The sequence below is a fragment of the Chlamydotis macqueenii genome, chromosome 29 (assembly GCF_036417535.1).
Source record: "Chlamydotis macqueenii isolate bChlMac1 chromosome 29, bChlMac1.mat, whole genome shotgun sequence".
NCBI classification, from domain to species: Eukaryota; Metazoa; Chordata; class Aves; order Otidiformes; family Otididae; genus Chlamydotis; species Chlamydotis macqueenii.
In genome coordinates this window covers 760,061-896,070 of record NC_141584.1, presented here as the reverse complement: position 1 = coordinate 896,070, position 136,010 = coordinate 760,061, and the positions used below count along the sequence as shown (strand labels likewise).

Here is a 136,010-nt window from a genome sequence, read left to right as displayed (position 1 = left end):
CAGGGGCCCATCAGCGCCAGAGAGGAGGTGAGAGACGCACGCACACGTGCTCGCACACACAAAAAAAGGCAAAACACCTGCTTTTACCGAATACCCTGGAAAATGAGGGCTTGGTGGTTTGGGGGGTGGTGGTTTTTTATGCAGGCAATGAGGCTGGAAGGGGAAGGATGAAGAGAAAATGGGAGCGATGCGGGGTTGCGTTGGGGGATGGGTGGTGGTCGTGGGTACAGAGTTGAAGGTCGCTGGGCAAAACTCGCCCCTGAAACCACGCGAGACTCAAATCCTGCGATCGGCAGGACGGCGCATGCAGGCGCAGCCCGGCTCGGCCGTCGGCATCCTCCCGAAACGGTCACATAGGTAAGGCGGGCGAAGGCGGCTTGCTGCAACACGCCAAGACGTTCGCAGCGCTCGAGCTTCGGGCGAGGAAAGGTGCTGGGTGGGAGAGCAGACCCGCAGCCATGGCACCCCGTCTGGGGTTTTTCGGAGGAGCTGTGGCAGCGGGATCCCAAATCCTGGGTGGCCAAGTGCCGCATGTGATGGTGGGTGGGGAGGAGAGGTGACGTCTCACTCACCATCTACTCAAGCAACCACAAGATGGATTAGATAGCAGGTGCTTTCATCGTCGCATCCCTGAGAGCACCCAAAATCTTTCCAAGGATGTGGGAGGTGACCAAGGCCAGCAGGACGGTGGTGTGGGAAGAACGACAGATCCTCTCATCTTGCCTTCATCACCTGCCTCTCAACATCCCTTCAAGTGGATTTGCATCCGCAAAGGCTCCGTCCTCCCCGTCGGACAGATCTGCCTGCTCCGCGTGGATCCCGAATCGGGGGTGCCTTTGCCGGGCACCATCTCACCCGAGCCCGAGGAGAAAACCCGCGTAACTCGCCCGCTCACTACTCCAGAGCCATCACTTGCCTCTGGCACTTACAAATGATGTAATCCACTTTATTTGTGTGACAACAAAACGGTTATTATAGTAATAAGTATAATTAGCACGAGACAATTACCATAATAATACATTTCCCTTGTTCCAGAGGTACTTTTAAAAAACAGGTTTATTTAAGATTTTGAAGAAATAAATAAAAATTGCTCGGCGAGGCAGGGCAATAAAACATTTAGTTGTGCTGATGCGTGGGGAACAAAAAGCAGCTTCTGCCAGAGGCGAGCGTGGACTTGGAGATCGTTGGGTTGCTCTTTGCCCGGAGCTCAGGAAAACCTTATCCCAAAGATCTTCTCCAGGCAGGTGATGCAGCTGGGGAGAAATGGGAAATATGTGGGATAACCTGGGAAGGGCGGTCCAGCGTCATCTCCCGACGGATGCAGCACATCAGGCTGGGGGATGGCCCTTGGGTGTGGTGTGTGCAGGTGATGGACCTCCAAAAGACCCTGCTTTGGTGGCAACCATGGGAGGAAATTCCCCAAATACTTTTTCGGAGCTTGATGCTGCCACTTTTGAAGATGCTACAGGGAAGTGGAGCTTGAGGAACCACCAGAACTGCAGCGGGATAATTAAATTGGTTTAAAAAAGTGGATTTTTTTTTAGTTCTAAAAACACACCCATCTGCAGAGCAGGGAAGCTTTTCCAGGGAGCTTGGGTCTGGAGGTGCTTCAGGGCTGGGAGTTGAGCATCACGCGAAGGGCTTAGCTGCTCCGCCGGGGTCTTTAGGCTGGGTTTTAAACCTAGAATCGTTAAAAATAATCTGGGAGACGCGTTGCTGCTGTGACGCCCTCGGCCCCTACGGCCATGGGACACGTCCGGCTCCAGTCAGGATGAAAACATCGCCTTTGCTGGACCTCGTGTCCCTCCACGGAGTTACCGGGAGGTGGAGAAGATGTGGGAGTGGCGCAGTCCCCTGCTAACCGCCCCCAGCATCCCCCACCCCCCAAAATCCTCCCCTGCTCAGTCCCTCGTACCCCGATGTCTCTCTCCGGTGTGGATTCTCCGCTGGCTTGTAGGGTTGTGCTTTGGTTGCAGCTTTTCCTTTGGTTGGAGAGGTCATGTCTGTGGAGATGGGTCAGCAAAGGGGCATTTTCTCACCCAAAATGAGTGGTGAAAAAGCATCCAGCTGGAGCTGTGGGCGCGGCAGAGCCAGTTGCCAAAGATGCTGGCCAACAAGCCTCTTGCTGCTGCCTCTCCTTGCCACTGCGTGGCCCCGTGGGCAGCATTTCCCCAGTCACTGTGCTCAAAAACCAGTTCAAAACCAGTCCCGGGCTCGGCCTCCTTCCCTGCTTCGCTGCTCCTGCCTTTTCCCCTTGGATCACCCAACATTGTGTTGGCAGGATGCCTCTTCCAGAGCATCACTCTGTGTTTTGGGGCAGGATTTGGGGATTTGGGGTGGGGGCAGCTGTGTCAGAGCCACCTGGTGCTGACTTGCCGCTGGCCCAAGGGCTGAGTCACCTTTTTCTTGGTCTCCTGGCCGGCAGAAGAACCTGCTGCCACTTCAGGATGACGTTTGAACACCGGTTTGTAAAACCATCCTGAATTTCCTGAGCCGTTAGTATTTTTGCATTTAACCCCTTCCAGCGTGTCCCGGGGATGGGATCTGCAGGACATCACCTCTTCCTCATCGCCTTTCCACAAAGGCGATGCTCTGACCCAAAGACATTTTCTCTTCCTGCCTTCGAAGCGGGCGGCGTCTCCCGACTGTGCAGAAAGCCTTGAGTGTAAACACAAGCCTGGCCTTGGTATTTTTAAAAGATGCTTTGAAAAATTCACTTTAGGACCATTCTTCCCGCAGTCTTATTATTTTCAGATGCAAAGAGCAAGCCGCTTGACAGCCGGCAGCCGGAGTTAATACGATGCAAATGCAGCGAATCCAGCGCAGCTGAACTCCTTACGTCTCGGAGTAAGGCTGCTCCCTTGATTTCTTGACAATGGCTCTTTGGAAAGACACCAAGGCATCTTCTGCAAAGGATTTTCTCTTCTCAAGTCTGGTTCAACCAAAAGTTTATTAGTGGAAAGGGGGTAATGAAAATAACGTGAGCTGGCATCGTAAACACGCACACGCAGGCGGAGGAGCCCAACGCCGCTTGGAACAAGCCGTGTAAGCACCGTGGTGTCGTATTCCTGCGATCCTCCCAGCCAGCCAAACGCCAATAATTAGTCATAAATAATACCTAGGCTGCTCACAGCAGGTTAATCCTCTATAAACATGAACCGAGCTGGAGAAATAACCCCAGGATGGAAAACAGCCTGGTAGCCAAGTGAAAAGTTTTGCACAGACGGAGCTGTTGCCAGATTCTGAGTTGCTGGATATAAACAGTTTCTTGGCTCGTCCCACGGCTACTTGGCCACCGAGCATCCCTGCCTCCGCGGGGGTTGGTTTGGGCTGCTCCATGCTGCGGCAGGGACACCCGGCGGCTGCGGTCCTTCCTTGCGGCGCTCCCAAAATCCTGGTGGGATGCAGATGGGGTTTGCTGTGCCCATGAGGGTGGGTGCATGGGGGGGCTGCTGTGAATGAGCAGCCCAAGATCCATCCAGATGGACCAAAGCATGGAGCGATCCGGGGGGATTTCACCTGCCGCCGGCCCCGATTTCAGCCCGGGATGAGTCTCAGGAGACATCAAGGTGGTTATTTGATCTACAGCCCCCCAAATTATCCAGAGACGGTGAAGGGAGAGGAGGGATGGCCCAAAATACACCTTTTCTCCATGACTCTGCGAGGAGCTCCTGACGTTGAAGATGATGAAGCCCGGCCATGGGTCGTGGCCGTGGGTGGCCGGGAGGTGCCAGAGGTGCCACCAAGCTGAGATGGAAACTCAACCTGACCCCTGCCCTGGACCCTCGCCCCCCACTGCCCGGGTGGGCCGAGATCGGGTCACCCGAGATGCCGGCTCACGCTCGATTCCCCTTCGCAGGAGCTGCCAAAACTCAGTCTAAATAGAGAACTGTTAAGCCAGGCGAATTCTCACCAGGACCTCTCAGCTGCTATTTATAAAAGCTGCTGCCTGCACTAGAGCCGGGCAGGAGAGCGAGGAGGGCTCACACAATCCGGGAGAGGCCAAGCGGAGCGGCTGGATCAGCGTGTCTGGTTTGAAGACAACGCCGTGTCCGTAACGCTGTGCAGATGTTTAACCAAAGCAGTTCAGTCACCAGTTGCTTTCGTTTTCCTAATGGATTTTTTCTTTTTTTCTTTTTCCCCTCTCCCCTACCCATATGCATTTTTTTTTTCCTCTTGTCTTTCCATGCTACAAACCCCATATGCTCTCCGCCCCCGTCACAGGGATAACCCCAACTCTCCGTCAGGGATAACGTCCCTCCAGCCCTGCCCCAGGCAGTTCCCATGGACCAAAACGTCTTCTTAAATGTCACGAGGCTAGAAACAAGTCAGGACCCCAAACCCATAGGCCACGACATTGCCCAAGGACCGCAACAGCCCCCAAAAGTCCTTCTCGGCATTTTTCTCCACCCTGATATTCCCAACATTGGTGGGGGACCCTGGGTTGGTCACGGTGGGGAAGACATTAGGGAGCCATCCCCTGCCAGCAGCCAGCTTTTATTTTCTTAAGAGAAAAAACCTGGATCTCTGGGATCCAGGCTGATGGGAAGGGAATAGAGGGTGGAAAAACTCCTGTCTGTTGGAGCAAGTGGTTCTCCATGGCCAGAGAAGGGATGTGGGGCTGGAGATAGGGTCTGGGTGGCTGGAGATGGGGTCTGGGGAAGGAGGATGCCTGATGTGCGAGGACAATGTGGGATGGGACATCTGGGAGGGACGATGCTGTCCCTGAGCAAAGCCATCGCCTGCAGCCGCAGGGGTGGGAAGGGGCCAGAACCGCCCCAGGAGATGCAGCCGTTCCTCTTCTAAAAAAAAAAAATTAAAAATATTGGGTGTCAGCCCTGATGTGAGCTGGGCGGGAGGGTGGAGAAAGGCCATTTTCTGTCCCAGCATAATTCCTCCTTGTCACTCGCCGCGAGGAGCCGCATTCCAGCACCACCAGCTGAGGCAAACTTTCCAAAAATATCTCTTTCATGAGGAGTTATGGTTTTCGGCTTCCTCTCTTGGGGCGAAATCGTTCCCTACCTCCGTCCCTCCATCACAGCATCCCTTCCAGCCAGCAGAGAAATGAAACACATGATATTTTGCCCCAGATCTCTCCGGCTGCTGCCAAGAAAAGACACGGCTCTGTCAGAGCCAAATGTGGCCCCTTTCCAGCTCCCATGAATGGGATGTTTGGAAACCAGTTACAATTTATTTTCAGGGATTCTCAAAGAGCAGAAGAGGGGGCGGGAGGGCCGCTTTTTTTTTTTTTTTTTAACAGACATCTCTGACGTCATTTATTTTAAAAGGAGGAAAAGGGAAAAGGTGAAGGGGTAAAAAATGTTTTTTTTTTATGAAATTGTTCTCTGCTTGTGAGTGTGTGTTTCACCTAATAATTTTTAACCTGGAGGCCAATACCAACTGGATTAGGCAGCGATGCTCAGATCTGCCAAATTTCCTTGAGCCAGCAAAGCAGAGCAAAGAGATCCTCAGAGAAGGACCCTCAACCCTTTGCAGACATCAGAGAATCCACACCGCAGTTCATCTTCCACAGTCGCTTACCGTGAACCCAACACTGCCCCGTCTGCTGTTCAGAATCCTCGTCTTTCCACTCAGGAGGCCTTTTTTTTCCGGCAGCTGGATTTCGGAGAGAATTCCCTTGCCCGATCCCCTCCGGATTAGCCCCAAACGGCTGCTCTCTTGCCTCAGCCGCATACCTCGGAGATGACACCACCGCCAATTAGGGATCATGTGTTGACAATTAAGCGCCTTGGTATCGTTGCGAAATAAAATAAAACGAAAATATCAAGCGGAGCCCATTATATTGGCTAATTGGCTGACGGCATGGAGAGGGTGTTAAAATGGGTCTTTTAACCGCGCGTTAATCTCCCCGAAGACAAACTGTTTGTTTTCCCGTTTTTACGACTCTCGCTCCCACACACATTGTATATTTTGACCTGGATGATGGACAGAGTTATGGGAGAGAACTGTAAAAAAGTAATTACAAATTATGAAAAACATATATAGCCTTTTCAGGCTGGTGGATGAGGCAGTGTGGCCGGCGTCTCGCGAAGATTTAATGCTCCTGGGCTTTATTATCTCCATCTAACCATCCATCCTTACAAAGCGATTGCGGCGCGGGATGCTACCGCAAGAGCCCTGGCCGCCACAGCCTGCGAGAGCGATAAGGCAGCTCGCGCCCGGCCAATACCCGAGCGTCGTTTTATCCGCTAAGCCCGTGTGAAACGGCCGGCTCTCCAAGGTCAAGGCGTTTGGGGCGATACCAAAGGCCCATCAATCCCCTTGACGTTAACGAGGCAGGAGATGCAGGCGCTCGGCCAGGCTGCTGTTTGGCTGAGGATGAGGAGCTGGGCTCTGCGCCGGGGTGCTGAGCGGTGTCCCCATCGCGAAGGGGCGGGCACCACCCCCGTGGGGTCCCCCAGGTCACCGAATCCATGATAATGGCTTGCGGCCACCAAGTTGACACCCTTGAGTTGACAACACCGTTGGGTTTGGTGCTGGGAAGAGCAAACGGGATCACCCAAACGTGACCATGTGCATGGCGCAACGTGCGTGTACAATGGCCCTGGCCCTCGGCATGTCTTGATCCCACCACGTGTGCACCATGACAAGACCTACGCGTGTCCTTGGTGATGGTAGAGATGCTCTGGGACCATCCAGAAACCACAACTGGACCTCCAGAGCCTCCCCGGGCACTACTTCTGTGAAAAACAATTAAAAAAAGGCACGTGGAGGTAACCAATCAGTGAGGGAGCCTGGGCTTGGAGGTGCTCAGCAGTGGTCAGGATGATACCACCACCCACTCCGGGGGGTCTCTCCCACCCGACGGACGCTCCGCCTGCGGTCAGCTGCTGCTGGAGAGCCAACAAGGGCGGATACTGGCAAGGAGCTGACAACGAAATGAAAAACATCAGGTTGGAGACGCTCCAGCTCCTTGACAAGGCGACTACTCACACGCGGCGATGCCAGATGAGCCTCGGCCAAGAGGCGAGGGCCAGCTCCCCGCAGGGACACTGCTCCGTGCCGGCCCCAGCCGCAGCCACGGGTGGGAAGGGGGGGTTATGAAAACACCTCCGTGCCTGGGATTTTACGAGTTGCTTCCAAAAAGATTTAGGTCCTCCAGGAGGAGGTCTGGTGGCAAGCAGCAGGATGCTGGCTCCCTGTCCGCAGTGACGTGCAGGTGAGTCGGAAAATCTCCCAAAATTGGCCAGTTCAAGATCTGCTTCAAGCTGGAGAGAAGAGGACATTATCCAAGTCCAGGATGCACTGGCTGGGTCTTACCTCCCTGATCTTCGGCAGGGGTGTCTATCCAAGGGCATCCTCCAACTTGTCCCACTGGAGGGGTTGACATTGCCCACTATGAAGGTCCTCGCACTCACCCTTGACTCTAGCCCAGCTCTTGATTCTTGCATAGGATGAGGTGGGTGGAAGCCCTGGGACAAGTGAACAATCTCCATCCTTGGCATCTTCATCCTTGACATCTTCAAGGCAATGGTCCAAGGTTGCCCAAGAGTCCTCCAGAGTCACTTCCAGCCAATGCTGCTGGTCTCTGCAACCTCAATTGAGCCAAATCCCTCTGTGACACCCCAAAGAGCCTCAACAAGAGCCCAAATTTGTCTCTTAGTTGGCATGGAGCGACCAGAGGTCCCTTCCTACCTCCTGCAACCCTGCGTTGCCCTTCAAACACCACGGCCACTCTCCAGGCAACGCCGGAGCGACGCAGCCACAGCGAGGTGAGACCATCCGTGCTCCGCTGCCGGTCTCTTGGCCATACTCAGACACACGCAAGGAAATCTTACCTCACCATCTCCCCTCCAGACTGCACCCATTTAATTCCGCGTCTGATTTCGATGCTGATTTACGGCACCCAGGCCCTGGGTCTGGCTATTTTCAGATTGATTCGAACCTGCTGTCTATTGATTTAGCTGAAGTCGGTAGACGATGGCTTTATGTTAAGCAGCCATAAGGCGCTTTTAAATCAGCGCCCCTGGCCAACGCAGTGCTGGCGCTGGCAGCTTCGTAGGGAGGTATTCCCGTAAAGTGCCGGTCATCTGGAAGCCAGCGTCTGCGCCATTGCTGGGCTGGAAGTAAATGGTACGGGATTTTTATGTAAGATTCAAGACAAAGGTGGGATTTGGAGGCAGAGTTTTGCAGGGAGGAAGGAGCTGTGGAGGCTTTTTGAATTTAAGGGACTGAATCTGGGGGTCCAGGCTGAGCTCTGTTGCTTCAGGATGGGTAGGGGGGACAACTGGGGCCACATTGCTGTGGTTGTTCCTGGGCTGAGAGGTCTCCCCACCAGGTCACCCTGCAAATGGAGGGATGTCCCCATCGGTAAAGCTGCAATGTCCAAATGCCCAGGGGGTAACTGAGGCACAAGGACTCATGTGACCAGCCACAGTCTTCTGTGAGATGCCACCAAACATCTCTGGGAGGTGATTTGGATGGGTTAAGCTTCGGTCCAAGAGCCCTTGTTTCCTCTCGCGGGTGACCTCGGTGTTCCAGGTCCCTGACTCACCTCCTGCGACATCCCCTTGCTCCCCCGCGGCTGGAAAACCTCGCAAAATCCTCTTCATTCTGTGGGCTTTATTGCGCTATAAAAAGGTGTGGACCTTCCAATCCAGCCTGGCGAAAGAGGGAGAAAAAGATAAATAACACATCCCCGTAAATCACGCCGGGATTAATGGAGAGAGCTGAAGATAAAGCAAATAACGGCACGCGCAGGAGCGGCAGCGCCGCAGCAGAGCTGCCGTGTCCTTCAGGGAAGGGTGGATGGGGCCGTTGGTGATGGGATGCTGTTGGTAATGAGATACTCTTGGTGATGGGATGTCGTTGGGGATGGGGTGCTGTTGGGGATGGGGTGCTGTTGGGGATGCGATGCCATTGGGGGTGGGATGCTGTTGAGGATGGGATGCTGTTGGGGATGGGGTGCTGTTGGGGATGGGGTGCTGTTGGGGATGGGTGCCATTGGTGATGGGGTGCTGTTGAGAATGGGATGCCATTGGCAATGGGATGCTGTTGGTGATGGGTGCCATTGGGGATGGGATGCTGTTGGGGATGGGATGCTGTTGGCGATGGGTGCCATTGGGGATGGGATGTTGTTGGGGATGGGATGCTGTTGGGGATGGGATGCTGTTGGGGATGGGATGCTGTTGGCGATGGGATGCCGTTGGGGATGGGATGCTGTTGGCGATGGGTGCCATTGGGGATGGGATGTTGTTGGGGATGGGATGCCGTTGGCGATGGGATGCTGTTGGGGATGGGATGCTGTTGGGGATGGGATGCTGTTGGGGATGGGGTGCTGTTGGGGATGGGGTGCTGTTGGGGATGGGATGCTGTTGGGGATGGGGTGCTGTTGGGGATGGGATGCCGTTGGGGATGGGATGCTGTTGGGGATGGGATGCTGTTGGGGATGGGGTGCTGTTGGGGATGGGGTGCTGTTGGGGATGGGATGCTGTTGGGGATGGGATGCTGTTGGGGATGGGGTGCTGTTGGGGATGGGATGCTGTTGGGGATGGGGTGCTGTTGGGGATGGGATGCCGTTGGGGATGGGATGCTGTTGGGGATGGGATGCTGTTGGGGATGGGATGCCACCCAGCACTGCCTGAGTGCTAACTGCTCCGTACCTCAGTTTCCCCTCCCCACCTCCACCTGCAGGAGATGCTCCTGGGGCTCTTCCTGCTTCCTCATCCCCCGCTGCAACACTCCAGCCCCCGAATTCCCATCCAGCCCCGTGCATCCCCCAGGTAACAACCGGAGCCCAAATGCCCTTTGGCTCCTTTGACGCGCCAAATCCTGCTCTGGGAGCAAAACCCTGGTAACCTGGATGCTCTGACCACCGAGCCGCGCTCCCGCACGCGCCGAAAGATTTATCCCTGGGTAGTTGGCTGAGTTTCTAACGAGAGCCAAGACGGATGCTCCACTCACCAGTTAATAGGCTGGGTCTTGGATTAGTCACACTAACTGGCATCAGTGCACTGATTTTCTTTTTATTGCACATTATAACTCACGCCTGGGGAGGCAAGATAGAGAGGAGTCTCGCGGCACCGGGAAGATACGGCTCCAGACGGTTGTTCGGTGCTCGCCGCCGAGGATTTGCCGCTTCCCGGCTGCCACGAGTGGATGGCGGGGAGGGCTTGGTGCCCCAAACCAGGGACCCTCGTGGAAGGGGGAGATGGGGGTGAGGAGGGAGGGGAGGGCGTGGGCGGGATGCTGAGTTTGAGCATCCCGCCTGGGGTGCTGTGCCTCTTCGCCTCCCGGGGAGGGAGGGACGTGGCACCGCGCCACTGCGGTGGAGCCCCCATTGCGTCTCCCACTGCTCCTCCCCTTGGGTTTTGGTGTTGGGCCAGACATTTAGGGGCTGGGGGGCTCCTCCATCATCTCCTGCCCGGGGAGCAGCAGGATCCTGGTGGCCACAGGGCCGGGAGAAATCTTGGACCACAAATCCCCATCCCAGCCGGCCTGGACACGGCAGAACGTGGCTCGATGGGTGCCCATTGCATGGGTGTGAGGGTGCTGGGGTGCATCTCCAGCACCCATCCATCTCCAGTTCAGGGGTGGAAATCCCAGCTCGGTGGGGCTGGAGGAGCCGGGCAGGAGCAGGCAGCAGCTCCGCACGCTCATGCTAAGCTGTTATCTCCCCATCTAGTGACCGCAGCACGCATAGCAGGGCGCGCCGCACCGCAGATTATTTGGGATGCTCCCAAATTATTCAGGAGCCAAATAAACACCGGATGGAACGAGAGCTCCCGGAAAATGCCCGCCTCCCCCCAAAACCAAAACGTTTTGGGTGGGCAGCTTGGATGCGCCGCCAACCAAAAGCCGTGCAAAGGCGGGGGTCGTGTCCCTTGCGTGTCCCCAGCGCGTCCCCAAACCGGGCGACGCACGGGGCACCCTGGGGCGTCCCCACCCCAGGAGGCCTCGAGCGCCAGGCGGCTCTGACCGCAGCCGCCCTGGGGTTTTTCCTCTGCTCGCCCCGCTCAGCAGCTGGCTGTGATTTACGGCTCTTGCCGAAACGCTGCCACGTGGCCGAGCTCCCGTGGGCGCCCGCCCTGAGCCCCCGAAATCCTGCCGGAGGCCGATGGGATGCGCGTGGGGGATTTTTTTGGGTTTGATTTTTTTTTTCACATGCAAATGCTTTTTTTTTGGCTTTAAAAAGCAAGCAAGCAAGCAAGCAAAAAAAAAAAGGAAAAATTTGCTTTGTTGCAAGGTTTGCTTCTGTATCTGGAGAGCGCGGCTGGGCTGGAGATGCACCCGCCGACGCTGGGCACCCTGGGCACCCAAGTGAACCCTGATTTTGGATTTTTTCACCCCAATTTTTCCCCTTTAGGGTGACATGGTGTTCGAGGGAACATTTTTCCTCTGGCTTGCTTCATGCCAGCCTGCTTCGGTGATGCTTGGGCCTGGCCTCCCCATCCCCCAGCCCATCACCGGGGCATCAGGGCACCTTCTTCCCCCCTCAAACCCAACCCTTGACTCTCTCTCCAGACAACCCCGAGCCTCCCCCTTCCCTTTCCGACCCCCTGTGATATTTCAAGCTTTACACCCCAAGACACAAAGGCTCCAGCTCTCCCTGAACACAATGCGACTGCCGATGTCGATGATTCACAAATCTTTTTTTTTTTTCCCAGATGCTTCCATGACTTTCCCAACCTTTCCAGAGGCAAAACGCGGACGATAATTGTTTTCATGCAAATTAAAGCCAATTAAACCAAGACAGAGTTTACTGGAAGGCGAGACGGACTTTCTGAGGAGCGAAACCTGTTTGGATTTCATCACGGCTTTAATTACAGGTTGACACGGGGGTGATTGCGCGGCCGCGACTTGGGCGCACGTTGGCTTCTTTTTCATTTTTTTGGGGGGTTTTTATTTATTTTGGTGCAAAAAGGTGAAGCCACAGGACTTCTCCTGCCTGCTTGCTGCAGGAGGGATCCATCCCAGCTGCAAACGCAGGGTGGGGGCAGCATCTGGCCCCGCTTGGGGCAGGCCGGGAATCTTGGGGCCGTCTTTTGGCAGGAATGCCGAAATCGCGGGAGCGAGGAGGGGGGTAATTGCTTTGCAGGCTCCGGAGCCTCACGGAGCCCCAAAGGGAAGCAGAACCTTGCCGACGCAGCCACAAAATATGCAGGGAACAAGCCGCGACAGGCCGAGCCGCCCAGGCTCCAGCCGCCCGCTGCGCCTGGCTCGCCCCGGCTCCGCTTGGGATGGAGCGCAAGGAGAAACGTGCTCTCCTTGCATTTTTTCTCCAATTTTTTTTTTTTTTTTTTTTGCCTTCCCTTTGGCATCCCCATGCAATTCTTGCAAAGAATTGCCCGGCAGAGCTGGTGGAGAGGTTGGGGAGAAGCCGGTGCAGAGGTCTGGGCTCGGCTTTGCTGCGGCGTTGGGTGCTCCCGCGGCGCAAGAGCTGGGATGTTCCCAAGGCTGGGCTGGTCCTGCGAGACGAGAGCGCGGCTGGGATGCGGATGTCCGGTGGTGCAAGGGCAAAATCAAGACTGGGACGCTCCCCCGGTGCAAAGCAGGGCTGCAGTGTGGATGCTCCCTTGGTGCAAAAGCAAAATGGACGCAGGGAGGTTCCCCCAACGCAAAAATCGAGTTGAGGTGGGGATGCTCCTGAGATGCAAGAGCCAAATCCAGACGGGGATGCTCCCGTGGTGCAAGACCAAGTAGAGATGCTCCCCCCATGCGAAAGCAAATCCAAGGCAGGGATGTGCCCCCGTACAAAAGGTCTCGCCCCAGCCCCGTGGGCTCTCTGCACCCCCAGCCAGCGCCCGCCGCCTCCCCCCTGTCCCAGCATTTCCACACAGAGATTTTTTTCCCCGCGTGCCCTCGCGCGTTTTCCCTCGTCCCGGCCGCTCTGGAAGGCGTACAAAGGAGCCCAAGCCGCCGCGCAGCCCGAAACGCCGGCGCGGAGGCAAGCTGGGGCTGGCAGAGCGCAGACGGGAGGCGGCTGCCCAGAAAATGCACCCTGGAGAGGTAAAACCCTCGCGGATTATGCAAACCCTCCGCCGCCGCCTTTCCACCCAGCGCCCTGACAAACCCCGCTCCCTCCTTGCCCGCAGCGAGTCGTTTTCCTTTTGATCAGCAAATAAAACATAATTAGTTGGGTTTTTCTTTTTTTTTTTCTATCTTTTTTTTTTTTTCACCGTCAGCACAGAGACTGATGGGGGGGAGGGTTCATTTTTAATTTTCATTTTCCCCCTTTTCTTCTCTTCTCCACCCAAACCAGCTGGTTCCTGCGTCCCACTGGCGACGCTCCTCTGCAAACGGCGGAGGATTTGGCAGGATTTGGCCCTTCGGAGCGTGCCTGCGGCAGGATTCGGCCAGGCTGCGGAGCACTGTCGGCTGAGATTGCCTCCCTGGGGCTCACTGCCTTCTGCTTGGCTTCTCGAGCGTCTAATATGAGGTTGTGCTGCAGCCCTCTGCAGAGGTGCAGCATCTCCCCTTTTCTCAGCTGCCTCATTTGGGATAATTTAGAGGTTTTTTTTTCTCCTTGCTGTTAACATGGCTGAGAATTGGCCGAATTACGTTCAATTTTAGCGAGGGATGAGCTGCCTGCAAAAATAATTGCTCAAAGTGTTAAGAAATGTTCTGCAATCAGAGCCGGGAGGGTGCTGGGTGCTGTGAGGGTCCCATGGGTGCCCATGATGGCGGGATGCCGGCGGCACCCCCGCTGCGAGCAGGGACACGCAGGGCTGCGGATGAGCAGACGTAACGCTCCCCCTGTCGAAGCCCAGCTGGAAAACCGGGATCCATCGGAGCTGCCGCAGAGCCAGGGGCGAAAAGGGAGCGGGGAAGAAGGGGTTCACCCCCCCAAAACCTCATCGTCTCCGCCGTGACGGGCCGGATTGGTCTCCGCCGCGCTCTTTGCGAGCTCGGGGAAGGAAAAAGCTGAGTTGCAAAAATGCCACTCGACCCCGGAGGCTTCGCCGAGGCGTTTGGGCACCCCCCAAATTTGCGGCATTTCGGCTCTGCCTCGTCTCATCGGTGTTTTCCCCTAAAGAAATAAAGCTCTGGGGAGGGGCGTGACCCCGCGGGAGCGGATTCAGGGCAGGGAAGAGTGGCTGGGGGGGGTGCCAGGCTGGAAAAGGGGCATTATTTCGGCTTTCGGGGTGCCCTGAGGGACGCAGGGCTCTTTCTCCACCACCTTGGGGTCCCCATGTCTGTATTTGTGCAGCCCCACAGCTTGCATTTCATTCCCAATTACTCTTTTTCCCTTAATACAACCATTTATTTGGTTTTTTGACCCAGGCAAGCCACCCTGCGGCGGCCGACCCTGGGGAAGGGGATCCTGACCCTCTGCCACCGCCACGGTCCCCTTCCCCAGCCCCCTCCCAGTTCCCCAGTGGGGGGACTGGGTGTGTCCCCAGCCTTTCCCGCGGGGGACGTTTTTCACCGCCTCATCTCGAAGAAGAAACCTCTCTGTGGTGAATCCCTCTTCACCGCGACGCCGTTGCCCCGTCGGCGGGGAGCGTCTCGTTTCCTACGTGAATTTATTTACCTGCGGCTCCCCGGCCGGATTGAAGAGCCCTGGGCGAACCGCTCCTTTCTCCCCGCGCGGCTGTTTATAGACGAGGATATTTATAAACAAGCCAGAAATGCTCCAAACCGATCGAATAACCCGTAAAAAAAAAAATAAGATTTGCAAGGTGGAGGTGGCGAGGGGGGGAGAAAAGCCCACCGAGGTCCGCAGCGGCGTGGAGCATCTTGCGGCCGCGGGGCGTCAGGGGGTGGGGGGTTCCTCCTTTTTCCCAAGGGATTTGGCTCTTCAGGTTGGAAAATGATGGTTTTCCACCCAAAAATACCCCCAAAGGGTCTCAGCGGCTCTTGGGTATGGGTGTCGCTCTGTGTGGCTCCTGAAAGCTGAGCGGTGGCCACCAAAACCCCTCTTCTGCCACCTCACCGAGCCCAAAAGGGCAAGTTTCACCCCAAACGACGCCCCGGGGTGCAGCGGCTGAGCCGATGGTTGGAGTCGCACCAAAAGGAGCGCAGAATGGAAAATGGGGCAATTCTCCGGGGTTTTGGGTCACTGCTGACCAGGGCGATGGGAACGGGCTGGTTCATCCGTCCATCCCATCGCGTAGAGGTGTCCGGGGCCGGCACCGGACTGGACGGATGGGGATGAGTTTGTGCTTGGGTTAAATCCCCTCTGGTTACACCAGGCGCACAAAATCCCACAAATCTCCCTAAAATGGGGCAAAACCCATGGATTTAGGGGAAAAAAATTGCCACAGGGAGCCCTGAGCCAGCCAGCCCTTGGCAGCAAAATCAGCAAGAGCCATGCGAGGATTTCAGAGCAGGAAAAAAAAAAAACTAAAAACACCTCTTTTTTTTTTTTTCATTTCTTTTTAATTTTATTAGCTTTTTTTTTTTTTTTTTTTTTCCCAAAAGCGGCAGCTTTTCAAGCGGAACGCAGCCAAGGCGGTTTTTCTCCGGGGGCAAATAAATAAAGCGGAATGAAACCTGCGGGAAGGAGCGTCTCCTGACCTTTTCAAAGACAATTAAAATCCTGACGGAAACGGTGTTTTAAGGAGAATAATCAACGCTTTGCATGAAAAAAAATAATAAAATCAGGGTTTTTTTTTGCCCAAGGAGGGTTTTTTTCTTTCGCCAGCTGAAAGGGTGCAGCGAGCGGTGCTGGTTTACGGGGAAATAAGCAGGGATTTGGGTGCGTTGGCACCTGCCGACGGTAATTGGGCGCAGCGCGGGAGCTGGAGATTTCCCCCGGCGTTTTTCGGAGGCGATAACGGGTTTTGAGGTGGGGGATTTCTGCCCGGTTGCTCTTTATTCCCCCTCCTTCCCCACCCCTGCAGCCTTGCTCAGGTTTATAGAGCATCTCTGCGGTGCTCATTACCACCGTATCTGTTCTTTCAGACTATTTTAACTTTTTTTTTTATTTTATTATTTGATTTTACGACTCTTTTTTTTTTTTTTCTCCCAGGTAATACTAAAAAAAAAAAAAAAAAAAAGCACATCCCGCAGCCCCTTTGCCTGGAGGGATCCGATATAAAATACAGAACAATTTGTCAGTTACAACAGGAAATAAAAATGATATATTAGAGGGACGGAGCCAACCTCCACCCTGCTCCCATCGGCAAAAGGTTTCACCTCCTCTTGTCGTGAGAAGCAGAAATGCCGGCTAAGAAAAAAAAAAGGCTGGAGAAAATACACTTTTGGGTGAATATTTGGGATTTTTGGTGGTTTTCCAGGCTGGGGAATGTAAAGTCATTTGCAGTAGGGATTTTTAAGCGTGGAAAAATAACCCAAAAACCAGCGGCCAGACCCTGAGAGGCTTCAAAAGCTGCTGGGGCAAAATCTAGGACCCAAAAATATCCTTTAATTTTCTTTTCATCCATAGAAAATGCGGATTTGGGGGCTGAAAATACCCCGTGGGGGTCAAGGCTCCTCTAACCAGACCTGAACCCCCGGCCAAATTTTTTGAAGTGTTCCACCTCGAGGCTGAAAATGGCCAAATTTGGGGTTTCTTCACCAAAAATGAGTTTTCTCTGTGGGAAGCGGTGCTTCCAAGAAAACCAGCCTGCCCCAAAACGAGGCAGAGGGAAAAAAAAACGGTTGGAAAATGATGGGAAGAAATGCTATTTCGCCGTCATCCTCCTGGGTTTTTCGATCTCGGCGTCTTCCCGGGAGCGTGGCTGCGGGAGGTGCTGGAGAGGAGCTGGTGCGAGGACACAAGGTTGGGATTTTTGGGGAGAAAATGGAAAGTCCTGATCCCGGGAGACGGAGCCAGGCGTCCTGCCCAAAATAGGCCTCGCCTGCGCCCAGGGAGCACCCATGGGAGATGGTGGGGGGTGGGAAGCCCCCGTGACACCTCCCAGGAGCCGCTGCCAACGAGTTTGGGCAAAACGGGATTGAATTCGAAGCTTCGGGAGGAACCGGGATCTCTGGGCCGTCCCGGCACCCGTGCCGTGGTGGTGGCCACTCCGTGGGCCGAGCAGCCGTTCAGAAGCTCTTCTCTGCTGTATTTTTGGGGGTTTCTCACCCAAATTGAGCCTGTTGGCCGTTTGCTCTGTGGGGAGACGTGAACTGGGGGGCAGAGGTGGCTGGCACCCATCACCGCGGTGTCTGGGCCGCATCCCAAAGGCCTAAACCCGAGGCGGAACCGCGGTCCTGGCCCTTCGCGCCCCCATGTCCCCGCCGTCTCTGACCCCGTTTTCCTGGGAAAGCTGCAGGAAAAGGAAAAAAAAAATGTTAAAAAGCCCAGGATTTGGGAGAGCGAGGCGGACAAAGGGCTGCGGCGGGAAACAAAGCGCTGGCAGGAGGCGGACGTCTCCCGAGGAGCTGGCGACAGTAAATCACCGCCGCGCCGGGGCGGCCGCCATCGCCGGGGCTGGAAGCGCAGGGGACAATTGGGGACACGCCGGAGCGGTGTCACCCCCCTGCAAAAGCACCCGCGCTCCCCGGGCTGGGGGGGCTGCGGCGTCGCACACCCCTGGGTGGGGTTTGGTCCCTGTCCCGGTGGCGCTGGGGGACAGAGAGATTAATGATCAATGAGTAATGATTAATGATTAGTACCGATCCGTGCGTCCTGGTCTGGGATGTGTCTTTCCCTCGCCTCCCTGCCCCAGCTGGTTCAGCTCACTGATCCTGCAGGAAACTGGTCGGAAACTGGGATGGGGTGAAATGACCGGATAAGGATGGGGGGGACTGGGAGGCTCAAATCCACTGGGATAAGGATGGGGGGGGACTGGGACGCTCAAATCCACTGGGATAAGGATGGGGGGGACTGGGACGCTCAAATCCACTGGGATAAGGATGGTGGGGGCTAGGAGGCTCAAATCCACTGGGATAAGGATGGGGGGGGGCTAGGAGGCTCAAATCCACTGGGATAAGGATGGGGGGGACTGGGAGGCTCAAATCCACTGGGATAAGGATGGGGGGGGGCTAGGAGGCTCAAATCCACTGGGATAAGGATGGGGGGGACTGGGAGGCTCAAATCCACTGGGATAAGGATGGGGGGGACTGGGACGCTCAGCCCTGCCAGCCCGGGACACCCCTGACACCGTAATCCGGATTTTGCCACCCAAATGGGGAAGTCGCCCACCTGGTGTGGGTGCTGGGGCAGCCCCCAGTGCTGGCCTGGGCCGTGCGGGGAGGGGAGGGCATGGACCGGCGGGATGGAGGGGGAGGGCGGGGGGAGAGGGGCTGGGTGAGTGGAAAGGAGAGACGGAGAGCGAGGATGGGCAGTGGGATGGGAGGGACGGAGGGATGGGAAGGATGGAGGGGTGGGAAGGATGGAGGGATGGATTGGAAGGACGGATGGATAAGAATAGACAGAAAAGATGGATAAACGGACGGAAAGGACAGACAGACGGCTGGGTGGGCTAGATGGATGGAAAGGATGGGTGGAGAGAAAGGATGGAGAGATGGAAAGGAGAGAGAAGGGATAAGTGGATCGAAAGGAAAGACAGAAAGATAGAGGAGGAAGGGTGTGGGGTGAGGAGGAAGGGTGTGGGGCGAGGAGGAAGGGTGTGGGGTGAGGAGGAAGGATGGGTGGACAGAAAGGACAGACAGACAGATAGAGAAGACAGACGTGGCGAGGAAGGAGTGACAGGGAGGATACAGGGGTAGGAGGGCTGCAGGGATAAGGAGAGATGGAAGGAAAGGAGAGAAAGACAGAGAGGCAGGAAGGAAACGTAGGGAGGAAGGACAGACGGAGAGGAAGGACGGACAGGAGAGGAAGGACGGACGGCGGCCAGAAGGATTCCTCTCTCCTCAGGGACCTCCTTGGGCTTCTCCTTCCTCCCCAGCCCCCTCTTCTTCACCTTGGCCTCAATGGCTCCCACGTCAGCCCGGCCACAGCGCCTGGACCCCTCACACCTCCCGCATCCCATCCCTGTCCCACCCCGTCCCCATCCTTGTCCCTGTCCCAGTCCCCATCCCCATTCCTGTCCCATCCCAGTCCCATCCCAGTCCCATCCCTGTCCCCGCCGGGGTACACCGTTGCACAACAGCGGGCCCGTGCCGCTCTCCTCCGCCCGCACCATCCCCCGCCAGCCACGCTCCTGCCTTCGCCTTTTTGATTTTCTGCTTGGATTTCAAAGGCGCCGCGCGCCCGCCTGCATACAAATGGCGGCTGCCCCCCCGCCGGAGAGCCGCAGAGCAGAGATGGGGTTTTTTTGGTTGCCCGTTGCCATGGAAACCATCCCTCCGCTGCTCTTCAACTTCCCGAGCATCCCTGGCCAAGGTGGTGGGCGTTGGGCTGGGGAGCGGTCCCCGGGCTACCTGGCGGGGACGGGCGAGGATGCGCCGCGCGCCGGGGGCCGACTGGGGACCCCAGGGCAGCCCCCCACCCCTGGGGGACCCCAGGGCAGCCCCCCGCCCCTGTTGTCCCCGACACAACCTTCACCTTGACCTTGGGCGTCTCCCACCCCGGGGATGAGAAACGGGGTTCAGGGCGGAGCGGACCCCCGCGGCGTTCCCGGAGGATCAGGCCCTCGCGGGGTTTAGGAGACAGGCCGCGGCCTGGGGCCCTGCTCCCTATTTTCCCCTTTTTTTGCCCAAAATGAATCTCCCCGGCCATTTTGCAGCTCTGCCCGTGCCGGCTTTACGACCTCAGAATCCTGATGTTCGGCACCGAAAAATCGGCCGCGGAGCCGGGGGAGCTCGGGTTTTATCGGCTTCGGGGCTCAGGCAGCGCCGCGTCCTCCTGACCTTGATGTTAGCAGGATTTTTTTTTGGGGGGGGGGATCATTTCCAGCCCCAAAATGCAGCTCCCGACTCCGAGGCGGCTTCATCCCCGTTAACCCACACCCGAGTTTCAGCTCCGGGTGGGAAAAGTGGGAGAGACGGACGGAGCTGCCTCCCCGCCCCGGGTTTGCGCGTGGGGAAACTGAGGCACGGGAGGGGGGGGATGTTGCTGCTGGTCTCCCCGGGGCAGAACCGGGGGCCGAATTTGTCCCCTTCCCAGCGCGGGGCTGTCCCCCCTCTGCCCCCCCGCCCCGCCGCTGCCGACCCCGGCGTTGATTTAATGGGCTGTAATGGGAATGAAAATGGAGCGGCTTTAATGGGTTTCCTTCTCGTTTAAATATTCATTTTCCAGCCGCTCTCCCCCCGCTTTTGTGGCCGGCGCTGGTGGAACGAATCCCAGTTCCCAGCCGGCTTTTGCCCTTTTCCAGCTTTTCTCAACAGAATCTGGGAGGCAGGGAGGACAAAAAAAAAAAAAAAAAAAGCAGAGTTCACCGATTTGGTGGAATTTTGGGGGAATGAGGCAAAAGAGGCAAAGAGCTGGTGTGACCCTGTGCAGGACAGCGCGGCGAGCACAACCTTTATTAGCCATCAGAGAATCCACTGCGGCTGGGTAGCAGGGGGGTTGCGCTGTGCCTGAGGTCACTGGTTTTTTTGGGGGGGGGATGGTGGGATGACGGGGAGTCTCGCCGAGCCCTTAGCCCCCCGCGGACCCCGCCCCGGGGGGGTGCCGGGCCCTGGGGTGGTCCCGGGTGGGGGTGGCCACCTCGCTGCGCTCCTGGGCGAGCCCGGAGGGTGGAGCAATTGTCCCGAAAACGGGAATCGCTGGCCCGAGCTGCCCCCTCCCCATTTCGGGGGGCTGGCTCTGTCCTGCGCCGGGTCCTTGGGTGCCCCCCGAGCACCCCTGGGTGCCCCGGATCCCGTCCCGCGTGGCTTCCCTGTGGGGTACCCACGGGTGCCTCTGTCCCGTCCCGTGACCCACAGCCCCACCCATGACCCCCTGCACTGGCCTGTGGTTCTTCTTCCCAGCCTGGAATCTCATCCCATCCCACCCCACCCCACCCCATCCCATCGCATCCCACCCCATCCCACTCCATCCCACCCCACCCCATCCCATCCCACCCCATCCCTCCCCATCCCACTCCACCCCACCCCATCCCACCCCATCCCACCCCATCCCAGCCCCGATTTTCCCAACCTATGACCCATTTGCCCACCCTGTGACCCAGCCCACTCCACATTCCACCACCCCTCCCCACAACCACCACCCCTCCCCATGTCCCGCCACCCCTCCCCATGTCCCACCACCCCATCCCATGTCCCACCACCCCATCCCGTGTCCCACCACCCCATCCCATGTCCCACCACCCCTCCCCATGTCCCACCACCCCATCCCGTGTCCCACCACCCCATCCCATGTCCCACCACCCCATCCCGTGTCCCACCACCCCATCCCATGTCCCACCACCCCTCCCCATGTCCCGCCACCCCATCCCATGTCCCACCACCCCATCCCGTGTCCCACCACCCCATCCCGTGTCCCACCACCCCATCCCACATCCCACCACCCCATCCTGTGTCCCACCACCCCATCCCGTGTCCCACCACCCCATCCCACATCCCACCACCCCATCCCACGTCCACCACCCCATCCCATGACCACCACCCCATCCCGTGTCCCACCACCCCATCCCACGTCCACCACCCCATCCCGTGTCCCACCACCCCATCCCACGTCCCACCACCCCATCCCACATCCCACCACCCCATCCCATGTCCCACCACCCCATCCCATGTCCCACCACCCCATCCCATGTCCCACCACCCCATCCCACGTCCACCACCCCATCCCGTGTCCCACCACCCCATCCCACGTCCACCACCCCATCCCGTGTCCCACCACCCCATCCCGTGTCCCACCACCCCATCCCACATCCCACCACCCCATCCCGTGTCCCACCACCCCATCCCACGTCCCACCACCCCATCCCACGTCCCACCATCCCATCCCGTGTCCCACCACCCCATCCCACGTCCCACCACCCCATCCCACGTCCCACCATCCCATCCCGTGTCCCACCACCCCATCCCATGTCCCACCACCCCATCCCACGTCCCACCACCCCATCCCACGTCCCACCACCCCGTCCCGTTGGTCCCCACCCATGCCTGGACTCATCAACCCCCATCTTCTCTCCACCCCCAACACCCTGTTGGGGATGGGGGGTCCAGACGTGGAGGGACAACGGAGGGAGGAAAAAAAATCCCGGTTGAGGTGGAAACCCGTACGGAGAAGGGGAAAATATGAAAATCGTGGAAGAGCCGAAGACCTCGCAGGCGGGGCGCTGCTGGTCCCCGCGCCGCTCGTTCCGAGACCTTCGGCGGGAGAACAAAGGACCGGCGGAAAATATTGGGAGAAAGCCGCCGGATTGATTCGCGGCGTCCCCCCCCGGTCCTTTGTCGCAGGTTTGCGGGGGGGCGCGGGCGGGGAGCTTCGTGCCCGTAAATCACCGCTCCTCACTGCGCTGCGGGAATTGGGGCCCCTAACGTGCTCACCGCCCCCCCCCCACCAGCACCCCGACACCCAACGGGGGGCACCCAAGGGCGGGGTGGGGCCTTATGGGGGGTGTTTGGGGGGGGGGGGGCAGTTTCTGCAGGGGCGCTTTCGGGGCTGCGCAGGGTCCTGGCCGCAGGATGGGGGTGCGTGGAAAATGGGGGGGCGCGGGGGGGGTCGTAGCTGCTCCCCACAGGCTCTGCCCGCAGCCGGTGGCCTTTCCCGGCTCTGCCCCCCCCCCCCGCATTCTTCCCGCCTTCCCCCCCCCCCCCCCAATCTTTTATTACTTTCTATTTTTTTTACGCTCTCCGGCGCGCCGCTGCGGGGATTTTATTTTCTGTGGCGTGGTGGTGCAGTGCAGAGGGCGGGCGAGGGAAAATCCCGAGCCCCCGCCGCCCCCCCGCCGCCCCCCAGGGACCCCCCAAACCCCCCCTTCCCACCCCCAAAATGAGAAGCACGGCTCTGCCGGGCCGCGGTTTGGGGGAAAACCCAGCGGATTTTGGCTCGTCGTGTGAGCCCCCGCGTGCACCCCCCCCCCCCCCGGCCGTACATCGTGAGGTTGCAGCGCCACGTGTGCGCACACGCGTGTGCGCGCGCGCACATGTGCACGCCCACGTGCCCGTCTGCACACCGTAGGCCGTGCACACACGTGTACATTGTGCACACGCTCACACGCGTGGTGCCGGTGCGCACACACACATGCACACACGCGTGCCTGTGTATACACGCACAAATGCACACGCGTGCCTGTGTGTGCTGTGTGTGCCCAATCAGCACGCACCCGCACGTGAACTCACACACGCGCACCTGTGCACGCACACACGTACACACGCTCCCCAAACACACGTTGGCGCTCACACGCACACCCACGTGTCAGCTTGCACGTATGTGTGCAAGTGCTGGCACATACGTGCAAACAGGGATATGCACACGCACACACAAGGATACACACGCACAGACCCGTGTGCACACACACCACACAGGCGTGTGCAACATATATACACGCAAACACGTGCACATGCATGTGCACACACATGCACACACACGTGTGCACACACATCCCACATCCCTGCTCTGGCTCTGCGGTTGCCCCGGCAACCGTCGCCATGGAGCCCACAGCATCCCCAGCCCCCGCTGTGACCCCCTGCATGTGGGGGTCGCACTCACACGGGGTGGGGGGGTCACACTCACACGGGGGGGCGTCACGCGTGCACGAGAGAAATGGAGGAGAAAGGGAAGAGGAAATGCGCAAAAAAGGGAAAGGAAAAGGAAAAGGGAAGAAGGGGAGAACCAAATTCTGCGTTTTTAGGGCTGAAAAGCAACAAATCCCCGTTTCCCCCGCGTGTGACGAGCTGTCCGGTCTCAGCCTCCCGTCCCGCTGCCGGCACACGCGTGTTTGGGGTGGGGAGCGGGGCTTCTGCCCCACTTTGAGGGGGTCTGGCCCCAGATTTTGCCCTCCTTCCCTGGTGCGCCGGGGAAAGCGGGGTTTTCTGCTTGGAGCCTGGGGTTATTGCCCAAAAGTGGCAGTTTTTGACCCAAAACGCAGCCCGGCTCTCCCGGCGCTGCTGGGAAGGGGCCGGGGTTTGGGCGGGGAGATGGCCCAGTTTGGGGGGGTTTGGCCCCAGATTTCCCCTGGTACCCGGCCACGATCGGGCGGGGCAGGGTGAAATGGCTGGATTGGCCCGGAAGCCCAATAAGCTTCTTGTGATTGGTCCAGGGGGGCTGCTGACATCATCGCCTCGCTTAGCGAACTGATGACATCACAGAGGCAAGCAGTGACGTCACCGGACACCGCAGCGGTGCCGCTGGCTTTGCTGGCGGGGTGGCCCCAGCAGCCCAGGAAAGGCTGAGACGTTTGGCAGCGCCGCTAAGGTCCAGGATCTTGGGGGGGGTCCCTGGGGGTCCCCGGGACGGCGGAGCCAAGACCCATCCCCAGGTCCGAGGTGCTGTCACCTGACGCCTGACGTGACCCCGGGTCCAAGATGCTCTTTGGACGTCCAAGATGCCGTCCCTCACCCCAAGACGCCGTCCTCCCTCCCCAGATGTCGTTCCCAGGTCCAAGACCCCGTCCCCTGACCCAGGACCCCATCCCTTGACCCAGGACCCCATCCCTTGATCCAAGACCCCATCCCCTGATCCAGGACCCCATCCCCTGACCCAAGACCCCGTCCCCTGACCCAGGACCCCATCCCCTGATCCAAGACCCCATCCCTTGACCCAGGACCCCATCCCCTGATCCAGGACCCCATCCCCTGACCCAAGGCCCCATCCCCTGACCCAGGACCCCATCCCCTGACCCAAGGCCCCATCCCCTGACCCAGGACCCCATCCCCTGACCCAAGGCCCCATCCCCTGACCCAGGAGCCCATCCCTTGACCCAGGACCCCATCCCTTGATCCAAGACCCCATCCCCTGATCCAAGACCCAATCCCCTGACCCAGGATTCCATCCCTTGACCCAGGACCCCATCCCCTGATCCAAGACCCCATCCCTTGACCCAGGATTCCATCCGTTGACCCAGGACCCCATCCCCTGATCCAGGACCCCATCCCCTGACCCAGGATTCCATCCGTTGACCCAGGACCCCATCCCCTGATCCAAGACCCCATCCCCTGACCCAAGACCCCATCCCCTGACCCAGGAGCCCATCCCTTGACCCAAGACCCCATCCCCTGATCCAAGACCCCATCCCCTGACCCAAGACCCTGTCCCCTGACCCAGGACCCCATCCCCCAAGCCAGGACATGTCCCCTGGTCCAAGACGTGGTTCCCTACCAGAGCCACCGCCCCCTGGTCTGGGACGCTGTCCTTTGACCCGAGACACGTCCCCACCTCCGAGACACCTTCCCAAGATGCCAACCCCAGGTCTAAGACGTGGTCCTCAACCTGAGAGCCCACCCCCAGGTCCAAGACACCGGCCCCAAGTCGTGTCCCCGGGTGCAAGAGACCGTCCCTGACCCTGGACCTGTCCCCGTGTCCTAGACGCCGTCCCCAGCCCGAGGCACGTCCCCGGGCAGGAGACGCTGGAGAGCCGAGGGGCAGGCGGGGAGGCAGGAGAGCGGCGGCGGGGGTTTGGAGGGCAGGGAGGAGCCCCAGGATGACGCAGAAAAGCCAAATTCTTCACTTTCCAACAGCAAAACCCCTCCGGAAAGCGGCACCGTCACCCCAGCACAACCCCATACCTGCCACCGGAGAATCCCCACCGGGTCAGCACGGGCTGAGCCAGCCCTGGGTTCTCATCACCTTCCTGCCAACCCTTCTCAGGGGGATTGAAACAAGCCCCCAGCCCCCGATAAATGGCCGTCCTCTGCCCGCGGCGCGGCCAGCGGCTCCGGCGTCGCGGCCGGACAGACGATATCCATAATCCTGCCGCGCTGTCGGAGTAAATCTCGCGGCTCTCCCGGCATCGCCGAGACCCCAATAAATATCTCCATTTCCCACTGTCCGGGAGGGAAGATCCGATCAGCTTTTAAATGTCAGACGTAAAGTAAAGTTTGTCATAAAAGAGCTTGTAAAAAAAGGGGAAAAAAAAAAAAAAAAAAAAAGAAAAAGGAAAAAGAAAAAAAGAAAATTTCCCGTCGGGCTGGGAGCCGGAGCGGGGCGCAGCGGCGCGAAGGCGCTGGGGACGTTCCGGGTGGCCCGATGCCGTCGGGGGTGGGGGCAGCCGTTTGGGGGGGGACGCGTTTTGACCCCCGTTCACCCCAAAAAATGTGAAGGTCTCCCGCTCAGGCCCCTCCGCGCGGCGCGGGTTGATGGATGGTGACCCCCCCGATCCAGCTGTGGGTGTGAGTAACCCCCCCCCCCGATCCAGCTGTGGGTGTGAGTGACCCCCCCCCAATCCAGCTGTGGGTGTGATGTGATCCCTAGGATCCAGCTGTGGGTGCGATGGTGACCCCCCCCCGATCCAGCTGTGGGTGTGGCTGTGACCCCCCCCGATCCAGCTGTGGGTGTGAGTGACCCCCCCAATCCAGCTGTGGGTGTGATGTGATCCCTAGGATCCAGCTGTGGGTGCGATGGTGACCCCCCCCCCCCGATCCAGCTGTGGGTGTGAGTGACCCCCCCCAATCCAGCTGTGGGTGTGAGTGACCCCCCCTCCAGTCCAGCTGTGGGCGTGAGTGATCCCCCCCCCGATCCAGCTGTGGGTGTGAGTGACCCCCCCCCCGATCCAGCTGTGGGTGTGAGTAACCCCCCCCCGATCCAGCTGTGGGTGTGAGTGACCCCCCCAATCCAGCTGTGGGTGTGAGTGACCCCCCCTCCAGTCCAGCTGTGGGTGTGAGTGACCCCCCCCGATCCAGCTGTGGGTGTGAGTAACCCCCCCCGATCCAGCTGTGGGTGTGAGTGACCCCCCCCCCGATCCAGCTGTGGGTGTGAGTGACCCCCCCCGATCCAGCTGTGGGTGTGAGTGACCCCCCCCGATCCAGCTGTGGATGTGACAGTAGCTCCCTCAATCCAGCTGTGGGTGACCCCCCCCCGATCCAGCTGTGGGTGTGAGTGACCCCCCCCCCCGATCCAGCTGTGGGTGTGGCTGTGACCCCCCCCGATCCAGCTGTGGGTGTGAGTGACCCCCCCCGATCCAGCTGTGGATGTGACAGTAGCTCCCTCAATCCAGCTGTGGGTGACCCCCCCCCAATCCAGCTGTGGGTGTGAGTGACCCCCCCCGATCCAGCTGTGGATGTGACAGTAGCTCCCTCAATCCAGCTGTGGGTGACCCCCCCCATGACCCAGCTGCGGGTGTGGCTGTGACCCCCCCGCGCCCACCCCTGCACCCCCTCACGCACCCATAACCCCCCCACGTGCACCCCCCTCCACCCCCCTCCCCAATCCGCCCCCCGAGCCCCACTGGTGCCTCAGTTTCCCCACCCAGCACCGAGCCCCTCCCCACCCCAACTCCCCCCCCCAAAAGTGGGGACCCCCCCCACGCCCCCCCCGAGGGGCGGCCGCCGTCACGCCACGGCGGCTCCGCAAATCCCGGTGTCACGCGCAAGGTCAAAGCCGTTCCGGGGACATTAAAGTGATATTAAATCGATATTAAAATGATATTAAATTGATATTAAAATGATATTAAACCCAGCAGAGCTCGGGGGGGGGAGAAGGGGGGGTCAGGGGGCCTCTCATGGACCGCCCCCCCCCCCCCCCCCCCGGCGGTTTTGGAGGCGCGCGCAGAAATTCAAATTTTGGTTCAGGTCAGCCGGGGGCTAAATCAGGGAATTAAAAATAAAATAAAGTAAAATAAAATAAAATAAAATAAAGTAAAATAAAATAAAATAAAATAAAGTAAAATAAAATAAAATAAAATAAAGTAAAATAAAATAAAATAAAGTAAAATAAAAAAATTAAATTAAATTAAATTAAATTAAAATAAAATAAAGTAAAATAAAATAAAATAAAGTAAAATAAAATAAAGTAAAATAAAATAAAATAAAGTAAAATAAAATAAAGTAAAATAAAATAAAATAAAATAAAATAAAGTAAAATAAAATAAAGTAAAAGAAAAGGAAAGAAAAGAAAAAAGAAAAGGAAAGGGAAAAGGAGGGGAAGAAAGAAGGGGGGAGAAAGGGACAAAGAGGGACGAAGGGACGGAGCTGGGGGGACGCAGCTGTGCGGGCGCTGGCACACGCGTGTGCCCCCGTGCAAACCCCCGTGTGCACGCCTCTCCTTGCGCGCACACACACGTGCGCTCCCCCACCCAAGCGCACACACACGTGTGCAAACCCCCGTGTGCACACACGCATCCCCCCTGTGTGCTCGCACACACGTGCTCACTGCCACGTGCACACCCTCGTGCACACACATCCATGCACACACACAGACTCCCAGCCCTGTGCACACCCCCGCCGTGCACACGTGTGTGCTCACAGCCATGTGTACACCCCACGTGCGCATGCACACGCACTCCCCTGTGCACACACTCCCCACATACACGCACATCCACGCACACACACGTGCTCACAGCCATGTACACGCACATCCACACACACACGCGTGCTCTCAGCCCTGTGCACACACCTGCACACCCCCGTACACGCACATCCATGCACACACGCGTGCTCACAGCCATGTACACGCACATCCACGCACACACGCGTGCTCTCAGCCCTGTGCACACACCTGCACACCCCCGTACACGCACATCCACGCACACACGCGTGCTCACAGCCATGTACACACACGTACGCCCCCGTACACAGACATCCACGCACACACGCGTGCTCACAGCCATGTACACACACGTACGCCCCCGTACACAGACATCCACGCACACACGCGTGCTCTCAGCCCCCCCGTGCACACACAGCCCCTCGCACACGCGCACCCCTCGCCCGCGCCGCCCCGCGCCCCCCCGCCCCCTCTCCAGCCCGGCTCCTCGTTATTGATTTTCCCGCAATGAAAGTTAATTACAGCAATGATTTAATTAATGGCGGCGCGCTGCCGCTCTGGGCTCCCGCGTAAATTCGGCTGCCTGACAGCCGCCCCGCCCCCCCCCGGGGCGACACGGCTGTGCCGCGGCCTCGCGCACCTGCACACGCGTGTGCAGACACAACACACGTAAGCACACGGCTCGCAGCGACGCACATGGCCCTGTGCGCACAGGCGTGTCCAGGGATGCGGGCACACACACGCATCACACGTGTAGACAGACATGTACGCATGTGTACAGACGTGCACATGCATGCACACATGCACACACGTCTACAGATATGTGCACACACGCATGCACACTCTCTACACATGCGCACACACGTGCAGCCGTGTGCACACGCAGCCCTCCATGCACGCATGTCTATAGACATGTGAACATGTGCACACACATGCACACACTGTACGCCCACACATGTGTACACATGTGCACACACACCCTCACACAGGCATGCGCACACTGCACACACATGCACACACAGTCTCACACACAGACACATATGTACACACATGCACACGTGTGCACACACCCACACATGCATGTGCACACACATGCACACACCCTACACACGTGTACACACACATGCACACACACAAACAAGTGTACACACGCACACACACCCACACATGTGTACACACACACGTGTACACACACGCACACACACATACACACACACGTGTACACACACACGTACACACACGCACACCCCCCCACACGTGTACACACACGCACACATGCACACACACGCACACACGTGTACACACACACGTGTACACACACTCACACATGCACACACATGTACACACACGTGTACACACACACGTGACCCACACACGTGTACACACACTCAAACGTGCACACACATGTACACACACGTGTACACACACGTGTACACACACACCCACACACATGTACACCCACACACGCACACACGTGTACACACATGTACACCCACACACACGCACACACACCCACATACACCCACACATGTGTACACACACACACGCACACACGTGTACACACGTGTACACCCACGCACACGCACACACCCCGCTGCCCCCCCCCCCCCCGCACCCCCCGGCTCTGCGCGTGCCCCCCCCCCCCCGAAATTGCACCCGCAGCGCCTCTCTTGTCCGCCAGGGGGCGCGGTGCGCGGCCCCGCCCCTCACAGCCCCGCCCCGCGCCAGGCCCCGCCCCCGCCTCGGGCCCCGCCCCCGCCCGCGCGGCCCAGCTCCTCCCAGCCTGCAGGCGGCGCCGCGGGGCGGGCGGCGCTCTGGGCGGCGGCGCGGCCGGCCTCTCGCTGGTATTTCCGGGCGGCGCTTCCGGGCGCGCCTGCGCACTCGGCGCCTCCGCGACCTGCCCGCCGCCGGTGCGCCAGGTGAGCGGGGCCGGGCCGGGCGGGACGGGGCGGGGCGGGGCGGGACGGGACCGGACCGGACCGGACCCCCTCGGTGGGGGGGGGGCAGGGGCAGAGAGACCTCCTCGGGGAGGGGAAGGGCGACAGAGATCTCAGGGGTGGGGGAGGGCAGCCCCCCCTCGGGGGTGGGGGACGGTGAATGGAGACCCCCCCCCCATTTTGGGTGGGGACAGCGGCGGGCGATCCCCCCCCCCCCGGGAGCTGGTTGGGGTGGGACATCCTCCCCCCGAGTTTCGGGGTGGCACCGCCCCCGCACAGAGTTTTGGGGTGGCCCCACCGCAGTTTGGGGCGACGTCCCCTCACGCTCCCCACACCGGGGTGTCCCCCCCCCCCCCCATGCTCTGTCCTGTCCAGGCCTCTGCCAGGGCCGGGGGGCCCCAGGCTGCCCCCCTCCGGGAGGCAGGGCCTGTCCCGCCTCACGGGGACGGGGGCTGAGCCCCCGCTGCCCCCCGGGCGGGTGAACCCCCCCCAGGACCCCGCGCTGGGGCAACTCCAGGACCCCAAATTCCCGAGCCCCGAACGGGCGCCGTGGTGGCCCGCAGGCTGGGTGACGAAGCCGCGGGTGACCTCCTGCCCGTCCCGGGGGCCACCCCGCATCCGTGGAGCCGGGTCCCGCGCGGCTCCTCACGCCGCGGTGTCTGCGCGTCTCTTCCAGCCGCGTCCCCCGCGCCTGTCGCTCCGTCCCTCGCCATGTACGCCTGCGCCAAGGTCGTCTCCGCTCCCGCGCTGGTGAGTAGTGACAAAGCCCTCCTTCCCGCTCGACGTCCCCGAGAGCGCGCGAGGGGTAACGTGTGCCCCCCCGCCCCGGGGACAGGGGGAGAGGTTTGGGGACCCTTTTGCAGGTTTCGGGCCACCCCGGGCCGCGCTGAAGGCGAGCAGAGCTCCCAGCGCTCAGCCGCTCCGGTTAAAGATCGTTTAGCCAGCTCGTTACTAATTACCCACGCGGAGGCGGATACGGCGCTGCGAGGGGAGCACGGCACGCGGGATCCGCACGCCGACGCCTGCGGCCATCGGGTGCCCGTGGCGGGGCCGTAGGGCGCCCGGGAGCCCCCCTTTGGAGCCGGGTGCCGGGACAGGCTCTCCCGGCGGGGTGCTGCCCGGTTTGGGGGGTGCTGCTGGGTTTGGGGGTACCAGAGGGTGGCCTCAGGGGACCCCTGGGTGGAGTTTTGCTGCCCTAGGGGAGCGCGGGGTGGGACGTCCCCCCCGAAATCTGAGGGTGGTCGTGCTTTGCAGGTGAGGAGGAGCTGGCGGGCGCTGCGCCAGCCGCTCTCCGCCCCCGTGCTGAGCAGCGCCGAGGCCCGGACGGAGCAGGTAACGCGCCCAGTTCGGACTGGGGGGCACGGGGGGGATGAGCACCGGCCCTGGGAGGGGTGTAGGGAGGCGACTGCGCCCCCTGCCCGCTCTGGGGCTCCCCAAAAGGCTGCGGGGAGCTGGATGGGGGCGAAACCTGAGGCCCGGGGGCACCCATTTGCCCACCCGCCCTCCGCAGCAGGCGCGGCCGGGCGCCCCCCGCGCCATCCGGACCAGCGCGGCGCAGCGGGACATCGACACGGCCGCCAAGTTCATCGGCGCCGGCGCAGCCACCGTGGGGGTGGCCGGCTCCGGGGCCGGCATCGGCACCGTCTTCGGCAGCCTCATCATCGGTTACGCCAGGTCCGGGGCTGGGGGGGGGACAGAGGGGGGGTGGAAACGGGGGGGGGGTTGGACCGCGCCCGCGCTGACCGGCCTCTGCTCTCCCCGCAGGAACCCCTCGCTCAAGCAGCAGCTTTTCTCCTACGCCATCTTGGGCTTTGCCCTCTCCGAGGCCATGGGGCTCTTCTGCCTCATGGTGGCCTTCCTCATCCTCTTCGCCATGTGACGGTGGCAGAGCCAGCCCCCCAGCGGGCCCGGTCCCACGCCCGTGAACGCCGGCGGGGGGGCGGGGGGCGCCCCCGGCCCCGCCGCGGGCGGGAGGGGAATAAAGACGGTTTGGTAACGGGGTCTCGGCTCCTCGTGTCTCCTTGGGGGCCCTGTCCCGTGTCACTTGCCCCGGCTGGCGCTGGGGACCGCGCTGCCCCGGGCTCGCTTCCCCGCCAGTGTCACCCTGCGGAGGTGGCACTGTCCCCACAGGGGACACCAGGCCCCCGGGGCTGGGCCCCGCTGCCACCCCGCGCCCTCAGCGGGGACGGGGACGCGGCCGAGCCCTGGGGACGGCCGGGAGCCCTGGGGCCTGACGGCACCCCCCGTGTCCGGGTGTCCCCATGTCCGGGTGTCCCGTGTCCGGGTGTCCCCATGCCAGGCCATCCCGTGTCCGGGTGTCCCCGTGTCCGGGTGTCCCCATGTCTGGGTGTCCCGTGTCCGGGTGTCTGGGTGACCGGTTGTCCCTGTGTCCAGGTGTCCCATGTCTGGTTGTCCCCGTGTTCAAGTGTCCCGTGTCGGGGTTTCTCATGTGCGGGTGTCCCCGTGTCGGGGTGTCCCCATGTCCGGGTGTCCCGTGTCAGGACATCCCATGTCGGGGTGTCCCCGTGTCCAAGTGTCCCCATGTCAGGGTGTCTGAGTGTCCGGTTGTCCCCGTGTCCAGGTGTCCCCGTGTCGGGGTGTCCCCGTGTCGGGGTGTCCCCGTGTCCGGCTGTCCCCGTGTCGGTGTCCCGTGTCGGGGTGTCCCGTGTCCCGTGTCGGGGGGTCCTGTGTCGGGGGGTCCTGTGTCGGGGGGTCCCGTGTCAGGGTGTCCCCGTGTCTGGGTGTCTGGTTGTCCCCGTGTCGGGGTGTCCCGTGTCGGGGTGTCCCCGTGTCGGGGTGTCCCGTGTCCCCGTGTCGGGGTGTCCCATGTCCCGTGTCGGGGTGTCCCGTGTCGGGGTGTCCCGTGTCGGGGTGTCCCCGTGTCCGGTGTCTGGTTGTCCCCGTGTCGGGGTGTCCCATGTCCCGTGTCGGGGTGTCCCGTGTCGGGGTGTCCCCGTGTCCGGTGTCTGGTTGTCCCCGTGTCGGGGTGTCCCGTGTCCCCGTGTCGGGGTGTCCCATGTCCCGTGTCGGGGTGTCCCGTGTCGGGGTGTCCCCGTGTCCGGTGTCTGGTTGTCCCCGTGTCGGGGTGTCCCCGTGTCTGGGTGTCTGGTTGTCCCCGTGTCGGGGTGTCCCATGTCGGGGTGTCCCGTGTCGGGGTGTCCCGTGTCCCGTGTCGGGGTGTCCCATGTCGGGGTGTCCCGTGTCGGGGTGTCCCATGTCCGGTTGTCGCCGTGTCGGGGTGTCCCATGTCCCGTGTCGGGATGTCCCGTGTCGGGATGTCCCGTGTCGGGGTGTCCCGTGTCGGGGTGTCCAGTTGTCCCCGTGTCTGGTTGTCCCCGTGTCTGGTTGTCCCCGTGTCGGGGTGTCCCGTGTCGGGGTGTCCCCGTGTCGGGGTGTCCCATGTCCCGTGTCGGGGTGTCCCGTGTCGGGGTGTCCAGTTGTCCCCGTGTCTGGTTGTCCCCGTGTCGGGGTGTCCCGTGTCGGGGTGTCCCCGTGTCGGGGTGTCCCATGTCCCGTGTCGGGGTGTCCCGTGTCGGGGTGTCCAGTTGTCCCCGTGTCTGGTTGTCCCCGTGTCGGGGTGTCCCATGTCCCCGTGTCGGGGTGTCCCCGTGTCGGGGTGTCCCGTGTCGGGGTGTCCCGTGTCGGGGTGTCCCATGTCCCGTGTCGGGGTGTCCCATGTCCCGTGTCGGGGTGTCCCGTGTCGGGGGGTCCCGTGTCGGGGTGTCCCGTGTCCCCGTGTCGGGGTGTCCCATGTCCCGTGTCGGGGTGTCCCGTGTCCCCGTGTCGGGGTGTCCCATGTCCCGTGTCGGGGTGTCCCCGTCTCGGTGGCCCCGCCGGCCGCAGCGCCCCTCGCGCGGGGCCTCTCTGCCCCCCCGGAGGCCTCCCTCTCGCTGGCCGCTCCCGAGGAGGCGTGGCCGGCCCCGCCCCCTGCACGGCTAAGCCCCGCCCCCCCGAAGCTCCCCATTGGCCCTTGCCGCCGTTCCCCCTTCCCCGCGCGGGTCTCGCGAGAGCCTGGCGCGTGGGGAAAGGCGGGGAGTGGGGAGGGGGGGGTGGTGCTCGCGGAGGGGAGGCGGGAGCCCCAGCGCGAGGCAGCCAGCGCGAGGCCCCGGTCGGCGGCGCGGCCCGGCCCGGCGCTTCCCTCAGGTAACCGGTAGCGCCCGGGCTCGGTGGGGCCGCTCCGGGCGGGGGGAGACGGCGGGGCAGCTCCCGGTGGGGGCGGGGGGGGGGGGACGACGACGACGACGACCGCGGGGAGCCCCGGTTGGCTCCTCCCCCCCACAACTCTCCCCGAGTTTTCGTAGGGCAGCCGCTCTGCCCTCTCCCCGCCCCTTCGCTTATTGACAGCGCCCTGCGGCCAATCGGTTCGCCGCCAGGCCCGGAGTGGTAGGTGCCGTGGCCAATGGCGGCTTAGGAGGTGCCGCGATGAAGCAAGCCACTCCCCATGTGGGCGGGGCTGCTGGAGGCGGCGAGGGGCCCGGGCGGTGCCTGGTGGGGGGGGGGGGAGCCCGCAGGCCTGGGGGGCCCCGGGGTGGGGGAAAGCGGGGGAAATGGGGGGGCTTAGGGGGCTGCGGATGGGGGTGCGGGGAGGTCAGCGGGATAGGGCGCGTCAGGAGTGGGGGGGGCCTCTGGGCTGGGGGCCTTGGGGGCTGTTGGAGAATATGGGGGGGGGGGGCTGAGGGGGGTCTTAGGGTTTCCAGACATGGGGGGGGCTTTGAAGGGAGGGGGTCCTGCGGTGGGAGTCTGAGGAGAGAACATGGAGAGGTTTGGGGGGGTCTGGAGGGGCTGCAGACACGGTGGGGGGGTGTTTGGAGGTCGTAGGTGTGGGGGACGGCGGTGTGTGGGTCCTGGGGGGCCCTGAAGAGATCTGGGGTCCTCGGGGGTTACGGGACCCCCTGTGCGGACCCCCCAAACGCAGGCGCTGGGAGAACCCCGTGGGCTCAGCGCGGCTCCGCTGGGGAGGGCCCGGGCCTGCGCGCGGGGGGCTCCCCGCTGCGAGGGGACGTGGAAAAGGACGTGGAGAGGCTGTGGGCGCCCGTGGGAGCGAGGGGGGAGCGGGGTCTGTGGGCCTGCAGGGCGTGGGGAGGCGGGGGTCTCTCAGCCCCGTCCCGCCCGACGCGCTGCCGGGGGGCCAGCGACTCCCGCAGCACTGAGGAAGGGAGAGGCGCGAGCAGCGGGAGTTGGGGAGCTCGGTGGTTTCTTCCCAGGTCTGAAACGGGTTAATTCTCCTGGGGGGCTTGGGGAGCTCAGGCTTCTGCGAGCTCGGTGGAGCGGCGGGGTTTCGCCGCCGGGCCGCTGGTGCTGTGGGCTCTGTTCGCTCTCGGTAGCTCCAGCTTTGCGAGCGCGGCCTGGGTCATGTCTCAAAGCTGGTTTGTTCCTACTGCCAGCAGCCTTGGTGTGCCGTCCCTCGGCCGTGCTGAGGAAAAGAGACCGGCTGGCTCAGGTGTGAAGTGAAATGTGTGGCAACAAAAATGCCTTTTTCTGCTCAGCTTTCCCAGTTTTGCTCTTTCTGCCTCTTTCTTGGTCGCCTCTTCTTCACGGAGGCCCGTTGTTACCTTTCTTTGTGAAGTTATCACTTCTCTCCCTGCTCAGGTCCTTCTGAAGACAACATTTTGGTTTAACGTTCGCGAGTACAACATAAAAGCGTCGTTAACGCTTCAGTGGACTTCCCAGGTTATTTTTGCCTCACTACAGCGCTTGTTGGGCAGGGACTTTCTTCTGCCAGCCCTGCACGGGCTGCAGGGGTTGCCTGGTTCTTTGCAAACTGCTTTAAAAATAGTTGTCGCTAAAATGCAGTCATTTCTAGAGAGGGACTGAGCAGCCGTTCTCAACAACTGGCTTTGCTGGGCAGTTTTGGATCGGCGTTGTCTCAGCAGAGGCTAAGAATAACTTCACTGGCTGAACGCGGAGGAGAAGTTTGCGGGAGGTGGATTCAACAGGCAGATTCCCATCTGGAAAACGAGCAGGGCTGACATCCTTGCTTCCTTAACGTGAGAGATCGTGTTCACCTTCTGCGACGCGAGTGGGGTAATTACCGTTGCCGGCTGTAATCGCTTTGCGGGCTGGAGCGCTCGTTTGCTCTTAGCGTTAAAAACAAACAAACAGAGAAGGAGTGGGGATAGCGCGGCAGCACTCGGCCTGCGGGGTTGGTGATGATTCCCTGCGGCCGGGACGGTCTTTTCTCAGAAGAGCGTTTTATTTCTGGTCCTGGAAGTTGGTTGGGAATTGAGAGATTGTTTTAGTATCCGATAGACCTTTGAGAACTTTAAAGCAGCCATGAATTTCCTTAATTGTGTGCCGGTCCTCTGGTTCTACCCAGTTGTAGCGTGTTAAACGCTTCCTCTCCCTTTTGGCACTTGCCTGTCAACAAAGTGTAAAAAAAACCTCTCGTGTCCACCTTACTGACTGCTTAGCCACACCAGGCGTGTCGTTATTTTAATCTGTCCGTGTAAATCCGTCCCTCCAGCTGCTTAACTGCATTTCCCTGAATGTCTTCCCATTTGCCAATCTCCTTCTGATACCAAAGAGCTCGGAGCAGAATGTGGTTTGCGTCGGCGCGCTGGAGGTGGGGGCTTCCCCTCCTCGCTCTCTGCTGAGATTACAAGAAGGAAAAGCTTTACGCAAACTTGGCGACTACGTTAAACCCTCCACTTGCAATTTGTGTTTCGCTCTGATTTAGCTTTCCCCTCTTGAAGGGTGTTTCTGACATTAATTTCTACTTGTGCTTGTATTTCTGTTTCCCCAAGGTTCCTCATTTTCCAGCCTTCTCCAGCATTTCCCGCTGTATGTATTTAGTGCTCTGATTTTTTTTTTTTTTTTTTTTTCTTCTCTGTGATTGATGAAGATGTCAGGGGAGAACGAATGTGCTGCTGAGCCTGGCTGAGTCCCACCGTTAGGCGCTCAGCCCGCCTGGGTGGGTTGCAAGTGTTCTCGCTCTTTTTTAGCTGGGTGACGGGACCGTCGCTAGCCTGAGTTAACTTGGGAGCGCGGTGCGAGCCGCGTGGCACGGCTGTGGTGGTGACTGCCTAGATATGCCATATGGGAAGATGGCAAAAATCAAAGGATGTGGCTTAAAAAATAAAAAAAAAAAATCAAACTTTTCATTAATGTCTTTATCTCCACCTCTTCTGAAACCCCTCAGAGCCCGGCTGGAGGCGGCGCTGACTGCGGAGGACGTTCTCAGGATGGCTCGAAGAGGGTTTGTGGATGTAGCGCGGGGCAGGCAGGAAATTTCCCTCGCCCGTTTTGAAAGACGGGGAAGTTGGAGAGAGGAAGCGCGAGAGGATAGCTGGGGGGAGAAAACCAAATCCTCCTTCCGTCCTCCGTGAACGCGCAGGAGATGGCTCGCGAGGGCCGCTGGTTTCACGAGATGGGGCAGCCCGGAGGAACCGGAGCTCCTCTGAGGGTGTGCAGCGGGAATCGGGGCGGCTAGGACGCGTCCTCGCCCCGAGCCGGTCGCTGCCTCTCTGTGGTGGAAACGTTTTTAAAACGGCTTGGCGAAACACGCCGCGCTCCTGGCAGGCCCCCCGGCGCGCCTGGCGCTTTCTGCCGCGGATCTCTGGGCTCGGTTTTGTTTTGGCCTCGTTTTCCGCTGCATCACGTGATGCTTTTTCGTGTTCTGTTTGGTTTTATTTATCCTTCTGACTTTCTTGGGGCCTTTTTTGTTTTTTTGTTTTTTTTTTTTTTTTAATTTTAACGTTCCTAGCCCTGAGAATTGAGGCCAGATTTCCAAAACCACTCTTCCCCTCGTCACTTAGCACCCAACTACGATGCGTTTTGAGGGCTGGGAGCAAATATTTTTTAGCAGGCCTTCAAGATCGGAGACCTGTTGCTTCCTGTAAGTTCATTTATTTATTTTTTTCACCCCCTTTTAAAGTAATCCTGTTTCTTGGTTTTAGTTTCAAGGAACTTGTAGGACAGTGGGTGAATGCTGAGTGGTGTCGGCTGAGCGGAGGCGTAAACACGGGTTTCCCTGCGGAGCGAGAGATGGTTCCTGTGTAGGAAGCTGCCTATGGAGGCTAAAACAAACGCACGTTTATAGCCTGGCTTCCTTTTGAAGGTAATTCTGGGGTTTTAATCACAACACTTGTCACATCTCGTTGTCTGGCTGATGAATCCCTACCTCGTGTCACTTGAAGTCCTCAGCGAATCTCTTAATTCTGCTCCTTCTCCGAGTCTCTTTGCTCAGATCCTGGCAATTCAGGCTTAACCAGCGCGCAGCCCCGCTCGGCTGGCGGAGGCAGCGGGAGCTCGGGGCTGGCCACGCTGCGTCTGGAAGCAGCTCCGCGGCCTCAGCCCTCCTCCGAGCGACGCGCATGCGGGTGGTGAGCGGCGAGACGGGGCCGTGGAGAGCACACGCGCTGGAGAACGCCAGGATTTCCCAGTTTACAGCCCGTGGATGTGCTGGTATCCACAGAGGCTCCTCTCCAGGCTCCTGGTGGATGTTTGTGCGCTCGGGTTTGGTTGGAGCTGGTTTTTACAGTGTGTTTTGCTGCAATTAGCCTTGGCTCAGGGGAGTTGGGCTTAACTGCTTCCCTGAAGTTCAATTCCATAGTTTTCCAGGAGGCTCTTGCTTTTTTTTTTTCCGCCCCCTCGATCCACCTGGTGTGGCACGTGCCGACGGAGAAGCCGGCCGCGCAGTAGCCTTTATATAGCACGGGCTCCATTTTAACGCGTGCCGGAGTTTGACAGTCGCTTTTGAGACGCGATAAATCCAGCGCCTTAACCCGCTCCGACACAGCGTGGTTTCACCGAGGCTAAACCTCATTTCAGTGCTGGCTAATTATTTAGCGGAGCGGGATTTTTGGCTTGTTCCCCTTTCCTCTGGGCAATTTTCATGCTTTGCTGGGGCGGCGGTGAGCAGCCAAGCTGGCCGGGGTGAATTTCCCTACCTCCGCGTCGCGCCGTACGCGCGCAGGGGCTGCCGTCCCGCGTCGGGACGAGCGCGGGGCTGAGCCTTCAGCCGACAGCAGCCGTGGGTTGAAGTTTCCCGACGGAAGCGACGTTATCTGGCTCGCGGGGAGCAGCGTGAGGATCGCGCGCAGCGCTGCCGCTCTCGTCGCGGGAGCGAGCCAGCCCGCGGAGAGCCTGCAGCGGTCTGGAATGCCGCTCTGCTGTCCCACCCTTGCACGAGAGAATAAAGCGGCGGCGGAGACGTGGTGCCAGCCGTTGCAAGCCGGGTCATGAATAAACAAAGCTGCTCTGCCAGCTACGGGCCGTGCTACCCACTGGGGGTATTTCTCCGTGCGCGCTCTGCAGCGCTCTGAGCCCTCTTTGTGAGGCACAGCTACCAAAAAAACCCTGAAAGAGAAGCTGTCTGAAGACATTTTTCCTTCTCTTTTCCCGAAAAAAAAGACGTTTGAACTCCTCGGATATGAAATGCACATTGTGCCTGGAGTTCCGAAGAGCGCAAAGTTGCGGGGTTCACCGCTTCCCTGCCTTTCGGGGACGCGCTGCCACGCTCGCAGGGCTGCCTTTAGCTGCTTTTGCACAGCTTTCTTCTTTTTTTTTTTTTTTTTTTAGCTTATGGAGAATGTTTCCAGCCCTGGCTGGCAGAGACCTCGTTCTGAATACCATTGTTACTGTTTAAAATAATAATAATAATAAAAAAGCAGCCTTTCACAGACTTCAGTGTATTAAGGACTTGGCTAGAGGGGGACTTGGCAGGGCTGGGGAATAAGCAATACCCAAACGAGCGCGTTTGTACCGGCGTAACCAACCCTGCCGAGCCGTCTTACGCCCTTCAACTGCTTCCAAAGTGAGTAAAGCAGACTTGGAGCAGAACGTGGCTTTTTGGGGTTTCTGCCAAAAAGCTCTCGTTGGTGCTGAGTCTGCTGAGGTGAAGGGAACAAATCTTCAGCTCGCTCCGCAGATGATGCTTGCAGTTATTTAAAATAGCCGGCGTTCAAAACAGGCTGGTTTCTAGAGGAGCAGCCGGTCGTGTCCGTGGCTGGAGGTGCTGGGAACCCGTAGGAGCTTTGGAAGCGAGGTTGAACTGCTGCCGGTGAAGCTGAGTAGGTTGTGCGTGCGGAGGGAAAGCTCTGCCAACGGACCTCCTCGCAGTGAAATGTAAAGTTTCCTTCTCCCTCGCGCCGTTCTCGTTGCAGCGGGGTCTGAAGGCAGGCTTGGCAGCCGTTCCCTGGCCGTTCTTCCACTGCCGTAGGAATTTTTTTTTTTTTCTTTTTGGAGTCTTGGTAGAAAGGAGCAGCAGAGGGAGATGAGATGCAAGGGCAGATTGTCACCGGGGGTGACAGCAGCTGGGTGCCAGATCTCCTGGAATTCACCGCTGGGTCCCGAAAACGTGAAGGCAGAGCCTGAGCCGAGCCTCCCGCAGCGCCGGGGGGGGTTTGCTGTGTGAGAGCGCGGCTGAGGAAGTTTATCTACAACCTTAATCGGATTAGAAGCCTTTACATGGCTGAGGGCACCGTTTCAAACCCGAGGAGTTTATATAAGAGCGAGGTGTTGCTCATCGTCCGCATCCTCGCTCCGTGCAGAGCGAACGTGACGAAATGTGGAGTTCTGAACGTAACCCCGGGCGTGTGGGCAGCGTTTTGACGAGCGGGTCCGTTTTGTGGTGGAGGCGGGTGAGAAACTTCCTGAGGGATGCTTGCCCTTCTTCGTCTGGATGCTTTTCGTCTTCCTACCCCACATTGCCTTCTTTTCCTCTGTTTTTTTGGAAAGCGATTTTTGATGCGTGTTTGTGTGATCCACGTTTAGGACGCTGCGTCCTTCATCCGTGTAAGATTTCACGTTTTGAATTATGTGACCTGTACGTAGGAAATCATTGCTTTGTTCACCGCTAAAGCACCGTCAGTCCAGAGGCAGAATGTAGTTCTGGTTAAACAGCTCGGAATAACGTACCGGATTTCTAGACATTGCTTATATTTGGAATATTTCTTGCTCCCCTCTGATTTTAGGGCTAGCATATCAAATAATGATGCCATAAAGCGTGTGTGCCTCTGAATGCTAAATAAATAAAAATGCCCGCGTGCGGTGTAAATAACAATAGGTGGGACAAAATATTTTTACTTTATGACCGCGCGTACGTACGAGAGCACCGTGCCTTTCTGCCCCGTCCCGCTTGTGCCGTTTCGGTTATTTTAATTCATCGACAAGAGTTTCATCCCTAGGTGGTCACTTACAGACGAGGCTCTCCTGTTCCGAACTCCGGGCAGCCTTGACTCTGATCTTCCTTCCAAACCATTCGCACACTGTTGTGGGGGAAAATATGTTCAAGCTTGGCTTGGGCTCTTGCGTCCCGTTCTCAACAGCTTTTTTTTTTTTTTATCACTTTCATTGAAACAGGGGCTCTTAGGCGGCTAAATAATTTCAGGAAATGGGACTGCAGCTTTCGGCCACTTAGGCATTTCCTAGGTACAATAATGCATTCTCTGAGGCTCGTCGTGGCTTTCTGGTAATTATCTCCGCTCGGTAAGAAACAGTGGGTCTCTTAGGTTTTTCCTTCCTTCCTTAAACTTGAATTATTTCTCTCTCCTGTAGTAGATCTCTCGCAATGTGTTGTCCCTGCTGTGAAGAAGCACAGAGCTGAAGATGTATCGCGGCTAATGGAGAAACGCGAGGCGACCCGAGATCCGAAGCTGCCCGCGTGCCTTTTGGGGTCTGCCTTTTGCAGCGTCTGTTTACTCAGCGTGCCGTCGCGCTGCGAATTCCAACCTGCTGGAACCAGCGCCAGAAACCTTTCCTACCTGGTGATCTCTGCTTAAAGCGTCTCTTTTTTTTTTTTCTGCGGGAGGGTTCGCTTGGTTGCGGTGCGAAGGAGGAAAGCAAAATGTCGTTTGAGGTTGTGGGGAAGGTTTGTGCCGTGTTGCTCTGGCTAGAGCTGGGTGCGGACGCGCTCTCGCCTGTTGTCGTTCCGGGTTCGCGCTGCGGCGTTACCTCTGTCCCTCTGGGCCTGGCCAGAGACGCAGGGTCCGCGCTGGTCTCGGAGGTGACGGCAGCGGTGGAAATTAAAAGCAGAGACGCGTCCGACCCCAACGCAGAGGCTCGGGGTCTTCCACGCCGTTCCTCTTTCGGAGGAGGTTCTGGAGCACCGGTTGCTGATGAGCCACGCCTGGGCCTTGCTGCTGGCTGCGGCGTGGGGCTGGGTGCTGTATTTGGTGGGAGCTGGCTCCGTGCCCCCACCAGATTCCCTGCTCTGCCCGCTGTCGGGGTCCTGCCGTTTGGTCTCTCCCTGTGTCTTTGTGTGAATGCCTTAGGGACGTCCTGTAAGGTCCCTCTTTCCTCCCGAAGTTGGGAGTGGAAGCACAGCTTTGGCGTGTGAGCAACTGGGCGATGATTTAGAGATGGTCTTTCTCCAGCTTCTTGCCTGGGGAAGTTGCTGACTTGCTGGTTTGTGTTGGATTTTGTCTCGTGTTCATCAAAGGCTTCGAAACCCTTTGGCCAGATGCCTTTTCACGTTCGAAATCTGATCCTTGGCACCGAACTGGAGAAACCTTGCGTGTTTTGCCAAGCTGGGGCTGCTTCGGTGATGTTTGGCGGTGATTAGTTAAAGCAGGTATTTGAAGGGCAGCGGCTCCTTCTCTCTGGGGAATCTGGCTGTGAAAGGAGGAGGGGGAAGGTGCGTGCTGTTAGCGCGATGAAGTCTGACCTCCTCGCACCTCAGAAACACCAAACCTGAGAAGCGTTGCAAGGCACCTGCACACCCTCAGCTCAACACTGGAGAGCAGAAGGACCTCCTGAAGATGGTTCTGGATCAGCTGAGCTTCTTGTTGGTCTCACTTGCTTTTTTTTTTTTTTTTTGCCACGGTATTCTGCATAGATTTAAAAAAACAAAAAAATACCCCAGAATCCCTGCCTTTGTGCTGCCTGTGGTGTGCGGGCAGCCCCGCGGCTCAGCTGGGGCCCAGCCGCGCCAAGATGACACGAGGCTTTCTCTAACACCTTGCTGCGAAGTCGGAGGCCGGGCCAGATCTGATCTGGAGGCCGGCCAGCGCGAGGAGATTCTTGGATAATGGAGCTTCTATAATGGTTTTATCCTGCCAGACCCTGAAGTGGAGGCAGCGTTAGCAAATTATGCTTTTTGTTATGGTAACGGTGAAGTTGTCACTGTTTAGGAGGGCCGTACGCGGTGGTTGTGTCGTTGGGAGGACTGGTGGAAGCCGTGCTGGAACGAGCCTCCTGGAGCTCTCCGCCGAGGGGGTTTGTTGCTTTGGCTGCTGGGGTACAGCTTTCCTGCTTTCGGTGGAGCCTCTCGGGGCCGGTTTGGGGGCCCGCGTTATTCCTTTCGCTGCAGTTTGGTTTACATTTGACAGGACGCTGACGATGCCTCCCTGTCCCGTCGCCTGCGCTCTGAGAGGAGAGCGGCTCTCGTTTGTTGCTGTTGCTTCACGTGTGGTTCAACCCTTTTCCCTCTCTCATTTTGCAGCCAGGCAGTTAGTTTCCTCCCGGGTGAGCTGAGGAGAGCTGCTGTGTAAGTCCCTTCAGGGCCAAATGTCATCCCTGGAAGGAAAGATCCTTCTTCCGATAGCAGCGACCGCGGCTGGCAGGGGTGGTGGAGCTCCAGGGCTGTTTCAAGGCTCTCGCAAGCGAGAAGCGAGGGCGTAGTGCAGCTTTGATGCTACTGAGGCACCGGTATCCCAGCTATTTGGGGATGCTCTTGCGGACAGGGGATCCTAACAAGCTCGGGAGCCGTGCTGAGCGCCCAGAAAGGTCCAGTCAGATGGTAAGTGCTCGGACTTCGCTGCCACCCCGCATGGTGGGTTAACTCCTGATGACTTGCTAAATACCGTGTGTCTGTTGGAGATTTACTTCGGGCGAGTTCCCTGCCAATGTTCCAGTTTATTCAGTTGGGTTTGCTTTATCAAGCTTATAAAGCGTACGGGTGTTATGCCTCTAAAGCAGATTTTATAGCTACAGCTTTTGGCCTTCTTTCCCAGATGACAACTTTAAGCTCTCCTGTCGCTTTTTGGTTACAAAGCAAACACTCTCGCTCCTTCCCTCGCACCCCAAAATAACTTCAAAGTCAAAGCCTGGGACTAGCAGCAGCCCGTGCGTTTTCACGGAGCTCGGCGGGAGCCTCTCCCTGTGAAACTGAAAATCTTCCGCAGTGTCTTTAGGTGTGTAATAGCTGGTGGTACGCAGGCAAGCAGAGATCTGCGCGCCCCAGGGTGCAGACCGAGCTCTGTTCCGAAGTCCCTGGAGGCACCTGGTTTAGTTTGAGGGTCAGCAGTCATTCATTCCCCAGTGGACACGAGATCCAAACTGGCTTTACAAGGCACCTAAAGGCAGAGCGGGCACCTGGCCCTCGTCTGGCAGAGCTAACCCTGCGACCAGCAAGCCCGAATATTAGCGGTTTGTTCTCCTGGTTTGTTTTTTTTTAACAGAAATCTTGACCTATTTGTTTTTACCCTGCTTTACGATGGATTCTGGCGCTCGCAGCCGTCGCCGCGGTGTTGTACGCCAGCCCGGGGCAGCGTGGGGAAGGCAGGCGCTGAACCCAGCCGAGCGGCTGCGGAAGGAGTGCGTTCCCTCCGTGCGTTTTTGGGTGCTGCTGCCCCTGTGACCCCGCTGATCCCAGCCTGCGTGCAGCACTGTGTGCTGAATACTCGTTCTGCTGGTCAGGAAGCTGGAGGCAGAGAGCTGTTAATGACTGCACTTAGGAAAATAATAAAGAGCCTTTCCTGGAACAGTCTCAAAGCAACATGTTTCCTTCCTTGCATTTTAGTGGGAAATCTCGTACTATTTTTGAGAGCTTGGGGCACTGCCTTATACTTCCTTCTCTTCTGGCTCGCGGAGCAGAAATGGCCGTCTCGGTCTGACTTTCTTTCCCTCCTCCTTACCAAAAAGCCGCCTGTTTTTTGGATTGCAGCAAACCTCCCGGTTCCAGCTCCCAGCGGCAGTTACGGATCCTGTCTCCGGCCTGCCTGTGATCTTGTCTATTCTCCTGCAGTAAGCTGTGTGCGAGGGACGGATTCTGCGCAGCCATCTATAATAATCTCGTTTATTGTGGTTTTATCTCTCCTTCCCCATAGCAGCGTACTGCCTGTCCTTGGGGCTTGCTCTGGTGTCTGGAGCGCTATTTGTGTGTGAATAGGCTTGTTTGTAAGGCGGCTCTGGTTGTTAACGCTCTTGGCATGGCTCCCAGGGCTCAACAAAGTTACCCAAATTGATCTGGGATGGCCTTGCCACTCGTTAGTCTCTGAGAATTAATCCCATGCAGCTCGCTCTCGTAAAAAAGTTAACTCCTAGCTCCGTTTTACCTTTTGCGTTAAACCGGCGTGCCGAAAGGGGAGTAGCAGCGAGGAGCGCGGTGACTTGAGCAAGGAGAAAACGAGCTTCGCCTACCCAGGCTGTGCCTTGCCATAATCCCAGGTGACGAAACCTTCTGGGGGAAGGTTTGTTTCTCTTTTTTGGGGAAATATGGGGATTATTATAAGAACACCGTTTCCGTTCCAGTTCTGCCTTTGCTCCTGCTGTCAGCCGAGTACTGTCATTTTCCTACAGAAGTCGCAGCCCTCCCTGGGTCCTCCACCCTTCTTGAAAACTCTTTGCCCTGTTTAATAGCCTGGGACAATTCCAGAGGGATTTTCCGTATTGCCTGTTGGTAGAGAGACGTTTTACCAAGGCGAGATGCACCTTCGCCTGGACTCGTTCCCGCACGCCTGGCGCTGGTGTCTGTGGTGGGTTTTACGTGACTCTGAAGGGTGCTTTTTCATTTTGGAGAGCAAAACACTTCCAGTCTCTGTGCCAGCACGTGTCCTGGCGGGATACGGGATGGGGCAGTTGCGCTGAACCATCTGGGTATCATCTTTTTGCTTGCAGATGGCATTGCCTGTCTCGGGTGAGCTCCCGCGTCCTCCAGCCCCTGGTAAGAGCCGATTTTGGGCGATGAGCGTCACGTTCACCGCAGTATCGGCACTGATCCTGACGCCGAGGCACCAGCGCAGCTATGCTGCGTGATTTGTCCGCTTTTCCGTGCCGCCTCTCCTTCCATCATTGCCATGATGCTTGGTAGACTTCTAAAACTGAAGCAGAAATTCCCGAAATTGTCCCTTTTCGCAGTGGGGCGCTCGAGGAATTGTTTGTTCTTTTGGAGGCTGTAAATCTGAGGGGTAAGGGAGCAGCGCGGTGGGAGGCTGAAGCTTTTTACAGGAGTTTGAAAGATAACCGTAGATAAACTCCTGCACCGACAGAACCTGGAGCGAGGAAGCCTTGATCGTACCTGCAGGCATCCCTTCTTCTGCTGGAACAGCCCTTTTGTTTCCGCACCGCACCTTCCGGTGACGGTCTTCTCTTACCTCCCAGTGAGTTATCTCGGTGCGCCCTTTCTCCTGATGGTTTCTAGCAATTTTCCTTCTTCCAGCCCATTTTGCAGCTCGTTTTTCACTCGGGTCTTCCTAAGCGAGTAAATCTCAGCAGAGAGAGCCTTCTGTCAGCAGAGTTGGGTTTTGTTTTCCGTTCTACTTCTTAAGCCTATTTTTAGGAGGTTGCTCTGCAACTCTTCTGGTTTTGTTTCACAGTTGGTGCAACCTCGAGCTTTAATTTTGTGGTCGTATTAATGTACAGTTTATCCTTGTGATTTATGGGAACAAACCATAAATGTGCTTTTACTGGTATACTGGTAAGCACATTCGTGCTGGGGAGGGGAACTGTGCTAGCGAACTGGGGGCAGAACCATTTCTGCGTACACCCGAGCGTTCGGTGGGATCCCAAGTGCTTCAGCTTGTCTGGGAGGCGCGGATGCGAGGGTGCTGGGCAGAAGCATTCCTGCAATAACAATGGTCACGTGCAAGTACGACAATAGAGCCTTATTTTTAGAGCAATTTTCATACCGGCTCTGTCCCCCGACGTTTGGCAGTGTGAGTAACCTGGGGTTTCTTCCGTCTTAACACTGAGGTTTAAGGAAAAGGGGGTTTATGATGGGGATTTGAGGTGATCCGGGGGGAAAAAAAAATGCTTTCTAGTTGATGGGAGCTGTGAGGGTCCCAGCACTGGGCACAGGAGACGCTGGGCCACCACTGGACGTAGGAGGGGAGGAGACCCATCAGCGTCCTCGGAGGGGATGAGGGGCCGGTTGCTCGTGACCTTGGCAAGCCAGGAGAGGCGTGACTCAGCTCTGCAAACCTTGGCTTGAGGCTGCTTCCAGCCCTCGGCTGCTTGTCAGTAATTCAGCTGGAACAGGTCTGCAAGAGCCTCACGAACGCGCAAACCCGCGCCGCTCGTACCCGCAGCCTGATGGGCGTCGGGGCGATGGAGCGTGTATCCTCATCTCGTGTCTCTTCTTAAACGGTTTCCAACCCGGGGTTTCAGAATGGGTTCTGTGAGGTGCCAACGCGTCCTGGGGGAAAGCCTTTTCGGGAAGGCTGGTCTTTCATTGCTGTTGTTGGTGCGTGTAGTATGTCTAATTCCTTTTGAGGGAGTTAAAATATTACCCCTAGGTGTCTGTCTAGACGAGGATAACGGGCTGAGTTTTTTCTTAATGGCTTAGTTAACATGCTTTGGGACCACTTCAGTTTATGGACGGATATACCAGGGGGAAAGCGGCATATGGGCTGACTTTGTTATCTGCAGGAAGAATTAAACTTCTAAATAAGTGGAAATCCCCAGACCAGTGTCCCGGTCAAGTTCTTCGTCGTAAACAAAGAAACTGATGGGCAGCTCGGTTCATTTGGACGGGAAGAGGTTTCGGCTTTCATCGGATACCTGCAGCCTTCTGCATCCAGCTCCTGCAAGTACCGAGAGCCTGTTTCGATGGATAAAATACACATTTTGATTTTAAAGATGGTAGCATCATCCTGTCTGTATACGAACCTGGGCTTGTAACCGCTCTAGAACGTCACACCTAGATTGTGGTTCACCGACGGGTCTAAAATCCAACCTTCTGTTGGTGTCTGATGTACCTGCCGGCTAACGCCCGTATCCAGGGAGGCGGGGGGAGATTGGGATGAGCAGGGTGCGTGCGTGGGTGTCTGGGGAGCAGGGGTGACTGAGAAGTGCAGCAGGAATGGTGGGCAAAGGCAGGACTTTCCTATGAGACCGGGGGGAATTGTCTGGGAGGGCCTGAGCTGGGGGAAGTGAGCTGTCTACTGCAAAGACTTTTGAGTAGAAGATCCTAGACCGGACCCGCTTCCTGCTTCCCATCCCAGCGATTCATTTGCGCTCTCCTGTTTGCTGATGGACTTCTGTGAAAAGCCGTAAGGAAGAATAACAGCAAAGCAACTTCCAAAGCCCCCTTCGGAAAAGTGTGTGGAGCTCTCCATCCCTAAAGCGGTGGTGGTGGGGAGGTTGTGAGTCTCCTCCAAATTACGATATGCTTTGTCGTCACAAAACTGGTAAAGGCTTGTCCAGCTCTAACTGTGGCCTTACAGGGCTCTTTGGGAAGACCCTTTTCTTCTCTTTCCATGGTGCAGAAGGGGGCACAGCGAACATCGTGGCGTGTAATCTCTTCCTGCGCTGGCACCGGTGCTGCGGGCGCTGCCCTTCCCTGCCGTCTGTCTACCAGCCCTTTGCTGGGGCTTGCCTGGATTAGGGATCCTCGAGCTGATCCGGTCTACGCCAGGCGCTGCAAACAGGTTGGTTAAAACCTAGTTCTGAATCTGCTTGATCTGAGGTGATAGGTGTATCTTCTGAAACCTGGAGAAGACCTTCTGTTAGATGTAAACTTTCAGAGGAACAGCTCAAAAGTGGTGAGTGGTCCCCTCTTCAGCGCAGCGCTGTCGAGGCCTGTATGTCTCTCGGTGTCCGTTCCGGCGGTGAGTTGCCACCTCCTTCATCGCCGAGAGCGAGCTCTCGTGCCCAGGTTCAGCTCGTGATAGATTTTTTCATTTACGAGCCTCCCTGGTTCTAAGGGGATTTTGTATGGTTTGAGTTCTGCAGGTGCTAATTTGGTATTTTGATTTGTTTGAGGGTTTTCTTTTTTTTTTAATTCTCTTGACTCTTCACCAGGGAATTCTTCCAGCGAGTTCCAGGTGGGTCTGCTGACTGCATTATTTATTAAGCAATCTGCAGCGTGCTTGGTGTATCGCACACAAAATTGATGTGGCGGCTGCACCACCACGTTCGCGCTCTTGACTCAGATTTTCCAACGCCTCCAAGTAAAGTAGATTGTCTCCAGTTCTTTCTTCATCAGACCAGTAATCATCTCCAAAACAACGTCTTGTAGTTCTTCTGAACCCAGCAGAAGCCCTCTGCGCTCGCTAAGGCCCCAGGCTGCCCAAAATGCTCTGTTGTTAACGGACATTTAAACCGTGCTGCCTCATAGCGCGCACAGCAAAACACTTCATTTTATTACGCGTCAGCTGTGATTTGATTGCTTTTTCCTTTTAAGACACGTGATCCCTCCCGGCTGAGGACCTGAATTAACAAAAGGCTTTGCGCACAAGTTCCTTGTGGAATCAAAACTTTAGATATCTTCATACCTAACAAACGCGAGTAGTACGGCGGTTGAATAAGGGGAGCCTACGCGGGCGTGCGTTTAGTCTCCAGAGGGTTTGTTTTCTCTAGCTGCGAAACCATCTGCAGTGGCTCGCCCACGATCAGGGCACAAGGCGGTGACGGAGCTGCGTGTTGGACTTGGTTGAAGGTTGCTGCGGGGCTCTGCCGTGCTCCGTTTGCAGGAGAGCCCCTTGTCTCTCGGTGCCATCGCGACACGTGCCTCCTGCGTCCGCTCGATGACACGCACCGAACGGCTCCGCGTAATATTGCTCGTTTATCTCCGTGCCAGAAGTAGGAAGAGGCGATGTCCCCAACAAATCAAGAACAAGACTAACTTCAGGAAAGAGTCGTCGCTGCTCTGTCAGCGCTGACAGCCCTGGATGAGCGGGGCTGGACAATGGTGAGGTGAGGCCGTTGTCCGGCGCTGCGGACGTCCCCTTGCGATGCTGCGGTCGCTTTGCTGAGGAATAAAAGTTGCGGCTGAAGGTGGGAACGAGATCCACTACAGCGCAGATGCACCCTGGGATGCTAAGCTCGTGTTTATTCTGTTTTCCGCGTGCTGCGCGTGCTCAGAGGAGCTGCTCCCGTCGAGAGCACTGCTCCACAGAAGCTCGTCGACAGAAAATTCCTCCTGTGCCACTGCAAGGGGTGCCTGGTTATCAGCGCGACAGACGGACTGCTGCGACGCGCGGCGTGGGGTTCGCTTCCTCTTACAGCCAGCCTGTAGGTCATTCGCGTGAGTTAATAAGGCGAGAGAGAGCGAAAAACACGCGTACGGGCTTGGGGAGCGCAGCCTGTTTTGGCTGAAAGCGTGTCTTCGGTTTTCCGTGAGCAGCAGCTGCTTGTCAGGGCTGCGCTGACAGAACTTTGAAGCACGCTTCGGTAATCTGTCTGCGTTTCTTCGCTTCCCCTTGCTGTTCCCAACATGCTAAAAATCATCAAAACAGTGAAATACTGTCCCGCGGCTGCAGGAAGAGGAATGAGAATGTGTTCCCGGTATCCAATCATCTGCTTATTCTGCCTGTTCTTAAGAACAGAATTTATTGAAGCAATTTATCCTGCCTAAATGTGATATAAATCTGAGCACATGTATGTACATACCAGTCATACTCGGTAGCGAACAAGCAGCTAAATCTTTCTTTAAAGAATGAGTGAATCCTCCTGACGCTTTGCAAGATCAAGTAAACTGAGGTTTTTGCAGATTTTTTTTATTTTTTTTTTCAGTAGAGCTGCTTGTTATGCTATCAGAAGCCACTGGCAGGCAGCCCGAAATGCCATTGAGTTTTTGTTTTGTTTTCCCGTTCTCCCTTTCGGTTAGCGTTACCAGAGCCCCAGGAGTGACAGCTGATCCATTTATTTAATTTCTCAAAGAGCTCTTGCATCCATCGGAAGCATAAATACGAGGCAGAGGGACCCCAAAGTTCTTCACGTTGGCGGAGGCAGCAGGCCGCTGAGGTGACAGCGGTAAGGATGGATCTCGGACCTGCGTTAATTAAAAAAGCCTAGGGTTGGCTGCCCTGTGAAATACAGCTTTCTCCCTGCATCATCATTATGCTGCATGTTTAACGGCAAGATTTGTTTGTTGATGGAATAAACGCATCCCCAGCCTCCTCCCACGCAGCCCGGTTTCAGTGCACGAGGGTGATTTAAACAATCTCCCAACGCTTCCAGCGCCAGCCTGGCTTTGACAGCAAGGGGCATTGCAGCTGTCCTTTGAAGTTCTGTGACTTTGTGGCTCTCTTGGTGCCGTAGCCCTCAACTTGGAGCTGTTTAATCGCTTGAAAATTGTCCAGCGTGGTGCTGGACTGGTGGAGGGTTTTGGATTTTCGTGGTTCATTTGAGAACGGGCTGAAAAGCGATGCCCTGAGGGCTCCTGAGAGGTGCTCTCCTGCGGCCGCGCGCTCAGCTTGCCGGCTCTAGGTATGGCCGTTCCTGGTGCTCCTTACATCGATCGCCAAAGTGCGATCACGAACCCCTGAGCCCCCCACGGTTCAAACACGAACCCCTGAGCCCCCAGGCGTGCAAATTCGCGCCCCTCGTTTCGTCAGCAGGTAACCGACGCGTCAAAGCACGCACGAATGGTTGCCTGGATAGACATTAAGAAATCTGGAGCTCACGACTCTTGCGTCTGCCTTCAGCTTGACGGACAGCAGAGAGCGCGGCTCCGGGAGCCTTGGCCTGTTATGGGCGAGGAAGACGGGCGCGGAGTAAGACTGGGGGAAAGGGAAAAATCCAAGGTCTGGGCTGCCCAAGACAGCAATTGTCGACTCTTGCTCGGTCTGTGTCCTGATATCATCGTCTTACCGGCTGCCATACTGCAGCGGTGATGGTGAAATAACTCTGGTGGCCATCAGGTTGACGTTTGTGTTGTCTCTGGTCTGATTTCTCTCATTTTCTTACAGAAAGAGCGGTCGTTGGGCTGCCCTGTGCTAGGAGTGGGTGATGGAGGGCTAAGCCCTGTGCCTTGACTCGGTTCAGAGCTGTGGCTGTGCGGCTGCCTGGCAGGTTTGGGTGCAGTATTTTTGGCTCTTGAGTGCAGGTGATTAAGCATTCCGTTGGCTTTGTGCTTCTCTTTGCAGCATCAGGGAGTTGATCTGAGCAGAGGTTTGGTGTTACAAGGGGGTTTGGCCTCTCATCCCTCCTTGCTAGACACCGCTTTCGCGCGTTGAAACTTCCCGAGGGAGCCTGGGCTCAGAGCAGGTCGTGACAGCAGCGCGCGTGTCCGCTCCTAGGACGCAACGGATGCACGTAAGTCAGCTGCTTCAGGGCCTGGAGGAGATTCCTCTGGGAGGAGGATCTGTTGGTTGTGGAGAGGTGGAGCTGAGCCCCCCGGTTTGTTCAGCAGGCAGGAGCGATGGGTCCGTATTTTGGTTTCTTGAGTTCCCAGTTTGGAGCTCAAGATGGTAGAAAGAGTCCTGGTTTTTTGACATGTCCCCACTCAGAGTCATCCTGCTGCCACCCGTCACCTCAAGGCCAGCCTTCGCCAGGGTTTAACCTTCCAGTCCCCGGCCGCCGTTGTCCCACCCTCCCGTTCTGCACGTCCCGTTTCACCTCTGCGGGCTGTTCTGGGGGGCCGCTGCGGCGGGTGGATGTTCCTGGCCATCTTCATCGCCGTCATTACCGCGCCTGCCCCGCGCTAGGGAACGTTTTGGCCGCTCGCCCGTTGCGTTTGCCAGAGGGCTATTTATCCTTCGCGAGCGCGTGTTTGCGTAGACCCTGGAGTTTTGCTGAATAAATCCAAACATGGCCTAATGTTGTGGACGTCTCTCTCCTTTTTGTGGGAGAGGACCTGGCAGCCACTTTCTTGTAGCTTTTGGTTGCTGCCGTTGTGTGCTGCGGCCGGGCCAGTGCTCGCCGAGGGGAATTCCACCCATTTTAGCTGCCCGACCTCACGGTAACAGAAAAAAATAATATTTTTGCATGTTAAATAATAATTTATTTCCGTGTCTTTTCAATAAAAGCCGTTTTCTGTAGCACATACGTCGCCCCTCTGCTGCTAAGTCGCATTCTTGGAGCCCTTTCTCGTATAGCTCCTAAAAATAACCAGCCTCCCCGCCCTCTCGCCGCTGCTCGGTGCGTGCGCGCGTTAACGGCTCGAAATGCAGAAAGCTAACTAAAAGCGCCTGTGTCTTCGTGGCTGCGTCTTGGCCGCGTTCTGGTTTCGTTTCTGCTCTTGGCTGCAGCGAGCTGACGCGCGTCGCCGGAGCCAAGCGCCGAACTTGGAGGAAAAGATGCTGGAAGCGACGCGAACCCCCTGAAGAGACAGCATTTGCTTTATTATCGCTTTTTAAAATCCTGCCATAAAAATACCAGTGGGTGGAGGGAACCATTATTTCTTGAGCTTGAGGTGGCGGGGGTGACTTTATTTACTCTTTATTTTTTTATTAATAAGAACAGCTTCACTTGTAGCGTAACAGGACGGCGCGTTTGTTATCCCTGGCTGTAACCCGTGACAAACTGCCCTGCCGTCAGCCTCGTCGTTTACCCGCTGGGGAGCCCGATTATTGCCTTGTAAAACGGAGCACCACTCCTATAATCCCTTAATTAATTAAATGACAAATTTTAGTTCTCTCCCATTGAAAATATAACTTGTACATAGAAAGGACTAGGATTTATTTGATCGCTTCTTGCTTGCACTATTTTTTTTTTTTTTGTTTTTCCTGTGGGTTGTCACTGCCTTTCCTCATGCGTCTGTGCTTGCGAACGCTAAGGGAGGATGAGGCGGACGGTGGCCTTCCTCGACGCCCTCCGTCTGGGGGATGTTCCGTAGGTCTTTGCGAGAGACGAGCGTTGTCCCCGTTCTGCAGGCGGTGACGCTGAGAGGCAGAAAGTCCCTTGGCCCATCAGAGAATGGGTGGTGGGCCTTGGTGGGACCCCGGCCGTGGAACGCTCCTGCTCCTCTCCCGCCCGCCGGCCCGCGCCGTCTCACCGCCGTGGCTCCCAGTGAGCCCGTCTGGCTGCGACGCCGCGCTTCCTTCCCGTGTGTGAAAAATGGACCGGGCCCTCCGAATTCTTGTTTAAACTTGGGTCGGATTAATTTCTCTTCCCTGCTTGTGTCTAGGGCACAAAGAGATCCTCCTTCCCGGCGAGCGCGGCCTTGATTAATTACAGCCCTGCAAAGGGCAGCTTCTGCTCTGGATATTTTTAATTTTTTTTTAGCTTATTTAACAATTTCCTCTTCTCTCCTTTCTCTCCAGCTCAGCTCAGCTGCATGAAATATGGGAGACGACAGGCCGTTTGTGTGCAATGCCCCCGGCTGCGGACAGGTACGTTTACAGTATACTTTATTGTGAACGTGTCGCTGTGAATCAAAGTGGCTGTTTTATCACTCAGGCAAAGAGTTTAAAGCCGGTGTTTTACGTGATCACTGGAGGTAATCAGATCAGAGGATTTGCAGTGTGTAAATCCAGGTTATGAGCGAGCGTAGGCACTCCAAAGTAATGAAAGCTGCCTTGCTTCGTGGTGGATTGTTATTCTGCGGGTGTTTTCCAGGAGGCCCGCGCGGCCCGGAGAAAACGCGCTGATCTCCGGTTAATGTTTTCTGATAACGTCGCTCATCTTCTTTCAAGGCTGTTTAACCAAAGGACAGATATTCGCTCTCCGCCAGGATGAGCGAGCTGCTGCAGCGTGCTCCGTAAAGCAGCTGGGAATGTGACAGTTGATGGTTTCTGTTACGCCAACCCCAAACTGCCCCAGTCTATTTTGGGCTTCAAAAAAAAAAAAAAAAAAAAAAAGACCCATTGTGAATTTTTCCTCCATGGACAGCACGCTGGAGTTGACCGTGGCCTTGCAGGACTCCTGCTCGCTGTCCCAGGGCGAGCGATGGTTGCTTTGAACGAGCCGCGTCCCCTTTGCAGTCACAAACCTTTCTCGCGGGCTCGCCCGCGCCTTTCCGCCGCGTCTTGCTTGGTTTTGCGACGACGCTTTCCCAAAGCCGAACCTGGGGTCCCTCCGGCGCTCGGCGGTTCAGCGTCGCGGCGGCTCGCGCGCTGCCGTAGCGGGAGGAACAGGGGGATTGTGCAGTTCCTGCTGGGGCTGGTTTAACGGGAACCGTTAGAAACGGGGGCTTCCGCGGAAGCACAGCCCTGCGCAGAGCCCAGGGAGAGCTGGGTTTGTCTGTTCTGGAGCGTTTGAACCCCAAAACACCAGGATGCTTTTTGCAGGGCAGGGACTGTGGCTGTTGATTAGCTATTCAGTGATGCGCACGCACTGTGTTTTCCCGGCTGCGACCGTGGGATGTTGGGTTGCCAAACTCTTACGACTGTGAGGCGTTTGGGAGCTCTAACCGACCCCAGGGTGCTCCCCCGTCCCCTTCCCCCCGCAATTTGTCGGTGTATTTAGTATCTTAATGCCTTTTGTGGGTCTCTCAATTGAAATTAAAGATAATTCCTCGTCCCCAGGGCACGTCCTCTGAGACTGCGTGTGAGTTCTGTGACGCATCTGTTTTTATAGTGCAGAAATGGGTCAAAAAAACCTCATCTGGTGACTCTGGGGGACGGGGGCTCTTCAAAAATACGCAGAACCTCTCGGCTTTGTGGTCTTTCTAGCCCTAGTCTCATCTGAAGCGTTTTCTATCCACTTGCAGGTGATCTTCCTTTTTTTCCACCTCTTTTTTTTTTTTTTTTTTTTTTTTTTTTCTGGGCTGCTTTTTATCTTGAACTTCTTTGCCTGTGAAATTGTGCAAGTCATTTATAAAATGTATTAGCTGTATTTGAGCACTTAATGATGTGAGGACTTCAATCATACAACCTGAAAATCGGATTCAAACAAGCAATTAAGGCAAACAACAATGTATTTAAATTTAATCTCCCACAATCTCCCACAAATGACATATAAAGGTGGTTGCTTCCTCCTTTCGCTGTTCCAGACTGCTGCTTATGGGTAATTCTGACAATTCTTCATGTTAATATTGAAATGTTAGAATCTGGGTAATTCATACTGGTGTGATTCATGGTGATCTAACCTGACCTCCCGCACGGTTTCCTAGAACGTCCTTCAGTACCTGTTCGAACCAGAGCGTGTGTTAAATAATGATGATCCCAGCTTGATTTAAAATATTTCCAGTGATGGAGAATTCGCCACAGCCCGTGGTTAAGTTGTTCTAATAGTTAATTGCTCTTGCTGGTAAGGAAAAATTATGCCTTATTTCCAGTCTAAACCTCTTCGGCTGCTGCTTCCCAGCCGTGGATCTTGTTAATTTTTGTTCGTTAGGCAGAGGATCCTTCCTATCAAATTTCTGGTGTCCGTAGGTGCTTGCTGCCTGATCCAGTCATCCCTTAACAGTCCTTCAGGCTAACTAAATACACGGAGCTCCGAGCCTCTCCCCGTAAGTCCTGGTGTCTTACCTGCGTTTTTTCTGTCCCCTATTCTGTACATCAGCTTCACGTTGAAGGTTTTTAAGAGCCTTTACAAACCCTGCTCACCGCTAACGCGCAGCAGTGCCGCAGCGGTACCCGAGAGCCGTACGGACCGGCGTGGAACGATCGTCAGCTTAAATAACGTTCGGTGAGCTGCGCTTTGTGGGGCAAGTGGAGTAAAATTGGATGGTTGCGATGAGCCGGACAGGGTAGCGCAGTTGGTGGCTTTGAATATTAAAAATAAACCTGGATTTGAAGTTGGGGGGCTGGTGGTGGCCAGCAGCTGTCTGCAGGGCTCGACCTCCGAGGCACGTGCCGCGTTGTTTCCCCGGCGGCTTGTGCTGCCTTTTGGCACTGAACCCTGACCCCCGACAAGCCGCCGTGGGTCATCCCGTCAGAAATGGCTGCTTTGCCTGGGCTCGTGTGAAAGTGAAGCCTCAGGATTCTTTTAAGACATTTGGGTGCATTTTGCTCAGGAAAAAAGCTATTTAAATGGGAGGGTGCCGAGTCTCTTTGCTTATCAGGGTCAACATTTTTGGGATGGTGCCTGGCTCGCTGGGGCCCTTCACTGCCGTGGCTCCAGCGCCTCTGTTCCTTTCCCTCCTCTTTGATCCCGTGCCCAATCCATTCGCGTGTTTTTTTTTTTTATCCCTGCAGATTCCTGCTTTTCTGAGTATTCCCCTGTTTGAGGGGTTTTTGGTGGCCCGCTCCCGCTACATGGGAACGGGCTGCTCTGGTCCGGAGGGAACTGGGATGGGTTCTGGCGTTCGTTATCCGCTGGGGCGGCAGGCGTGGGGGTGAATCGCCCGGTCCTTTTTCCGCTCGCTAAAATCGGCGATCTGCCTCTCGCAGACGCTGCGCTGAGACACGCAGTAGCGTTGGGAGGTCCCGGGAGAAGGAGAAGGGAGAGCAGAGCCGAAGAAATTTGAACAGGAGACTGGAGACAATTACTGCGAAGCCAGTGATGATTTTCCCCCTTTAGGTTAAAGGAGGAAAAAAAAAATACTGCTTCCTGGTGTAATTTCTCTGAACCGTTAGCTGCTTGGTTCCCTCTGTAGCTGGTAGCAGCCCCATCTTTTATGCTCTGTACCTTTTTTTCCTGCTTTTCCTTCGCTGTCTTTATGTAGGAAAAGGCTGTAAAGCTGAACTTTCCAGGGAAGCGAGGAGGGAATGGCCACCGAAAATAGACGAGCAGATCTCGCTGTACCCCCCTGTCATCGCAGCCAGTGGGCTTTCGGTGGGTGCGTAAACATGTTGTGGTTGCTAGGTCTTTAATGGCTGTTATTTTTGGATTCTGTACGCGATCACTTCCCAACAGTGAGTCTGCTGTGGCACAGCTGACTCCTCGATGCGCCGCATATACCGCTTTTAAAAAAGATTCTTCTCAAGGTCGTTTATCTGGTTTCTCCTCCGAGAGGACAGGTGACGCATTTTTCCCGGACCCCCTTCCCTCTGGCGCGCTCTGCGTGGAGGGGGAAGCGCCGTGGCCCCCCCGTGCCGCTGTCTGAGGGTGAGGAGGGAGGCAGAGGCAGGCCCCTGCCTCCGAAACGTCTGCGGAAGGCGCAGAGCAGTGCCTCGCGTCGGGCTTCCCTTGAATCTGTTCAGTGAAACTCATCTGGGGCTGGTGCGCGCCGCTAATCGTTCCTAAAATCTTTAATCCCATTTAAAACATACCCAGTGATGAAAGGCAGCCGTAGCGCAACCCAGCGTCAGCTGTAAACTTTAGCGTTGCCATTAAAGTTGGAAGGTGTTAACTCACTAAGCCTGTGTGATGAGACAGCTCTGACTCATTAACGCAAGGTAATTAAAACTTCGGCCGTCCTGTCCAAGGCATCCAGAGCAAAGGTCTGGAAGGAAGGCGGGGGCTTCGCGTGCTCTGCTGCTGCTTCGTGACCGAGAGCCGGCGGTGGCGGAGGGACGTTGCTCGGCGCTCTCCTCTCTTGTAGAGTGGTGTTACACCCTCCCCAGGCCGCCTGACGGGCGATCCGGGCAGGCGAGCCGGCGGTGCGAAGGGTGGGTCGGGGATGGACGTGCCTCCCCAACAGCCGTGCCTCTCCTGCGGGCGCTGGGGGCCTGAGGCTTTACGAAGCGCCGTAACGGAGGAACATCTTTGTTAATAAAACCTCTTTGTCCGCTCCTGGTGCCCAAACGAATGGAGGGGCCGTAATCTGGACTATATTCTGCTGGGAGCAAGGCTTTCCCTAGCCCCTGCCTCCCCACTCCACGCCATCTCACTCTTTATCCGTGACACAAATCGTCGCTCGGGTCCCGATTCCAGTGCCACGGTTATACAGGCCGTTTCCTCAAACAATCGTTTGCTTTTTAAACGCACCTTTAATTTAACAATTTATTCCCCGTAAACCTGTGCCACTGAGGTGATGCTCGTGCAGTGTCCGAGAAACGCGAAGCCCAGAACTTTCACGAGGCCAGAAAATGATTTTTCTTCTTTGTGGTTTATTGTATCCTCTTATCTTGTCATATAATAGAAATAATGTTTATGGCGTCGAGGCCTCAGCATCGCTTGGCATTTAACCAACCTCAAAAGCAGTTTATTGCTTTGTGTACTCTGCCGCCATGACCATTATCCCTTAAATCTCTATTGCTCCGTAATATACGAGCCAACAAACGGCTGCTGCGATTGGTTCCATGTGGCGCTGAAGCTAAGGTGTGTTTTGTAGCTTGTATAATCCAAACGAATATAGATTATTCCTTTTATACGAGACCTGGGAGGGGAAAAAAATGACCCTCTTCTCTTTTCAGGAAGCGGCGAGCTCTGCTTGTCACGGTTCAGGCTTTCGAGTGGCCCGGGACACGCGCCCGCCGCGTCCGCTCGCGGGTTTGCCGCGGGATTGCCGGCCGCGGAGTTACCGCTGTCGGCAGCCCGAGCTGCGATTCGTACCGCTTGTGTCTTCATCCCAGCTTCGGGTAGGGTCCAGCTCCGCCAGTGCGAGGAACGACTCCTGGCCCTGGTCTGTCGGGCCCGGCGTCCCCGGTGAAGCGGGCTGTTCTGGGCGAGCCGTTGCGATTAAAAGCGGCAGAATGATCTCGCGAAGCGAGTGGGTGTGGAGAGCAGCCCAGAGGCGAGAGGAGGAAAGCGCCCTTTGCTTTACCACAGAGCGTCTTTCTGTCCCTGTAACTTCCAGGGTTTGCTTTGTTACCGTCCTCTCCTTCCCGTTATGGCGTAAAGCAGAAGGTGAGCAAATATTCCGTCCCTGCTGCTAGGAGCCGCCGTTATTCCCCTCGGAAAACCCAGTGGGAGCTTGCTGCCGGCCCCGGCCGGGACCACGCGTGTGCGGGACCCGAGTGCGTTCGGTTTGAACGTGAGCAGGTACAGAAAGAAACCCTTGTGCGTCGGTTTAACAGCCGCCCCGGGGTCTGCCTGCTGAGGCTGTTCCTGAGCTCGTGAAGGGAAGCCAGACCAACCGCCCAAGAAATTCGGAGAGTTAAAATCGGATCTTTGAGAAACTCCAGCCCAATTGGCCACCTGCTGTTAGGGCAAACAGGAATTTAAATGGTTGTTGAGCAGAGTTATGGCACCCTGTCCTCCAGTAGAAACGGTTGCTGTCCTGGCACGGGGACTGGGTGGGACCGGGGTTGGACGCGGGCGCGGGGTGTTTTTCCGAAAGGCTCCAGGCTCCTAACACCCGCTGATTTGATGAGGTAGGAGCGGCTGTGTCTTTGGAAATCTGGGCCGTATTAATCAGGAGAATGGCTTCTGTGGGGCAGGGCGGACAGGGCTGGTGAGGGTGGCAGGACAGGAGCAGGACTTACAACTGCCCCGTCCAGGGTTACGTGACACGATCGACATCAGGTCTCAGCTCCAGGGGCCCCCAGGCACAGCGATGCCATGGGGCTGGATGCCGCGTGTCACCGTGGGACCCGAGCTAAGGGCTGGATCACACGGGAAGCGGTTCCCCGTCCGCCTGCGAGCCCTTGCAGGTGACCCCGGGCGGTACAAAGACTTCCCCCGCGTGCCCGTAAGGGTCGCTCGCCGCTGGGGTCCCCTCTCCCAGCCAAATACTGAAATGACAAACTGTGGCTGTGAAACGATGGAGCGAGAATAAAATCCTTCTCCGAGCTGGTTGTTATGCTCGGGCGCAGGATGCCCCTGCCTGTAGTTAGCGTGCGGAGTCACGTACGTGCTGTGTCCCTACTGCACCCCGGTGATTTGGAGAGCGGAGCCGTAAACTCGAGTTCCTTTTCTGGGCTTTAAATTGAAGGAAACGTCTGACGCTCTGCGGCCAGGAATTCCTGGCCGTGTACGCCTGCCTGCCCCCCATCTGCAGCTTTTTATTTGAAGCTGCCACAGCTGAAATAAAATCCTACAGAGAAACGTCTTGGGTAAAGGTCTTCTCTTATTTTACAGGAGCGCAGGTTTCCAGAGTTAATTATTTATTTCAAATTAAGGCCTTTGCAGCTGCAGTACCTGCACGGCAAGCACAAAATGGCAGATGCGGTGCAAATCTCCGCGCGTTCGCCGCGCGTCGCGGGTCCGCGCGGAAGCGGTGGCTGGTTGTAGTAACTCTTCAGGTTGTTAGCATCAGAAGGAGTGAATTAATTTGGATTGTAACTCATCTGTTGTCGGCAGAGCAAAACGCTGTCTCCCACCTCTCGCTGAAGGTGTTTTTGGGGCTGGGGAGGGGAAAGCTAATTTTGAATAATAATAAGCCTGAGAAGGCATCTGAAACCAGTAAACGTTTATTTTTTACACTCCTATAACTTAAAAACGGCCAAACCAATTTAAACCAAATTGGATAATAAAAAATATTGCTCCTAGGCTGAGCCCCTGTATGCCAAGTTCCAGCCTAGAATGAATTTTTATGACCAAATTATAAACCCCCTAGAAATGAAGGTTTAAAATGGAAATGTTGACAGACCTTTAACTACAAAAGCACTATAATAGAACTTCTTTTTTTGTAAAATGGCTGGTTTAAAATATAATTAAGACTTAAATATTATTTAATAGCAGCATTTCCTGTAAGTTAAAACCTTTATCATTCCTACGGCTGGGACTCGTTGCCAGCTCTGCGAACGCCGGCTCTGCTCTGCATTTGGAGCACGTGTGCGGCGCTGAACCGCCGCAGACACTTGTCTGTCAAATGGGAATGGCTCCGGACAGCTTTTCCCATTCCTCTTTTTCGAAATAAGAGCCCGGATGCCGAAGGACTCGCTGGACCTCCGCGCCAGTCCTGCGGCTCCGGGAAGAAACCGCCGCGTAAGCCTCTGCCGAGGACTCGGCGTTTAATACCGCCGAAATGCCGGTGGTTCGCTCTTCGCGGGGAAAACGTGTTTGCATCCCCTCTGGCTGATTAGCTATTAATTAGGAGTTGCGCTCTTAGCGTGCTGGCCGCTTTGGCGTTCTCGGCACCTGCTGAAGGCTTTGGGAAGCTGGGCGCCCAGCGGCCGCTCTGGCCGTGGTGAATCCGGAAGCCCCTCGCACCGCGGAGCGGCGGCTCGGAGAGTTGTCCTTGCAGGAAAAATAAAATAAAAGGCTTTTCATTTTGCGGGGGGCTTTGTGCAGGCTTTCCCCCCCCTCTCCCAGAGGGTTGCATTTGCTGTCGCACCGCGGTCCTCCCCGTGCCCTTCTTAGCGCCGGTGCCGGGCGACGGCCGCGTGCCGCGGGATGGGACGCTGCCGTGCAGCTGTCGCACCCCACCCAGCGTGGGGCTTGCTTTCCATCCCTGCCTCCTTTCTCGGACTTGCTAATTCCTCTGTTTCGCTGCCTTTCTTCTCCCTCCCTCCCTCCCCACGTGAAATGCTGCCATTTAAAAATAACCCCGGGATGGTTGCTGCGGACGCAGGGATTGTTGCGACACCCGGTTTGAAAGTGGAACTCGCCGTTGGAGAATAACAGTCACTGCATGGTGTCCTCTCCTTTTTCCTGCTGATTTTTTTTTTTTTTTGCTCTCTGCTGTCTTTTTTTTTCAGGTGAATAAGCTTCCTGGCTTTAACCCTGCAGCCAAGCACCTTCTCAGGTCGGCGTTTCTTATCGGGGATGCTGTTAGTGGGATGCAGCGAGATCTTCACCTTAATTTCTTGGGCTGATAGGTTTTGTACTGGGGTTTTTTTATTTAAAAAGTCTCCATTAGAAAACAACACTAGAAAGCAACGTAACCTGGAAATCGGGGATGCTTGTAGCTGAAGCTCTGCGACGCTACGAGCGCGCTTGTACGTGCGCGCGCTCTCGCTCGCCCTCCTCCCTCGTGGGAGCTGCAGGAGACGCTCTCCCTTCCGCAGCCACGTGTGAAGGGCTGGGTGCGCGGGAGCAGCTTTTCCCTCCCACGCCGGGACGGCCGCGAGCTGGGACGTCCACCCCCGCGGCCGTGCTGGGAGGAGGCTCTTTGCAAGGGCAGGCGTTGCAGCGAAATTGAGCCGGAGACTGTTGTTCTGTGTGTTTTCGGCTGTCGCCGTGTCCTCCTCCCGTGCGCGCTGTGCGTGCGGCGCTGGAATTTGACTGGGAAACGGTCGCTGCGGTGGATGTGCTCGAGAAGGCTCTGCTGCATCTTCCACTAGAAACCTCCCTGTGGGGTTTTTGTGTGTGAAATAATTGCTTACTAGCACAAATCGGTTTAACGCCTATCTGGAGGAGATAGGTAACTTCGGCTTGTGTTGGTTCCTCTCTACTTTGCACTTTCTCAGAAGCGTTAGGGCGCTGGGTTTGCAGCGCGGTTTGGGAACAGCGTTTACAGTTCTGTGGCAGTGAACGCCTGTTCTAGAGCAAGCCCTCGTTAGGGTTTCCTAGCCGTTTTGGCTGCTGCAGGAATTAAAGTGAAGAAAGCTGCGTGGTTTCTCCCCGCTATCGCCTCAGAGATGCTGTGCCGAGGCTGCAGAATACCTAATAGCGCCTTAAAATATGCAGAAGCCGGCTTTACTGCAGGTCCTGACAAAGAAAACGCCATCGGAGGATGAGCCGTGCTGCAAAGCGTCAGCTGGCCGTCCGCCGCCGCCGTATCGGGCACGCTCTCCCGTCGCCTCGTTAGCGTGCTCCTTCATTTTGGCGTAAAGCTGGAGCCTACGAGGCGGCGCACAACCAGCAGACCCATTTTGCATGGCAATAGACTGGCCAGTAATGGATCTGATTGCCCTTTTGGAGCACCTCTCGTCCCAAAGGATTCCTCAACCGGTCGCAAATCACGCGGAAACGCGCCTGCCGCCGAGCTGCGGCGCTGGGGAAGGTGGGGCGGCGGTCTCCGTGCGGAGGGAGCCCGTCCTGCCGGCGAGAGCGGGGCCGAGAGCTCGGAGGCAGCAGTGCAATTTTCTTTAGAGCTTAAAGAAACCGGGTTTAACCTTCCTCGTTTCGGAGGAAGGGCGAGGAGCAGCGCTGCGGGGCGTCGAGCCTCATTTCTAGGGAAAGCTGGGCGGTTAAGCCATCTGCTTTTCGATGGGTGATTTGCAGAGTCAGCAGCTATAAATACGCAGAGAGAGCGCGAGCGCGCGGCACGATGTGCTCCTGTGTACACGGTCACATCCTGGCGTACGTGTACCCACGTAGACGTGAGCACGAACACGTCCCGGCCAGCCATCTCCCTTTCTTCGGGCCGTTGGATGCCGCGTCCTCGAGGGCCGCGGGACGGGGAGTCGGCAGCGGTCGTTACTCCGTGTGTCCATGCAGGAGAACGCCCCCCGCTTGAAAAGCGGCCTCTGCGCCGCGCCGGGGGTGCGGTTTCGCAGGGCGTCCGTTGACGCGCGCGCTGGACGCGGGGCTTTGCCGCCCACGCATCCCCGTTTGCGGAGCGCGCCAGAACCCCCGCGCACGCCTCGCGCCGGCAGCGACCCGTCGGTCACGCCGCTCGCGGGCCGGCGAAGCCCGTCGCGCCGCAACTGGGCGCCTCTAATGATTTAAATTGATTTAAATTTCGGCGGTGGTTTGGTTTTGTTTCGCAGGACCGTCCCCTCGTCGTTCCCAGGTTGCAGGACCGTTTCCACTTTCTGCAGCAGGGGGAACGAGGAGGCAGCGTTTCCTCTTTCTTGGGAGCGTCAGGGCTGCAGAAATACCCCAGCGCGGCTCCGTACTGGCGAGGAATGGTTTCTTCTCCTTTTTGATTTACGGGAGTCTCACCCCCGTGGAGTTCCTGCTCCGAAGGAACTGATCTCAGCCCAGTCCTTACCTAGAGCTCCAGCTCGACATCAGAAATGCAAACCGCGTCTCGCGCTAGCGCGAAGCCGTAAATTGAGCCAGGCTCTTTTATGAACTTTAAATTAGACTGATCTAAAAGCTTCCTTGCGGTCTTGAGCTTATTGGGAGCGGGAAGCTGCCGGCGCTGCCGTGCTGGCCGCGGCGTGCGAGTCTAACCTCGCCTGATCCTATCTCAAGAACAGCAAAACCTGTTTTTCACCCGCGCTCTTCCCTCGTAAAGCGAACGTGAAATGGGGCGCTGGGTCGGAGGTTCTGGAGGGAGGAGGGTTGGTTAGGAAACGGGAGAGAGATTTTAAGGTACGATCCAAGCCTGCCTTACGCTCAGGATCGAATTTTTCCTGCCTCTCTGCAGCTCTGGGTTTTTTTCTTGGCCAGTGAAATACCTCCTTACGTTAAAACCCGTCTTGTAAAGACAAGGCTGTTGGGTTTTGCAGGTTTTTTGTTGTTATTGTTCAAAGCCTCGCTTGCTACCTGCCTGCCGATCTCTGAGAAAACGGTGGGTGCTTTGTGTTTTACTCCCCGAGCAGACAATCTATTCCCCAAGTGCCGCTGCAGCGCGGAGCCTTGACAAAGGCCTCCTTATGCCATCCTGGATACCTTGGATTTTCCAAGCGCTGCAGGAGCTTGCAGGATTTTCTGCAAACTCCTCGCATAAAATCCTGCCAAATTGTTGTTCAAAGAGAAAAAATAAGTGGGGGGGAGTGGGGCTCAGCCTGGGGCTTCCACCTCCCTCCCCATAGCGGAGGGGGCTGCTTTGGGTGGCAAGGAGGAAAAAAGACGTGTTCTCAGTTATTAGCAACCAACAAACCTGTGACCTGGTTTTATTTCAGTATCTAAATAATTTTTCTTTTTTTTCGCGTCCCCGATTCAGTTCTCCGTTCCCAGACACGACCGAGCTTTGCGCAGATACGAGGCAGCAGCTAGAGATGGCTCTTGGCACTTGGAAAGCCAGCTCAAATCCTCTTTTTTTTTTTTTTTTTTTTTTCCTTTTTCTTTTTTTTTTTTTCTCCCCTCCCAAGGATGCTCGCCGGCCGGAGCTGGGCATTGTTGGCTGGCGGGGGCCGCTCCGCCCCTCTGCGGCAGGCAGGCCAGCATGGCCGCTGGCGCAGAGCAGCGCGTCGCGCGATCGATGCGGCGGTGCCGGAGCGGGAGCGAGCAGGCGATGCCGCGTCCTTGGCGGGGAGAAAAACCCCGAGCATCTCCTTGCTGGAGAGCAGGGTGGGGAAAAAAAACCCCCTGTAAAGCGTAACGTCTCAGATCCTTTCTAGAGATCTCATGTGAGGATGAAAGCGAGCTATTCATAGAAGGGATTTCTAGTCATGGGGATTTTTTAAGCTTACGGGGATTTTTGACTTAACGCTTGTCTCCCCTTGGTGGCTGCTGTTTTGCATGAGAACCTTCCTTAAAGAGTCAGTTTTTGGGCTGAGGCGTAACAGCTCGTGCTAAATACGTTGATTTCTCGTAGCTCGTTTGACACGCGAGGAAGGGCGAGGGTTCTAAGGACGGACGGACCCGCCGCGCAGACGCTGCGTTATCCCGCCGCTGGGGGGGATGCGATGCTGTCGCCGCACAAAGGACTGGCGTGCGCCTGTCGGAAAGGAGGAAAAAAAAAAAAAAAATAGTACTTTTTGGGCTTTGCCGGCTCTGTGACATCCCTGCCGTTTTTAAAAGATCCCCTGCAAATCGCCTGCCACGCCGCATCCCGTGGCATCGTGTTTGTTTAACACCCGCTTAACGATGCGGGCTGAGGAACCGCACCGCCGCTTCCCACGCGCTTGGACCAGCTGGTTCCCTCAAATAATTTTTTTATATGCTGGATTAAAATAATAAAAACATTAAAGTCCTAAAATTCCCCCCGAGAGTCAACATCTAGGCAATAAAGGATTGTGCGTGCGGGGGACGGGGCGGGAGAGTTCTGCAGCGGCGCAAAACAGGCGATGAATTAATCCCGGCAGTAAAGCCGCCGAGTTAAACCGTTCCGCAAAATGAAGTCCTGGCAAAATGTCGAATCAGCCTGTCTTTGGGGCAGTTAAAGATTTTTGGCTTCGTAACTTCTTCGGGTTATTTATAAGTGGTAAACGCGCCCTGCGTCGCTGTGTCGGTCGCCGCGTTAGGCGGGGGAGCGGGCTTTATTTTGGGGACCGGATGGGGAGGGTTTCCCAGGCGCTGGAATAATTGACGGGGGTTTGGGGCATCACCTGTCACGTTTATCTGCTTAACCCCCTTCATGGGGGCTTCGCACAGGGGGGCGAGCGGCTCGGCCTCAAAAAAGCTCGTTTACAGGAATAAATATTCCAGGCACCGGATTTTAAGCCCTCCAAGCTAGGCTTAAAAGTAAGGAGCGCATCATTCTGCCGATGCCTTGCTCCTGTGCGCCTTGCTGGCTCTTTTCTTTATTTTTTTTAATTATTTTTTTTATTGTGAGGCTCCTGCTTTCCCCGACGCCCGCAAAGCCGCTGTGCGATGGGCTCCCGGTTGCCTCCAGTGCCGAAGATACAGGTGCCAGCTCTTCCTTGCGCAGCGTCGCTGTCGACATCTCCGTTCTGCGTTTGTGAAATCGCGCGTTCGCCTGCTCCCGGCGGGACTGACCCAGGCTTTGTTTCTGTGGTGGGGGAGGCGTTTGCCGCACACGTTTGAGGCGGTTAAAACAATTTGCGATGGCTGCCTTAGCTCGTCGCCCTTTTAAGAGGCTTGTGCGATGTTTCCTATAAACCTCCAACGTTTGTAAGCTTTAGAAGAAAATTTAAATGCATTTTGCTTCGACTGCATGCGAGATTTTATTATCTGCAGCCCGTAACGGAGGCGGAAAAATTGTTAAGACCCTAAGGATGCAAGTAAAGCGGTTTTGGTGACCTCAGCTGTATATTCCTGCGGCGCTGAATCATCACCCGGGGGCCATCTACAGCCGCGGAGGAAGGCTGTAGATCAAACACCGCGCGGAAAAGCTGCTGGGAAAGCTGCTTGGCCCTCTCTCGTCTGATTTTTTTTTTTTTTTTTCCTTGCACTTAAAGAATTTATCCACTTAATTTTTATTAAGGGCTGCAGATGTAAAGCGATGTAAAAGGGTTTCCCGGTAGCCGGGAGGGGCTGAGGAGGCGATGAGGAGCGAGCGAGAGCCCTGGGCTGGCGCGAATTGCAGCGGGGAGCCCGCTTCGGGCGCGGGAAGGCTTTGTGCTGGGGATTTTGTCGGGTCGCTGAGCAGGCAGAGGAGCCTTGGGAGCGCGCTGATGCGCTCCTCGCGCGTAATCCTGCTGCGCAGGCAGCCCCGACCTGCCCGTCCTGAGCTCCCGTGGCGGCAGCGCTGGGAGACGGACGTGAGAAAAGCGAGACTTGTTCCCCGAAAACCTGACCCCACTTGCTGTCGTTTGAAATCATTACGCGGTTGCACAATCAATGATTGCGGGTGATCTGGGGGGGCGAGGATCCAGAACGTCCGTGCGGGAGATCGCTGGGCGCAGGACGGAGTCGGGCAGAGAGCCTGGCGTTAGACCGCTCTGCGCCGGTCTGCTTGCAGAAATCGTAAATCTGCAGGGAGAAGAGGGTCACCGAGAGCCTCATCGGGGGGGAGCAGCAGCGCCGCGTTAATACGCCCATAAATCTACCTGTTACCATAAAACAGGTGGCTCCTCCAAGAGGCAAAAATAGTCAAACGCCTGGAATTTTTTTTTTTTTTTCTGCCACTATCTCCCTTTAAAAGCTTAATTACCGCAGGACGCTGACATCTGACAGCTTATCACGGGCAGCCGTGGTCCTTTATCAAACACGGGCCGTAGTTTTGCGTCTGTCGGGAATGCGGGGGCAGAAAAAGAGCGAAGGGGCTCCGCGGGGTGGCCAAAATCTCCGGGAGAACACGCGGAGGGGCACGCAGAAAGGGTGCGGCGTGGGCGAGGCTGGTACTGGGAAGCTGCTGGTGCTTGAAGGGCTGATGGGAATAAAAAGATGAAGGCAGCCTGGGAATGGAGTGGTTGTGGGGGGAATCCCGCGCTCGGGTGAGATCTGGGATGATCTTGGCGGGAGGATGGATGGAAAGGACGCGAGGGAAGGGCTCTGGCCTGACGGGATTCGCCGCAGGGCTTTGGGGGGGTTCCTCCGTCTCTCGTATCGCGCCCTGCGCTGGGGCATCCTTGGAAACTGGAGCTGGCCAAAACCGCTCCGCGGAGCAGAGTGCTCCTGGCGCAGGCACGGGGGCAGAGCCGCCTTGTCTCTAGGGCTTGCTTCCAAAATGCCCCGGGCGCTTCTCAAGGCAGCCCAGGATCCGTAAATCCCCATTTGCCTGTTGTATTTTGCCCGTCTCCGCTTGATGGTGTCCCATCTCCCGCCCCCAGGAGTTACCCTCCTGATTTTCAGACCACGTGGGTGTGTTTGTCGCGCCCGTGCACCTCCCGTTCCGTGGGTCTGTGCTTCCGTACGGCTCGTGCCCTCCAGCTTTTGAAGGGGGAAAAACCCAAACCCCTCGAATTCTGCCTTCATTTAACATCATGCCCTCTCCTGTTCCTGTTGGAGCTTCCCCATGAGAGGTCCTAGCTCAAGTCCACAGAAGAAAACCCCTTTTTTCAGGCAACGAAACCTGTAAAGCGAGGCTCACGCCATGAATGGGTGGGCACAGACCCAGTATCGCCAGTGAATTGGAGGAAATCCACCTTCCAGTGCGTTAAAAAACCTGAATGGGGACCGTGGCATCCTCTTCTAATTGTGGTGGTGCTCAAAGGTCAAGGCTGAGTCACGGCGACGTTTTCAAGCCGCGGCGTCCTGGCACAATGAGCGCTTTTTTCCATTGGAGCTAACTTTTTTTTTTTTAGGATCGCTTTTCTCATAGCCCTGAAACAATAGCGCGCGGCAGAGGGGATCGCGTTCGCCCGGTGCGAGGCGTCTTCCGAGAGGACGACCGCCGGACCTCTCGGATGAGCCCCAATTTAATCCCTGCTCCCTCAGCCCTTGAGGATTTCCGTTGGAAATGACCCCAAGGCGGTCGGATTGGAGTTGAGGGTCCGGCTGTCCGGAGCAGAGTCCGCTGCTGGACTCCCGCTTTCCTTTAGGCTCTGCCCAGGGTAAGTACGCAACGGGAGACGTCGCCGTCCCGCGCCCGGGCACGGCAGCTCCGTGCTGCTCGACGACCCGGCCGCAGGCCTTCGCTTTGGCACGTGCGCGTTGGGCGTCTCAAGATCCGAGTCCTGGTTTTGGCTCAGTCCTGCCACCTCAAACCGCTCTGTTTCTCGTTATCTCCGTTTTTAAGCTCTCCCTCGGAGTGCCGAGAGCCGGGGGAGCGTCGCAGCGTGTCCCCCCCACCCGCCGCAGGGGACGTGCGGGCTGCAGGACTCCCCGTTGTCACCCGGAGCTGGGCTTCCAAGGAGGCCGAGCGCTCGGCTGCGGTGTGCGGTTGGGCAGGGAGCGGCTCGAACCGCGGCGCTGGCGGAGCCGCCTGTGCTCCGGCACCTGCTGCCAAAGCCTCTCCTCGCCCGCGCGGTGTCGCCGGGCTTGGCCCCCATCCAGAGAGACTTTTTAAGATCCCCGTGCAGCCTCCCGAAGCACAAACCCTCAGCCCCGCGGACAAATTAATCGACTCCAGTTCGGGTTTAATTATTTTTACACGTACATTCTCGTTTCGTGGGGTATGCAGAGGAGGAGTTTCCTGTTATTCTTTTCTTTTCACTCTCTAAATTCTCTCTCGCGTGCACGCGTCGCGTGGGGCTGGCTGCCGGTGCCGTTTGTTTGCCGAGGAGTCTCTGCTCCCAGATTGTTCGTTCGGGAGCTGCGGGAAGGGAGACTCGCTTGGTAGACAGCAGCGGCTTGCAGGGGAAGGCGGGAGCCCAGACTGGGTTTCTGAGGTGGGGCTGAAGTCTTTGGTGGGGATTTTTTTTAAATAATTTTATCTTTTTTTTACCCTTTCTTCTCTACCAGCAGCACCAGGGGCTCACGATTCTTTCTCCGCATTGCACGAGCCACGAATAACACAACGGCCCGGCTGCGTGATTCAGCCTTTTCCTCCCTCCGCGCCCAGAGCATCCCCAGCTCCTCGGCGGAGCAGCTCTCTGCGGTAGGGCAGGGCAGGAATTTCACTCCGCTCGTGCTCCCTGCCCCTTTTCCTTGCTCCCTGTTCCCCAGCTCTTGTGACAGGAAGAGACGCTGAGCTCCTAATCAATCACCGAGAGCCCGCACTTGAAATACGGTTAGGGAAGCACAGCTGTAACTGTCTTTGTTAATTTTTTTTTTTTTTTTTTCCCCCTGCAGTGCTTCTCACGTGGCTCCCGGTACTTGCGTGCGCGGTCGGCTTCCTCTGCTAACGCCCTGGTGAAGCGCGGTGCCTTTTTTCCCTTTTTATTTGCTCTGTCTGGTAGGTAGGGAAAGAATTGATGGCTTGCCCAAGGTCACACTGAAAACCTGCGCCGCTGCGGTGGGACTCGAGCCGGGGACGTAATCATGATTCACGTCCACGCCGGAGCTATCTGGGGGTTCCCGTGGGGCAGGCGCGTATCCGCCGGCGCGAGCTGACGCTCCGCAACTCCACCCCCTCGCTCACCTCCCTTAATTACCGCTGCGCCTCTCCTCTTCAGTTATGTGGCAGCGGTAATTAATACGTGTGCTTTAATAACCTTCACTTTTATCGAAACGGGGCTAAAAATGCTCCACCGTGTGGAAGTAAATAATGATTGCATTTCCAGGTTCTGGCCGAGCGCCGCGGGCTTTGTGCGGCTGCGGGCGAGCCCCCGCGTCGCTCGTCTGCGTCTGGCCGCGGGGATCCGGCGCCTGGTCTCCTCGAGGGTGTCGGTGTCTTACAAAATCCCGCGTGGCGTAGGCGGTGGGATTTGGGAGCCTGATTTTCCCACCTTTGGTTTGCATCCCGGGTTTGGGCTGTGATTCCAGCGGAGGAGCTGTGCCTACCAGGCGCCGAGGGCTCCTGGTCTGCGGGGCCGGGTGGATTTTGGGCGGACCAAAGCTGCCGCCCTCCCAGGTGCTCCATAAACCACCTCAGCCGTCTGCTATTTTTCTACATACGCCCCTTTTTAAAAAGCAGAGGGGGTTGGTTCATGGTCCTTCGGTGCGCTGCAGAGAAATTCCTCGGGAGCCAGAGGTTTGGGTTTGGTAGCTGGTGTCCAGCCCGGGTGAAATCCCGCTGGGATGAAAGCATCCCCGGGCGAGCCGATCCTCCGCTGACCGCTCCGGAGGGTTGGAGGTTCTTCTCGGCACCCGGACGCGCTGACGCTCAACTCCAGTGCGCTGGAGATGAAGGAGAGGCCGTCTCTGCCATATGAGACTTTATTAAAATAAAAAAAAAAAAAAGAAAAAGGAAAAGTTGAATACGGAGTTTATTGAAGAATGTGCCCCGTACGTCCTTGGCTGAGCGCTTCCCCCTCGGCTCCGTGGTGCTGTAGGCCAGATGGTTGCTGCCTCCCCCCTGCTGAAACACCTGCATTTCGGCGAGGGGCATGTGTATGAGAAGCCCTCTGGGATAAGGGAAGCTATAGAAATGTAAATTAAATTATTTACCTACTCCCAGTTAAATGTTCTGCCCTTCTGGCCAAGGAGGAAGGGGGTGGGAGGGCTCCCGAACCTGCTTAACTCTTTGTTTAAAGTGCAGGGAAGTTTGTGGAGCGACCTGAGTGTCCGGGCGCTGCGGTGGGGTGGGAGTCGAATATCAAACTGCCCAAAAAATCCGCTCCCTCCAGCCTGGTCCTTGCTGCCGTGTGAAGACCACACTCTGTCACCTCCCAGGTGCCGCCCTGGGGGAAAGCGACGCGTCCCGTGTCGGCGTCTTACCCTCGCCGGTCCCTCTCCTTCCTCGTGCTGGAGGTGGGAGAAGCCTGACTGAAGTTTCTGATTATTATTCGTATTCTTTTTTTTTTAAACAAGGAAAGGAACGTGAATTAATCCCAGGGCAGGATGTAAGCGGGTTTTTTAAAGCTAAAGGCATAGCCACAGGGGTCCCTGGAGTTGCCTGAGCCAAAAATTGCATCTCAAGGTTTGATCCCGATGCGGTTTTCGTGGGGGGACGGGGGGCTGCAGGGGGACATTGCACAAAATGCATCCCAGCCCGCTCCTCTCCAGAGCTGGCTGTGGCCTTTCTGGTTTTCGCAGGACCTGAGTGAGTAGAAATAAGCTTTTCCTGCTGCCTCCAACTTGGGAAGGGCACCGGGCACTTAATTACCTGAACATTTTGCAGGCGAGCATCCTGCTGCGACGGAGAGACGGCCCCGCTGCGGCAGCCGCAAAGCAGAGCCCTGAACGCACGCTGAGCTGACGTCCCTGGCCGCGGACGTTGCCTCTCACCCCGCTTTCAGGTTTTAGTTTCTCCCCAGCATGGGCTGGGGTGAAATGACCTTGGCTCAGGGGCGTTGCGGCTATAAAGCTGCGCTCGCAGCCCACCCAGCAGCCGCCCCCCCTCCCACAAAGGCTTTGTGCTGGAGCAGGAGCGGCAGAGCTGTTTGAATAGCTGTACGTGCGATGCACAATCTGTCTTTTTTTTGTTCTTGAGCTGATCGCTCGTAAGCCTTCACTTTTCCTCTCGTTTATCCCCCGTCAGGCTCGCGGAGGTGCCGTCTCTTCCCTCCTCTAGCGGAAGGATGCTGCCATTGAAAGCGGCTTTCCCGAAGCTCGGTAACCGTAGCTGCTGCGGCCGCCTTGGCTGCTTTGGAAAACGTAGCCCACGCGCTTTCCAGCGGGAGCGAGCGGGCTCCCAGCCCTTCTGACACCTGGCCGTGGGTGAGCGCTGCCTGACAGGGGACCCTCCGAGAGGAAACGGGTCCCAAATCTTTGTGTGTCATCTCCTGTAAGTGTGAAAAAAAAAACAAACCCAGACAACCTGGCCGTGCTATTGTTGCGTTCTTTCAAACCAACAAGTCTTTGTGCGGTATCTTCTCCTCGTCTCCTTTCCTATGGAAATGGGCCCATCTTGGGATTCACGTGGTCCTGGCAGATAATTGCGATGGTCCCCCCGGCCTTTAAAATCTATGAATCACTCCGGTATCGGGGCACTTTATGCACATTAACGAATTAATCCTCACAGCCTCTCTGCGAGGGAGGGAATTATCGTCGTCATTGCTCAGATGGGAAATGGGTGAGCTGGAGCCCAGCTCTGCGTAAGGACGGGGGGGGGTCGCATCACTCACAGCCGTAACAGCTAACCTTTGGGCACCCGGCCCTTGGGGGCACCCGTGACCCCGCATTAGTTACCTCTGCGCCTGTGCCGAGCGCACGGCGAATATCTATCGCGCCTGCCGCGCGGTGAGCAATCCATCTGAGCCCTGTCACGGCGAGATGTATGGAGCCGGGGCGTAGGCGGCGGGTCTGCCGCAGCCGGGAAGCGCGGGGCGGATGTGCCGCCTCGGGATGCCGGGTGGGCTGGGATGCACGCGGGAAGGTCGGCGTCTCCCTGTGGCGTCGGCCTCGCTGTCCGCGCGCCGCCATCTCCCGGCTCGCGTGGGCGTCCTGCCCGCCGGCAGGTCCCCAAATGAGGGTGGTGGGTGCCCCTTGCCCAAGGCGGTGCTGGGAGAGCAAGGCGGACCCCAGGGTGACCCCCCAGCCCCGTCACCCCGGGCTGATCACCCCGTGGTCGCTTGCTGTAGGGCATCACAGAAACCAGCCGGACTTTGGAGGTGAAACCTGTTGTGGCTGCTTTAACGTCGGTGACTTTGAGCTCGGTTTATCCTCACCGGAGCGCTCGGCGCGCTCGTTTACCTCCAGCACTGCGGCTGCGAGACGTGTGCTGGTTTCTTTTGTTTCTGCTGGTACCCGGGTGTTCCAGCCACGTCGGCAGTACCGTGGCGTCCGGGGGCAGAATAACGCACCGCGGTGCTGGGGTTAAGGTTGGAGCAGCGTTCCGCCTTCCCCCTTTTAATGACAGCCTATTAATTCGTCTGTGCGGTGAGCTTGGCGGAGACAGGTTTGCTCCTCACCCCTTTCAGGTCTTGTGCTTTCAGCCAGGTGAAGTTTCCCTTTCACAAGCGCGTGCCCGTGGCACGGTTTGTGCCGTTGCAGCCCGCACCCGGTCTGCATTAAAACTGCGTTTTGGCCGGGTGACTGGCTCGCTGCGCAGCAGCGGGTGTTTTATGTTCTTTGAAAATTACTGTCAAGGTTAAAAAACAGCCGTGCGGCTTGTGCGCCGGAGCTGCCCGGAGAACCGCCAGCGCCTGGGCTCCTGCGCGGCCGGAGGGACGCGTGCGGCGGCTTCGGCACCCGCTGACCCTCCTTTTGCGTGGAGGGCTTGACAAAAGCGAGGGAAAACCCTGAGCAACCCCTTGTTTTTCATGTTGTGCTTATTAAACCGGTGGAAAAAAAAATCTCCTTCTGCCTAAAGATCCAGGTTTCAGCCTACTGCGTTTATTCTCTGGCTCGTGCTGCAGTAGAGATGGCGCGCCGGTCCAGCTGGAAGCATTGTGTCCTATTAAATAAAGATTTTTAAATGAGCGCATTTATCCATCGAGCTGTCACAGCCTGGTGAGTAAAGAACGCAGCCTGGCCAGCCTCAGTCTGCCTCAAACCTGTTCTCTCCAAAAAGCTGTTGCGGTCCCAAAGCCCCAGCGCTCTCTGCGTGCTCTGCCCCCTGCACCCAGAAAAAAAGCCGAAACGGGGGCCGCGCGCCGTGTTTAAACCCGTACTTTGCGCTGCCCTGCGCCCTCGCTGCCGCGTTCGGGGCCGATCCGCGGCGCGGCGGCGTTATCCCAGCGCCTGTCCCTCGCCCCGAAGAGTTTACAGCCTACATCTTCTTTTTAATTCAGACGCCCGCAGAATAGCGGGCTGAAATAACACCGCTGTGTGTCAGCTGCTGATGGAAGGAGATTAAATATTAAAGCCAGCGCTGTGGCTTTAACTCATTCAATTTTTTTTCTTTTTTTCCCCCCCTTTCGCCCCCCCTGCTTTCTTCCCTGTGTAAAATGACATGATTTAGAGCTGAAGTGCCAGACTCAGCCTCTAGGTTTCGGCGTTTGGAAATGTATGCGGAAAGATATATGGTGTCTGTGAGCGTTTCTGCGCGGAGAAAGAGAGCGCTCCCGAGCTAGTGAGACCACATAAAGATGTTAAATAGAGCTGTAACGCACACCCAGAGCAGGAAAAGTGCCCTAGAAAAAAAAAAAAAATGCTGAAAAAAAAAAATAATCCTGCGATGGAGCAAAATGAAAGATTTAAAATAAATTCAGAGGTGCCGAGGCCGGGCTTGAAACACGCCTGTCGAGGAGCTGGGGCTGGCGGGGGAGAAATGTGACCCCGTTCCCCGCATTGTCCTCTTGCTGCTTCCCCTGAGAACCTCCCACCTCTTCCCCAGAACAAAGCTGAGTCGGAGAACTGGGAATTTTCTTCCTTTTCCTTCTTTTTTCCCCCTATCTCTGCGTGTGTAGTGGAGCAACGGCCGCCTGCCTGCTAAATATTCATCTGAAACTGGCTGCTCCTCTGTCCTCGCAAAAAAAAAAAAACCAAACCTGATTTATTTTTCTCCACTTAAGGTAACCCACCTATTTTCCTCCGCTAACAGCTCGTCACCGCGTGGCAAGGGCCAAGTGGGGTTGGCAGTCGCGTACTTTAAAAGCCAGGGCAGTTTTTGGGCCAGAAAGGTGACAAAGCGTCGGTGCCCACCCTTTGTCCCCTGACCCCCCCTTCCACCCACCAGCGCTGTCTGGCGCGGGGCGAAACGCCGCTGCAGATTTCGCCTCCCTGGGAAAAACGGCGGCGGTTCGCTCACTTCTCCTTTGTTCGGTTGCGTTTTGGCGTCGCCGAGATTTGTAACGCCGTTTGGAAATGAGTAGTCGGGTTTGGGCCGGAGCGGAGCTGCGGGTTTCGGAAGCTGTGGGGAGGAAAGGAACCTGGAACGCGCGTATCTTGAGCAAAACCCTTGAGAAATTTTATTTAAGATTTAGTCCCGGACCAGATCGGAGCGGCGGCTGGGCGCACGGGGTTACACGGGCAAAACCCTCTTTGCTTTCCTCCCTGCCAGCACGTTAGGACCCACCAGCCCTGAATTTCTTTTAATTTGAGCCCCGGTTCCGAGTCGCCGTGGAAAGCACCTTGTCTTTGAAGGACGCTTTGCATAACGCGCTTGTTATTGCGCCGGAGGAAGACGGATGGGCCGTGCGCGGCTGCGCGCGGTGCCTCGGCAGCGCTGTCCCCTGCCTCCGCTCGCGTCCGCCGCCCCCCCCCCCCCGCCGCATGGCACCCGGCACGGCGCCGCCGCGGCTTCCAGCCTGGGAAACGCAGCTTTGCTCGATTTAATAAATAAATAAATAAATAAAACACTGAGTCGTAAATAAGCATCGGAAAGAGCGAGTGAACCCGGGGTGTCACGCTCGAGCTCGTTCACAGAAACAGGTGGCGTTGGGGTGGTTGGTTTGTTGGTTGGTTTAACGAGAGAGGAAAAAAAAAAGGACGGGGAAAAGGGCAGAAACCCTCTGCTGCAGCAGCGGCTCTTTCTAGAAACAACCAGCCCGATGCCGCACGGCTCCAGGACGCGTAAAATTCCTGCGGTACGGCCCGCGCAGTGCCCTCGGCCTCCGCTTTGTCGCAGTCTATTAGGAGAGGCGCAATCCATCCTCGGCTCTTTATGATTTTCTGCTTTAACCCCCTCCCTGCCTCTCCCCTGCTTTCCTCCGTCGCCGTGCTCGGCCCGCAGCGGGCCCTGCCTCCCTTTTGTCTGGGTTTTGGCGATGCCCGGCCCTGCCTCCACGCTCTCGAGGGGTGGGCGCGAGCGCCCCAACCCCAGCGCGTCCCGAAAGCCGTCACGAGCGGGGACTTTATCCTGCGATCCTCCCGCAGGTGGAATTGCAGGCGCCATCTTCACGGCGCACAAAATGGCGTCTCCCCCGCCCCGCTTGGATGGCGGCCGCGATTCGGGCGGCCGCCTCCGTCCTGCTCCCTAAAGCCGCAGCCCGAATCGCCGGGTGGGTGCCAGCTCCCTCACACACCATCCCAAAAAAGTTGCCTGACCCCCTAATAGCACTGAATTCATCCCTCCCTTAGCCGGCAATAAAGCGACGCGTCTCACCGATCTGCGTTTCCTAGATTGCCTGTGGCCCTGCCGCTTAAAAAAAAGAATTATTAAAAATACTCGTCCCGCGTTCCCCAGAAGCCCCGCATAACGGCTTTTTCATTTTGAGCAATGCTTCTCAAACATTCCATCCCGCTCTGGTTTTGCTTAGCGCTCGGCGGCGATGGCGTTCTGCTTGCTCGCCGGGCGGCTCCCCCCCCCCCCGCAACCCTGCTGCAGGATGCACGCGTAAAACGCAAAAACGCATTTATTCACGATTTTCTAAATTGTTTCATTTCAGAGGTTTACAAACGAGGACCACCTGGCGGTTCATAAACACAAGCATGAGATGACATTGAAATTCGGCCCCGCGCGAACCGACTCGGTCATCATCGCAGGTATGTGGCGCTCGGTGCAGGCCGGCTCGGAAAACGCTGCGCATTAATACGGCGTGACTGCAAGATTAATACCGGGGACCAGATGCACTGAAAAACGTCTCTACCTCCCATAAAAAGCTCTTGTGATCTGCATTTAATCAGGAGGAAAGGAAAGCCAGAGGCTTCCAAGTTTCTATTTTTTTTTCTTCTTTTTATGGTAGTATCAGGTTTTGTGGGGTTTTTTTTTTTCTTTTTTGGTTGAGATTTTTTTTTTTTTCTTGCTCTCACCCTTTTTATTAAGACTGGAAGATTTACGCACAAGAGGTCTTTCACGTTTCTGCGTGCGCTTTGAGGACGATGAACAAAACCTGACAAAGCCAGCTTCCTCTCCTCAGCCCAGGTGTCAATTTTCTTGAGCTTTTAGGCTAACAGTTAATAAATTAAAACGCCGTCGAGTGCGCTGGCTACTGCCGAGAGTGCATTTGCAGAGCCCGAACGAGGCGTTCTGGCAGCGCGCGGTCAATGCGGCCTTTATAAGATTGGGAGTAAAAAAAAAAAAAAAAAGCCATATATTGTTGTCTGGCAGCAGATCATCGCCGGTTGCGGATGCTCCGCTGCCTTGTCAGTCCCCTTTCGTTCGGGTTTCTTAAAAGGGTGTGAGGTTTGCGTTACCGCCGGATGAAAAGGTCGCTGAGAGCAAGAAGAGAGGAGGAGGAGGAGGGAGATGCTTTCTGAAGCCTTGAGGGTTCACAAGGGGAAACAAAGCATCTGCTGCAAGAGCCTGGCACCCTTTCCCCAGGTTCATCTCCAGCCCAAATTCCGTGTGGAAGGGGGAAACGGTGATTCAGTTGGTTTCAGGTTAATTCAGCTTCAGGTTAATTGCGGCTGTGGGTCGGATCGTAAGAGAGCTTGCGCAGGCTTTGCTGGAAGGGTAGAAGGCTTCTCCCAGGGGAGGGCTTGCAGAGATGAAACGGGCTTCCCGAGGGAGAATTAATTTTGAATGGGATCAGGCTAATGGGAATTGATGGCTGTTCTGGTCCCGATCGGGGCTAAACTGCGGCAATGGCGAAGAATTCGGGGCATGGGCTGAAAAGCCTCAGGTTCCTGAAGGGCGTTTTTTCCTTCAGTTCACCCCCTTTCTAAACGGGGCACACAGCGGGAGCGGTACATTTTGCTTGATAAACCCAGAAAACGGTGAATGGGCCAGGCGGCGACGGGGGAGCAGAAATGGGGAACGGTCCCATCTCCAGCCCAGGTCCCGCCTGCTCTGCCTGGGACGCAGCGTGAGACACCCTCGTCCCTGCAGCTCCGGACGTGCGTACCCCTCCCGTGCACGAACCCTCGCGGGTAAAGCTGCGGGCGGGACGAAACGCTTGTTGTAGCACGAGCAGCAGCAGCGAGGGCGGCCTGGCCTCCTCTCCCCGCTCCGCTGGGCTGATGCTCAGCGGGTTGCTCTGGGGTAAACCGCAAAGGGAAAAAAAAACAAAAAACCCAAACGTAGGCCGGTTGTGCACCGACTGCAGCTGACTAACGCAGGCGTTCTGCGGCTGAGACCTTAACGGCAGAGAGAGCTGCCGGGGGGTTTGCGAGGGCTATAAACCATCCTGGCTTTGAGCAGTGAGACCTAGGGCGTTACTGCCCTGCGTTCCTAATGTCCTTTTATTTTCTTCTTTTTTTTTTTTTTTTTAAGCCATCATTTTGTCTCTGGGTGTTCTCGTTCTCTCCCTCCCTCGTGCTTGGTGCTGAGTCCAGGGCAGCAGCCCCTGCGTTAACGCGCGGGAGGATTCAGCGTACGTCTCTTGCCGTAACTCCGCGGTTAAGCCGAGGAGACTCGTAAAGGTTTGTTCTCTCTCTGCCGGTTACAGCCGGCGGCAGAGACACGTAGCTAAACGGGAACGCACTGCCGCGGGCGGAAGAGCTGCCGCGGTTCCTGGAGGTACGACCTGGGGAAGGGTAGGACGAGAGAGGTGACGCGTCCTCGCTTTGTGACGTCCTGAAAAGTTCTGCTGGAGATTTGGGCCCCGGGCTGGCGCGTGCGGCTCGCAAGGACGTTGCTCAACGGGGAACGGTCCGAAAAGAGCCCCGGGAGCCGTTAAAGCGCCGGAAAAACAAAGTCTCTTGGTTTAATGAAGAGGGATCTGGAGGGAGGTGAAGTGTGCTCAGAGGAGGCCTTTGCTTTATTAACAAAACCAAGAGGCTTGGAGTCGGGCTGGAAATAAAGCGTAGTTCCGCGACGGCCAGGTGAAGTCATCGCCGGAGCCGTGTCCCGGAGGCTGTGGGAGACTCTCCTCCCGTGGAAACCAAACGGGATGTTTTCCGTAGACGCTTCAGCTTGAGCGCGGCTGCTGCGCTCGACGGGGAGCGTCGGTGCCAAACGGCCGCTGTTTCACGCAGGAGGTCAGGCTAAACCATCCCGCAGGTCCCCTTTGTGCTTAAAAACCTGCGTCGTTTTCTGCCGGATGGATTCTTTTCAGCGTAGCGTGCTCGTGCCGGGCTCCCGCTGGTACCTGGGCTGCTGAGCTAACGTCGCGCAGAAAGAGGAGGCCTGGGTGATGGCCAGAGGGACCGTGACTCACCGTGTTAACGTGGTGGGAAACGGGCCCCGGGGGGGTCGCGTTGGACAGGGGTGGCAGTTGTTACCGCTCCCACGTTGCCCAGGATGCGCGTTTAACGTAACGAGCCGGCACAGGGAGGGAAGCGGCTCGGCCCAGCTCGATTCCGCACCAGCGGTGGAGCGGCGCCCATCAGCCGTTTCCCCTCTCGTCGCCCCATGTTTTTGAGGTCTGGTGTTTCGGGGAGATCAAACCCCACTGTTGTCCTTCCTTGCAGCAGCAGCTCAGGTGAGGACGAGCAAAACTGGGCTGGGGGGGGACAGGCCGCGACCCAAAGGCAGGAATTCCGCAGAAATCACCGAACGCCTCTCGCAGTGATTGGTTTTTTAGAAGGCATTTGCCAGAGAAACAAAACCAAGAAATCATTTTTCCCTTTCCGAATTGTGACTCGCTTTGCAAACACGGTGCACGCTTGAGCAGACAAAGCATCCAGGCTTTCACAGAGCGGAGGCCGTGGTTGCGGAGGGTCCCCAGCGAGGACTGAGGTGGTGAAAATGAATTTTCTCCCCTCTCTAACCGGTGCTTGGTGTTACAACCCCAACAGATCAGACTCCGACCCCAACCAGGTTCCTGAAGAACTGCGAGGAGGTGGGACTCTTCAATGAGCTGGCCAGCTCCTTCGAGCACGAGTTCAAGAAAGCCGCGGAGGATGACGAGAAAAAGGCAAGAGGCAGAGGCCACCGCTGCCGTCAGACTGAGCCGCTTGCGGATTTGGGGGGCTGGGGGGGCCGGTGCTGTTCTGATGAAGGGCACACGGCGTAGGGTAGCGAAGCGTGGTCTCGGATTTAATACGCTGCCTAACACGGGACTTTATTTTTTTAACTGTGGTGACTTTGGCTGGCTATCCTGCAACGCGAGGCCTGGCAAGAGCGGATTTTAATGGTTTATAATTCCTTTGGCTTTGCACTTCAAAAAAAGGGAGGGGGAAAAAAAAAAAAAAGGCAGTACCCAAAATACCTCGCACCTTGGAAAGGAGATGCAGGAAAAGAGCCGGACTCTCCTGAAGTGCTCAGGATCTGAGCAAAAATTCCCTCAGAGCCTCCCTGGGGATCGAGATCCTTAACGGTGCGACGAGCGGGGAAGGGACGGGGCTCAGCCGCCTGCCTTTAGCGTTTGGAGGGTGTCGGGGTACGTGCGAACACAGAGAGGGGCTCCGGGGAGGAGCGAGGCTTTTTCAAACAAAGAGCTCCCTCCTGTTCCAGCCGTATCGATTCAGGCTGCCCCTGCCAACCTCGGGAGCGCAGGGTCTGAAGGACAAGAGGATCTCATCAGCTAGCAGCTAATTAAGGACGTTCCCCCCCCCTTTTCCAGGATCCGAGGAGCAGCAGATGCGTGCCGGGCTCTTAGACTGGCACGTACATTTACTAAATTGATCTATGTACGTACGTACGCTCCCAGTCAGCGGCGCTGCTCGGAAATAAACGGCAGGAGCACGGCCGCGTAAATCTTCGCCGAGATGGCGAACGGAGGAATTCAGAATTAAAACTGAGAGCTGCCTTTCACCCGCTCCGCTAATCACGGGGCTCTTTAGAGCAGGAATTGATCCCTCATCGCTGTGCCGCAGGGCCTTGGCGGGGCGGTTCGTGCTCTGGATTCCCTGCCTTTTGTTCTCTGCAGCCCAGACCCCAGCGCTGGGAGAAGGCAGCTTTGCCTTTGCGGTTTCAGACCGAAATGGCTGAGCAGCCCACAGTCTAGCCGCTCGGTCTGTACGTGAGACCACCCATCTCTGCGCCGCGCTGCCTCGTAGCTGCAGCTCAGATCTCGCCCTCTTACATGTTTTCCTTTTTTTTTGCTTTAGGATGACTGCAATCTAAATATTTCTGCCGGCAGCCAGGCGAACGGGGCGGCGTGAAGCTCGGGGTGGTTTCGGGCGTTAGGGAAAGCGTTATCCCTCCTAAAAAAATCCCCTGCCCGGGCGAGGTCCCTGGCCCAGATGGCGTGTCGCTCAGCGAGCCCGGCCAGCGCTGCCTGCCGCGTTCTGAGACGCTTTCAGCGTCTGGCCGCGTCCGACATTTGGCGCATCGAGCCCGCTTGCCGCTGTTGTGTTTTGTCCCCCAGTTCCAAGGGTGGTCTGACACCAGCGTGTTAATTAAAACCATCGGCGCAGCGGGAGCTTCCCTAGAGGCGCTTTAAGTGGTTTGAAAACTTTCCTGCCCGTTAATCCCTTCTCCTTTGCGATTCCCAGCGCCGCGGCTCCGCTTAAGAGGGTGGGTAAATGGTTCCCGCGCGCACCGCAAGCAAAGCCCCTGCGTAAAATTGGCGCGGGAGCCGCACAGCATCCCTCCATGCCAGGATTTACCCCCGTGGCACAATTTGCCCTCCCTCGGAGGTGCAGCCGAGAAGGAGGTTTGGGTGGGGCGCTGGGACAAACGCTCCGCAGCGGGGCAAGCGAAGGAGGGCGCTGGGGCTGGTTGCGGAGGCAGGGAGCGCAGGTCGGACAGGCAGCGTCGGGGCTGATTTCGGGAGGGTTTCTCCGGCCCCGGGCGGAGGGAGGGAGCGGGTGATTTGCGAGGGCTGCTGGAGCCCAGCTGAATGCAGCGCCCCGCGCTCAGAGCCGCGCTCCGTCGCGTGCTCCCCCGGTGCTCCCGCACCCCGCCAGCTCCCGGCTCTTCGCTTCCTCCGGCTCTGGGGAGGGGAGAGGTGGCCGCTCCCCCTGCCTTGTTGTCACCCTGCCCTTTTCCTGTCCCCAGCAAGACACCAACTGGTTAAAATGGGGCACGTGGCGCTGCTGGAACCCAGGGTGGTGGCAGGTTGCCAGGTTCAGGCATATGGTTGGGTTTTATTTTAATGGGGCGCTCATAGATATTTAATAACTTGCATGGCTCTTTGTTTGCTTTTGATAATCGGGTAATAAAATAATTCAGGCTGATTTATACAATGCTTTACAGCTCTGCTGTGAATGAAAGTGCCTTCTGTAACTCGCAGGCATTTGGCTTTGTTACCTGGTCTCCTTAGCAGAGCCCTTTTATGAAAAAAAAAAGAAAAAAAAACCCACACCACCCAACCCATGGAAAGAATTGTGCGTGTGTGTTACTGAGAAACCACAAAATGGTGCCATCTGGGGCAGAGACCGTCTTTCCTCGGCCTCCGTCTCGGCTTGGACGGGGCCGGCGCGGCACCGCTCCGCGCCTCGGGCTCCCAGATGCTGCTTCAGTACAAATAAATAATAATAATTTGGCAAGGGCTCGGAGCTGTAGCTCTTCCTAGGAGAGCAGCCGAATGTTTCGCAAACAAGATGAGCTAATTGTCCTTTCGCTCCGCGGCTGGTTTTCCTGCAGAGCGCCGGAGCCCTGGACATGTCTCTGCCCTCCACCCCGGACATCAAGATAAAGGAGGAGGAGCCGGTGGAGGTGGACTCTTCCCCCCCGGACAGCCCCGCGTCTAACCCGCCGTCGCCGCAGGGCAAGGAGAAGGTAGGTCGCCCCGGGGAGGTGTTGCTCTCTCCTCCTCCAGATGAGACCAAGCTTTTTTTCCACTTGGATGCCAAGGCCTGGTTCGGGCTTTTGAGGTTCCCCCATTTTAGAAAAGCTTCTTCGCCAAAACACGCGTTCGCTGCCCTTAAGTCTCCCTGTGGATTCGGCCGGCGTAGGAGCCCTTGCTGTTCCCGCTGGGGATGCTGTTCTGGCAGGGCAAAAGTGCCAGCCAAGGAACGCATCGCCTCCGAGAGCGGCTCCCCGCGCCGTGGCGGGGCTGGCTGCTGGTCCAGAGCAGACCAGTCCAGGTGACACAGTCCCCGCCTGAGTAACTTCTGCTCTGGAAGCACCAGCTGGGCTGGGGCGCTCGTTCGGAGAGCGGTTTTACTTCCCAGGAGCCAAGTCTGAATTTCTCTGCCCCGTTCCTTGCACTGACATCAGGTCAGGGTGGCTCTGGGTAAGTCGCCCTCCTCGTGCCTCAGTTTCCACGGCGAAGGTGCCTTAATTTTCACCAAACTGCTTGTAAACCATCAGCTGGGTGATCATGAAGCTGACACGTAACAGCGTTTGTCTGTGGGTCCTCCTCAGGAGATCACCCCCAAGCCCGTAATCATTTCGACGCCTACTCCGACCATCGTGCGTCCGGGCTCGCTGCCGCTGCACCTGGGCTACGACCCGCTGCACCCCACGCTGCCGTCCCCGACCTCGGTCATCACGCAGGCTCCTCCTTCCAACAGACAGCTGGGGTGAGTGCGGAGCGGGGACGCGGGCGCTGAGGTTTTCCTGGGCGCTAATTAGGTACCTAAATGAGCTCCTTGATTGTCAGAACAACCGAGGTGCTGCGGTTCCCGCCGTGGCTGCTTGGGCGTAAGGGCCTCGTTGCGACGCCGTCTGCAAAAGCAGAATGGGGTGTAAGCGCAGAAAGCGGGAACTAATTGGCCTAGCGTAACGAAACGAGGCAAAACTCGCCGCGGGGAGAAATTAAACCCGGTCCCCAAACACGCCGACATGATGCTCGCTGTCTGCGACGGGAGCGGGGCCTGACTGGGGGCACTGGGGCTCCCAGCTTGCTTTTGCAGCTCGATGCGGTGGAGAGAGCTGAGCTAAAGGGGCGGTGGGAAATTGTCTGGATCTTTAATGGCTTTGGGATTTTCTCAGACAGCTGTTGCCTCTGAAGCGTAACCTCTTCTGCAACCTGCTGCCCTCCGGCGTGGCCGGCTCCCGCCTCGGGAGCCGTTTGTTTCGGCGCATCTAACGACCTGCTCCTCTCTCCCCTGTAACGATCTGGACGGGAGGCTCCGGAGCGCTGGCCGCGGCGGTTACGAGCCTGCCGCAGCGTTAGCTACTGCAGCCCCGCGCGGAAAGGGAAGGAGCCTGAGGGCCGCAGGAAACCTTACAGTGAGCCCTCCGGAGACGAGTATTTAGCCCCGCTTCTCTTTGCTGTCAGGATGCGGCTTTTTCGCTGCGGCCCTGGCCTTTCTCGTTACCGTGATGGAGGCTAGCTCCTTACATTAGCCAGGCCGGTTTTTTTTTCAGCTGTCAGTTCGTATTTTTGCGCGCGTTTTCGCTTTGACCCTCCAGCACCATCGATCCCGACATCCTGACGGGAAGTTTTACGTTCTGCCTTGCGGCATTAAGGGGTTAAGTGATTGTCCTGGGGTTGTGCAAGGGCCTGCGGTTCCTTCTGTAAGGGGCAGGGACTTGTGGGGCCGTTTGGAACCCAGCCCCCTTGCGCTCGGCGGCAAGAAAAAATGAGAACTGGAGTAAGCTAGATTTGAGCGGGATTTTCCGTGCGCTGTGCGGCCGCGGGCGTGGACCCCTCCTCCGGTGTGAGAGCCGAACGCGCCCCTACGGCGAGGTCGCGCTGCGGATTTAACGAGGGTCCCTGCGCCGGGGCCGCTGTGGACGCGGTGGGGTTGTCAGCGTGACGGAGATGGAGGGCAGGCCGTGACCTCCCTGGGGCTCGCCTTGTTAGGCTGGGATTTTCAAAGCAGCCTGGAGGATTTGGGATGCCCAATAGAAATGAATGAGAGCCGAGCGTCGGCGTTCCCAAGGCAGCCTTAAAAATTCCAGCCTGAGTTATTGGCACGATAAACTCCCCGCTCTGACCCACGTCCCCTGCTTCTCCCCACGCTGCCGTTACTCCACGCCAGCGCCGCCTCCTCCCAGCGTCCCAGGCACCCCGGCCTCATCCGTCCCCTTCCCTGGGCTCGGCAGAGGAGGCACCAGCAAATTTTTTCTCCTCCCTTCCCCAAAGTCAGGCTCCCAGCGGCTCCGCTCTGCTCTTCCTGGCTCGTCTCTGCCTCCGTTCGGCGCCCTGCTGCGCTCTCACAGCTGAGGGGGAGCAGGAGATGAGCCCTTGCCGGCGGGGACGGTTTCCTTCCTCTCCGGATCAGCCGGAGCAGATCCGGCTTTGGCTTCTCCTCTGCTCTTCCAGAAGGGCTGAGTCCCGAGCGGCGAGAGCCGGAGCGCGGTGGGGTTTGCGACTCCGAAACGGAGGCGAGGGTGCGCGTGCCTGTCTGTCAGCGCGTGCAGAAACGCCGCCGTTCGCCGCAACGGAAAAAGTTCCCGGTGTTTGTAATGTGTCGCAGTTAGGCTGCGGCACAGCCGCCGCCTCCCCCAGCCCGCCGTGAGCGTGGCCGTTCCCATCTCCCAGAGCCGTCGTCTGGGCAGACACAAGCCGGCCCCGCGTCGACTCCGTATTTAGGAGATTTTCTCCGGAGTCAGACTCTGAAACGCTTGTTAATGGAAAGCTAAATCCTCGCAAGCCCTCTCGCGGGAGCTCGGCAGACGTGGCTTAAAGGCCGAGAAGTTACCGGTGCGCGGGAGCAGCTGCCCAGATCCCCGCTCCGCGCGGTGCCGGGCGCTTTTCGTCTCCCCGAGGAGGAGCTGCGGCAGCCCCTGTCCGCGCGGGTGGACGTGGTGTCTGGGGGCTTGGGCAGCCGCGGGGTTTCGGCCGGCTGGCGGACGCCCGGGAGTTAACGGCAGTCGGGGTCACCTCGCCGCGGCGCCGGCGCGTGCTGGGCGCCGTGCAGCGAGCGCGCGGGAGGCTGAGTGACCTGACCGCGGGCTCAGCCGGGCCTTGCACCACCCCCTTCAGACGGTGCCGTTCAGAAACAGGAAAATGAGCCCGAATCCGCTGACCAGAATGAATTCCTGCTTTTGCCTTTGAGCTCACGGGGCTGCCGGGGTGGCATAAACTTGAAATAATCCATGAGAACTTGAATTGTTCTTTCTCCAGGTCTCCCACGGGTTCCCTCCCGCTCGTCGTGCAGCTTGCGAACGGGCAGACCATGCCCGTCCTCCCAGGCCCTCCCGTACAGATGCCTTCTGTCATTTCGGTAAGAGAGATTTCCAGCGCAGCGCTGCGCGGCAGAGGAGGGGACGGTGGCTTTTCCCCCTGCCAAATACACGCAGACGCTTCCATTTTGTAAAAATTAAAATATATCTCCCCCTCTGTGCAAGATATGACTGGAAGAGGAGGAGGAGGAGGGGAGGCAGCTCTGGCGAGGCAGTAATAACGTGTCGATCACACTAGAGGGCAATAAGTCTGGAAAAAAACAAAGCCTTGCCTGGACAGATGGCTCGTGCCATTGATCCAGGGCTGGGAGCTGCAGGATCCCTGATTAGCTGCTTCCATTTGGAACGGCGTGCCTCCATTGAAACCAGTCGAGCTTGCAGAGAACATGTTGGTCTTTGCGGGCCAGGAAAGGCGCCCGAACCTCGCCAGCGTGCTAAGAGCTGTTTGAACGTCAGCCTCGCGCGTTGCGCTTTCTGCATCCGGAGAATTTTCCGTGGTGCAGAACCGGCCGGCGGATTTGCCTGCTGGGTGGCTCCCGCGTCCTCCGAGCGCCCCGGCTCCCAGCCAAGCCCGCGTGAATCCTGCCGGGCGCAGCTTTTGGGGTTCGAGTGAGTAACGGCCAAAATCTGCTGCCTCAGGTCACAGCAATGTTGACATCGAAGCAGGCAGCTCGGCGTAGCCTGTGGGCACGGAAACGTCTTTGTCGTTTGAAACACGAATTGCGTGCGTGCCACTTTGCAGCGACGCACCTGAGCGGCTTAGAAAAACCAGCGCAAGTTCTGGTTTTTCCCCTCTTTGGTGCTGGAGAAAGCTCTCCGTGGTTACGAGGGGAGGCTGCGACGTCCCCTTGGTGTGGCGCGGAGGGAACGGCGTACCCTCCCTCTCCATCCCGTACCGGTGGGGTAAAGCCCTTTGGGAGGGAAGGGAAGGAGGGAGGCTGTTGGGCTGCCCCCCTCCCTGCGCTCAGCGCGAGGCTGGTACGGCTGGGTGACTCCGCCACGGCCACCGGAGGAGTGGCTGCCGGCCTTCAGCGACAGCCGGCGGAATGGATGGCGGTAGTTAAACGCCGAACGTTTGTCAAGGTTTATAAATGTGCTCGGTCGGGAAATGATTACAGAGGCGCTTTGCGGAGCGCGCTTGTGAAAGCACCTCGGCTTCCAAAAGCCATGTGTCGCTTCCTCCCCGCTAGCTGGCTCGGCCGATGGCCATGGTGCCGAACATTCCCGGGATTCCTGGGCCACCCATCAACAGCAGCGGGCCCATTTCACCATCGGGACTTCCAGTGCACTCTGAAGCCAAAATGGTAAGCGTCAAATTCACCCTGGGGCGGGCGTCGCGTCCGCAGCGTTGTCCCTGTGTCTGCACTAACTCCTCCGGAAGAGGCTCCGTCCGGAGGCTTTTCCCCTTCGCGAAGAGGAAATCCCGCGCCGTGCCGCCCCGCGCCGCGAGCAGGCGTTACGAACGCCACCAGGACTATCGGCCTAATCGGCGCTGCGGCGCTGGCAGGCAGAGCGGGCGCGCGGCCGGCGTGACAAACCTCAGCCCCCTCTGGTTTGTAACGCTGGCGCTTCCCGTTCCGCGGTGACAGATGGGCTGGAGCGGGGCTTGAGGAAGGCAGAGCCAGGAGCAGAGACGGCGTGCTGTGATGGAGGATCCTGGGGATGGTGTTCGTGCCGACCTCTTTAACTCAAAGTTTACGGAAGATTTTTCCTCTCTTGGCTTTTCGTGGCTCAGACCAGGGGCGCGCGGAGCGGGGAAGCAGACCTCAGTTTCTGAACAAAGAGCGGTGAAGCCCCTTGGGTTTTTTGGCCGGGGCAGGGTGGAGGTGTTCGCAAAGCCACCTCTCACGGCGGCGCTGCTTGCCGTTGCTGGCGCGTTGTTGCTGCTCCCGCCGCGCCCTGTTTTGGGGTCTGTGGGGTTTGTGGGTGGATCGGAGCTACGAGTGGGGTGAGGGATCTTCAACCCCGGGTCCTTCTCCATCCCAGCGGGACCCCCCTGGGCGCTCAAGGGCAGTCGGGCTCCGCAGCCTGCGCGGCCCGCGGTCTTTCCGCAGAGCCCGCCAGCTGGGGAGCGGATCGGTGCCAGCTGCAGTAGCGATTTTGGGATGCAGACACCTGTCCGCTTGAGCCCGAGTTGGAAGCGGCTCTCTGTCTTCGGGCAGGCCAGATGGCGCTGGCTTTCCGTTGGATCGGAACCAGCCGCAGTCCCCGAGGAGCCTCTTCCCTGCGGCCTGGCTCCTCGAATGGCAGAGGAGCTGCTTCGAGCCTGGAGCACGGAGAACAGGTCTGCTGACGTCCTTTTTTTTTTTCTCCTTCAACAGAGGCTGAAGGCCAGCTTGACGGCATCTTCCTCGCTGAATGGCAGCAACCTGGTGGTGGGCTCGGCCAGCACGATGGTGACCGCGCGTCCGGAGCAGAGTCAGATACTCGTCCAGCACCCCGACGCCCCTTCCCCAGCTCAGCCACAGGTCTGCTGCTGCTTGGCCCCCGGGGCCGGGCTGGAGGCGCCACGGGTTTCTGGGCCTCGGGGAACGGGGAGGAAAACCTCGCGGCTCCCGGGTTTGCAGAATGGGTTAAAATCCTTGTTTGTTCAGTGCCGCTTCAGCGCTGACGCTCCCAAACGCCACCAGGCAGAAAACTTCAGCAACGCGTTAATTTGCTCGCCAGGGGCTGGAGTTTCGAAAGAGTATTTTGCTCTCTTCTCCCTGCTCAATTACTGGGGTTAAACGCTCCCCTCTTAGGCAGTCAGCTCCGCCGGCTCCTGCCAGCTAACCAAATGCCAGCCTTCCATCAGGATCGCCACCTGCTCCGTCAGTTAGACAGCCTTCCCGAAGTTTAATATCCATATGCTGCCTGACAGCGAGTGCCGAGGCGGAACCGTGCTCCCCGATGGCGGCGGCGGCATTCCAGAGCCCGCGCAGAAGCTGGGCTCGCTGGGTCCGCAGGACTGTTGGCCCTCGCTGCCTTTTCCTTTGTTCTCCCGAAAGAAAACTGGGAAATGTGCGGCGTTACGAAATCTTTTTGGACCGGTCGCCTCCGAGAGCTTGTTTAGCTGAAGGCACTCAGGGAAAATTTAACCCAAATCAACTTTTAAAGCAAATCACCCACTCAAAACTGCTATTTGGGCTCCGCAAGTGGGTGACTGAACTGGAGTGGAGTTACTGAACCCAAACGGAGACGGCGCTTTGCCCGTGCCTGGTGACGTGCGTCAGAGCGGGACGGAGAGCTCCCGGCCCTGCGGCTGGAGGCTCCCTCCGCCGGCTGATGCGCGGTCGATGGCCGTGTGGGAATCTCCTCAGTCGTTGCAGCGTGAGGTGAAATTAAAAGGGAGGCTCTTTTCTTTGCCCCTGTGGCCATTTACCCCGTGAGCTCCTCATCACGGAGCGGAGGAAACTTCTGCTGTCAGTGACGTGCCCTTAGCTGACTGTGGGAGTTTGGGATTTAATGAATTCCCCCGCCATTCACGCGTTGGCTGGGTTCAGGATCCCAGAGTTCGTGTGGATTCACACCGTAAGTTTGCAGGGCACGTCAGGCTTGAGGCAGGGCTGCCGGAAACGCCTGCCAAACGGGCTTTGTCCCCAGCTCCCCCACCGCGGCCAGGGCTGCCCCTGCTCCGCGCCCCCCGCGTGCGCAGCTCTGCTGCCCTGCAAAAGCAAATCCCTTTTTGCCCCGGCCCAGAGCTGGCAGCTCCTCTGCCAAACCTGGGTTGCCAGCGTGTGTCTGCCTGCCCGCACCGGAGTTTCTTCTCAGTTTCTCTCTTCCGCGTGCCCCGTCTCCAGGTTTCCCCCGCCCAGCCCACTCCCAGCACCGGCGGGCGACGGAGGCGCACGGTTGATGAAGACCCGGACGAACGCCGACAACGGTTTCTGGAGCGGAACCGGGCTGCAGCGTCCCGCTGCCGGCAGAAACGCAAGCTCTGGGTGTCTTCCTTGGAGAAGAAAGCCGAGGAGCTCACGACCCAGAACATCCAGCTGAGCGTGAGTATGTAACCGCGGAGGCGGAGCGCGGCCCTTTGCCAGCGTTAGGAGCGTCGCTCCGCAGGGAACATCTGCCCTGTGCCGCAGGGACAACGTGCGTCCAGATGCTGCTCTCTGGGTCTCTCCGTGCCCAGATTTCCCTCCCTGCTCTCCACCCTGTTGCGATGCTTTCAGCAGGCTGTGCGAGAAGAGCGCCGCGGTGCTCTCGTTTCTCTCCCTGTCCCCCCCCGAAAGGGCTCGGCCGCTGCCCCGGAGCAGCCCGAGGAGCGGCGCCAGCCTCGGGAGCGGAGCGCGGAGGCCCCGGCGAGCAGCTGTGTTTGCGGAGTGGAAACCTGCGCTGTGCCAGGGCCAGCTCTCCGCTGGCGCGGGCCCAGCATGCGCAGTCCCAGTTCCCTTCCCTGCCTGCTGGGCCTGGCGGGGGGGAGCGGGGAGGCTCTGCAGCCGCGACCCGCGGCCGTCCGGATTGATTTTGTTTCCTGGAGAAGTGGGTTTCCCTGGCTCGCTGGCAGCACCCTCCGTGAGCCTAGCAGAAGTGCAGCACGTCTGAAAACGCACGGCCGCGGCCGTTAGTCAGCCCCTCGTTAGCGCTCTCCCGCTGGCCGAGGGCTGGAGGGTCTGCAGACCGAACTGGTGTCCGTCCTGGGCTTTTCCTCTCGCTGGTGGCCAGGGACGCGCGCGCTGGGATTTTTTCAGTATTTCAGGGTATTTTTATTCTCTTCCCAAGAGAATTATAGAAACTGTTTCCTGGGGCAGTTTTGGAATACAAGGGACTGGGTTTCAGCTGTTTCTCCAGACCTTCCAAGAGAGGAATAACATGCTGCGCAAAGTTTTTGGGGGAGTTCACAGAAGCAGCTCACAGAGCTCGGGGGAGCCCGGACGTCCCCCACGGCCTGGTGCGGGCAGAGCCGGTTGTACGCTCAGCTCCTCGCTCCGTTTGGTTTTCCGTCGCAGCCAGCGCCACGCTAGCAGGAGGGCTCAGGGAAATGCATGTCCGGGATTAGGTGATTAGCGTAACGAGGGGCTTTGCAGGCAGCGAGGGGGCTGCTGGAGGGAGGTGCTGCAGTCCCCGTCTTGCGCCCTGAGTTCCCCAAACCCAGGAACTTGATTTGGTGTTTTTGGGCCAGGGGCGTCTCAAATGAGACAACAAAGTTTGCGTGGCAGGCAAATGAACATCCTGCCGAAGCTGGAGGCTGCCGTCCGGAGCGTGAGTGACGCGTACACGCGGGTTTGTTTTCAATCTCAGAATGAAGTTACGCTGCTGAGGAACGAAGTTGCTCAACTGAAGCAGCTGCTGCTGGCTCACAAGGACTGCCCCGTCACCGCGCTGCAGAAGAAAACGCAGGGCTACCTCGGTGAGTGCTGACTTCTGCTGGTCCTTAGAGAGTCACAGAATCACAGACCGGTGTGGGAGGGAAGGGCCCTTCAAAGCCCACCCAGCCCAACCCCCCTGCCAGGAGCAGGGACATCTCCAACCGGATCCGGTTGCTCACAGCCCCGTCCAACCTGGCCTGGAATGTTTCCAGGGATGGGGCATCCGCCGCCTCTCTGGGCAACCTGGGACAGTGCTCCACCACCCTCACTGTAAAAAATTTCCTACATCCAGTCTGAATCTCCCCTCTTTTGGTTTAAAACCATCCCCCCTCGTCCTGTCCCAGCAGGCCCTGCTGAAGAGTCTCTCCCCACCTTCCCTGCAGCCCCCTTTGGGCACTGGGAGCCGCTCTCAGGTCTCCCCGGAGCCTCCTCTTCTCCAGGCTGAGCAGCCCCAGCTCTCCCAGCCTGGCCTCACAGCAGAGCTGCTCCAGCCTCTGAGCATCTGCGTGGCCTCCTCTGGACCCTCTCCACTGGTCCATGTCCTTCTGATGTTGGGGTCCAGAGCTGGACGCAGCGCTGCAGGGGGGTCTCACCAGGATCCCCTCCCTCGCCGGCTGGGGGTGCAGCCCAGGGCGCGGGCGGTTTCTGGGCCGCGAGGGCGCGTTGCCGGTCCGGACCTAAGGTCCTTAAGACCTTTCCGCGGGTCTAAGCAGACAAAACCCGCGTAGGGTGTACGGGAAGGGAGTCGTCATGTCTCTGCTCCGTCAGCCTCCAGCGACCGGCCTGGCAGGACAGGGCAGGCCTTGGTCCCGCGTCTCCTGCTGACGCGGCCTCCGCAGCCTCCGTGCTGAGGCGGATCCGCCCGGATCCTGGCGGATCCTGGATGCACGTTGGCACTCTCACCTCCAGCCGGGCAGCGAGGGCAGGCGCCGTGCGCGGGCGCCCCGGGAAGGAGACGGTGCGCCTCCCTCCGCGTCTCTGCGGCGCGGAGTCTCCGAGGGAGATCCGTATCTCCGCGTCTCCCTGCAGCGCGGGCCAGCGCCTCTCCGCCCGCGCCCGGGCAGCGCGCCAGGCGCTTGCTGTCCTCTTTGAAGTCAGAAACTGTGGCTGCTCTGAAAGCAGAGCCGGAGCCGGGACAGGCCGGGCTGTAAGTGACATCGTGGGGCTCTGCACCTCGCTCTCTGCAGTTCACATCATGTCGGCTCGTGTTCGGAACCACGGCGGCCTCGTTTTATCTTCTTTTCTTTCTGTTTTTTTCTTTAACGCTGCCCATTTCATTAGAATCAACCCGGGAGCTAAACATCACGTCTGGATTCTTACATCATCCCCGCAATAACAGCTCCGCGCCATGGCGTTTGTGCAGGCGTTGGGAGGCCGCCGCAGTCCCCCGGCGTGGCCGGGATTAACGGGACGAGGGGCGGGGACGGGGGGAGATCAGGAAAGGGAGCAAACCAAAGCCGAGAAAGCAGGCGCTCTCCTTCCCCGGCTGCCTGCCCCTGGGTCTCTGAAACGCTCGGAGGCGCGGATCGCGCCGCCCGGCACGGCCTGTTTGTTTTCGCTCGTTCCGGTGACTCAGAGCTTGAGCGACGCGGTCGTGAAAACCCCGCTGCCCCCCGCCCCGGCAGACAGGTGTTCGCTGCGCGTCGAGCGCAGAGCGGCGACGTGATTTTCCCTGTTAACTTCCGAAGTTCACAGTTCCTATTATTATTCCTCGCGGTCTGTCTGCTCCAATAATAGGAATTCATCACACATCTGAATAATAAAAATGAAATTCACGCCTCCCTCCCCTGCCCCCCCCGGCTGCCTGGTTTATTATTGAGATTTGTGACCACGCAGCTCCTTCAGCACAAACGCCAGTTCCCCCGGCGGAGTTACAGCTGCCTCGCGTACAGCTGGGCTGTTTTATTTGCAGTGCCTTGTAAATCTCCGTTTTTTGGGGATGCCAAACTGTTGTATCGCTCCGCTCGACCTTCTCTCTCGCCGCCAAGTCGGTTCTCAAATCCGCTGCGCTGGCCGCGGCGTTCGGAACGCTGGCGACGGCCGAGCCGAGGTTTCACAGGGAAGGTTTGGGAAAGGGGGACAAGATCCAAGCAGCCAGGAGAACACTGAGCCCTGAAGCGCGCTTGCCGGTGCCCAGTAAGGCTGTAAACCTCTGATTATTATTATTTTTTTAATTTTTCTCTTTTTTCCCTGGTGCCGTGGGGTTTACCCTCTTGACGTGGAAGCAGCATCCCAGCTCCTGCCGTTATTTTGCTCTTTTAAAGGCAGGTGACCGCGTCTCCCCCGAAACTCATCCGGCCGATTGCGCAGGAGGGCATTTCCTCCTGACGTTGGCGGTAACGAGCGCGTGCCCCCAGAGAGAGCGGCCCGATTGTGCTCGCCCCCCAAAGAGAGAGGCCTGAGCGCTCTCGCCTCGGCATTTGATGGAAGCTCCGCCCGGGCGCAGCGGGCTGTTTGTGGGAGAGAACCCAAAGTTTCGGCAACCGATCTGCGCTGCGCGGAAAAGAGCGCGGAGGAAGGTCTCTGCCTTTGCCTCCCGTCCCTTCGATGGCTGCTTCGAGTCACCGAACGAAATGGAGCAAGGGAGCAGTTTGTAACGGGCTCTAATTGATGTTCTAGGGAACGATAAAGAGCGAACCAGGGAATTTATATTAAAAATGGCAAAAAAAAAAACCCAGCCCTGCCTCCGCAGCAGGGTTTCTGTCGCGCGCTTCCCCGCGTGCTCACCCAGCAGATGGTGCGGACGCGGAAGGAACTGCTCCGGCTCTGGGCTAAATGGCCTTGAACCAAGTACCACGCCAGGAAACAACGCGTAGGGAAGTTCGTTTGCTCTAACGAGGAGCCAGATTTACGATGATAAAAGGTTGTGCCGGCTCTGCCATCCCCGCTGCGAAGCCTCCCTGGCGTGGATTCGGTGAGACGCGGCGGTGTCCCACCAAGGGGGCGTTGCGTCCCGCCTCTCAGCGCTCCCATTTCCAGTCCTGGCTTTGGATGGGGGGCTGCTGAGTTTGGGGGGGGGGCTGCGGGGATCAGCCTCTCCGCTCCAGGCTGCTCTGGCCGGAAAGGTGAGAGGTAAATAAATCCCTGACGAATTTCCGCACACCCTCCGAGGCAGGAGCCATCTCCCATCCCGTCGCCTCGCTGCTGACACCGCTAGCAACGCGCGCAGCCTCTCTCTAACCGTATTCTCTTCTTTTTTTTTTTTTTCCCCCTCTCCTCCTCTGGCCAAGCAGAAAGCCCAAAGGAGAGCTCCGAGCCCACCGGCTCCCCGGCTCCCGTCATCCAGCACAGCTCCGTGACGGCCTCCCCCAACGGGCTCAGCGTGCGCTCGGCGGCCGAAGCGGTCGCCACCTCGGTGCTGACGCAGATGGCGAGCCAAAGGACAGAACTGGGCGCGCCGGTGCCGTCACACGTCATCATGGCTCCACAGTCGCAGTCTGCGGGCAGATGATGTCGCGGCCTGGGCGTGTGACACGGAGCTGACCGCCGACTCCCAGCCGGAGAGACTGACCGTCGCCGAGTCCCTGACGAGCGGGGCCCATAAGGATTTTTATTTCTTTTTTTTCTTTTTTTTTTTTTTTTCCAAGTGAGTTAAGGGCAGCTATGGCGCTTCTTACGCTGCATAGCCCGTACCGCTCCCGGCCCCCGGCCGCTGCCCTGCGGCGCCCGTCCCCGCGGCCGCCCGAGCGCTTTTTCTCGCTCCTTCAGCTGACGATCCGTCGACTCGCGGAGCCAGGCGGGCGCGGGGGCTCGCTTTGCGAAGCACCTTGAAAGGTTCCCTTTCAGGTACCGGTTACGTTAACACTAAACTCCACGCTCGGTGGATCCCCGTGGCGCTTTCACTCTTCCAGGCCCCCCCAGCTCCCTCCTCCTCCTCCCGGCAAAGGCAAACCTGGCTCCTGGGAGGCCGTGACATTTGGTCGTGCTGTCGGTGTATTTTATTTTTAACAGCATGCTGCTTGCAGGCATCTGCTCCCCCTCTGCTCCAGCCGCCTGAAACGTTGCACCTTCGCGCCAGAAGCCTCCTCGCGCTCGGAGGTTAAAGGGATGGAGGTTGGTCGCGTCACACGCGAACCCCCAAGAAGCCAGCGACAGATTTTTTTGGACGCGGTGGAAGCGTAAGCGCTGAAAATGGGTTTGTGCCCAGCGCTTGGGAGAGGGGGACGCGGGGCCGGGAGGGGCCTGGTCACTTGCGGCGCGCCGGGAGCCGCCGCCTTTCGCGTGCTGCGCCCGTAAGGCGACGCTGGGGTTGCTGGAGGAACGGCGCCGTCTGTTCACGCAGCGCAGGGGCTGCGCTCGGTCTTCCTCCCAGAACTGGTGCTGCTCCGCGTCTGCTGGGAGCGGTGCGCCGCTCTGGGAGGTGCAGGAAAGGACAAGCCGGCCCGGCGAGAGTGGCGAGTCCCGGAATTCAGCATCCGCTCCCAACTGCGCCCCTCAGCAGGCGAATCCCCCGTCTCCAGGGATCATCTTCACGCGTAACCTCGATGGCCTTAATAGCGGTGGCCTTACATCCCGGAGCAGTTGCCTGTTCCGAGGGGAGGGAGCACGAAGGAGTGTTTCTGTTCGCCCAGTCTTTTACCTCTTCCTGATTCTCTTCCGCTCTCGGTGACGGAGCATCTGTTGCTTCCCAGCCGGAGCGAACCAAGGATTCGCAGAGCTTCCAGTGTGGCGGGGCGGGTTGGAAACCCGGCCTCCGTGTTGAAAGGCGTTGGAGTCGGGTCCGCTTTGGTGCCGGGCGCGCGGAGCACGCCTGCGTGTGTCCGTGTCCGTGCGCGCTTCCCGAGGCCGCGCTGGCCCTGGGCGAGCGACTGGCGTCGATGGTTTGGCAGCGGGAAGGGGTGCTGCGCGCGTTCGGGCTCTCGGAAGGAACCTCGGCAGAGTCCGCGGAGCTGCGTCGGCCCTTGGTCGTCCTCTCCCCCTCGGGGGGCCGCCCCCCGCCCGAGCTCTCGCCCACCTCAGGTTGCACTCGCCACTTTGGAGCCAGGTTGGTTTGTCAAAGGGATTTCGTTTGGCGTCCCCAGACCTGGAAGGATTCCAGGGACAGCAGAACCCAAAGCAAAGTCCGAGCAAGGAGCGGATCCCGTTGCAGGTTTGGCTTTTCCATCCGTGGGATCTGCTTCTCCCCCTCCCCTCTTTTTTCAGGTTTTCCTTGACTTCTGGCAGCGCCGGCCGCGGCGTTCCCTGGGTTTGGTTCGTCTCGACGCAGCGTCGCGCTCTCGCTCCCCTCGCGCTCGTCTCGAGAGCCGTCTCGTGCGCAGCCGGGGTCGCTCCCGGCCTGGGCGGTCTGCGCGTCCGGTCCAGGTCCCGCGGAGCCCCCGGCCCCGCCTGCACAGCCGCTTCAGCAGAGCCGCTGTCGGAGAAATGTGTCGGCTCTCGCTGCCCTGACACGGGATGTGTTTCTGCAGCGGGGGCGAGCTGTGAGAAGGGGACGGGGAGGTTTTGGCGTCTCCCAAAGCCGTGCGACCTGGACAAGAAGGGCTTTCAGCCAGATGAGGCACAGCGGGGGATCGGGCCCTTTTTTGGGGGGATCTGAGGCGGAGGGTTTGCGGGAGGCACCAGATCCAGCCCGGCTCTGGGTTTTTTTTTTCTCTCAGAGCTGCCGTTGGGTGCAGGGTGTAGAGCTGCGGCAGGGAACGTGGGCTCCGAAAAAGGCGTAGAAATGACCCGTCCTGCAGCAAAGGGATCGGCTCCGGGCCTCAGATCTGCCCAAATCGCTCCAGGGGGCCTTGCAACAAACGCGCCTGTCTCCCTCGGTCCGGGAGTGCCAGGAATGACAAAATGTGCTGTAAACATTTGGCTTTGTCGCCGGGTCCCTGTCGCTGGGAGCTGGGACGCGGGGCGGGAGCGAGCGGCTGTGGCCCGGCAGCGCCTGTGCGGCTCGGCCGGCCGGCTGCTCGGCTCCCGCTCCGGCGAGGGAGAAGCGTTGGGTGGAAGGAGAGAGAAGGGAGCAGCTGAGCTCGGGGCTGATCCCACCGCTGCTTCCTGTCCGCTTCCCAGCCTCGGGATCTGGCGGGTGAGGAGCAGCCGCTGGTGGGGCGGAAGGAGGGAGCGAAGGGCGATGGCGGAGAGGCTGCGGATTCAGGATGAGACCGGCGGCAGCGTCGGCGTCGAACGCAGCGGCTTCCCCGACCCCGTGGGGATAACAGCGACCCGGTTTTGAGTGGTGGGAGAGCCGCGGTGGCCCAGCCTCGCCTGCGCCCGCAAAAGGGCTCTGCCCGCCCGCGCGCTCCCCCCGTGAAACCCCGCCGCGCGACGGAGCTCGGAGCTGGCGCGATGGATGGACGGCCCGAGCCAGAAATGTCACTTTGGGGCGCGGGGGCGAGGCTCACCCCGTGCTGGGCTGCAGAGGTGCCCGGCAGAGCCGATCGTAAACCGGGGAAGGAGCCGAACGCCGCAGCACCGGGGTGACGGCCGCTTTTGCAGCGGGAGGGAGAGTTTTGGGGTTTGAGGGGACTCCTGGGAGGGGAGGGGACGTAGAAAGCGCGTTCTCCACCAGTGCTTGTTCCAGCAGCTCCGCGCTGATGGAGCGACGCGCGTGGATACGTCGGGCCGCCCAGGTAAAAGCCGGCTGCTGGAAAGCCGGGGTCCGCGGCGTCTCCTCTCCCGGAGCCGAGCTGCCCGCGCCGTTCCCGGGGCTCCGAGGCGTGGGGATCCCCGCGGAGCTTCAGCCATCCCCAGAGAGCCCAGGGGCTGTGGGTTTCTGCCCTGCGCCATCTTCCTCATCGCGTCCCGCGGAGGCGGCGGCAGCTGCAGAGGCCGGCCTTTGGTTTCGGTGGTGGTTTCGGGTTTTTTGGTTGGGAAGAGACTTCCCGGCAGGGCGGTGAGGCGGGGTCCCCCCCAGCCCCGTGAGGGTGCCGAGGGTGAAGGTGGCTTTTCCTCCTCCTCCCTCCCGTGCTGGTTCAGCTCTCGCTTGAAGACTTTGCGGACGTCTTCAGGGCAAAAAAGCCCCGATTTCTGCTCGAGGGGGATTTTTTTTTTTTTTTTCCTGTTATTTTCGGAGGCTCCCAGGGGCTGGCGGCCGCTCGGCAGCTCGCCGGGCACCTGCACTTTCCAGCCCTCGGGCCGCGGTGCCTTATCCCAAACCCCGGGCGGTGCCGGTGCCAGTGCCCGTCCGTCGGTTCAGCGGTCGGGATGGGGCCGGGGCGAGCCCGGACGGTGGCGTCGGCCCGTGGCAGTCGGGGTTTTCTCGCTCCGTCTTCGCTGCAATGCCGAACAGGAACAAACGGCTGGAAAACGCCTCCGTTCCCCCGCCCCGGCGCGATGCTGGACCCCGCGAGGGGAGCGCTCCTTCCTCGCCCTCCTGCGGAGATGAAGATCTCGCCCGTCCCCAAATCCCTTGGGACTGGGGAGGTTCAGTGCCGCCTTCCCCCCGGAGCGGCTCCTCGGTTCCGGGTTTCGGCGGCTCAGGTGTGTAATTTGTCATTTTTGGCCTTGCGGACCCGTTTCAGTTGGGTTCCCCCCTCTTTTCGGACGGGGGGAGATGCTCTCCTGCCCGGTCCCTGGGGTCGCGTGAGGAAGGGTCCTGGGCGTGCCCCCCCCCCCGCAGCTGCTTTGTCCGGCGAGCTTTGACGATCAATAACAGAAGAAGCCAAGAAAAAGGACACCCCCCGACCCCCCCCCAAAAAAAAGAGTGTAACCGCGAGGGTGTAGTATCTCTAAATAAATAACTCACGTATCTACGCGTATATACAGACCTATAGCCACCTCTAGCCCCTTACGCAACCCACCGGGTTCCTACCTGTGACCCCCCCCCAGCCCCGCGCACGGGCTCCTGTGAGCAGGTCCTCACAGCCCCCCGCGGGGGTCCTGGGGGCCGCGGGGAGCGGGGGGGCGCACGCCCCGGCCCCCCCCGCCCCGCGTCGTGCCAGACATGTAACGTGCCTTTATTTATGCTGCAGATGTACCATTAAAACGTTACCCACCCTCTGCCTCGCGGGGGTCTCGCTCGTTTGGGGACAACCGGTGTGCCCCCCCCCCGTCCTGTCACCCGTGCCAGGGTCCCCCTGCCTGGAGAGCACGGGTGGGTGGCGCCGGGGGGGGGGGCGGGGGGCAGCGCTGGCCGTGACAACCCCACAGCCTGAGTGACACCGTCGGGGGGGGGGGGGGGGAGGACACCGTGGGGCTGTCACCCCCCGGGTGACACAGCCGGGGAGCCGGAGGGGGGGGAGAGGGGGGACACAGAGTGGCCCAGGACACGCTCGGGCCGAGGATTTGGGGCGATTTCCGCTGGATTTGGGAGGGAGGGAGCGGGCGTGGAGCGGCGGGGCCGCGGCCGCCCCGTCGGGGCTGCAGGAGCGCGAAGCGGCCACCGGATGGCGACAGCGAGCCTGGCGGGGGGGGGGCGGTCCCGGGGACGGGGAAGGGTCCCTGTCTCGGGGGTGCGGGATGGGGGGGTGCTGGTTTCGAGGAGCCCCGGTCCGGGACCGGGGGGTCGCGGAGGGGAGGGGTGGGGGGTGTCTCGCTCCGACGGTGTGGGCGGTGCCGCTGAGGGTGCCGGGCGGGGGGGGGGTCCCGGGGATGGGGAAGGGTCGCTGTCTCGGGGGCTGCGGGATGAGGGGGGTGCTGGTTTCGGGGGGGGGTCTGAGTCCAGGACCGGGGGGTCCCGAGAGTGTTGGGACGCTCCGACGGTGCGGGCGGTGCCGGCTGAGGGTCCCGGTGCGGGTGCGCGGGGGGTCCCGGGGACGGGGAAGGGTCCCTGTCTCGGGGGTGCGGGATGGGGGGGTGCTGGTTTCGGGGAGCCCCGGTCCGGGACCGGGGGGTCGCGGAGGGGAGGGGTGGGGGGTGTCTCGCTCCGACGGTGCGGGCGGTGCACGGGGGTGCCCGTGCCCGGGGCGGCTGTCGCGGCTGGTGGATGGGTTTCATTAACGGCGGCGGGGCCGCGCTCGCTCCCCGCCGCCCCTCCCCGCTCCCCCGGGACCCCCGGCGGCCCGGGCCCGGCTATAAAAGCGGCGGCGGCGGCGAGGGGCGCGGCGGGGGCGATGGCGGTGCCGGTACCGGTGCGATTGGCGACGGCGCTGCTGCTGCTGCTGGCGGGGACCCTGCGCGCCGCCCGCTGCTGCCCCGGGACCCCCGACCCCGCTACCGGTACCGGCCCCGACCCGGTGCGCGCCGCGCCGTCGGGGTTGGGGGGGGGGGGAGAGGAAAACCGGATCCTCGGGTTTGGGACGGGGTGGAGGGGGCGCCCCCGGGGCTGCCGTGACCCCCTTGTCCCCCCCGCTCCGCCGCAGGACGCCGCCCCCCCGGGGCCGCCCCCCGCCGCCGCCCTGGGCGCGCTGCTCCGGTCCCTGCAGCAGCCGGGCCCCCTCCAGCCCCAGAGGTGAGCGGGTCTGGGGGGGCTTGGGGGCACCGGGGGGTCCGAGGGGGTCCAGGGGCACCGGGGGGTCCGAGGATGGGGTTTAGGGGCAGCTGGGGGCACGGGGGGGTCTGGGGATGGGGTTTAGGGGCACGGGGGGGCACGGGGGGGTCTGGGGACAGGGCTTGCAGGCACCGGGGGGGTCCAGGAGGGGGTCCGGGGGGGATGGGCGAGTGAGGGGCCAGGGAGGGACCGAGGTGTTTGGGGACATAGTGGGGGGGGGGGCGGTACCTGGGGTGGTTTGGGGGCACCCAGAGGGGACAACTGGGGGGGGGGGGGGTGTTCCCTGTCGGTGTCCGTCTGTCCACGACCGCCCCGTCCACGTCCGTCTGTCCACCCGTCCGTCCCCGTCCCCGTCCCCACACATCCCTGCCCACCTGTGATGCTGCCCCCCCCCCCCACCCCCCGCAGGTTCGGGCGGGGGCCGCAGGGGGGGTCCCAGGCCCGGCTCAGCGCCCGCAGCTGGGACCCCCCCGCTGCCCCGTTCTGGACCATGGCGATGCCGCAGCGCTTCGGCCGCTGAGCGTCCGGCCCGGGAGCCGCCCGCGCCTCCGTCCGTGGGTCCGTCCGTCACCCAATAAACTGGCGCCCCGCACCCCTCAGCGCTTGTCGTGGTCCTCCCCCCCCCCCAGACCCCCCCTCCAAAAAGACACCAACGCGGGGCCTTACAAACCCCCCCCGTTTTATTCCCGGGGGCTGCCTGACGCCCAGGGACCACCCTCACCCCCGGGGCGGGGGCCGGGACGGAGGGTGCCCCCCACCCCGGGGCCCTGAGCTCTGTCCGGGGGGGCTGGGGGGGGGCGCGCGTGTCTGTCCGTCCGTCCGTCAGCGGGGCCGGGGGCCTGCCTGGGGGGGTCCGTGGGTGGGTCTGGGCGTCCACCGGTGGGTGCAGGCACCCCGGCCACAGGTCCGTGAGTCCCGGGGTCCGTCCGTGGGTCTGTCCGGGTGTGGGTGGGTGGGTGGGTGCGGCTGGGGGGGGGCTCACTTGCCCCCCGCCATGATGCGGAGGTACTGCAGGGCGTTACGGGCGGCCTGCGAGCGGGCGCCGTCGCGGGAGGGGGCCGCGCCGTGGCACACGGTGGCCGGTTGCGTCGACAGCTCCACCAGGCACTGGTGCAGCCCGCTGAGGCTCAGCGCATCTGGGGGGGGAGGGACGGGACACGGACCCCTAAATCACCCACGGCACCCCCCAGCCCGGGGCCGGGGCACCCAGGGGTCCCGGGGGGGGGGCGCTCACCGATGTCGAGGTAGCTGATGGCGAAGCTCTGCTCCTCGGAGAGCTCCTGCAGCAGGGCGCAGGCCCCCGCGCCCGCGGGCGCCAGCGGGTGACTCCGCAGCTGCAGGATCTTCTCGCCCGCCGAATTGCGCAGCGAGTCCCACGTGCAGCCGGGCGCCCGGCCCCGCAGCCCCTCCAGCCTGGGGCCCGCCTGCGGGGGACAGGGCGCTCGGGGACCATCCTGACCCCCCCCGCGGGGACCCTCCAGACCCCCCCCACGGGGGCGTGGGGACCCTCCTGACTCGCCACGGGGGGACACAGGGACCCTCCTGACCCCCTCGCGAGGACACGGGGACCATCCTGACCCCCCCACAGGGGCATGGGGACCCTCCTGACCCCCTGCGGGGATGTGGGGACCCTCCTGACCCCCTGCGGGGATGTGGGGACCCTCCTGACTCCCCCACAGAGACACAGGGACCATCCTGACCCCCCCGCGGGGACACGGGGACCCTCCTGACCCCCCCTGCAGGGACACAGGGACCCTCCTGACCCCCCCACGGGGGGGGACACGGGGACCATCCTGACCCCCCCCGCGGGGGACATGGGGACTGTCCCAACCCCTCCGCAGGGACATGGGGACCCTCCCTCCCGACCCCCCTCAACAGGGACACGGGGACCATCCTGATCCCCCCCCCGCAATGGGGACACAGCGACCGTCCTGACGCCCCCCCGGGGATGTGGGGACCATCCTGACCCCCACCAAGGGGACACGGGGGCTCGGGGACCCCTTCGGGGGAACTCTGTGGACCCCGACACAGGGACACCCACGGGGGCCGGGACGCCCGGTGCGGGGACGCCCTTGAGGACAGGCAGGGTCCCCTGGTGTGTCCCGCCCCCCAACTTTAACCCCTGGGGGGCCAAAAGCCCTGAACTGGGAGGTGCAGGGGTGCCCGTGCCCCCCCCGTTGAGCCCCTCGCCGGCCGGTACCATGGAGAACTGGTCCTCCTCCACCTCGGCCTCGCTGCCGTCCCGCGGCTCCATGGGGACGTTGTGGATCCGCACCAGCATTTTGGCGGCCGCGTTGCGCTTCGCCAGCTTCTTGGAGGTGCCGCTGCCTGCGGGGAGGGGACAAGGGACACCCAGGTGAGCCCGGCCCCCTGTCGTGTCCCCCCCTGCCCCACACAGACCCACGGGGGGGGCGCGCCCCGGCCCCGTACCGATCTCCACGAAGCGCTCCACGCGGCAGGTCATGGTGAACTCCTTGCGGTGCGCCGGCCCCGACTCCTGCGTCACCGTGTACTCGGGCAGGCGCCAGCCCTTCTGCACCACCAGCTCCTGGGGGGGACACGCAAACTGGGGGGGCGCTGGGGAGGGCAGGGCCGCCGTCACCCCCCCGTGAGATGGGGCGGGCTGCCCACAGAAGGGAGCTGCCAGCCCCGAAACGGGCAGGGCCAGCCCCAGAATGGGGTAACTGTCCCCAAAACGGGGATAACCGTCCCCAGAATGGGGTAACTGTCCCCAAAACGGGGATAACCATCCCCAAAATGGGGTAACTGTCCCCAAAATGGGGTAACTGTCCCCAAAATGCGGATAATTGTCCCCAAAATGGGGATAATCGTCCCCAAAATGGGGATAATTGTCCCCAAAATGGGGTACCTGTCCCCAAAATGGGGATAACGGTCCCCAAAACGGGGATAACCGTCCCCAGAACGGGGTAACTGTCCCCAAAATGGGGATAATCGTCCCCAAAATGGGGATAACGGTCCCCAAAATGGGGTAACTGTCCCCAAAATGCGGATAATCGTCCCCAAAATGCGGATAATCGTCCCCAAAACGGGGAAAACCGTCCCCAAAATGGGGATAACTGTCCCCAAAATGGGGTAACTGTCCCCAAAATGCGGATAATCGTCCCCAAAATGCGGATAATCGTCCCCAAAACGGGGAAAACCGTCCCCAAAATGGGGATAACTGTCCCCAAAATGGGGTAGCTGTCCCCAAAATGGGGTACCTGTCCCCAAAATGGGGATAATCATCCCCAAAATGCGGGTAACTGTCCCCAAAATGCAGATAATCGTCCCCAAAACGGGGATAACCGTCCCCAAAATGGGGTAACTGTCCCCAAAATGCGGATAATCGTCCCCAAAATGGGGGTAACTGTCCCCAGAACGGGGATAACCGTCCCCAAAATGGGGATAACTGTCCCCAAAATGGGTCTACCGCCCCCAAAGGGGTACATCAACCCCAAAACGGGGATAACCGCCCCCGAAATGGGTACAACCCCCCCCAAAAGGGGTAAGAGCGCCCCCCAGCTGCGCAGAGGCAGCCCCCAGAGGCCACCGCCACCCCGAAACGGGGACGGTCCCTGAGCCGGGGCGGTGGGGGGGCCGTGTCCCCCCCGTCCCGGGCCGGGGTGTCACCCACCTGCAGAGCCCCCACGGGGTTACACTCCGACTGGGGGGGCGACACCGGCGTCTTCATCTCCGGGGGGGCGCCCCTGCGTGGGGCAGACGGGCACGGCGTGAGGGGGGGCACGGCTCAGAGACCCCCCCCGGGCCAGGACCCCCGCGCTGAGGGGACGGGGAGGGGTAATGGGACGCTGGGGTTTTTTTTGGGGGGATGGGCGCCCCCCAGCCCGTTACCTGGGCGAGGGCGGGGGCACGGCGGGTGCTGGGGGGGCGGCCGCGGGGCTCGGCTCAGCCGGGGGCTCTGGGGGGAAAGGAGAGCTTGGGGATAAAAGGTGAGACGTTAACACCCGAGCCGGCCCCCCCACGCCCCCCGCCGCCCCAGATCCTGCCAGGCACCCCCCCCTCCCTTGGGACCCCCTGCTATTCCCACCCCCCCAATTCTGTCAGCTCCCCCCTGCGCCCCTAGAGCCCCCCCAGATCTGCCTGGGTACCCTCACCCCCCCGGCCCCCCCCCAAACCCCCTCAAATCCCTTGGGACGCCCAAGCCCCCCAGCATCCCAAATCACCCTGGGGACCCCCAAACTCTCCTGGGTGCCCTCAACGCCCCGCAGACCCCCACCAAAACCCACGGGGCCGGGTGCTCAGCGCCCCTGGGTACCCCCAACCCCCTGGGTACCCCCAGACCGCCCGGGCACCCCCCCAAAACGCCCCCCAGCACCCCCCAGACACGCTCAATGCCCTCTCCTGTGCATCCAGCACCCCCCCCGATGTCCCCCCCCAGCTCCAACCCCCTCCTGCGCCCCACCCTGACCCCCCAGCGCCCTGGGGACCCTGGCCCCCCCTCACCTGGGCTCCTCGGGGGCGGTGGGCTCCAGCATGTCCCCCCCTTTGAGCAGTTTCAGGGCCACCTCCGCCGCTTTGTGCTTCGCCGCCTTCTTGCTGGGCCCCTGCCCTGGGGGAGGCACCGGCTGAGCGGGGCGGGGGGCACCCGCGGGCCCCCCCAAGACCCCTCACAGACCACAGGCGTGTCCCAGGCATTGGGATCGCAGCTGATGCCCCACCAGCACCCATTTTTGGGGGTCCCAGGGTGTCCCTGGGTGTCCCAGGCATTGGGGTCCCAGCTGATCCCCCACCAGGACCCATTTTTGGGGGGTCCCAGGGTGTCCCAGGCATTGGGGTCCCAGCTGATCCCCCACCAGGACCCATTTTTGGGGGGTCCCAGAGGGTCCCTGGATGTCCCAGGCATTGGGGTCCCAGCTGATCCCCCACCAGGACCCATTTTTGGGGGGTCCCAGGGTGTCCCAGGCATTGGGGTCCCAGCTGATCCCCCACCAGGACCCATTTTTGGGGGGTCCCAGGGTGTCCCAGGCATTGGGGTCCCAGCTGATCCCCCACCAGGACCCATTTTTGGGGGTCCCAGGGGATCCCCGAGCGTCCCAAACACTGGGGTCCCATGCGATCCCCACCAGACCCTGCTTTTTAGGGATCCCAGGGGATCCCCCAGCAGGACCCGCTTCTTGGGGTCCCAAGGGATCCCTGCGTGTCCCAGGCATCGACGTCCCAGGCAATTCCCCGCCAAGACTCAATTTTGGGGAGTCCCAAGGGATCCCCTCTGTGTCCAAGCCTTGGATGCCAGCTGATCCCCCACCAAGACCCACTTTTGGGGGTTCCAGGGGACCCCTGGGCACCCAGGCATCGGGGATCCCCCACCAGGACCCAATTCTTGCTCCCAGGAGACCCCTGCGTGTCCAGCCCCTGGACCCCACGCAACTCCCCCCCAGGACCCACTTTTTTTGGCCTCCCACGGAATCCCGGAACGTCCCCAGCATCGGGGTCCTGGGCGGTGCGCTCCCCCCTCCCAGGCCTTATTTTTGGGGGGGGTTCTAGGGGATCCCTCCACCGCAACCCGCTTTGAGGGATCCCCCAGCACACCCCCACCATCCTGGGGACAACCCCCGTGTCCCCCAGCATCCCAGGCCAGCGCGAGCCGCCCCAAATCACCCCCTCCAGGCTGCCCCCCACCCTCACCGGGTCGGGTGGGGAGGTGAGGGTGGGGGCCAGCCTGGAAGCGGAGGGTGGCGGGGACCCACCGGTGCAGCTGATGTCCCCAACGGTGACACGGAAGGTGAAGTTGGGCTGGTGGGCTTGGCCCTCGGCCTTCAGGAGGTCGTAGCCGGGGGTCTTGCCTATGCGAGTGCCATATTCCTGCAGCAGGCTGATGGGGGTCTTGCCGGGGTTGGCGGCCAGCATCTGCTCCAGGCTGGGGACAGGGCTGTCACCAGCCCGAGGAAGGGGTCAGAGGGGGCCGGCGAGGAGTACGTGGGCCCCGCACCCCGCCCGAGCCCCCTCGCACAGGCCTGGCCTAGGCCTCAGCCTCCCCCTCTCCGCCACGACCGCGATCTGGGGAGTGCGGGGAGGGGGACTCTCGGTGTGGGTGTTTGGGGGGCGGGGGGGGGGTTTGGGGAGGGGTATCCGGTACCTGGGGAAGCCACCGCTCCGCCTGGCCCCGCCGCCCGCCCCCTCCTCGCTCATCCCCGCCGCGCTCCGTCCCGCCGCCCGCGCCGCCCGCGCCGCCAGGGGGCGCCCGCGCCGCCCGCTCGCCGCGGGGGACGATGGTAAGGGAGCGCCGCGGGGGGTGCTGGGAAGTGTAGTTGGACGGGGGTCGGAGCGGTGTCTCCGGCCCCCCCCCCCCCGGCGAACTACACTTCCCAGCACCCCCCCGCGCGCTGAGCGAGGAATGCTGGGAAGGTGGAGGAGGCGGGAAGCGCGGGGTCACGTGGCTTGAGGGAGCGGAGTGGGAGCACGGGGGGACTGGGAGTGCTGGGAGCAAACTGGGAGCGCTGGGGCCAGAATCACACCTGGACTGGGAGGTCTAGGGACAGACTGGGAGCACCGGGAACAGACTGGGAGCAGGGGCACATCTGGACTGGGAGCACTGGAGACAGACTGGGAGCACTGGGAAGAGGGGGGCACCTGGACTGGAAGCACTGGGGACAGAGGGACACACACTGGGAGCACTGGGGACAGGGACACCTGGACTGGGAGCAAACTGGGAGCACTGGGGACAGACTCACACCTGGACTGGAAGGTCTAGGGACAGACTGGGAGCGCTGGGAATGGACTGGGAGCACTGGGAAGAGGGGACACTTGGACTGGAAGCAGTGGGGACAGAGGGACAGCCAGACTGGGAGCACTGGGGACAGTATTACCTGGACTGGGAACGCTGGGAACCTGGACTGGGAAGAGGGGGAGACTTGGCAATGGGGACAGATTCACACCTGGACTGGGAGGTCTAGGGACAGACTGGGAGCACTGGGATGAGGACACCCATACTGGGATCACTGGGGACAAACTGGAAGCACTGGGGACAGAATGACACCTGGACTGGGAGCACTGGGATGGGACTGGGGCCCCAGTGTGGTGCTGGGGCCAATGGGAGGTACAGAGCGGGGGTCCCAGTGCCAGTGGGGTCTCGGTGCCAGTACAGGGGTTCCAATCCCAGTATAGGGGTCCTGGTGCCAGTATAGGAGGGCTTCCCAGTCCCAGTATAGGGGTCCCAGTCCCAGTGCAGCGATCCCAGTGCCACCATAGGGGTCCTGGTGCTGGTAGGAGTCCCAGCAACAGTATTGGGGGTGCCAATCCCAGTATAGGGGTCCCAGTGCCAGTATAGGTGTCCCAATTCCAGTATAGGGGGGTCTGAATCCCAATATAGGGGTCCCAATCCCAGTATAGGGGGGTCCCAATTCCAGTATAGGGGGGTCCCAATACCAGTATAGGGGTCCCAGTGACGTTATGGGGGTCCCAATCCCAGTATAGGGGTCCCAGTGCCAGTACAGGGGTCCCAATCCCAGTATAGGGGGGTCCCAATACCAGTATAGGGGTCCCAGTGCCAGTATAGGGCTCCCAATTCCAGTATAGGGGGGTCTGAATCCCAGTATAGGGGTCCCAATCCCAGTATAGGGGTCCCAGTGCCGTTATGGGGGTCCCAATCCCAGTATAGGGGTCCCAGTGCCAGTACAGGGGTCCCAATCCCAGTATAGGGGTCCTGGTCCCAGTGCTGCTACAGGATCCCAGTGCTGGTGTGTTCCCAGTGCTGGCGTAGGGGTCCCAGTGCCGGTGCTGGTATAGGGGTCCTGGTGCTGGTAGGGGTCTCGGTCCCAGTATAGGGGGGTCCTGGTCCCAGTACAGGGGTCTGGGGGGCGGTATAGGGGTCCTGGTCCCAGTGCCGGTATGGGGGTCCAGGTGCTGGTACAGCAGTCCCAGTCCCAGTATAGCAGTCCCAGTGCCAGTGCAGGGGCTCCCAGTCCCAGTATAGCAGTCCCAGTCCCAGTACAGCAGTCCCAGTCCCAGTATAGCAGTCCCAGTGCCGGTGCAGGGGCTCCCAGTCCCAGTATAGCAGTCCCAGTCCCAGTATAGCAGTCCCAGTGCCGGTGCAGGGGGTCCCAGTCCCAGTATAGCAGCCCAGTCCCAGTGCAGGGGCTCCCAGTCCCAGTATAGCAGCCCAGTCCCAGTGCAGGGGCTCCCAGTCCCAGTATAGCAGTCCCAGTCCCAATACCGCTACAGGGGGTCCTGGTGCCAGTGTAGTGGTCCCAGTCCCAGTGCTGGGGGTCCCGGTGCCGTTATGGGGGTCCCGGTTCCAGTACAGGGGTCCCAGTGCCGGTATGGGGGTCCCAGTTCCAGTACAGGGGGTCCCAGTCCCAGTGCAGCAGTCCCAGTGCTGGTATAGTGGGGTCCCAGTGCCGGTATGGGGGTCCCAGTGCCGTTATGGGGGTCCCAGTGCCAGTGTGGGGTCCCAGTGCCAGTATAGGGGTCCCAGTGCCAGTGTAGGGGTCCCAGTGCCGGTATGGGGGTCCCAGTCCCAGTGCAGCAATCCTGGTGCCATTATGGGGGTCCCAGTGCCGGTATAGGGGTCCCAGTGCCGTTATGGGGGTCCCAGTGCCGGTATGGGGGTCCCAGTGCCGGTATAGGGGTCCCAGTGCCGTTATGGGGGTCCCAGTGCCGGTACAGGGGTTCCAGTGCCATTATGGGGGTCCCAGTGCTGGTATAGTGGGGTCCCAGTCCCGGTATAGGGGTCCCAATCCCAGTATAGGGGTCCCAGTGCCGGTATAGGGGTCCCAGTCCCGGTGCGGCAGTCCCAGTGCCGGTATAGTGGGGTCCCAGTGCCGGTATGGGGGTCCCAGTTCCAGTATAGGAGGTCCCAGTCCCGGTGTGCCGGTGCTGGTACAGGGGTCCCCGTGCCGGTATGGGGGTCCTGGTGCCGGTGTAGGGGTCCCGGTGCCGGTATGGGGTTCCCAGTTCCGGTGCAGGGGGTCCCGGTGCCGGCCCGGGGGTCCCATTCCCGGTGCCGTCCGGGGGTCCCGGTGCCGATGCAGGGGGGTCCCGGTGCCGTTATGGGGGTCCCGGTGCTGCTATAGGGGTCCCGGTGCCGGTCCGGGGGTCCCGGTGCTGCTATAGGGGTCCCGGTGCCGATGCAGGGGGGTCCCGGTGCCGGTATGGGGGGTCCTGGTGCCGGTCCGGGGGTCCCGGTGCCCTTATGGGGGTCCCGGTGCTGCTATAGGGGTCCCGGTGCTGCTATAGGGATCCCGGTGCCCTTATGGGGGTCCCGGTGCTGCTATAGGGATCCCGGTGCCGGTATGGGGGGTCCCGGTGCTGCTGTAGGGGTCCCGGTGCCGGTATGGGGGTCCCGGTGCCGCTATAGGGGTCCCGGTGCTGCTATAGGGGTCCCGGTGCCGATGCAGGGGGGTCCCGGTGCCGGTATGGGGGGTCCCGGTGCCGGTCCGGGGGTCCCGGTGCCCTTATGGGGGTCCCGGTGCTGCTATAGGGATCCCGGTGCCGGTATGGGGGGTCCCGGTGCCGGTCCGGGGGTCCCGGTGCTGCTATAGGGGTCCCGGTGCCGGTATGGGGGGTCCCGGTGCCGGTCCGGGGGTCCCGGTGCTGCTATAGGGATCCCGGTGCCGGTATGGGGGTCCCGGTGCTGCTATAGGGGTCCCGGTGCCGGTCCGGGGGTCCCGGTGCTGCTATAGGGGTCCCGGTGCCGGTATGGGGGTCCCGGTGCTGCTATAGGGGTCCCGGTGCCGGTATGGGGGGTCCCGGTGCTGCTGTAGGGGTCCCGGTGCCGGTCCGGGGGTCCCGGTGCTGCTATAGGGGTCCCGGTGCCGGTATGGGGGGTCCCGGTGCTGCCGTAGGGGTCCCGGTGCCGGTCCGGGGGTCCCGGTGCTGCTATAGGGGTCCCGGTGCCGGTATGGGGGGTCCCGGTGCCGATGCAGGGGGGTCCCGGTGCCGGTATGGGGGTCCCGGTGCCGGTCCGGGGGTCCCGGTGCTGCTATAGGGATCCCGGTGCCGGTCCGGGGGTCCCGGTGCTGCCGTAGGGGTCCCGGTGCCGGTCCGGGGGTCCCGGTGCTGCCGTAGGGGTCCCGGTGCCGGTATGGGGGGTCCCGGTGCTGCCGTAGGGGTCCCGGTGCCGGTGCCCGCGGGTTCCCGGTGCCGGCGGGGCCGGGGCGGGGCGGGCGGGGCGTGGCCGCGCCGAGCGCCGGGCGGGGCCGTTCCGCGCCGCTCAGCCCTGACCGCGGCACCGGCCCCGGTACCGGCCCCGCCCGCCCCCTGCCCCGGCCCCACCGGGCCCCGCATCGCCCCGCACCAGCGGCACCGGCGGCACCGCCCAGGTACCGGTACCGGGCGCGGGGCGGGGGGGGCGGGGGGGGGGCGGGGGGACGGGGATGCGGCCGGGGTGGGGGGGGGGGGGAGGGGCACGTGGTCCCCTCCCCCACCCCCGGATGCTGGGTGCCCCCGCGGGGGGGGAAGGGGGGGCGCACCCTCCCCCCTCCCGTCCCCTCCCCCCCATCGGACGCCTGGGTGCCCCCGGGGGTCGTGGGGGGAGGGGGGGGGGGATGCGGCCTCTTGCACACGCGTGGGCATCTCCTTTGCACGCGTGTAACCCCCCCGTCCCCGTCCCCCACCCCCGCCACGCACGCGCGTGTGCCCCCCTCGCACGCGCGCGCGTGCGAGGCCTGCGGGCGCGTGCACGAGGGCTGGCACCCGTGGGTGCCCCTCGACACGCGCGTGGCCCTCCGCGCTCCCCCCCTCTTCCCCCCCCCCCCCCACCTCGCACGCTTGTGCATCGCCTTGCACGCGCGCGTGCCCGCCCCTGGCCCCCCTCCGTGCGCGCCCCCCCCCTCCGCGTGGGTGTGCACCTCCCCCCCCCACCTTGCACCTGCCCGTGCACCCCGCGCACGCGCGCGCCCCCCTTCCCCACCTCTGCACCTCAACCCCCCCCCCCCCCCCGCTCCCAGACGCGCGTGCACCCCCTTGCACGCGCGTGTGCGCCCCCGCGGGGCTGCGCGCACCTCCCCTCCCCCCCCCCCCCCAGACCCGTGCATCCGCTCGCACACGCGCGTGCCCTCCCTCCCCCCACGCACGCGCGCGCGCCCCTCCCCCCTCCCCGTGTCGCGACAGGGCCCCGTGTCCCGGTGCGGCGGGGGGGGGCGGGGGGGGGGCGCTCCCTGCCCCCTCCCCCCTCTCCCACCCCCCCCCCCCCGCTCCGCTCTGTCGCGACACGGGGCCGGCGCTGTCGCATGTCGCGACAGGACCCCCCCCCGCCCCTCCCCCCCCCTTCCCCGCTTCCGCCTCAGTTTCCCCGCGCGGAGCCGCCAGTGGGGGCGGGGGGGGGGGGTGGCTCCATCCCTTCCCAGGATGACGTCACCGCATGACGTGACGTCACCACGGGGGGACACGACACCTGGGGGGGCGGGGCGGGTCGTGCCCCCCCCTCCCCCTCCCTCCCCCCCCACGCCCGGGTCCCGCGGGGTGACGCTGAGCCCCGCCCCCGCCCCCCGGCAGTGACTCACCCCCCCCCCACCTAATTTTAGTGATGACATCATCTGCCGGCTCCGCTGTTGCCATGGCAACAACCCCCCCAATTTTTCCCCTCCCCCCCTACAACCCAACCCCCCCCCCTCCCGCCCCTGCCTCAGTTTCCCCCCGGCGCATTTGCACGCTGCCGTGCGCTCACACGCGCTCGTGCGCAGCCTTGCACGCTCGTGCCCCCCTTGCACACTCATACCCCCCCTTGCACGCTTGTGCCCCCCTTCCATGCTCGTCTCTACTTTTGCACGCTCGTGCCCCCCCTTGCACGCTTGTGCACCTTCCTGCACGCTCGTGCCCCCCCGTGCACGCTCGTGCCCCCCCTTGCACACTTGTGCACCTTCCTGCACGCTCGTGCCCCCCCTTGCACGCTCGTCTCTACTTTTGCACGCTCGTGCCCCCCCTTGCACGCCCATGCACACTCTTGTGCGCTCGTGCACGCGCTCACGTGCTCGCATCCCCTCTTACACGCTCCCGCAGCCTCTCGCACGCTCGTGTGCGCTCTGTGCACTACGGGGGGGCTTCTTCCTGACCCCCCCGCATCCCCGTCCCGCCCGGTGGGGTGCACACGTGTGTGCAAAGAGAGGTGCGTGCGTGCGAGGGGGTGCACGCACAGAACAGGGGGTGCATAGACGTGTAGGGGTGCACACACGTGTGCAAGGGGCTGCGTGTGCGTGCGAGGGGCGCCCGCAGGCTGCACATGGGGGGGTATGTGTGTGTAAGGGGGTGCACACAAATGTAGGGCCGTACACGCGTGTGAGGGGGTGCACACACGTGTGAGGGGGTGCACATGCATGTGGGGATGTACATATGTGTGCAAGGGGGTGCACGTGTGTGTGTAAGGGGCTGCACACACGGGTGCAAAGGGGTGCACACGCATGTGAAGGGGAGCACACGTGAGATTGCACACACAGGTGCAAGGGGGTGCACAAGCATGTAAAGGGGTGCGCATGCATGTGGGGCTGCACATGTGGGTGCAAGGTGGTGCACACACGTGTAAAGGGGCACGCATAGGCCTGCACACATGGGTGTAAGGGGGTGCACACGCATGTAAAGGGATGCACACGCGTGTGGGATTGCACATGTGGGTGCAAAGAGGTGGCTGTGGGTGCAGGGGGGTGGATATGGGTGCAGGGGGTACCCATGGGTGCAGGGGAGTGCACACACATGTAAGGGGGTGCACAGACATGTGAGGTTGCACGTGTGGGTGCAAGGGGGTGCACACGCGTGTAAGGGGGTGCCTGTGGGTGCATTGGGATGACTGTGGGTGCAGGGGTTGCTTGTGGGTGCAGGGGGTGGATATGGGTGTGGGGGGTGCACATGCGTGTAAAGGGATGCACACGCATGTGGGGTTACACAGGGGGATGAAAGGGGGTGGGTACGGGTGCACGGGGCACCTGTGGGTGCAGGGGGTGAATATGGGTGCAGGGGGTGCACACGCGTGCAAAGGGATGCACACGCGTGTAAAGGAGTGCCCACGCGTGTAAAGGGACGCCCACGCGTGTGAGGTTGCACAGGGGGATGAAAGGGGGTGGGTACGGGTGCACGGGGTACCCGTGGGTGCAGGGGGTGGATATGGGTGCAGGGGGTGCACACGCGTGTAAAGGGATGCACACGCGTGTAAAGGAGTGCCCACGCGTGTAAAGGGATGCCCACGCGTGTGGGGTTGCACAGGGGGATGAAAGGGGGTGGGTACGGGTGCACGGGGCACCCGTGGGTGCAGGGGTGCCCGCTGACGGCCCGTCGCGCAGGCCGGGGGGCGGCGCGGGGGGGCGCGGGGCCCCCCGCCATGGCCTGCCTGCACGAGACGCGGACGCCCTCGCCCTCGCTGGCGCTGCCCTCGGACGGGACCCCCGAGCAGGAGCTGACCCCCACCCAGTGCGTCCTGCGCGACGTCCTCCCCGCCGCCGCCCCCGCCGCCGCCGCCCCCGCCGCCGCCGCCGCGGGCCCCCCCGAGGCCTGGCCCCGCCGCGGGCCCCCCCGGCACCCCGAGGCCGAGGGGGCCCAGCTGCGCTGCCAGGCGGGGGGGGGGTTCCTGGAGGGGCTCTTCGGGTGCCTGCGCCCCGTCTGGACCATGATCGGCAAGGCCTACGCCGCCGAGCACAAGCACCCCCAGGAGGGTGAGGGGGCGCCCGGGGGGGCGGCCTGGGGGGCCGGGGGGTGCGGTGCGGCCCGTAGGGTGCTGTGGGGCAGGGAGGGTGCTGTGGGGCAGGGTGCTGGGGTGAGGGTGCCAAGGGAGGAGGGGGCTGCACCCCGGCCGTGCCAGCACGTGGGTGCTGCGGGTGTGGGTGCCGATGTGGGGGTGCCAGGGGTCCCATGGGTGCTGATGTGGGGGTGCCGGGGGTCCCGTGGGTGCTGATGTGGGGGTGCTGGGGGGTCCCATGGGTGCCAATGTGGGGCTGCAGTGGGTGCTGTGGGTATGGGTGCTGAAGTGGGGGTGCCAGGGTCCCGTGGGTGCTGATGTGGGGGTGCCATGGGTGCTGAAGTGGGGGTGCCAGGGTCCCGTGGGTGCTGATGCGGGGGTGCCCGGGGTCCCATGGGTGCTGATGTGGGGGTGCTGGGGGTCCCGTGGGTGCTGATGTGGGGGTGCCATGGGTGCTGTGGGTGTGGGTCCCATGGGTGCCGATGGGGTGCCGGGGGTCCCATGGGTGCTGATGTGGGGGTGCTGGGGGTCCCGTGGGTGCTGATGCGAGGGTGCCGGGGGTCCCATGGGTGCTGATGTGGGGGTGCCGGGGGTCCCATGGGTGCTGATGCGGAGGTGCTGGGGGTCCCGTGGGTGCTGATGTGGGGGTGCCGGGGGTCCCATGGGTGCCGATGGGGTGCCGGGGGTCCCATGGGTGCTGATGCGGGGCTGCCAGGGGTCCCATGGGTGCTGATGTGGGGGTGCCAGGGGTCCCGTGGGTGCTGATGTGGGGGTCCCATGGGTGCTGATGTGGGGGTGCCGGGGGTCCCGTGGGTGCTGATGCGGGGCTGCCAGGGGTCCCATGGGTGCCAATGTGGGGGTGCCGTGGGTCCCATGGGTGCTGATGTGGGGGTGCTGGGGGGTCCCATGGGTGCCAATGTGGGGCTGCCAGGGGTCCCATGGGTGCTGATGTGGGGGTGCCGTGGGTCCCATGGGTGCTGATGTGGGGGTGCTGGGGGTCCCGTGGGTGCTGATGCGAGGGTGCCGGGGGTCCCATGGGTGCTGATGCGGGGCTGCCAGGGGTCCCATGGGTGCTGATGCGGGGCTGCAGTGGGTGCTGTGGGTATGGGTGCTGAAGTGGGGGTGCCAGGGTCCCGTGGGTGCTGATGTGGGGGTGCCATGGGTGCTGAAGTGGGGGTGCCAGGGTCCCGTGGGTGCTGATGCGGGGGTGCTGGGGGTCCCATGGGTGCCAATGTGGGGATGCCGGGGGTCCCATGGGTGTTGATGCAGGGGTCCCGTGGGCACAGATGTGGGGGTGCCGGGGGGTCCCGTGGGTGCTGATGTGGGGGTGCCCTGGGCGCAGATATGCGGGTGCCGGGGGTGCCGTGGATACCGATGTGGGGGTGCCGGGGGGTCCCGTGGGTGCTGATGTGGGGCTGCCAGGGGTCCCATGGATGCTGATGTGGGGGTGCCGGGGGTCCCATGGGTGCTGATGCGGGGGTGCCCTGGGCGCAGATATGCGGGTGCCGGGGGTGCCGCGGGTACCGATGTGGGGGTGCCGGGGGGTCCCGCGGGTGCTGATGCGGGGGTGCCGCGGGTGCCGCAGACCCCTGGGAGGTGCCGTTCGAGGAGATCCTGGACCTGCAGTGGGTGGGCAGCGGGGCGCAGGGCGCCGTCTTCCTGGGCCGCTTCCACGGCGAGGAGGTGGCGGTGAAGAAGGTGCGGGACCTGAAGGAGACCGACATCAAGCACCTGCGCAAGCTCAAGCACCCCAACATCATCACCTTCAAGTGAGGGGGGCACGGGCGCGCGGCGGGGCGCGGCGGGGCGGGGGGCCGGCGTGGGCGCCGCGACACCGTGGGCGCAGGGCACGGGCGCAGCGTGGACACGGCGCGGGGCGCGGGCGGGCCGCGGCCGTGGAGCGTGGATGTGGCACGGAGAAGCTGCGGGCGTGGGGAACGCCGTGGGCACGGGGCGTGGACGTGGCGTGGGGCACGCACACGGCGTGGGGCACGCACACGGCGTGGGGCATGGAACGTGGACACGGCATGAGCATGGGCATGGGGGACACCATGGGCACGGGGCGTGGACGTGGCATGGGGCACGCACACGGCGTGGGGCACGGAACGTGGACACGGCATGAGCGTGGATATGGTATGTGACATGGAACATGCTGTGGACATGGAACATGGATATGGCATGAGCATGGGTACGGACATGGTATGCAGCATGGAACATGGACGTGGCATGGGCATGGCATGGGTGTGGAACATGGATGTGACATGGGAATGGGGCATGGAGAGCACGATGGGCACAAGGCATGGACACAGCATGAGCATGGATGTGATGTGGGGCATGGAACACGCTATGGACATGGTATGGGGCATGGAATGTGCTATGGGCATGGAACACGGACACGCCATGGGCATGGACATGGTATGGGGCATGAACATGGAGGACACCACGGGCACAGGGCATGGACACGTGACGGTCGTGGGCATGAACACAGCATGGGGCATGGGCACGTCACGGGCATGGACTTGGGGAACACCATGGGCACATGGCATGAGCACGGCATGGACACGGCATGGGCACGGGGCACCAGCATGGCACGTGCATGGGGAACACCAGTGCTGCATGGACCCGGGTGGGCAGAACACGGGGCACCCACGCGCCACGGGGCACGCTGGCACGTCCCACGGGTGGCACGGGGCACGGCGGCACACGGGACAGGTCTCACGGGGAGGACGCTGCGGGTGCCCCGGTGGCACCGGGTGTCGGGGCGCAGGGGGGTGCGGGTGGGGGCTCCTCCTGCTAACGGGGGGGCTTGGGTGCAGGGGGTGTCCCAGCACTGATGGGTGCTGGCGGGTGCCCGAGTGCAGATGGGTGTCCTGGAGAAAGTGGGTGTCCTGGAGAACTTGGGTTCCCTGGGGAACTTGGGTGCCCTGGGGAACTTGGGTGCCCTGGCGAAGCTGGGTGTCCTGGAGAAGTTGGGTGTCCTGGAGAAGCTGGGTGTTCTGGAGAACTTGGGTGTCCTGGAGCAGCTGGGTGTCCTGGAGAAGTTGGGTGTCCTGGAGAAGCTGGGTGTTCTGGAGAACTTGGGTGTCCTGGAGTAACTGGGTGTCCTGGAGTAACTGGGTGTCCTGGAGAAGCTGGGTGTCCTGGAGAACTTGGGTTCCCTGGGGAACTTGGGTGCCCTGGCGAAGCTGGGTGTCCTGGAGAACTTGGCTGTCCTGGAGTAGCTGGGTGTCCTGGAGCAGCTGGGTGTCCTGGAGAACTTGGCTGTCCTAGAGTAGCTGGGTGTCCTGGAGCAGCTGGGTGCCCCCAGTGCTGTTTGGTGCCCTGGGGAAGCTGAGTGGCCTAGAGAACTTGGGTGCCCTGGAGAAGTTGGGTGCTCTGGTGCTGCTGGGCACCTTAGAGAAGTTGGGTGTCCTGGAGGAGCTGGGTGTCCTCAGGAAGCTGGGTGCCATGGAGAAATTGGGTGCCCTAGAGAAGCTGGGTGCCCTAAAGAAATCGGGTGTCCTTGAGAAGCTGAGCATCCTTGAGAAATTGGGTGCCCGGGTGCTGCTGGGCGCCCTGGAGGAGCTGGGTGCCCTAGAGAACGTGGGCGTCCTGCAGAATTTGGGTGCCCGGGTGCTGCTGGGCGCCCTGGAGGAGCTGGGTGCCCGGTCCGGCGGGGCCGCGGGCGCTGAGGGTGCCGCTGTGCCCGCAGGGGTGTGTGCACCCAGGCACCCTGCTACTGCATCATCATGGAGTTCTGCGCCCAGGGCCAGCTGTACGAGGTGCTGCGCGCCGGGCGCAAGGTCACCCCCTCGCTGCTCGTCGACTGGTCCATGGGCATCGCCGGCGGCATGAACTACCTGCACCTCCACAAGATCATCCACCGCGACCTCAAGTCGCCCAAGTGAGCGGGGAGCGGGGAGGGGGGCAGGGAGCACCCGTGGGTGCTGGGCCGGGTGCCCCGGGTGGCGGCGTGACCGTGGTGGGGACGTGCGCGTGGTGGGGACGTGCGCGTGGCGGTTGCGTGATGGTGGCGGTGCTGTGCCCGTGATGGAGCCTTGTCCTCAGTGGTGGCGTGCCGGTGGGAATTGCGTGTCTGTGGCAGTGCCGTGCCCATGGTGATGACATGTCCACGGTGGTGCCATGTCCATGGTGATGACATGTCCACGGTGGTACCATGTCCATGGTGGTACCATGCCCATGATGATGCCATACCTGTGGTGATGACATGTCCATGGTGGTACCATGCCCGTGGCGGTGCAGTGACCATAGTGGTGCCATGCCCGTGGTGATGACATGTCCACGGTGGTGCCATGTCCATGGTGGTGCCATGCCCACGATGATGCCATACCTGTGGTGATGACATGTCCATGGTGGTACCGTGACCATGGTGGTGCCATGCCCATGATGCCATACCTGTGGTGATGACATGTCCATGGTGGTACCGTGACCATGGTGGTGCCATGTCCGTGGTGATGACATGTCCATGGTGCTACCATGACCATGGTGGTGCCATGTCCTTGGTGGTGCCATGTCCATGGTGGTACCATGCCCATGGTGGTGCCATGTCCATGGTGGTGCCATGCCCATGATGATGCCATGCCCGTGGTGATGACATGTCCATGGTGGTACCGTGACCATGGTGGTGCCATGTCCATGGTGGTGCCATGTCCGTGGTGGTGCCATGTCCGTGGTGGTGCCATGCCTGTGGTGGTGCAATGCCCATGGTGGTACCATGCCCGTGGGGTGCCATGTCCATGGTGGTGCCGTGCCCATGGTGGTGCAGTGCCCATGGTGGTGCTGTGCCCGTGGTGGTGACATGGCCGTGCTGTGCCCGTGGTGATGCAATGCCCATGGCAGTGACATGCCTGTGACAATGCTGTGCCTATGGCAGTGCAGTGACCTCAGTGGTTGCGTGTCCATGACAGTTGTATGTTCATGGCAGCGCTGTACCCGTGGTGGTTCCATGCCCACAGCAATCACATGACCATGGCGGTGCCGTGCTCATGATGGTGGCGTGTCCGCAGCAGGACTGTGCTCATGGCAGTTGCGTGCCCATGGTGGTTCCATGTCCATGCTGGGGGTGTGGTGGTGCCATGTCCATGACGGTGGCGTGCCCGTGGCAGTTCCACGCCCATAACCCACTGATGCCCGTGGCAGTTGCATGCCCGTGGTGGTGCCGTGCCTGTGTCCCTGGCGTGTTATTGGCGTGGCGCTGAGCGGGTGCCCCCCCACCCCAGCATGCTCATCACCTACGACGACGTGGTGAAGATCTCGGACTTCGGCACCTCCAAGGAGCTCATTGACAAGAGCACCAAGATGTCCTTCGCCGGCACCGTGGCCTGGATGGCACCCGAGGTCATCCGCAACGAGCCCGTCTCCGAGAAGGTCGACATCTGGTGAGGGCTCGGGGACCAGCCGTGGGGACGTGACCGACCCTGACCTCGGGGACACGGGGAACCTTGGGGACACCGGGGAGCTGTGGTGGCACCGGGGACACAGGGGGGCTTTGGGAGGCGCTGGGGGGGCACGGGAGGTGTTGAGGACAATAGGAACGGTGAGGGGACGCTTGGCCATGGGTGATGGGGGCCGTGCACTCCTGCACCCTGGGACTTCAAACACCCTGGGACCCCAGAACCCTGGGACCCTCAGCACCCAGGACCCCCCCCCAGCACCCCGGGACCCCAGCACCCTGAAACCGCACCACCCTGGGACTCCCAGCACCTTGGGACCACCAGCACCCCAGGACCCCCCCCCCAGCACCCCAGGACCATGGGACCCTGGGACCCCAGCACCCCGAGATCCCGGGACCCTAGGACCCCTGGGACCCCAGCACCATGAGACCCCTCAGCACCCTGAGACCTCAGCACCCTGGGACTCCCAGTACCCCCAGGACCCTGGGACCACCATCACCCCGGGACCCCTCAGCACCCTGAGACCCCATAACCCTGGGACCCCCCAGCACCCAGGACCCCAGCAACCTCAGACCCCAGCACCCCGAGACCGCCCCCAGGATCCCCCCAGCACCCTGGGACCCCAGGCCCGGCCGCGGGTGACGGGGCCATGGGTGACGGGGCCGGGTGCCCCAGGTCGTTCGGGGTGGTGCTGTGGGAGCTGCTGACGGGCGAGATCCCCTACAAGGACGTGGACTCGTCGGCCATCATCTGGGGGGTGGGCAGCAACAGCCTGCACCTGCCCGTCCCCTCCGGCTGCCCCGACGGCTTCAAGGTGCTGCTGCGCCAGTGCTGGTGAGTGCGCCGGGGACACCGGGGGGACACCCAGGGGGACACCTGTCGTGGGAACACCTCGTCATGGGGACACCTCGTCATGGGGGCACCTCATCATGGGGGTGCCTCGTCATGGGGACACCCCATGGGGACACCTCGTCATGGGGGCACCTCATCATGGGGGTGCCTCATCATGGGGACACCCCATAGGGACACCTCATCATGGGGATACCTTGTCATGGGGTCACCCCATAGGGACACCTCATCATGGGGATACCTTGTCATGGGGTCACCCCATAGGGACACCTCGTCATGGGGATATCTTGTCATGGGGACACCCCATAGGGACACCTCGTCATGGGGGCACCTCGTCATGGGGGTGCCTTGTCATGGGGACACCCCATGGGGACACCCCATGGGGACACTATGCCATAGGGACACCTCATCATGGGGACACCCCATGGGGACACCATGCCATGGGGACACTTCGTCATGGGGGCACCTTGTCATGGGGACACCCCGTAGGGCCACCCTGTAGGGACATCTCATCATGGGGCCACCTCATCATGGGGACACTGCCATGGGGACATCCTGCCATGGGGACACTGCGCCATGGGGACACCCCATAGGGACACCTCGTCATGGGGACACCATGCCATGGGGACACCTTGCCGTGGGGACACCCCGTAGGGCCACCCTGTAGGGACATCTCCTCATGGGGACACCCCATAGGGACACCTCATCATCATGGGGACACTGTGCCATGGGGACATCCTGCCATGGGGACACTGCGCCATGGGGACACCCCATAGGGACACCTCATCATGAGGTCACACCATGGGGACACCCCATGGGGACACCATGCCATGAGGACACCTTGCCATGGGGACACCTCATAGGACCACCCTGTAGGGACATCTCATCATGGGGCCACCTCTCCATGGGGCCACCCTGCCATGGGACCACGCAGTCATGGGGACACACCACGGGGACGCTTCGTAGGGCCACCTCGCCATGGGGACACCCTGTAGAGGCACCTTGCCGTGGGGACACTTCACCATGGAGGGGGACACCCCACAGGGCTGCCCCACCATGGAGCCACACCACAGGGACACCCCATAGGGCCACCACGCCATGGGGCCACCCCATGGGGACACACCACCATGGAGCCACCCCACCATGGAGCTACACTGCAGGGACACCCCATAGGACCACCATGCCATGGGGCCACCCCATGGGGACACCCCACCGTGGGGACACCCCACCATGGGGTCATCTCATAGGACCACCCTGCCGTGGGGACACCCCACCTGCGGATGGGCCATGGGCACCCGTGCCAGGGGGGACCCCAGCATGGGCACCCCACTGTAGGGGCCACCGTGAGGGACCGGCCATTGCCCCCCAGGGTGGGCAGTGTAGGGGGGGGCTCCTGATCACAGGGACCCCCACTCTAGGGGTGCCCCCACCCTGGGGTGGGGGGGTGTGTGTGTATGTGTGCACCCATGGGCACCCCGTGCCAGGCTGCACCCCAGGCACCGCTGCCCCTTGGACACCCCAGAAAGCCTCAGCACCCCCCCCAGTGCCCCCCAGCACCCGCCAAGCATCCTCCAGCACCCCCCAGAATCTCCCCAGTGCCCCCAGCACCCTTCCAGCACCCCCCAACGCTCCCCAGCACCCCCCAGGGCCCCCCCAGCACCCCCCAGCGCCGTGCCGCTCCCCCCAGGAACAGCAAGCCCCGGAACCGGCCGTCCTTCCGGCAGATCCTGCTGCACCTCGACATCGCCTCCGCCGACGTCCTCTCCACCCCCCAGGAGACCTACTTCAAATCCCAGGTACCCCCCACCCCGGGACCCCAGCACCCTGGGACCCCAGCACCCCAGGACCCCAGCACCCTGGGACCCCAGAACCCTGGGACCCTCAGCTCCCAGGACCCCAGCACCCCAGGACCCCAGAACCCTGGGACCCTCAGCTCCCAGGACCCCCAGCACCCTGGGACCCCAGAACCCTGGGACCCTCAGCTCCCAGGACCCCAGCACCCCAGGACCCCCAGCACCCCAGGACCCCAGAACCCTGGGACCCTCAGCTCCCAGGACCCCAGCACCCCAGAAGCCCAGCGGTCAGGGACCCCAGAACCCTGGGACCCCGGGACTCCTAGGACCCCGGCACCCCGGGACCCCAGAACCCTGGGACCCTCAGCACCCAGCACCGCAGGACCCCCAGCACCCTGAGACCCCGGGACTCCCAGGACCCTGAGATCCCAGAACTCCCAACCCCTGCAGGAGATTTGCTTCAAATCCCAGTGACTGCGAGGGCGGGTGCTGGGACAACTGGTGCCAGCAGTACCTGGGGTCCAGGGCATCCACACCCAGTATATCCCAGTGCCCGTGGTAGCCGTGCCCAGTACATCCCGGCATCCAGAGCGGCTGCACCCACGCAATGCAGTGCCCAGGGTAGCCAGTGCCCAGTGCCCATGGTGCTCATAGTGGCCAGTGCCCAGTGCCCCTGGTAGCCGGTGCCCGTGGTATCCACTGCCTGGGGTGCCCAGTGCCCCCGGTAGCCGGTGCCCTCGGTAGCTGATGCCCGTGGTAGCCAGTGCCCAGGGTGCCCGGTGCCTGTGGTATCCACTGCCTGGGGTGCTCAGTGCCCCTGCTAGCCGGTGCCTCTGGTAGCCGGTGCCCGTGGTGGCCGGTGCCTGTGGTGGCCAGTGCCTGTGGTGCCCAGTGCCCGCGGTAGCCAGTGCCCCTGGTAGCCAGTGCCTGTGGTGGCCAGTGCCCTCGGTAGCCGGTGCCCCTGGTAGCCGGTGCCTGTGGTGGCCAGTGCCCTCGGTAGCCAGTGCCCCTGGTAGCCGGTGCCCGTGGTGGCCAGTGCCCTTGGTAGCCGGTGCCCCTGGTAGCCAGTGCCCCTGGTAGCCGGTGCCCGTGGTGGCCGGTGCCCGTGGTAGCCGGTGCCCCTGGTAGCCAGTGCCCCTGGTAGCCGGTGCCCGTGGTGGCCGGTGCCCGTGGTAGCCGGTGCCTGTGGTGGCCAGTGCCCTCGGTAGCCAGTGCCCCTGGTAGCCGGTGCCCGTGGTGGCCAGTGCCCTCGGTAGCCAGTGCCCCTGGTAGCCGGTGCCCGTGGTGGCCAGTGCCCTCGGTAGCCAGTGCCCCTGGTAGCCGGTGCCCGTGGTGGCCAGTGCCCTCGGTAGCCGGTGCCCCTGGTAGCCAGTGCCCAGGGTGCCCGGTGCCTGTGGTACCCACTGCCTGGGGTGCTCAGTGCCCCTGCTAGCCGGTGCCTGTGGTGCCCAGTGCCCGCAGTAGCCGGTGCCCCTGCTAGCCGGTGCCCGTGGTGGCCGGTGCCCCTGGTAGCCAGTGCCCTCCGTAGCTGGTGCCCCTGGTAGCCGGTGCCCCTGGTAGCCGGTGCCCGTGGTGGCCGGTGCCCGTGGTGGCCGGTGCCCCCGGTAGCCGGTGCCCGCGTGCCGCAGGCGGAGTGGCGGGAGGAGGTGAAGCTGCACTTCGAGAAGATCAAATCGGAGGGGACGTGCCTGCACCGGCTGGAGGAGGAGCTCATCAACCGCCGGCGCGAGGAGCTCCGGTGGGGCCCGGCCGCGGGGTCGCTGGGGACGTGGCGGGGGGGACCGGGGACAGGGGGTGTCCCGGGGGTGGGTGGGGGGGTGCGTGTGCCGACGCCACGCGTGCCCCGGGTGCCAGGCACGCGCTGGACATCCGGGAGCACTACGAGCGCAAGCTGGAGCGCGCCAACAACCTCTACATGGAGCTCAGCGCCCTCATGCTGCAGCTGGAGCTCAAGGAGAAGGAGCTGCTCAGGTGAGCACCCACCAGTGACCCCAGTGCCCCCCAGTGCCCCCCAGCACCCAACAGCAGCCCCTGTACCCATCCCATGGTCACTCCATGGCTGGGGCCAACGCTGTACCAACCCATGGCCACTGGCAAACCTGTAGCACCCTGTGGCCACCCCATGGCCATGGCCACCCCTATGTCCACCCCATGGCTATGGCCAACCTGTGGCCATTGGCACACATATAGCACCTCGTGGCCATCCCATAGCCATGGCCAACCCTATGTCCACCTCCATGGCCATGGCCAGCTCTAGATCTACCCTATGGCCATGGACAACCCTATAGCCACCCCATGGCCACCCCTTGACCACAGCCACCCCTATGTCCACCTCCATGGCCATGGTCAACCCTGTATCCACCTCCATGGCCATGGCCAACTCTAGATCTACCCCATGGCCATGGCCAACCCTGTATCCACCTCCATGGCCATCCCTTCACCATGGCCAACCCTGTATCTATGCCATGGCCATGGCCAACCCTATAGCCACCCCATGGCTACCCTGAGCCGATGGCCAGCCCTTACCCCATGGCCACCACCCCAAGGCCACGGCCACCCCACGCGCCACGTCCCCGGGTGTGGGTGCCCACGCGTGGCCCGTGGCAGGCGGGAGCAGGCGCTGGAGAAGCGCTACCCCGGGCTCTTCAAGCCGCGCGCGCCGCGGGGGCTGCTGCACGGCAACGCCGTCGAGACCCTCATCAAGAAACGCAACGTCCCCCAGAAGCTCTCACCCCACGGCAAGCGGTGCGTCTGGGTCCCTCGGGGTTGGGGGGGGCGTGGGGGTCAACGTAGGTCCTTCGAGGTTGGGAGGGGGGTGTGGGGGTTCGGCTGTTTTGGGTTGGGGGCATGGGGGTCTGGGGGGTTTGGGGTGGGGAGGGGGCCTGGGGGCATGGACGTGTGGGTCCTTGGTGGGGTTGGGAACCCAGACACCTGGGTCCTTTGGGGTGGGGGGGCTGGGAGACTGGGTGCTGGGGTCCTTTGGGGTGGGGGGGGGTCTGGGGGCTCAAGTGCCTTGGGGTCCTTTGGGGTGGGGGGGCTGGGAGACTGGGTGCTGGGGTCCTTAGGGGTGGGGGGGGGGTCTGGGGGCTCAAGTGCCTTGGGGTCCTTTGGGGTGGGGGGGGCTGGGAGACTGCGTGCTGCGCTCTTTTGGGGGGGGGGGCTCTGGGGGTGCAGATGCCCGGGGTCCTTTGGGGGGGGGGGGCAGATTTTCGAGGGGTGCAGATGCTGATGTCCCGGGGGGAGGGGGGGGTCTGGCCACGGCTGGGGGGGTCCCTGTGGCTGGGTGGGGGGGCTCCCGGATGCCTGGGTCCCCATCCGCAGCCCCCCCCCGTGTGCCCCCCCCGCCCCCCCAGACCCGACATCCTGAAGCCGGAGGTGCTGCTGCCCAAACTGGACGCGGCCATGGCGCAGGTGACGCTGCCGGGGTGCCCCAAGGGCCCCCCCTCCCCGGGCCGCAGCCGCCGCGCCAAGGGCCGCCACCGCAAAGCGGGACCCCGGGGGGGCTGCGGGGAGCCCCCTCCCGAAACCGGCCCCCCCCGGGGGCTCCCCGGAACCCCCCCGACCGCCACCGGCCCCGATCTCCTCGGGGGCACCTTGGAGGCCGCGGGGGCCCCCCCGGCCGCGGTACCGGATGCGGGACCCGAGGGGGCAACGGGCACCCAAGGGTCCCCCCCGCCGCCCCCCCCAGCGCCCGGTGAACCCGAGCGGGAGAGCGGGAGCGGCCGGGGGGGCAAAATGGGGGGGGGGCAGCACCTCACCCCCGCGGCGCTGCTGTACCGGGCGGCCGTCACCCGCGGGCAGGTGAGAGCTGTGGGTGCCAGGGGCCCTTTTTGGGGGGGGGGGTGGGGGGGCAGGACCCCGCAGGACCATCCCAGCAGTGGGAGGGGGGGTGGATCCCTTCTCGGGAGGGATTCTGGGGGAGGGTCCCTCCTGAGGAGGGGGTGTCAGGACCCCTAGGTCCCTTCTGGGGTGGGGGGGAAGAGGGGCGGGGGGGGCAGTCAGGACCCCTGGGTGCCTCCTGAGGTGGATGGGGGGGGGGGGGGGGGTCAGGACCCCTGGGTGCCTCCTGAGGTGGATGGGGGTGGGGGGGGGTGGGTCAGGACCCCAGGGTGCCTCCTGGGGTGGGTCGGGGGGGGCTCAGGACCCCAGGGTCCCTCCCGAGGGGCAGCAGGAGGACCCCAAAGCCCCCCCCCCCACCCCCCTGTGCCCCCAGAAGCGGGGGGTCTCGTCGGAGGAGGAGGAGGGTGAGGTGGACAGCGAGGTGGAGCTGCCGCTGCGGCAGAAGTGGGTGCTGACCCCCCCCCCCGCCCCCGGGTCTGGGTTCATTTTGGGGGTGGGGGGAGAGGGGAGGTCCATGGGTGCTCACACATTTGGGATGGGTGCTGGGGGGGGGGGGGGGGGTCGGGGGCTGGTGGGTGCCTGGACCCAGGGTACCAAGGGTAGAGGGGGAAAATCCATGGGTGCAGGGGGGGGTCCACGACTGGCTGGGTGTCTGGGATGGGTGCAGGGGGGGGGTCTATGGGTGCAGGGGGTCCATGGGTGCCTGGACACCAGGGATGGGTGTGGGGGGGGGGGCTATGGGTGCAGGGGGTCCATGGGTGCCCGGACACCAGGGATGGGTGCAGGGGGGGCTGTGGGTGGTTGGACACCAGGCATGGGTGCGGGGGGGGCGGTCCATGGCTGGTTGGGTGTCTGGGATGGGTGCAGGGGGTCCATGGGTGCCCGGACACCTGGGATGGGTGCAGGAGGTGGGGCTATGGGTGCAGGGGGTCCATGGGTGCCCGGACACCTGGGATGGGTGCAGTGGGGGGGGGGCTGTGGGTGCAGGGGGTCCATGGGTGCCCGGACACCTGGGATGGGTGCGGGGGGGGGGGCTATGGGTGCAGGGGGTCCATGGGTGCCCAGACACCTGGGATGGGTGCAGTGGGGGGGGCTGTGGGTGCAGGGGGTCCATGGGTGCCCGGACACCTGGGATGGGTGCAGTGGGGGGGGCTGTGGGTGCAGGGGGTCCATGGGTGCCCGGACACCAGGGATGGGTGCAGTGGGGGGGGCTGTGGGTGCCGGGGTCCTCACCCCCACCCAACCGGTCCCAGGTGGCCCCCGGGGATGAGCAAGCGCCAGTCGCTGTCGACCTTCAGCTCGGAGAACTTCTCGGACGGGGACGGGGACGAGGGGCACACGAGCGAGCCCTCGCACAGCGCCACCCCCGACGTGGGCAGCACCAACACGGACGAGCGCCCCGACGACCGCTCCGAGGACCTCCTGTCCCAGGGCTCCGAAATCCCCCTGGACGGCGCCCCCCCCGAGGGGCCCGGCCGCCGGCACGGGGGGCTCAGCCCCAAGGTGACGCCCCCTCCCAGCCCCCACCCTGGGGATGGGTGACGGGGGGCACGCACGGTCCCCTGGGGGGGGGGCGACACCATGGGAGGGGGTGCGCCCAGGGACGGTGGGGGGGGTCCCTAGGGTCCCCCAGGGCTGGTGCTATGGGGTGGGGGTCCCTAGGGTCGGTATTGTGGGGTGGGGGTCCCTAGGGTCCCCCAGGGCTGGTGCTATGGGGTGGGGGTCCCTAGGGTCGGTATTATGGGGTGGGGGTCCCTAGGGTCAGTATTATGGGGTGGGGGTCCCTAGGGTCCCCCAGGGCTGGTGCTATGGGGTGGGGGTCCCTAGGGTCGGTATTATGGGGTGGGGGTCCCTAGGGTCCCCCAGGGCTGGTGCTATGGGGTGGGGGTCCCTAGGGTCGGTATTATGGGGTGGGGGTCCCTAGGGTCCCCCAGGGCTGGTGCTATGGGGTGGGGGTCCCTAGGGTCGGTATTATGGGGTGGGGGTCCCTAGGGTCCCCCAGGGCTGGTGCTATGGGGTGGGGGTCCCTAGGGTCGGTATTATGGGGTGGGGGTCCCTAGGGTCCCCCAGGGCTGGTGCTATGGGGTGGGGGTCCCTAGGGTCAGTATTATGGGGTGGGGGTCCCTAGGGTCCCCCAGGGCTGGTGCTATGGGGTGGGGGTCCCTAGGGTCGGTATTATGGGGTGGGGGTCCCTAGGGTCCCCCAGGGCTGGTGCTATGGGGTGGGGGTCCCTAGGGTCCCCAGGATGGGGTTCGAAATGGGAAGGGGGTCCCTCAGGGATGGGTGCCAGTGGGCGGAAGGGTCCCTACGCCCCCCCCAGGGCTGGGTGCTGTGGGGTAGGGGTCCCCATAGCCCCCCCCCCCAGAACAGAGATAGCAAAGGGAAGGGGATCCCCAGGACCTCAGAGGCTGGGGACTTGGGGGTCCCTAGGGTCCCCCAGAGGTTGGTGTTATGGGGTGGGGGTCCCTAGGGTCCCGCAGGCCTGAGTACCAGGGACTGGGGTGGGGGGGTCTCTGGGGTCCCCAGTGGGTGAGTACTGGGGGGCAGGGATCCCCTGAGCCCCCCCGGACAGGGTTACCCGGGGAAGGGGGGTCCCTAAGGGTCCCCAGAGACGGGTGGCACTGGGTGGGAGCTCCTGGGGTCCCCCAGGGCTGGGCGCTGCGGGGTCGGGGTCCCCTGAGCCCCCCGGGATCAGGTACACGGGGGAGGGGGCGATGTCCCAGGGCCCCCCAGGGTGCTATGAGCAGGTGCTATAGGCGGGGGGGTCCCACAAGCCCCCCCAGGGGCAGGTAGCACAGGGAGGTGACCCCCCAAGGGGGCCCCCAGGACCAGTTACCAGAGGGGGGTCCCTCAGGGCTCTGCCCTGCAGAACGGGGGGTCCCAAGCCCCCCCAGGAGCAGCTGTGGGGCAGAGGGGGGGCTCTGAGATGCTGTGCCCCCCCCAGGTCTCCGAGGACTCGGACTGCGACAGCGCAGAGCTGGACCACTCAGGCAGCGGCGAGGGGCCCCCCCGGCCCACGGCCCCCCCCGGCCTGTGACCGCGTCCCCCCCCCTCACCCCCACCCCCCGCACCCCACTTGTACAGCCCCAAATATTTATATAAATATTTATCGCTCTCTACAGAAGGCGCCGTGCCGTCTCTGGGCTGGGGGGGGAACAGGAGCGAGGGGGGGGCACTGGGGGCTATTTTGGGGGGGAGGGACAGGGGGAGAGGGCCTGTCTCCCTCTGGTGTTTATGTAGGCCCTACCATAACAGCCCCCCAGGGGATAATTATTTTGGGGAGGGGGGAAAGAAGGTAGAAGGGGCTGAGCCCCCACTCCAGTCCCACCCCCTCTTTACTGGTGGAACTGGGAGCACTGGACAGGGCAGAAGGCCAGTGCAGGACACCCAGGGGGAAAGGATGAAGTTGGGGGGGGCATCACTCCCTCCCCCCGCCCCTGTGGATTTTGGGGTGGGGGGGCACAGAGTGACGACAGCCCAGTGGGGAACCGGTTCCCATTAAGAGCGGGCTGCAGGGCACTGGGAGGAGAGAACCCCTCCAAAACGCGTGTGGAGCGCCAGAGCCCCCTCCCCAGCTTTATCCACTCCAGCCCCTGGGCCGTACTGGGAGCACTGGTGGGGGGGGGGGGGGCGGTCAAAGAAAGACGGAGACAGGCAGGTCCAGTAACCAAAATATCCTCGGTTCTATTCACAAGGAGAAGCTCCAGTCCATCTTTTTATTCATTTGTTTTTTTGAAAAATTTCCTGACGTTACAGAACTCAACTGAAATGTTGCTCTTGCACTCTTACACTTCATGACAGAAACAGAAACTTCATGAGCCGAAAAAAGGGGGGGGTGGGGGGCGAGGGGGGGCGGGGAGGAGAGAGAAGCTTTATAAAACTAAGATCTGGGGCTCAGCGGTCGATCGGCTGAATGGAGAAAGGAATTAAAACGCTTAATTAAAAAAAAAAAAAAAAACAAACCAACGAAATAAAACGGAAAAAAAAAAAACCAAAAAACCCCAAATAAACCTTGTGAGTGGGCGCGGAGAGCACGGAGGAACCGAAAAATGTACAAACTAGTTAAAACCTGGGGCTGGGCGCGGCGGAGGCGCTGGCTGGCGGGGGCCCAGGCGCGGCGGCGGGGGCCCTAGCTGCTTCCCATGCCCCCGGTCTCCGAGGAGAGCCTGCAACGAAGAAAAGGGCGTCAGAGGGGGGGCCCGGGGGGGGGCAGGGGCAGAGAGGGGGGCTGCCCCCCGTGGGGAGAGCGCTGGGGGGCGGGGGGCACTGGGGAGGGAGGGGAGGGGTTTTTGGGGTGGGGGTTTAAGCACAAGCGGTGGGGAAGGTGCGGTGATGGGGGGGGGGCTGCTGCCCCCCAACTTCCCCCCCCCCCAGAACGGAGCTGGGGGGCGCCCCTGGGGAGGGGGACACACCCAGAGCGAGCGCAGGGCGGGCTCAGCAAAGCTGTTTAGGGGGACCCCCCCGGGAAAGAGGGGGACGCCGAGGTGCCCCAGGGTGGGGCAGGCAGGAAGCGGGCAATGCCCCCGGGGAAGGGGGAGAACGAGGGGGGGCTGCACCCCCCCAGGGACCCCGCGGGGGCACGGGGGGACACACACACACAATGCAGGGGGGTCCCCAAGCAGAAGCAGGGACGACAGCAGCACCCCCGCCGCGAGCACCCCACGGCGGCTCAAAGCGTCTCCCCTCCGCGCGATTTCGGGGACGGGGGGGCGCCCCAAAGCCTGGGGCGGCAGAGCGCCCCCCCTCCCGCAGCGAGGGGGGCACCCGCGGAGCCCCCTGCGCGGCGGCACAGATCTAGCAGAGCAGATTCTCACCGTGGCAACTTTATTACAGGTACAGACACGGAAACCGGAGAGACGCGGCGAGGCGGCGAGCCCCCCGCGCCGGGAACGCAACGAACCCCCCCAACCCCCCCCCACCGCCGCTCGGTTATTCCGGCACGAACCCCTCCCTCCGCCCCCCACCCCGCCCCAGGCCCCAAAGCGCGACCGCGACCAAGCTACTGGGGGAAAAAAAAAGCAAAAGAAAAGGAAAAAAGAGGAGAAAAAAGAAAAGCGAGGGCTACAGGAGCTGGCGGGGCCGAGGAGGAAGCGCAGGGAGCGCCGGGGACGCGGGCGGCCGGCAGCGCTCCGCTCTGCAGCGCCACGGGGAGGAGGAAAACATAAAAAAAACGAGGAAAAAAAAAAAAAAAAGAGGAAAAAAAAAAAACGCTCTTCCAAGTCTCCTCTACGGGGTCTCCGCGCTGCCACCCATCCGCCGCTCCTCTACGGCCACAAGCGGGGTCAGTAGGGAGCAAACCTCTGCTTTTCCGCTTTCAGTTTGTTAGGGACGCAGGGCGCGGGCGCGGGCGAGGCGCCCTTCGCGGCCGACACGACATTTAGAGCCAGGAGAGGGACGGGTTTCATGCCAAGCAGACTGGAGACACAAGGGGCGGTCGGAAGAGGGTTGGGGAGGCTGGCGGGCGCGTCGGCAGCCCCCGCTGTGGCGAGCGCGGGGGTGGTGGTGGAGGAGGAAGAAGAAGAAGGGGTGGAGGGTTGAGAGAGGTTGATGCTGAGGTGGTCAGGGATCGTGACGGAGGCTGCCTGGGAGGAGGGTTTAGCGCTTTCTAAACTGTAACAGAGGAGAAAAGGAACAAAAAAAAGAAAGAAAAAAAAAATACGGGTGGGTGGAAGGGAACACCACAGGAGAAAAAAAAAAAAAAAGAAAATAGCACAGGACAAACAGCGCAGAGTCGCACGAGCCCAGCTCGGGGAGGGAGGGAGGTGGGGAGGGAAGGGCGCGCCCGCGAGCCGCAGCGGGACCCCCAGCCCAGCCGCGGGGCGCCTCGGCGCGACCGCTGCGGAGCCGGGAAGTAAAAGCGAGAGCGAGATCGCAGGCGGCGGCTCCTCCTCCGCTCCCGCCCGGTGCCACGCCGCCCCGGCGTCGACCCGTGCGACGCGGGCAGTGACGAACCCCCGCGCGGGCTTGGGACGCGCCCGGCTCCCCTCCTGCGCCCAGAGCCCCGGGGGGCTGCGGAGCGGGGCGGCCGTCGCCCCGGCCCGGCTCGCCTGGGGACGCCACGAAGCCGGGCCCCGAAACCGGCGCCGCGCGGCCGCTCCCAGGAGCCGAACCGGCACCGACTCCTCTCCTCGGGACCGCGGCGTCCCGCCGGGAGACGCTCGGGATCTCCGGGGACGCCCTTCTCCATCGCCCCACCGAAAAACGAAAGCCCTCACCACGCAGGTGGCCGCATCGGAACCGCGCGGCCCTCGCAGCCGAGAGCCCGCCGCGGCTTTTCGGTAGCCACGGGCTCCCCGCGGCCGGAACGCTTTCCGGCTGGGTTCGTTAGCCTGACGGAGCGGGAGGCGATCGCACAGGGAAACGGGACAGCGGGCGCGGGGAGAGGAAAGGAAAGGATGGAGGGGGGTTAAAAAAAAAAAAAAAAAAAAAAAAAAGGGGAGAGGAACCCCTTCCCGGCACGCAGCCCCGGGAGCGGCACCCCGCGGCGCGCAGCCTCGTTACCCGCCCGCTCACCTGACATTAATTAGATACTGGGCCAAGCTGATGCTGGCTGCAGATCCGGTGATGGTGACCTGCCTGTCGGTGGAGCCCTCCACCGGGTTGGCAATTTTGATCTGCGCCCCGGACATCTGGCGGATCTCGTTGATTTTGGCGCCCTGACGCCCGATGATGCAGCCAATCAACTGCGGGGGGAAGAGAGCGGCTTCGTTAGCGGCGCGCGAAAAGCAAGCGCGTTCATTCCTCCTCCTCCTCCCGCCCCGTGGCGTCCGACGGGGCTGGCAGCTCCGGGGGGTTTGGAGGGGCCGAGAGGGGGATTTTCTGCCGCGGAAGTTGGGGGGAAGGGACGCGGGGCCAGCGGGAGCGGCGGCTCGGGCAGCGCCACCAGCCCTCGCGCAGCTCCGACGCGGAGAATGGGCAACCGCGGCCCCCATTTTGTCAGAAAAACAAAAACAGAGAGGGGCAGATCCGCGCCCACCGCCCTCCCACCCCCCCCACGAGGGCCGGAAAGGCCGGATCCCGGCGGGAATACTCACATCATTTGGAATGGTGAGTTCGTGAGAGGTGGTTTGAGCGGAGGCATCCAAACCTGCTCGAGAGACAGAAAAGGGGGGGGAGAAACCGTTCAGGGGGGAGGCGGCGGCAGGGGGGGGCGCGGCGCGGGCGGGCCGCAGCGGGCGGCTCCGTGGCGACCTCGGGAGCGGTTTAAACACCGGGGGGCACGGGGGCCGGGCAGAGCGAGCCGTGAGGTTCCGCCAAACCCTCCCGCTGCTGCCCACCTCCTCCCCGCTCACCTGCCTCCGCTCCTCCCGCCCTCGCCCACCCCCCCGCCCCGGTTTCCCTTCCCCTCGGCCCCCTCCCCGCGATGTCACCGCAGGATCTTCCTTCCGGTCAGGACAGTCCCAGAGCAGCGCGCTCTGACCGCGGGGGCTCCGTTCGGGCGCTCGGCTCCGCGGCCCGCTCCGTTACCAGCTTCGAAAGGCTACGCTGCCCCCCCTTCCTCCTCCTCCTCCTCCTCCTCCTCGCGGCCGCGGGGCCGGCAGGGCAGTGCTACGCCGGCCGGCACGGGCGCTGCGAGGTCGCTCGCGTCTCGGGTGGCACCAAGCGCGTGCGCTCAGTGGATTTTTGGGTTTGTTTTTTTGTTTTTTTTATGGTTTAAATTTCTTTTCCTGCCCTTTGTCAGCTCGCTCCCCGCGACAGGGAGACGGCGGCCCCGGGGTCCGGCAGCCGGGGACGCGCGCGGGCGGTTAACGCGGCGCTGTCCCCTCGCCGCCAGCGGTTCTGCCACCGCCGAGGGCGACCCGCTCCAGCAACCCCTGGGGCTGGGGGGGCGGAAATAAAAACTAAACTGCTCCCCTGGCCCCCTCTCAGCACGTGGTGGGGGGCGGGCAAAGCGAGGGCCCCCAGGCTCGCTACCGGCGTCGGGGCTGACCCGGGACGCCGGAGCCCTCCGCCAAACCCCGCCGCTCTCCGGCTCCAGCCCCAGCCGAGCCGGGCGGCGCCTGCGGCGGCTCCCCTGCCCCCCCCTCTCCCCCCACCCGTGCACAAAGGCGGCAGCAGGGAGGACGAGACCCGGGCAGTACCGGTACACGAGAGAGTAACTACAGATTTTGGTTTTTAGCATTACCCCAATAGCCTTTCACCTCTGGAGAGCTGGATTCAATGCCTGTTAAGATACAAGTGACAATGAGTTCGGCTGTCTCAGGGTTTGAGCCCCAAACGGATAGTTTTTCTTTTTTTCTCTTTTTTTTTTAGCCATCTTAGCAAATCTACAGCAAATTTGGTAAACTCAGCAGCTGCCTGCTCAGGACTGGAGTAGCCGGAGGGGAGAGAGGGGGTGCTGCGGGTCGGGGGGCTCTCGGTACATCGGCAGAGCTGCGGAGGGGGGGGTGAAGAGGAAGGGAAGCAGCACGGAGGCCCTGCCTGCTCGGTTGTTTTGGGGTTTTTTTTGGTTTTTTTTCGGTTTTTTTTTTTCCTCTACCCTCTGCAACCTCCCACAACTCGCAGAGGCCGGTACCAACTCGCCCCCAGAGACGTCACAACAAAAAAATTGTTACCTGGCCAGGCTCAGCTCTGGGGAAACGTTGGGTTTTGAGTTTTTTGGGGGGTTTTTTTTTGGTTTTTTTTTTTTTTTTTTGAGAGCACGAGACCCAAGCGGAGGCCCCGTCAGAGGAGCCAAGCGGCGGCTCAGGGCTGGCCTTTGGCCCACGCTAGCACGCAGAGGAGAGAAGGAGTTTCCGTACCACTGAATCCAGTGTTGCCATGAGACATGG

The 136,010-nt window shown here is 60.8% G+C and overlaps 5 protein-coding genes across 19 annotated transcripts in view; 3 read left to right on the top strand and 2 right to left on the bottom strand.

Moving 5' to 3' along the window:
* The first annotated feature begins 29,973 nt into the window (after nt 1-29,973).
* On the top strand, nt 29,974-32,066 carry ATP5MC2 (ATP synthase membrane subunit c locus 2). Of its 2 annotated transcripts, none has more exons than XM_086768879.1 (5): nt 29,974-30,048; nt 30,743-30,816; nt 31,321-31,398; nt 31,580-31,740; nt 31,831-32,066. In XM_086768879.1, the coding sequence occupies exons 2-5, from the start codon at nt 30,778-30,780 to the stop codon at nt 31,943-31,945; spliced, it is 393 nt and encodes a 130-aa protein (XP_086625005.1). In that variant the 5' UTR covers nt 29,974-30,048; nt 30,743-30,777; the 3' UTR covers nt 31,946-32,066. The 2 variants fall into 2 exon arrangements, with proteins under 2 accessions (XP_086625005.1, XP_086625004.1); XM_086768878.1 differs by having other exon boundaries at nt 29,975-30,048; nt 31,577-31,740.
* A 2,068-nt stretch (nt 32,067-34,134) lies between these two features.
* Nucleotides 34,135-98,593, top strand: LOC104482544 (cyclic AMP-dependent transcription factor ATF-7). 5 transcript variants are annotated; one of them, XM_086768862.1, is made up of 12 exons: nt 34,135-34,209; nt 54,153-54,221; nt 77,700-77,796; nt 80,932-81,050; nt 83,666-83,800; nt 84,389-84,546; nt 87,042-87,141; nt 88,291-88,404; nt 89,422-89,568; nt 90,880-91,077; nt 92,321-92,429; nt 95,622-98,593. In XM_086768862.1, exons 2-12 carry the CDS (start codon nt 54,174-54,176, stop codon nt 95,837-95,839), a joined length of 1,443 nt encoding a protein of 480 aa, XP_086624988.1. In that variant the 5' UTR covers nt 34,135-34,209; nt 54,153-54,173; the 3' UTR covers nt 95,840-98,593. The 5 variants fall into 5 exon arrangements, with proteins under 5 accessions (XP_086624988.1, XP_086624992.1, XP_086624993.1 ...); XM_086768863.1 differs by lacking the exon at nt 34,135-34,209 and adding an exon at nt 35,345-35,506; XM_086768864.1 differs by lacking the exon at nt 34,135-34,209 and adding an exon at nt 53,151-53,267.
* Nucleotides 98,594-102,410: 3,817 nt separating this feature from the next.
* TARBP2 (TARBP2 subunit of RISC loading complex) lies at nt 102,411-107,966 on the bottom strand. Of its 2 annotated transcripts, none has more exons than XM_086768870.1 (9): nt 107,841-107,966; nt 107,390-107,633; nt 106,208-106,313; nt 105,596-105,679; nt 105,378-105,450; nt 104,174-104,291; nt 103,944-104,071; nt 102,978-103,167; nt 102,411-102,879 (listed from the first exon to the last, which is right to left on the bottom strand). In XM_086768870.1, the coding sequence occupies exons 3-9, from the start codon at nt 106,237-106,239 to the stop codon at nt 102,722-102,724; spliced, it is 783 nt and encodes a 260-aa protein (XP_086624996.1). In that variant the 5' UTR covers nt 106,240-106,313; nt 107,390-107,633; nt 107,841-107,966; the 3' UTR covers nt 102,411-102,721. The 2 variants fall into 2 exon arrangements, with proteins under 2 accessions (XP_086624996.1, XP_086624995.1); XM_086768869.1 differs by having other exon boundaries at nt 107,452-107,633; nt 107,841-107,943.
* Nucleotides 107,967-114,990: 7,024 nt separating this feature from the next.
* Nucleotides 114,991-130,315, top strand: MAP3K12 (mitogen-activated protein kinase kinase kinase 12). Its single transcript, XM_086768858.1, has 13 exons — nt 114,991-115,341; nt 116,950-117,133; nt 119,056-119,247; nt 120,584-120,742; nt 121,433-121,591; nt 123,294-123,402; nt 125,028-125,137; nt 125,254-125,370; nt 126,007-126,144; nt 126,753-127,200; nt 127,613-127,683; nt 128,493-128,742; nt 130,184-130,315. The coding sequence occupies exons 1-13, from the start codon at nt 115,011-115,013 to the stop codon at nt 130,274-130,276; spliced, it is 2,361 nt and encodes a 786-aa protein (XP_086624984.1). The 5' UTR covers nt 114,991-115,010; the 3' UTR covers nt 130,277-130,315.
* Nucleotides 130,316-130,941: 626 nt separating this feature from the next.
* Nucleotides 130,942-136,010, bottom strand: part of PCBP2 (poly(rC) binding protein 2) — a 12,754-nt gene continuing 7,685 nt past the window's right edge. For 3 of the 9 annotated variants that reach the window (XM_086768677.1, XM_086768678.1, XM_086768680.1), the window contains 5 exons: nt 135,981-136,010; nt 135,365-135,403; nt 134,274-134,326; nt 133,753-133,922; nt 130,942-131,405 (listed from right to left, as the gene is read on the bottom strand). The exon at nt 135,981-136,010 is cut by the window's right edge and continues 43 nt beyond it. In XM_086768677.1, coding sequence (XP_086624803.1) covers nt 131,369-131,405; nt 133,753-133,922; nt 134,274-134,326; nt 135,365-135,403; nt 135,981-136,010 — 329 coding nt within the window. In that variant the 3' untranslated portion in view covers nt 130,942-131,368. Of the gene's footprint in view, nt 131,406-132,443; nt 132,850-133,752; nt 133,923-134,273; nt 134,327-135,364; nt 135,404-135,980 lie in introns of those variants that run through there. The other 6 variants (XM_086768675.1, XM_086768671.1, XM_086768673.1 and 3 more) reach the window with 6 other exon arrangements.

Excerpts from the sequence above, each read along its gene's own strand:
- ATP5MC2 (XM_086768878.1), top strand. The coding sequence starts at position 30,778 with ATGTACGCCTGCGCCAAGGTCGTCTCCGCTCCCGCGCTG. Across the intron at positions 31,399-31,576 it reads CCGAGGCCCGGACGGAGCAG|CAGGCGCGGCCGGGCGCCCC; the intron begins GTAACGCGCCCA and ends CGCCCTCCGCAG. Across the intron at positions 31,741-31,830 it reads CTCATCATCGGTTACGCCAG|GAACCCCTCGCTCAAGCAGC; the intron begins GTCCGGGGCTGG and ends CTCTCCCCGCAG.
- LOC104482544 (XM_086768862.1), top strand. The coding sequence starts at position 54,174 with ATGGGAGACGACAGGCCGTTTGTGTGCAATGCCCCCGGCTGCGGACAG. Across the intron at positions 88,405-89,421 it reads TGCACTCTGAAGCCAAAATG|AGGCTGAAGGCCAGCTTGAC; the intron begins GTAAGCGTCAAA and ends CTCCTTCAACAG. Across the intron at positions 91,078-92,320 it reads CCCAGAACATCCAGCTGAGC|AATGAAGTTACGCTGCTGAG; the intron begins GTGAGTATGTAA and ends TTTCAATCTCAG.
- TARBP2 (XM_086768869.1), bottom strand. The coding sequence starts at position 107,893 with ATGAGCGAGGAGGGGGCGGGCGGCGGGGCCAGGCGGAGCGGTGGCTTC. Across the intron at positions 105,680-106,207 it reads ACCGCCCCCGAGGAGCCCAG|CTCTCCTTTCCCCCCAGAGC; the intron begins GTGAGGGGGGGC and ends TTTATCCCCAAG. Across the intron at positions 102,880-102,977 it reads CATCAGCTACCTCGACATCG|ATGCGCTGAGCCTCAGCGGG; the intron begins GTGAGCGCCCCC and ends CTCCCCCCCCAG.
- MAP3K12 (XM_086768858.1), top strand. The coding sequence starts at position 115,011 with ATGGCCTGCCTGCACGAGACGCGGACGCCCTCGCCCTCGCTGGCGCTG. Across the intron at positions 125,138-125,253 it reads CGCCGGCGCGAGGAGCTCCG|GCACGCGCTGGACATCCGGG; the intron begins GTGGGGCCCGGC and ends CCCGGGTGCCAG. Across the intron at positions 128,743-130,183 it reads ACGGGGGGCTCAGCCCCAAG|GTCTCCGAGGACTCGGACTG; the intron begins GTGACGCCCCCT and ends TGCCCCCCCCAG.